We start from the raw sequence: 144,179 nt of genomic DNA, 5'->3' as shown, positions 1-144,179 counted from the left end.
TCAACAACAGTGCTATCAAGCAGCACCTGCTCTGTAATAATCTGCTCAGTGACACCCAGTTTGGGTTCTGCCAGGACCACTCAGCTCCTGAACCCCATTACAGCCTTAGTTCAATCATAGATGAAAGAGCTAAATTCCAGAGGTGAGGTAAGAGTGATAGCCCTTGACATCAACTCACGTTCAACTCAAGTGTGACATCAAGGAGCCCTAGCAAAACTGGAATTAATGGGAATCACAGGAAAATTCTCCACTGGTTGGAGTTCTCAAGGTAATGTAAAGGAAGATGGTTGTGGGTGTTGGAGGTCAGTCTTCTCAGCTCCAGGACAACTCTGCAGAAGTTCCTCAGGGTACTGTCCATGGCCCAACCATTTTCTGCTGCTGCATCAATGATCTTCCCTTCATCATAGGTCAGAAATGGGTATGTTCAATTATGATTACACTTTGTTCAGCACCATTTGCAACTCATCAGATATTGATGCAATCCACGTTCAAATGCAAGCTGGAAGAGCAACATCTTATCTTCTGCGTGGGGACCCTGCAGCCTTCAGGACTCTATACTGAATCCAATAAGTTTAGTACTTAATTCTGTCCTTTCATGCTTTTTACCCATCCCACACCCAGTCTTGACATGACATGGGTTGATTTTAGTATAGACAACCCTTTCGCACACACTCTCAGACCTATTATTACAGTACATGGGTTGTTTTCAGCACAGATTATCTATTTTCGGCTACCATCAGTTCTCATTATTATTAATTCCACTTCTCTCCCACCTTGGCCTGCCATCCATAACTCCCTCATTTACCTTCCCCTTTCATCTCTCTCTCTCTCTCTCTCTCTCGCTCTCTCTTTCTCTCTGGGTTTCATGTCCACCTACTTGCGCATCTCTTCCCACCACCAGTTCACCACCAACCCACCCCCAACCACAATCTTCCACTGTTTCTAATCTTTCACCACCAGGCATGCCTTACATAAGCCTAAAATCTCAATTTCACCATATAAGTGATACTCCAAGCAATTGTAACCATTAGTGCAGTTGTGTCTTTAATTATCTAAGTGTTATCTTTGGAATTACCCCTCCAAAAGCATTGTTGAAGCTTCTCATTTTATACTTATCAGGATAATTTGCAAGAATATCAAAGCAGAGGGAAAACATTTACATAGCATGAGAGGAGAATGCTGATTGGTTGGCAAATGGACTCTGGTAAAGGTATTGATGGGGATTGAACCAGTTAATAATGACTTGGTTTTCCATCACATTTAAATTTTCAACTAGACAAGTTCAATCTGATTGGCCAAACATTAAATCTCTGTCCAATGCCTTGTATGTTCTTCTATGTTTAAGGTCACCCATAAATACAAGTTTTTATTACATTAAGCCTTGAAGTCACCTGCGGTAGTAACATAGATATCTGTATTGAGCATGAACGAATTTACCGAGTGAGATAGTTTAAAATGTGCCAGTCCCCTTGGTATTCTAAACATCCACATTGCAAGTTGCTTTTATGTATATTCATTGCTAACTGTATAATCTAGGTCCTCACATGGGGGATATTAACTAAGCTTGGCCTGAGACTGACTCCTTCCCTACAGTACTGAATAACAAATTGGTCTAAGTTCGAGAAGACCCTTCCTGCAGTGGTTTCCTTTTCCTTTTAAAATAATTGAAACTTGGTCATGGTACTTGCTTTTGGACTAGAGAAAGTCCTTCATTCATGACAGGAACTCTGAACGACAAAAAGAAACTCTGAACCATAAATGGGAACTTTTTCAACACACATTTTAAAAGATGTTTTTGATTTTTTTTCATTCAGAGACTTAGGAATATCAAAGAAATCAGTCTGTGGCAATATGCTATTGGTCCCCATTCTGCATTAAGCTATATTAGATATAATTAACATAATTATGAATGTAAGGACATTACAACAGTAGGCAACACAGTCCTTTGGATCTGATCCACTCATTCCTTACATCATGACTTAATTGCTCTTTGTTCCATATTCCTTAACTATTAAATATTCACTGAGCGTAATTTGTAAAGTTCCATTTACACTTAATTAATTCAGAGGACTTGGACGACACTGTCGCTAATTGCTCTTGAGAAGGTGATGGTGTGCTCCCTTCTTGAACCACTGACACTCTTTTGATGTAGATACACCCACCATGTTGTTATGAAGGGAGTTCCAGAAGCATGACCCATCAATTGTGAAGGAATGGCAATATATTACCATATCAGGACGGTGAGTGGCTTGGAGGGGAACTTGCAAGTGGTTGTGTTCCCATGTATCTGTTATCCTTGTCCTTCTAGAAGGAAGTGATTATGGATTTGCTGTTTAAAGAACCTTGTTGAATCTTTGCAGAGCTTCTTGTAGATGGTACACATCTAAAAAAATGGTACGGAGCGTCGACAGTGGAGTGCTTGAATGCTTGTAGATCTGATGCCAATCAAGTGGACTGCTTTGCCCTGGATGGTGTCAACTTGCTCTAATGTTTCTGGAGCTGCAATTATCCAGGCAAGTGGAATTCAGTACTCTTGTCCAAGCTTGTATTTGCATCCACAGCTTTCAGGGGAGAAAGGTTGTACAGCGAATGACATGATAATGTTTAAGGGCAACTTATCAAAATTGAAATTGAGGCAAGTGTCTTCATGTCTGCATCTTTTTTAACCAATTTCTCAGCCTTTATGTTGACAGTGGCCAAGATCCAGGGTAAGGTAATGAAGGGAGGAACAACAATTTATCATTTAAAAATTGTTGAATGATGTAATTGCAAAACTTAATGTTCATTGTAATTGGATGAGATACAGTATACCAAGTGATCTTTGCCATCTGTGTTTATTGCTTGGCCTTCTGTATGCTAACAGTTAAGATAGAAAGAGGGAAAATTCAAAGGAATGTTCCATGGCCATCTTTGTTGACTTTTATTATGGACAAGGTACATCCATATCTTCCTCTCAAAATTATTGAGGCATTTTCTGCATATTTCGTTGTTTTTTATTGGAATTAGAGATGCTGGTCTACGCAGTGATGTTCATATTCAATAAATAAATGTTTTTAAAAAGTGTTTCAGCAAAGTGTACAACCCAGTTCCTTCAAATATAATTTATATGTAATTATAATAAAAAGCATTCTGGGCATGTTCAGTGGACTGTCAGTAAAAATAGGCCGAATCCTTACGTATTTTGACTAAGTGCAAGTTGTATCAGGTTGTGTTGAGAGATTCTTGCCATAGCTTACCAAACTCAACTCATTAGTTGCCTACCACACCTCTCTGGTGTATTCGATTCCATCCCATCTTACCACTCAGCATTCATAGAGTCATAGAGATGTACAGCATGGAAACAGACCCTTCGGTCCAACCCATCCATGCCAACCAGATATCCGAACCCAATCTAGTCCCACCTAACAGTGCCCGACCCATATCCCTCCAAACCCTTCCTATTCATATACCCATCCAAATGCCTCTTAAATGTTGCAATTGTACCAGCCTCCACCACATCCTCTGGCAGCTCATTCCATACATGTACCACCCTCTGCGTGAAAAGGTTGCCCCTTAGGTCTCTTTTATATCTTTCCCCTCTCACCCTAAACCTATGCCCTCTAGTTCTGGACTCTCTGACCCCAGGGAAAAGACTTTGTCTCTTTGTCCTATCCATGCCCCTCATAATTTTGTAAACCTCTATAAGATCACCCCTCAGCCTCCGATGCTCCAGAGACAAGCAACCACACAGCAGATATCCCGGATTAACCAACACCTGCGGTATTTTAGTAGCCCCACTGTGTACCTGGACAATCACTATCAACCTGGAGTGACCCCGTATGGTTCCAAATACTTGCCCCTCACATGGCAATCAAGGGGATAAATGGCACCCTGCTTTGCATATAGGGTCCTGTAGAGCTTACTGGACAGATTGGTGCCAACACAGGACTTCCTCTTCCATCCAAGACCAGCAGTAGGCAATATAGGATCATGCCATACTGGCCCGAGGTTACTATCCAGCTTAAAACAGTCTCACCCAGAGGAATACACAGTACAGTCAGGAGGAGGTTAATGACTTTCTCCATTTCACTATCATAAATGTCACCTTCTCTGTGATAGTCTATGCTCACTCTGTCTGTGCTACTATGCTCGCCTCCCAGTAAGGGTCAAGCTCGACAATTTTCACTATTGCCTGCAAGGGCTTTTCTCATCACTGTCACCCACTCTAACCCCTGACCATACATGCCCACTGTGCTGCCTACTCACTTGCACAGGACACTTCACTGCCCCAAACCATTGATAACAGCTGCGCCACCCACTTTCATCTTCTGTATTCAGAGAAGATAGAGGCCATTCAGCCCATCAAGTCTGGACCAATCCTCGAAAGAGTATCTCATCCCCACACCATATTCCCCATGAACACACATTTAGCATGGGTAATCCACCTAACCCGCACATCTTTGGACTGTGGGAGAAAACCCAGGGAGACATACAAACTCCGCACTAGTTGCCTAAAGGTGAAAATGAACCCGAGTCCCTGGCACTGTAAGGCAGCAGTGCTAATCACATGCCCTGCCTGTCTCATATTTTAAGAAGAAAACAGCACACAATTGGGCAGAAACATTCAAGACAAGTGGTGGACTGCCTATCAATCAGCTCCTCAACCCTATCTGAGGCGAGTATCCTGACTGTGGGCAGTCCAAGCAGGGCCTAGATTGGTATGGGAGGCTGTCCTTAACTTGCTGCATTGGCACATACCCTGAGCTAAGGCTATGCCCTTTGATTGGACAGAGGCCTGCCAACAACGATGAAAGATTCCTGGCTATGTGTCTGTGTTAAACAACATGGCAAGATAGCGTTAATATGATTCTGATGTCTCTGACTGAGGGGTTAAAGTGCAGAAAGGCAATGCAATGTAAGGCAGGGATGCTGTGAGCTTCCAGGCAGGATCAGAATGAGTGAGCACTATGAGTAGAGATCAGAGATACAGGGACTACAAGAAAGTGAGAACTGCTGATGCTGGAGAGTCAGAGTTGAAAAGTGATCAGTGTTGGAAAAGCACAGCAGGTCAGGCAGCATCCAAGGACCAGGAGAGTTGATGTTTTGGGAATAAGCCCTTCATCAGGAATGAGGCCTGGTCCAGTCCATGAGCTGGGTATGTGTCCCTGAGCGCACAGTATCCTTGCTGCAGCATTACAGTGAGAGTTACCGGTGCAGCCCAAGGTGCACCATTAAAATGCAGAAGTGTCCTGTTGGTGGATCAGAGGTGTGCAGTCAGGGCTCTTATAGTTGGCACATGTTAGATGCCCATGTCCATGAACATGCAATGCTTGTGGTCAGTGCCCAGGGAGTGTGCCCTGAGATGCTGTTGATGGTTTCCAACATAGAGGTGGTTTGGAGCAAGAAGTGAGTTAAATCTGCCAAGTACTCACTCTGATTCCAATACTGGGGCTTTCCCAGCATATGGTATATTGGGTGAGTTTAATAAGAATCAGAACCTGAAATATTAATAAAGTGAGTTGGGCAAACAACAAGGAACTGAATGAGCATTATCCCCAACATGGCAACTCCCTGCTGCCTGACAAGGTTCTCACTTTGCATATTTGTGAGGTGTAGAAGAAATGATTTTGACTTGGACCTTGCTGGAATTCACCCCTGGTTCTGCTATATGTTTTGTCATAGCCCACGACTTTCAGACCACTATATGATTCTTCCCAATGCTTGTGAGTAGACATACGTTAACGTTTTCATCACGGACCTTTCATTAAGTCTGGTCATTCTGATAAGAGATCCTCACCTGAAACACTCCAACTGCCTATTCTTCCAGCAGATTCTGCTTGATTGCTGAGTGTTTCCCACAATTCCTGTACGCATTTCCATGACCTATGAAATGTTTTGTTTTATTTATTTAGCTAACTCTATTTGTATTAGTGCTTTGAGAAAACACTTCCCTCCACTTAGTCACAGTTTAAATAAAATGGTTTTTGCACAAAATTAGCTGCTACTAAGCTTAAAGGTCTCATGTAGGAAAAATCTTGGATATCTAGGTATCAACTTTAGATATGATTACATTTGCAATGAAGTGCTTGCTAAATTATAACAAATTTTCACACATTTCTACTTAATGTCCTATTGTAAATGATGTAAATGGGTAGTGAATTTCCTCTCGGATTTTACATCCACCATGGCAACAGATGATGCAAACCTGGACCTGGTATTTTTCAGCTTAAAGTGGCTTTTTAATAAATAATCATATCCAATTTATAAAATGGCATTACCACTTTGTCAAAATAGCTCAAAGTGTTTCTTGGAAAATGGAAACTGAAAAGTTGGGATTTAGTCTTGTATCCACTGGACTAGAATATAAAGATGCAGAAGTTACGCTGCAGTTATATCAAACCCTGGTTAGACTCCATTTAGAGTACTATGAGGAGATCAGGGCATTGCACTTTAAAAATGATATATTGGCCTTGGGAGGAGGGTTACAAAAATGATACCTGCACTTCAGGCATTATGAACAGAGATTATACAAATTAGTCCTGTTTTCTCTAGAATTTAAATGTTTAAGAGGGATCTGCTTGAAAGCTTCAAGATATTAACAGGAAAAGACAGGGCAGATAAACTATTTCCACTGGTTGGGGATTCTAGAACTAGGGGGCATGGTCTGAGAATCAGGGCCAGACCGTTCAGGAAAGAAATTGAAAAGCACTTTTACACACAAAGAGTGGTAGAGATTTGGAAGTGTCTTCCATAAATGGCAGTGGATGCTGGATCAGTTGTTAATTTTAAATCTGAGACAGATAACGTTTTTGTTAAGTAATTGTGTTAAGGGATATGGGCCAAAAGCAGTTATCTGGAGTTAGGCTACTGATCACCCATGAACTTATTGAATGGTGGAACAGGCACGAAGGGCTGAATGGCCTACTCTAGTTCTTATATGTTCTTGCGTGTATTCTTACCAATGTGCTGTGCTTTCCTGCACACATTTACACAGCTCCTGGAATCCCATCAACCTTGGCATAGCAAGGAACTGTACTCCAAGTTACTGAAGTTTATTGAGGGTAAAAGGTTATAAACCAGACTTACAGCTCTTCATACTGAGGCCTAAAGGTCATAAACCAGACATTCGATGCTTCGTCTTACCTTCCATTAGTCTGGCATATACTGTTTAACAATGGAACAGCAACAGAGATTGATTTACAGCAACATCTTGAGTTCATTTTATTCTTATCATTGAAGTTTTTAAAAAAGCAATAAAAAGGACGCAATTCTGTCTGCACATGCCTAGAATGAAGTTGAAGTTGAAAGAACCAATGTTTTGGCACTTAAGGAAGTCAAAGAAGCCATAGAGAAAGACTGCTGGATGCCCAGAGCTGACAAAACAACAGCAGAAATTATAAATAATTGTTGGGATACAATGATAAAATGGCAATATATTGGACCTCATATTTACCTTTTAAAAAATACCTTTTGCCTGCAAAAAAGGCAAAGATTCAATTTTGTGAGGTTATTACATACTTCGTAGATGCCTGAAATGCATATGACCAGCCACTTCAAATAGCATTAGGTGTCTTACTCATATTGGTATGGGTATACAGGATTGATGGAACAGAGGGCTGGGAATCAAGAGACCCAGACAATACTCTCGAGGAAACAAAAACAGAAATTGCTGGAAAAGCTCAGCAGGTCTGGCAGTGTCTGTGGAGAAAAATCAAAGTTAATGTTTTGGGTGGAATGACCTTCCTCAGAACTTGACCTGAAAGGATAACTCTGCTTTCTCTCCACAGATGCTGCCAGGCCTGCTGAGTTTTTCCAGCAATTCCTGTTTTTGTTTTTGATTTCCAACATTTGCAGTTCTTTCAGTTTTTAATAATCTAGAACTGATAGTTTAAATGTCACCACAGTAGTTGGGGAATTTAAATTAAGTTATAAGCAAAAATTGTAAAGCAGTTGCAAAACTTCACTTCACTAATTTCCTTTCAGACAGAAAACTGCCATGCTTACCTATTGATGCCTACTTATAATTCCACAAGCCCAGCAATGTGGTTGATTCTTAACACCCATCTGAAGAGATCCAGCAAGTCAGTGGATTGTTACGACCACTTCACATCAGTATTTAGGTATGGGCAATAAACACTATTGACGCTCATATCCTGTGAAGGAATACAAAAATGGAATTTAAAAAAATTAAGGACTCCTCTCTAAATTAGATCAAAAATAAAGCAGAGAAAGTTCTGAGTATCCTTTTTAAACTTTTACAGCGGTCTAACAATTGATTCTTAAAGGAAGGTGGTGAAGATGAGGTATTCTAAAATCATCGAGGAGAAAGTGAGGGCTACAGATGCTGGAGATCAGAGCTGAAAATGTGTTGCTGGAAAAGCGCAGCAGGTCAGGCAGCATCCAAGGAACAGGAGAATTAACGTTTCGGGCAATAGCCCTTCTTCCTGTAGAAGGGCTTATGCCCGAAACGTCGATTCTCCTGTTCCTTGGATGCTGCCTGACCTGCTGCGCTTTTCCAGCAACACATTTTCAGCTCTATTCTAAAATCATGTCATGCTAGAAACCACTTTGTTCTTTGTTCCTGTGTTGGTATTTTGAAAGACACATCAGTTAGCTTTCTGCACAGTGCTGCAATTCTTGCTTTTAAGTACCTACCAATTTCATTTTGAAAGTAATGATTTTTTCAGACAGTACTTTTATACTAACGTTTTTTTCCACTAACTTTGCACGGGAAGTAATCTGACTCTCCAAAGTCTGTCCATATCTATAAGGCATACGTCAGGAATGTGATGAATAGTTCCTACTTGTCTGGATAGGTGAAGCTCAAACAGCATTCAAGAAACTGGACACCATTCATAAGAATCCACTTTCTCCAACAGCGCTCAGTAACAGCAGTATGTGCCATCTACAAAATGCACATCAGTAATTCACCATGGTTGCTGAGACAGCACCTTGCAAAACCATTAAGATTTCTATATAGAAGGACAGAGACTGCACAAACATTGAAACACCACCACCTGCAAGTTTCTCTCCAAGCTGCTCAGCATCCTGACCTAGAAAGATATCACCGTTCCTTCATGTTGTTGGGTCAGAATCCTTGAGTTCCCTCTCTAACAACCTTGTGGGCCCACCTACAGCATACAGATGCAGCAATTCAAGAAGGCAACTCACCACCCAATGTTTCAAGAGCAACTAGGGAGAGCAATAAGTGTTGATCCAGCCAGGGATACTCATGTCCCACAAGTGAATTTTAAAAATCCTTAGAGGATGTCAGTAAGGTCTGTGATTCATATATATATTTAACATAATTTTTTTTGGAATTTTGAATTGTGAACTAGTGACATACGGGTGTTCTGGGTATCTGAAAGCAGTTTAAAGGTTAATTGTAGCTATTTCTGTACCCATTGCAATTTTTTTTAGAACAGTCTGAGAGAAATAGTTCAGGGAGGCTAATGGGAATTTGTTTAGGTTGGAACACTTTTGTGAGTGAACAGAGATTCTTTATTTTTTTCAGTATAGAAAGGTGAGAGATTGATATTTTTCTTCTTTTGTTGAGGGAAAATATCCTTAACTTGATAAAAGAAGCTTTTTAGTTTCTATTGGGCAGTTGGCAGTATTGGTGGAAGCCTTCTTGTATTCACTCACAGGATGAGGACATCGCTGGCATTTATTACCTGCCCCTAATTGTCCAGAGAGCCAACTATATGGCTGTGGGTCTAGAGTCACATGTAGGCCAGAGCAGGTAGGGATGGCAGTTTCCTTCCCTAAGGGAAATTAGTGAACCAGATGGGTTTTCCTGACAATCGACAATGGTTTCATGGCCATCATTAGACTCTTTATTCCAGACTCTTTTCTTATTGAATTCAAGTTCGACTATCTCCCATGGTTGTGTTAGGAGCTCAGATCCCCCGGACACTAGCTGAATTTCTGGATTAATAGTCTAGTGAAAATGCCACGAGGTCATTGCCTCTCCATTTGGTTCACGAATGTTCTTTAGGGAAATGTCGTGATTGGAACCATGGCCAGGTGGATCTCCTTGATTATGAGATTCTTGACTGGAGTTGTTAAGCTGGGCCAGTCAGGGAGTCCTGGCTGACAGATATAAACTGGGGATTTTTCTTTTCCTCCTGGTGGTAGAAATTGAATAAAGATTTGTACACCTTGGGTCTTTCATGGTGTCTCACACCTGCACACACACAATATGGGTGCTGGGGAAAATCTAAGCACTATCGCAGTTAGGTGATAGTTAGGGAAAAGAAAAGAAGAAATAAACTGGGGATTTTTCTTTTCCTCCTGGTGGTAGAAATTGAAGGTCTCCTCAGTGTAAGGACTGGTTTTGAGCTGGAGGGTCACAGCCCATGTACAATGCACATGTAAATAAGGGGTGATTTGGTGATGGGATACTCGCTTATTTCAGGAAGGAAATTGCTGTCTTTATCTGGTCCGGCCTACATGTGACTCCAGACCCACAGCAAAGTGGTTGACTCTTAACTGCCCTCTGGGCAATTATAGATGGGCAATAAATGTTGGCCCCGTCAGTGATGCCATTATCCCATGAATGAATCAAACAGCCTGAAAATGGGATGTCATAGCAGGAATTATTTAAAATACAGCTCGAACTGAAAAGATTTTAATTAGAAGGAAAACAGAGAATGATGGAAATTGAGGAGAGAGAGAAATCAAGGGTCAAAGAATTAAGAAATCCTGAAAAGGAAAGCAAAATGGAATTAAAAATACTTAAACTCCAAAAATATAGGAAATTTAAAGAACATGAATTGGTAATGGAAAACCTCAGAGCAAGTAGGTAAGGAGGTGGTAATAATCTGAAGGATTATTCTGGATCTAATAATGAATTTAGTTCACTAAGAATCTACATATTGAATAAAATTACTGAGCTGAAGTCAAAAGGTATTTTACCTTATTTGAGAAGGGAGCCAGAAATAAGAACAGCGAACCTTAATATTAGTAGCTGTTTGGCCTTGTGCAGCTATGACTGTGTACATTAGTTTGTCCGAAGAACAATCAATAAATTACCAAAGTGCCAAAGAGGCAATATATAACACTATGAGCTTGTCTGAAGTTTATCAATTAAAATTTAGGACTGTAAGAGAGAAATCTCATCAGACATTTGTCAAAGTTGTCAGGGAGAAAGAAATTCTGCATCATCAGTGGTTTAGATCTCTTCAGAAAAGAATTTGAGAATACAAGGGAAATTATAATTATCAAAGAATTCAGAAGCAGCATTCTTCCTATTTTAAAAAGCCATTTATATGAGCATCAAGTATTCAAGATCAAAGGAGCAGTTATTCAGGCAGATACCTAAGATATCTCACACAGACAATTACAGGTTGGAAGATGGTCCTATGGAAATCCACAAGGAAACTGGAACAAGATAGTATCAGTGGATAGAAGACATACCAGTTTTGGAAAACAGAAAGAAGGATGCTAAAGTGGAAAAGGAGGAAGATTACGGTGCGTGAACTTGCACCATGGGTTGGTACCCGACTTTGATGTTTTGGCCATCTTGGAGACATGGATAGAGCTGGGACAGGAATATTTGTTGCAGGTTCCGGGATTTAGATGTTCCAGTCAGAACAGGGAAGGTGGTAAAAGGGGGGGGGAGTTGTGGTATTGTTAGTCAAGGACAGTAGTACAGTGGCAGAAAGGATGTTTGAGGACTTGTCTACTAAGGTAGTATGGGCTGAGGTTAGAAATAGAAAGGGAAAGGTTACCCTGTTGGCACTTTTTATAGGCTTCTGAATACTTCCAGAGATATAGGGGAAAGGATAGCAAAGTTAATTCTGGACATGACCAAGAGTAACAGGATATTGTTATGGAAACTTTAACTTTTCAAATATTGACTGGAAATACTACAGTTCGAGTACTTTAGGTGGGTCAGTTTTTGTCCAATGTGTGCCAGAGTGTTTCCTGACACAGTATGTAGACAGGCCAACAAGGGGCGAGGCCACATTGGATTTGGTACTGGATAATGAACCTGGCCAGGTGTTAGATTTGGAGGTAGGTGAGCACTTTGGTGATAGTGACCAACAATTTGGTTATGTTTATTTTAGCAATGGAAAGAGATAGGTATAAACCGCAGGGCAAGAGTTATAGCTGGGTGAAATGCAATTACAATGCGATTAGGCAAGATTAAGGATGCATAGGAGGCAGAAGGAAACTGCAGGGGATAGACACAATTGAAATGTGGAGCTTATTCAAGGAACAGCTACTATGTGTCCTTGATAAGTATGTACCTGTCAGGTAGGGAGGAAGTGGTTGAATGAGGGAGCTGTGTTTTACTAAAGAAGTTGAATCTCTTGTCAAGAGGCAGAAGAAGGCTTATGTTAGGATGAGTTGTGAAGGCTCAGTTAGGGCACTTGAGAGTTATCCAGGAAAGACCTAAAGAGAGAGCTAAGAAGAGTCAGGAGGGGACATGATAAGTCATTGGCAAATAGCATTAAGGAAAACCCTAATGCTTTCTATAGATTTATCAGGAATAAAAGAATGACTAGAGAAAGATTAGGGCCAATCAAGGATAGTAGTGGGAAGTTTGCATGGAGTCCAAGGAAATAGGGGAAGCGCTAAATGAATATTTTTCATCAGTATTCACACTGGAAAAAGACAATCTTATCGAGGAGATTATTGAGTTACAGACTATTAGGTTCACAAGGAGAAGGCATTAGCAATTCTGGAAAGTATGAAAATAGGTAAGTCCTCTGGGCCAGATGGGATTTTTCCTAGGATTCTCTGGGAAGCCAGGGAGGAGATTGCAGAGCCTTTGGTCTTCATGTTGTCATTGTCTACAGGAATAGTGCCAGAGGACTGGAGGAGAGCAAATGTTGTCCTCTTGTTCAAGAAGGAGAGTAGAGACAACTCTGGTAATTATAGACCAGAGAGCCTTATTTCAGTCATTGATAAAGTGTTGGAAAAGGTTATAAGAGATAGGATTCATAATCACCTAGAGAGGAATAGGTTGACTAGGGACAGTCAGCACGGTTTTGTGAAGGGTAGGTTGTGTCTCACAAACCTTATTGAGTTCTTTGAGAAGGTGAACAAACAGATGGATGAAAGTAAAGTGGTTGATGTGGTGTATATGGATTTCGGTAAGGTGTTTGATAAGGTTCCCCATGGTAGGCTGTTGCACAAAATATGGAGGCATGGGATTGAGGGTGGTTTAGCAGTTTGGATCATAAATTGGCTAGCTGAAAGAAGACAGAGAGTGGTGGTTGATGGGAAATGTTTATCCTGGAGTTTAGTTACTAGTGATGTACCACAGGATCTGTTTTGGGGCCACTGCTGTTTGTCATTTTTATAAATGACCTAAATGAGGGCGTAGAAGGATGGGTTAGTAAATTTGCAGATGACACTAAGGCCGGTAGAGTTGTAGATAGTGCTGTAACAGGTTACAGAGGGACAGGTTACAGAAGGACATAGATAAGCTGCAGAGCTGGGCTGAGAGGTGGCAAATGGAGTTTAATGCGGGAAAGTGTGAGGTGATTCACTTTAGAAGGAGTAACAGAAATAAAGAATACTGGGCTAATGGTAAGATTCTTGGTAGTGTAGAGGAACAGAGAGATCGTAGTGTCCATGTACATAGATCTCTGAAAGTTGCCACCCAGGTTGATAGGGTTGTTAAGAAGGCATACAATGTGTTAGCTTTTATTGGTAGAGAGATTGAGTTTAGGAGCCACAAGCTCATGCTGCAGGTGTACAAAACTCTGGTGCGGCCACACTTGAAGTATTGTGTACAGTTCTGGTCATTACATTATAGGAAGGAAGTGGAAACTTTGGCAAGGATTCAGAGGAGATCTACTAGGATGTTGCCTGATATGGAGGGAAGGTCTTATGACAAAACGCTGAGGGACTTGAGGCTGCTTTTGATAGAGAGAAGAAGGTTGAGAGGTGACTTAATTGAGATATATAAGATAATCAGAAGGTTAGATAGGGTGGACAGTGAGAGCCTTTTTCCTCAGATGGTGATGGCTAGCACAAGGGGATATAGCTTTAAATTGAGGGGTGATAGATCTGGGACAGATATTAGAGGTAATTTCTTTACTCAGAGAGTAGAGGGGAGTGGAATGCACTGCCTGCAACAGGAGTAGACTCACCAACTTTACAGGTATTTAAATGGTGATTGGATAAACATATGGGTGAAAATGGAATAGTGTAGGATAGGTAGGTTTGAGATTGGTTCCACAGGTTGGCGCAACATCGAGGGCCAAAGGGCATGTATAGAGCTGTAAGGTTCCATGTTCTATGTTATCACCAACAACTGATATATAGGAAGTAATGTGCCTGCATTGTAATAAGACTGGACATACAGCAGCCAATTGTTAGAAGTTAAACGTGAGAATGATTGCAACAAGAGGAATGTCTAAGGAACCTTCTGAAAAAGAGGCATCAGGAAAGGAAGTGGGCATTCAATCTGTAGTGGGAGTACACACAGAACATGTTTCCTTGCAAGACAATAAGAAGGGACAATCATGAAAAATCATTTTTTTGAAGTGACTGAGAGAATCAGACTACTGGAGGCTCTGAGCATTTTATCTCAAAAGGGGAGATATTTCTTTATGCTTCAAACCAAAGGGTTAAACCAATAAAGACATTTAGAGACACTGGAGCAAGTCAGTCACTGATGCTGGCTGATGCTACTTATTTTAAAGAGTGATTAATGAAGGTGAAAGTATTAATTGGAGATTGCAAACTAGTCTCATTTCACAGAGTTGGATTAAAGAGGGACTTGGAAAATTGAGACGTTGTAGTAGGAATAGTGAAATGAATTCTGATGGAAGGAATTGGCTTTATTTTGGCAATTTACCTGGCAAGGTTAGCAGAACAGCCAGTGGAGAAAAAGGGAACTAACGAGTTAGAAGAAGTATATCTGGATTATTTTCGAACTGTATTGTGACTAGATCTCAGCCCACACAATGAAATGGGGAGAAAGCCAGAGTATGAAGCAGGGAGATGATTTGACAATTCTGTTATTGAATGCAATTGTTGAAAATTTAAATAAAAAGGATATAAGCAACAGAATGCTGCTGATTAACTTAGCCCATCTTCAATAGAAATGCAACAGATTTTGAATTGCAAGCGTTATAGCAAAAAGCCTACACTGAGATTGAATCAGAAACAATAGCTGAGTGTTATTACTTGAATACAAGATATTAATGAGGAAATAGAGACCACCTCAAATACTAGCTGATGAAGAAAGGGCAGTAATTCATTAGGTATCACAACAAAATTTAATGAGTTGTCACACAATTCTCATGACAGGTCACTAAGGCTTCAGGAAGACAAAGGTAAAATAGTAAAATTTTATGCAAAAGATAAGGCTGAAGCATTCACAGCAATCTTCAATCAGATGTTCCAAATGAATGATCCACCTCAGCATCCTCCAGTTATTCCCAACATACCAGTTTTCAGCCAATTCAACTCACTCCATGCGATATCAATAAATGGTTCGAGACACTGGATAACTACAAAGACTCAGGGCCCTGACAACATTCTGGCAGTAGAATCATAGAATCCCTACAGTGTGGAAACAGGCCATCAAGTCCACACCGACCCTCCAAAGAGTAACCTACTCAGACCGATTCCCCTATCCTATATAGAATCATAGAATCCCTACAGTGAATTTCACTGATGACTTGTGCTCCAGAACTTGCTCTGCTCCCCTAGACAAGTTGTTTCAGAACATTACAACACTAGCATCTACCTGTGGAAAATTGACCACGTATGTCCTGCACACAAAAAACAGGACAAATCCAACCTGGCCAATTACTGGCCCATCAATCTACTCTCAATCATCAGTAAAGTGATGATTGGTGTCATCAACAGTGCTATCAAACAGCAGCTACTCAGCTATAACCTGCTCAATAACACCCAGTTTGGGTTTGGCCAGGGCCACTCAGATCCCGACCTCATTACAGCCTTGGTTCAAACATGGACAAAAGAGCTGAATTCTAGAGGTGAGGTGAGAGTTACAGCCCTTGACATCAAGGCTGCATTCGACCGAGTACGGCATCAAAGAACCCGAGCGAAACTGGAATCGATGGGGATCGGCAATAAACTCTCCAATGGTTGATGTTATATCTGGCACATAGGAATATGGTTGTGGTTGTTGGAGGTCAGTCAACTCAGCTCCAGGACATCTCTTCAGGAATTCCTCAGAGTAGTGTCCCAGGCCCAACCATCTTCATCTACTTCATCAATGGTCTTCGCTCCATCATAAGGTCAGAAGTGGGGATAATTGCACAGTGTTCAGTGCCATTCGCGGCTCTTCAGAAGCAGTCTATATTCAAATGCAGCAAGATCTGAAAAATATCCAGGTTTGGGTTGACAAGTGGCAAGTGGCATATGTGCCTCACAAATGCCAAACTATGACCATCACTAACAAGAGACCAACTAACCACCACACCTTGACATTCAATGGTGTTATTATCATTGAATTCCCCACTATGAACATCCTGGGAGTTATCATTGAGCAGAAACTTATCTGGACTCACCATATAAATGCAATGGCTACAAAGGCAGGCCAGAGGCTAGGAATACTGCGGTGAGTAATTCACTTCCTGACTCTCAAAACCATGTCCACCATCTACAAGGCACAAGTCAGGAGCGTGATGGAATACTCCCCACTTGAGAGGATGAGTGCAGCCCCAACAACACTCAAGCTCAACATCATCCAGGACAAAGCAGCCTGCTTGATTGGCACTGTATCCACAAGCATTCACTCACTCCACCATCAATGTTCAGTGCAGCAGTGTGTACCAACTACAGGATGCAATGCAGAAACTCACCAAAGACCCTCAGACAGCACCTTCCAAAGCCATGACCACCTCCATGTAGAAGGACAAAGATATCAGAAACAGGGGAACACCATCCCTTCAAGTTCCCCTCCAAGCCACTCACCATCCCGACTTGGAAATATCTCACCATTCTTTCACTGTCGCTGAGTTAAAATCCTGGAATTCCCACCTTAATGGCATCGTAGGTCAACCCACAGCACACAGACAGCAGCAGTTCAAGAAGTCAGCTCACCGCTGTCTCCTCAAGGGCAAACAGGGACAGATAATAAATACTGGGCCAACCAGCAAAGTTCACATCCTGGTAAAAAATGAATAAATAAAAACAAAACAGTGACAACTGCAAAGGACCCCAGAAAACTTCAAATTCAAGCACCATGAACACTGAAAATCAAATCTGAAATTATGATGCCAGAATTGGCAGAATCCGAAAAGACATGAATGGATGAACACCAAAACTGCTTCACAGTCAAGAAGGAGCCAGAGAGAATGAGAACATCAACTTACAAAGACATGGTACTCTGTGAAGAAACTTTTGATGCAGTAATCATAGACTTCAAGGAGTCGGGGAACTGGTGAAGTAAAGGGGGCCACAAAATTGATTCAGTTGAACATTCGGCAGCGCTAAAAAATCCGGTTCCCCAGAAAGACAACTTTAAATAAAAAATTGTGCACTCCCAATCAAAGGTCATGCCCTGGTGACCAAGGGGTAGAAAAGTGAAAAACAAGTAGCGAAAAATATTTCATAGTCCAAGAACAGGTTGGAAGAGATTGCTCAAATAAACAAATGTCAAGCAGTTTGTAGCAGGCACTCTCCAGGGAAAGGTAGGGATCACAGTGGGAGTCAGTGTCAGGCTGAGGAAGCTCGAGAAAGTTTCTAATTGTGGAAAGATGATTTGAAACCAAGTAAACTGACTAGAAAAGCTATGAGTTCTAAATTTAAATTGAGGGCAGGAAGTACTTTCTTTTTGTGGATGGTTTTGCCAGTACATGATGAGAAATTGTTGTTCTGGTCTCCTATTGGGCACACAACTTAGAGAAATTTCACCAAAGTAACATGAGTATCCCAAAATGTACAAGACTGTGGACCAGGAATGCTGAGATCCATACAAGGGTAATTTCTTGATATCTGCCTTATCTCGACTCAGTTCACGTCCAGACCAGTAGAATGTCTGAGGTGTATTTATTTAAGGTTACTGGCAGGTCCTACCTGATTCTCAATTATTATTTTTCTGAATGGATTATGATCAAATGTTTATTCTGTATGACCATTGAGGCTCTACTTTGGAACACAAGAAGAGTCATATCAGACAGATTCTGCCAAACCTGCAAAGTTTCTCCAACACTTTCTGTTTTTATTTTAAGGCTTATAATTTTAATAAGAGATATTGTGCATCTAATGTTCTACCCAAGTTAATGGAAGAAAGAAAGTTCTGGATAAGAAATCACAGGGCTATGGGCAAAGGTCTGCACCTATACAAAACACTGGTGTGGTCACACTTGGAATATTGCGTACAGTTCTGGTCCCCATATTTCGGGAAGGAGGTGGAAGCATTGGAAAAAGTGCAGAGGAGATTTACCAGGATGTTGCCTGGTCTGGAGGGAAGGTCTTATGAGCAAAGGTTGAGAGACTTGAACCTGTTCTCATTGGCAAGAAGAAGGCTAAGAGGGGATTTGATAGAGACATACAAGATGATCAGAGGATTAGATAGGGTAGACAGTGAAAGTCTTTTTCCTAGGATGATGACATCAGTGTGTATGAGGGGGCATAACTACAAATTGAGGGGTGATAGATTGAAGACAGATGTCAGAGGCAGGTTCTTTACGCAGAGAATGGTAAGGGCGTGGAATGCCCTATCTGCTAATGTAGTTAACTCAGCCACATTAGGGAGATTTAAACAATCCTAAGCACATGGATGATGCTGGGATAGTGTAGGGGGATGAGCTGAGAATAGTTCACAAGTCGGTGCAACATTGAGGGCCGAAGGGCTTGTTCTGTGCTGTATTGTTCTATGTTCTATGGGACTTGCTAAATTATGCTTGCAGTGAGCTGGCCAAGTGGCCTCCCTCCATTCCACAACTACTCTGTGTTTTGAAGTAGACCTAAATGAAGCACTTATTAAACTGAGCACTGTGTTATGACACAGGCTAAACACCTCTGCTAATTTAAACCAATCACACAGAAAAGATTCACCCTGTGCTGTAATCTGTTCAAGTTCAAGAGGGCAAGAACTATCCCAAAAGTCACTATTTAAAGTAAAAATTAATGATTTTTCAAAAGTCTAACAGAGAATAATTAACTAACAACTATTTACAAGTCCTTTATCTTAAATCTATCTTTTACCTCCCACTCTATAATACCAGTCCAATAAAACTCCCGATAATGATTTATAAAAAATATCATGTTTCAAAACCAGCCAGCTTTGCCGAGTTTCCTCTGTAGAGTTTCCTCTGTAGAGTTTCCTCTGTCGATTCTATCTCTAGGTCACTTTCAATGTTCTTTTTCTGGGCAAACTCCTTCTCCAGACAGGTACCTCTCAGAGAGCTCTCACTAACAGCCAACATCTGTTGGTTTTTTGGCAATTCTCTTTGCCACTCTGGCTAACTGTTCAAAATGTCTGGCATTCATACCCTAAAATATTGGATCTTTTCATTGGTTTTAATATTGTCAAAATACTAAATTCAAACTTGATTGAAAAAGTTTGGATCTTTGGAAATAATTTAAACTGATTGGCCGAATTTGATTTTGTTTTTGTATCCAGGCAACACAGCTCTTAGCCAGTTGTTTCAACCAAATATTACATTGTTACCTTGTTCCGGACTCTCTGTACTTCTCTAAATCTTTACTGGCTTTTCAACTCTCTTAAAGGTACAGTGCCCCTACATCTTCATAAAATGTCCCCCCTTAAGAAAAAAATGAACCATTATAATGAAAAGATAGCTTCAATTTTTTTTCTCCAATCCTTAATGACAATATCATGACATACATATGACTTTAATCTAAGTTCATATTAACTTCTTCCCAACTATATATAACATTGAATAGATGTGTGTTATCTATACTTTATTAGTTAAATCCGCGTTAACACATCTGCAATTACATTCTTATGACCCGCAAGATGTATAATATGTAAATTAAAAGTCTATAACATAAGACTTCAGTGAAATAGTCTCATGTTCTTGTCTTCAAAGCATTCTAAGAACGTAAGTGGATTGTGATCCGTGTACACAACTGTCTCTAACACATTGTTCATGACATACACATTAAAATGTTGTAAGGCCAGTACCAAACTCAATAGTTCTTTTTCAATCATGGAGTACTTCCTCTGGGGGATGTTGAGTTTCTTTGAAAAGTAATCAACTGGCAGTTCAATCTCATCCTCATCTTCCTGTAGGTGTACAGCTCCAATTTCAATGTCACTAGCACTGAAGACAACTTTAAAGGTTTTGAAAAGTTTGGTTCAGCTAAACCTGGTGCGGTGGTTAATATTGCTTTCAAACAGAATATAGAACAATACAGTGCAGAACAGGCCATTCGGCCCTTGATGTTGCACCGACCTGCGAACTAATCTAATCCCACCCCCCTACACTATCTCATCATCATCCGTATGCTTATCCAAGGATTGTTTAAATGCCCCTAATGTGGCAGAGTTAGCTACATTGGCAGGTAGGGCATTCCACACCCTTACCACTCTTCTCAGTAAAGAACCTGCCTCTGACATCTGTCTTAACTCTTTCACCCCTCAATTTGCAGTTATGCCCCCTCATACAAGCAGATGTCATCATCCTAGGAAAAAGACTCTCACTGTCCACCTTATCTAATCCTCTGATCATCTTGTATGTCTCTATCAAATCCCCTCTTAGCCTTCTTCTCTCCAATGAGAACATACTCAAGTCCCTCAGCCTTTCCTCATAAGACCTTCCTCCAGACCAGGCAGCATCCTGGTAAACTCCTCTGCACCTTTTCCAATGCTTCCACAAACTTCCTGTAATGGGGTGACCAGAACTATACACAATATTCCAAGTGTGGCCGCACTAGCGTTTTGTATAGTTGCTGCATGACATCACGGCTCCGGAACTCAATCCCTCTACCAATAAAACCTAACACACCGTGTGTCTTCTTAACAGCACTATCAGCACGGTTGGCAACTTTCAGGGATCTATGTACATGGGCACCAAGATCTCTCTGCACATCTACACTACCAAGAATCTTTCCATTGACCCAGTACTCTGCCTTCCTGTTATTCTTCCCAAAGTGAATCACCTCACATTTAGCTGCATTGAACTCCATTTGCCACCTTTGAGCCCAATTCTGCAGTTTATCCAAGTCCTCCTGCAACCTGCAACATTTTTCCACACTGTCCACCACTCCACCAACTTTAGTGTCATCTGCAAACTTACTAACCCATCCATCTATGCTTGTGTCCAAGTTGCTTATAAAAATGACAAATGGCAATGGTCCCAAAACATATCCACTCGTAACCTCTATAATAGGCTGAATATTTACTCGCTGCCTTCTTACGGAAAGCCAGTTTCTAATTCAAACTGCTAAATCACCTTCAATCCCATGCCTCTGCACTTTCTCCAACAGTCTACCATACAGAACCGTATCAAAGGCTTTACTGAAGTCCATGTACACCACGTCAACTGCCTTACCCTCATCCACACGCTTGGTCACCTTCTCAAAAACCTCAATGAGGTTTGTGAGATATGACCTGCCCTTGACAAATCCATGTTGACTATTTCCAATCAAATTGTTGCTTGCTAGATGATTATAAATCCTATCTCTCACAATCCTTTCCAAAACTTTTCCTACAACAGACGTAAGGCTCACTGGTCTATAATTACCTGGGTCATCTCTACTTCCCTTCTTGAACAAGGGCACAAAATTTGCAATCCTCCAGTCCTCTGGTACTAAACCTGTAGACAATGACGACCCAAAGATCAAGGCCAAAAGCTCGCTATCTCCTCCCTAGCTTCCCAGAAAATTCTCAGAAAAATCCCATCCGGCCCAGGGGACATATCTACTGTCACACCTTCTAGAATTGATAACACCTCCTCCTTACTAACCTCAATCCTTTCAAGTCTAATAGCCCGTATCTCAGTCTTCTCTACAATATTCTCCTTTTCCTGAGTGAAAATAAATGAGAAATATTTGTTTAGCACCTCCCCAATCTCCACAGGGTCCCCATACAACTTCCTACTTCTGTCTTTGACTGGCCCTATTCCTATGCTAGTCATCCTTTTATTCCTTACATATCTATAGAAAACTTTAGGGTTCTCCTTTATTATACCTGCTAAAGACTGCTCATGTCCCCTCCTTGCTCTTCTTAACTCTCTTTTAATCCTTCCTCGCTACTTTGTAACTCTCCATTGTCTCATCTGAACCATCTCGCCTCAACGTCACATAAGCCTCCCTCTTCCGCTTAACAAGAGATACAATTTCTTTAGTAAACCATGGTTCCCTTACCTTTTCACTTCCTCCCTGCCTGACAGGGACATACCTATCAAAGACACGCAATATCTGATCCTTAGACCAATTCTAAATTTTGATTGTCCCTATCCCCTGCATTTTGCTCCCCCATTCTATGTCTCCTAAGTCTTACCCAATTGCATTATAATTGCCCTTCCCCCATCTATAACTCTTGCTCTGTGGCATGTATCTATTCCTTTCCATCGCTAAACTAAGCAAAACCGAATTATTGTCACATTCTCCAAAGTGTTCACCTGTCACTAAATCAAACAGCAGGCCTGGTCCATTACTAAGCACCAGATCCAGTGTGGCTTCCCGTCTTGTCAGCCCTTCGACATGCTGTGTCAGGAAACCCTCCTATACACATTGGACAAAAACTGATCAATCTGACGTACTAGAGCTATAGCATTTTCAGTGAATGTTGGGGAAGATAAAGTCCCCGATAATGACCACCCTGTTTCTTTCACTCCTGCTCCAATTCGATTTTCCAATCCTCTCCTCCACATCCCTGGAACTTTGCAGAGGCCTATAAAATATTCCCAGAAGTGTGACCTCTCCTCTCCTGTTTCTAACCTCAGCCCATACCACCTCAGTAGATGAGTCCTTGTCAAAAGTTCTTTCAGCCACTGTTATACCATCCTTGACTAACAAAGCCACACCTCCCCCTCTTTTACCACCTTCCCTGATCTTAATGAAAGATCTAAACCCTGGAACCTGCAACATCCATTCCTGACCACGTCTCTGAAATGGCCACAACATCGAAGTCCCAGGTACCTATCCATGCTGCAAGCTCACCTACCTTATTCTGGATATTCTTGGCATTGAAGTAGACACACTTCAAACCAGCTTGCTGTTTGCCAGCACACTCCTGTGACTGAATGATCGAATTGTTCTGTCCACCAAAAGTTTGTGTTATTCTTCAGCAAACCGGTTAACGGTGCCACTGCACTGCTGAAGTTTGGAACAAACCTCCGATAGAACCCATTTAGTCCTAAGAATCGAAGCACCTCATTTTTCAAGGTTGGTTATGAAACTTCCTTGATGGCCTTTGTCTTTGCCTTCCATGGGGTCAACCTTCCATGACTGATGTTATATCCCAAGAAAGATTTACAAGGATGTTGCCAGGGTTGGAGGATCTGAGCTACAAGGAGAGGCTGAATAGGCTGGGGCTGTTTTCCCTGGAGCATCGGAGGCTGAGGGGTGACCTTATAGAGGCTTACAAAATTATGAGGAGCATATATAGGATAAATAGACAAAGTCTTTTCCCTGGGGTCAGGGAGTCCAGAACTAGAGGGCATAGGTTGAGGGTGAGAGGGGAAAGATATAAAAGAGACCTAAGGGGCAACCCTTTCACGCAGAGGGTGTCGCATATATGGAATGAGCTGCCAGAGGAAGTGGTGGAGGCTGGTACAATTGCAACATTTAAGAGGCATTTGGATGGGTATATGAATAGGAAGGGTTTGGAGGGATATGGGCCGGGTGCTGGCAGATGGGACTAGATTGGGTTGGGATATCTGGTCGGCATAGACGGGTTGGACTGAAGGGTCTGTTTTCATGCTGTACATCTCTATGACTCTATGACTGTAACGTCAACTTTCCTTTCGCAAATTCAATTTTGTTCAAGTTTATTGCGAGTTTTGTTTCTCATAGTTGTTCAAAGAGCTCTGCCAACTGTACCATGTGATCTTTCCAGGACTTACTAAAAATCACTACATGTCCAAATAGACTGCAAAGTTTGTTCACCCAACCGCACCTCTGTTCATGAGTCTTTGGAATGTGACGGGTGCGTTCTTCATTCCAAAGGGCATCACTTTAATTGATATAGACCATTTGGGGTTACAAACGCAGAAATTTCATTCGCAGTCTCTGATAAAGCAACCTGCCAATAACCATGCATTAAATCCAAATTGGTGATGTAACTGGTTTGTTCAACTTTCTCGATACGGTCCTCCAATCAAGGAATTGGATATGAGTCCAATTTTGTAAAGGCGTTGACCTTACGATAATCCACTCAAAATGGTTGCGTCCCGTCCGGTTTGGGAAATAAGATGGTCAGCAAACTCCACGTGATCTGGCTCGGTTCAATGATGTCCTCGTCGAGCATGGCCTCCACCTCCATCTGGACCTGTCTGGTTTTGAGAGGATTAAGCCACTAGGGATGTTGTTTTATCAGAGCAATATTCCCTACGTCTACTTCATGTACAATTCCATTAGTCCTCCCCATTTGATTATTAAGTAGGTCCTTATACAGCTGAAACAAATCTTTCAATTGTGTGAGGCAGATAGTTTACTAGCCTATCCCACTCCTCAAGGACTTCTTCATTTTTTAATCTATTTTGAGGCACATCAAAATCCACATCATCTGGATTTGATTCCTCACTCTGCGGAGCAGTAACTAACACCTGTTTCTCCAGTTCCTTCGCTATAGTATAATACAGTTTCAAAATGTTCACAAGACAAACCAAATACATTTTTTTTCTATCTGGCATCTTTACTAGATAGTTCACCTGACTCAACTTTTTCTCAATTTGATAGGGACAACTAAACCTAGCTTTGAAGGGATCTCCTATCATTGGTAACGGTACTAACACATCATCTCTTCGGGAAAACATCTAAGTCTCAGAGTTTTTATCTGCCACCTGCTTCATTCTATACTGTGCTCTCTTTAGGTGCTGTTTAGCTAACTCACCTACTCAATTTAATCTCTCCCTCACCTCCAATACATAATCTAAGTATGAGATCTCTGACTTTGGTCCTGTCAATTTCTCTTTAATTAATTTCAAAGGGCCTCTCACTTCATGCCCGAATATTAACTCAAAGGAAGTGAACTGAATAGATTTGCTTGGGGCATCTCTAATGGCAAACAATGGGATACCTTTATCCGAATCATTTGGGTAATCCTGTCAGTATGCTCTCAACATGGTCTTCAAGGTCTGATGCCACCTTTCTGAAGTTCCCTAGGATTCAGGGTGATACACACTAGATTTAAAATGCTGTAAACCTAAGCTATCCATAACCTCCTTAAACAGTAAAATCTGACCCTTGGTCTGACTGAATCTCTCTGGGTAGCCTGTACCGTGTGAAGAAAGCTACGAACTCCTTTACTATCTTTTTTGCCTTGATACTCCGGAAATCTGGTAGACACATCCATTCTGGTTAACAAGTACTGATTCCCACTTTTAGTTTTCAGGAGAAAACCTACACTCAATTATAACCCGTGTGAAAGGTTCTTCAAATACGGGAATTGGCAACAAAGGGGCTGGTTTTATTACCGCCTGAGGCTTACCTACCATTTGGCATGTATGACATGTATGGCAAAAGTTAACCACATCCTTGTGCATTCCAGGCCAATTAAAATGTACCTTAGCCTAAGTACTTCATGCACCTAGGTGACCTCCAATAGGTAGTTCATGTGCTACCCGTAGCACAGCCTGTCTATATGCTACCGGCATTTCTCCTCTGCACTAACCTGCCGTGGTCTCCATTTTCATCTTAGGATTCTATCTTTCAGATAATAACCCTCAGGAATATTCTCTGCCTCCTTTTCTGTGTATGCATTTACGTACATATCTTTTATCATTTATTTTGCGGTTGCAAGCCTTTCAGGACTAAACACTTCTGTCTGACTCTCTGCCTGTTCAGGTTTTTCCTGCACCACTGCGTCAAACAGAGTGTCTGCTAATTGAACCTTAATTCCTTCATCTTTCTCGTTATTTTTCACTTCGTGCTGTGACTTATAATAGTAGGATCTGGTTACTACATAGTCTGGGAAAATACCAGGATATTTCTGTTTAACTCCTCAGTTTCTTGGTCTTCCTGGGCTTCTCCACAACAAGTGGTGTCACTCCCACCTTGGATCCTGCCAAATCATTCCCAAGAACAAACTGAATTCCTGGAACTGTCAATCACTCCCACTGTAACCTCCCCGGTCTTCAGTTGGCGCTCCAACCTGATCTTACGTAGGGAACGCTAAATTTCTGTCATCCATCCCACAAATTACCACACTCACGAGTAATAGATCAGAAAGAGAATCTCGGGTGACTGACTGTGTGGAGTTTGCACACTCTCCCTGTGTCTCCTTCACTACCTTCACTAATGCCACTGGCTTAGCTTCTTTTACCACATCTTTTCCCACAGTACCTTTCATTAATGACCAGCACTGGGAATTTATATGTCCTGCTTTCTGGCAGTGAAAACACCTTTTCCCAGTGCCCTTCTGAAACTACCGGCACTGTAATTTTCTGTGTCCCACTCCATTACAGTGAAAACACCTGAGGCCTTTCAACTCGTATCCACCCTCTTGCACTTCTTCAACCTGTGGTAAATTCTTCCCAGGGTTCTCTACTCTTTGTTTTGTAGTGTCACATCTCCCCTTCTCCCAACTTCTATCCCTCACAGATGAAGTTCTGGCCGGAAGCTTGTCTTCTGCACCAACATGTATTCATCTGCTAATTAGAACATAGAACATAGAACATAGAAGAATACAGCGCAGTACAGGCCCTTTGGCCCTCGATGTTGCGCCGATCCAAGCCCACCTAACCTATACTAACCCACTATCCTCCATATACCTACCCATGCCCGCTTAAATGCCCATAAAGAGGGAGAGTCCACCACTGCTACTGGCAGGGCATTCCATGAACTTACGACTCGCTGAGTGAAGAACCTACCCCTAACTTCAGTCCTATATCTACCCCCCCTTAATTTAAAGCTATGCCCCCTTGTAATACCCGACTCAATACGCGGGAAAAGGTTCACACTGTCAACCCTATCTAACCCCCTAATCATCTTGTACACCTCAATCAAGTCACCCCTAAACCTTCTTTTCTCTAATGAAAACAGCCCCAAGTGTCTCAGTCTTTCCTCATACGATCTTCCTTCCATACCAGGCAACATCCTGGTAAACCTCCTCTGCACCCGTTCCAGTGCCTCCACATCCTTCCTATAGTATGGCGACCAAAACTGCACACAATATTCCAGATGCGGCCGCACCAGAGTCTTATACAACTGCATCATGACCTCAGGACTCCGGAACTCAATTCCTCTACCAATAAAAGCCAGTACGCCATATGCCTTCCTCACCGCACTATTTACCTGGGTGGCAACTTTCAGAGATCTGTGTACATGGACACCAAGATCCCTCTGCTCATCCACACTACCAAGTATCCGACCATTAGCCCAGTACCCCATCTTTTTGTTATTCTTCCCAAAGTGAATTACCTCACACTTAGCTACATTAAATTCCATTTGCCACCTTTCTGCCCAGCTCTGCAGCTTCTCTATATCCTGCTGTAACCTGCCACATCCTTCCTCACTGTCAACAACTCCTCCGACTTTCGTATCATCCGCAAACTTGCTCACCCAACCTTCTAACCCCTCTTCCAGGTCATTTATAAAAATGACAAACAGCAATGGTCCCAAAACAGATCCTTGCGGAACACCGCTAGTGACGGCACTCCATGAAGAAACTTTGCCATCAACTACTACCCTCTGTCTTCTTCCATCCAGCCAATTCCTAATCCAAACCTCCAACTCATCCTCAATGCCATATCTCCATATTTTCTGCAGTAGCCTACCATGGGGAACCTTATCAAACGCCTTACTAAAATCCATATATACCACATCTACCGCTTTCCCCTCATCAACCTCCTTCGTCACCTTTTCAAAGAATTCAATAAGGTTTGTGAGGCATGACCTGCCCTTCACAAAACCATGCTGACTATCCTTGATCACATTATTCCTATCCAGATGTGCATAAATCCTATCCCTTACAATTCTCTCTAAGACTTTGCCCACAACAGAAGTGAGACTCACCGGCCTATAGTTACTAGGGTTATCCCTACTCCCCTTTTTGAACAAGGGAACCACATTTGCTATCCTCCAGTCTTCTGGCACTACTCCTGTAGACAAAGAGGACATAAAAATCAAGGCCAATGGCTCTGCAATCTCCTCCCTTGCTTCCCAGAGAATCCTAGGATAAATGCCATCAGGCCCAGGGGACTTATCTATTTTCACCTTTTCCAGGATTTCCAACACCTCTTCTCTACATACCTCAAAGCCATCCATTCTACTTATTTGTGACTCAGTATTCACATCGACGACAATGCCCTGTTCCTGAGTAAATACTGAAGAAAAGTATTCATTCAGTGTCTCCCCAATCTCTTCCGCCTCCACACGCAACTTCCCACTACTATCCTTGACTGGACCTATTCCTACCCTAGTCATTCTTTTATTCCTAACATACCTATAGAAAGCCTTAGGGTTTTCCCTAATCCTACCGACTAAGGACCTTTCATGTCCCCTCCTTGCTGCTCTTAGCTCTCTCTTCAGGTCCTTCCTGGCTACCCTATAACTCTCAATCGCCCCAATTGAACCTTCACGTCTCATCTTGAGATAGGCCGCCCTCTTCCATTTAACAAGGGATTCCAATTCCTTATTAAACCACGGCTCCCTCGCACGACCCTTTCCTCCCTGCCTGACAGGTACATACTTATCAAGGATACTCAATAGTTGCTCCTTGAACAAGCTCCACATATCATTTACACTCTTGCCTTGGAGTCTACTTTTCCAAGCCACACATCCTAAGTCATGCCTCACCGCATCATAATTTCCCTGACCCCAGCTATAACTCTTGCCCTGTAGTACACACTTATCCCTCTCCATCACGAGAGTAAAAATCACCGAATTATGGTCACTATCCCCAAAGTGCTCACCTACCTCTAATTCTAACACCTGGCCTGGTTCGTTACCCAGAACCAAATCCAGTATGGCCTCACCTCTTGTTGGCCTGTCTACATATTGTGTCAGGAAACTCTCCTGCATACATTGAACAAACACTGACCCATCTAACGAACTTGAGCTATAGCTTTCCCAATCAATATCAGGAAAGTTAAAGTCCCCCATAACAACCACCCTATTACTGTCACTCATCTCCTGAATCACCTTCCCTATCCTTTCTTCAATGATTCTAGGACTATTGGGAGGCCTGTAAAAGACTCCTAACAGGGTGACCTCACCTTTCCTATTCCTAACCTCAGCCCAAACTACCTCAGATGGCAAGTCCTCATCCATCGTCCTTTCCACCACTGTAATACTATCTTTGACAAGCAATGCCACACCTCCCCCTCTTTTACCCCCACCTCTGACCCTACTAAAACATTTAAATCCTGGAACCTGCAACAGCCAATCCTGTCCCTGTTCTAGCCATGCCTCCGTAATAGCCACAACATCGAAGTCCCAGGTTGCCCTTCTCACTTCCTGAACTTTCTGTTCCTCCACATGAATTCTTACCATCTCTGGAAGTGAGTTTTTAAACACCTCCAGCAGAATAATCTATTGGAGAGCCTCAAAGGTCTTATCTATCTTTAAGGCCCGCACCCATCTATCAAAATGACTATGTTTAGTTCTTTTGAACTCAACATAAGCCTGATCTGGTTCCTTCTTTATGTTTCTGAACCACTGTTTATATGCTTCTGGTACCAATTCATAAGCACTTAAAATAGCCTGTTTAATCTCTTCATAAACTTTTGACCCCTCATCTGACAGTGTGGCAAATACCTCACTAGCTCTGCCTACCAGTTTAGTCTGAACTAGCATTATCCATAAATCCTCGGACCACTCCATCTGCCTAGCCGATTTTTCAAATGAAATAAAGAAAACTTCAACATCTTTCTCATCAAAATGTGACAATTTTGACATATTTGTGTATATCAATACCTTCTGTTTTAATCTCCATCCTGTTAACTTGATTTTGCTGACTAAGTCACAACTTCTCAAGTTCAAATTCTCTCTCTTTTTGTCTCTCTCTTTCTTCTTTCTCTCTCTTTGCTCAGCTGAGAACCTTTTCCCTTTCTCTTTATCCTCTCTCTCTTTCTTCTCTCTCTTTCTCTCTCCCTTTCTTCTCTCTCTCTTACTCTTTCTTTCTCCCTTTGTTTATCTTCTAACTCAATTTTCCTCAATTGTAATTTAACTTTTTCTACTGCACATGTCTGTTTCTCTGATATACCTACGCATTTGAGTAATTCCCTTACAATTTCAGCTTTACTTTTGTCCTTGCTTAAATCTAAATCTAACTTATTCGCAAATTTTAAAGTATGGCCTTTTTCTTTCCTTCTAAACTTTCTTGCCAAAGTTGAGAATCATCTTTAAATCTCAGACCCTCTGTAGCAATTTTCTGAGCCATTTCTCTCACTTTTAATTTAATCAACCACAAGTCACCAAAATTAAACAAATTATCTCACCTATGTTTTATTTAAAGATCTAGGACACTAACCTGCAAGTGTTTAAATCTACTGGGCTTTTTCATACCGCATATCTATTCAAATCTGTCCAAATCTCAGACTGGATCTGTCTAAACCTGTTCAAATCACGAATTTGAGACCCAAACTGTTCAAATCTCAGCGATGAGCACCTAAACTGTTATGACATGGCATAAAAACCTCTGCTAATTTAAATTAAAATTCGAGAGGCAACTATCCCAAAAGTCACTATTCAAAGTAAAAATTAACATTTTTTTAAAGTCTAACAGAGAATAATTAACTAACAACTATTTCCAACTCCTTTATCTTAAACCTATCTTTTACCTCCCACTCTATAATACCAGTCCAATAAAACCCTGATAATAATTTACAAGAAAAACAGTTTCAAAACCAGTCAGCTTTGCCGAGTTTCCTCTGTAGAGTTTCCTCTGTGGATTCTATCTCCAGGTCGGTTTCAATGTTTTTTTCTGTGTAAACTCCTTCTCCAGTCAGATACCTCTCAGAGAGCTCTCACTGGCAGCCAACATCTGTTGGTTTTTTTGGCAGTTCTCTTTGCCGCTCTGGCTAACTGTTCAAAATATCTGATACTTATACCCTAAAACATTGGATCGTTTCATTGGTTTTAATATTGTCAAAACACTAAATTCAAACTTAATTGGAGTTTGATATCTTGGGGCATAATTTAAACTGATTGGCCGAATTTGAAATTGTTTTTGTATCCAGGCAACACAGCTCTTAGCTAGTTGTTTCAACTAAATGTTACATTGTTACCTAATTCTGGACTTTGTGCATCTCTCAGTCTTTGCTCGCTTTTAAACTCTTTTACTGTACAGTGCCCCTACATATTCAAAGCAACTGGAAGAATCTAATTTAACGTTATCAGTAATTCTATTAGCAGTAGATGCATGAATATAGATAGGAGAGAAGATGTCACAATGTCTGGAGGAAAGATTTGTGAATTTATGGTAACAGTCTATCAATGTTGGTGAAAGGAGTATTACATATGGGCTTAAGAACAACAAGGGTGTCATTTGACACTTTGATTTCACTAAGACAAACAAGGCTACAGATGTGGTTTCCAAGATAAGTAGGGAAAACTGCAGAATACAAGTCTCAAAAATGTAAAAACCAAAATCCAGAAATGTTACAAGATAAATTGCAGCTCTGCAGTTACAGAAATTCCACCTAGAGTGTGAGACTGTCTTTATCATGGAAACATTGTGGGAACTACAAATAATTGGGGGAATTTGAAATGCAAACAGTATAAACCACACAACAAAACAAATGAGTACATTTAATGACCCAAAATCCAAGTAAAATCTCTTCAAGAGAAAACCAATATAATTTACCCTCCAACTGAATCCTCTTCAATATGGTAGAGATGGGTGTGGTTAATAATGGGTTAACAGAGAGTCTTTACAGACAAATCCAGGCTCCCCCAAATGGATGAACAAAATAGCTGAAAATACACAATACATCTCTGACTACCCAAGAAAATAAACAGATTTGTGCAAAGAACAAGACCCTACTGTAGAACAACAGGATTATTTTGAAAGGGTATCACTAAAATCATCATCCTTTAATAAAGGATGGTATCAATACAGGGGTGAGTAGTGATATTAGTGCAATAGATTGTGTTGTGGAATCAGTTTGGATGTAAAGTCTAGGACCCACAGTCTTAGAATTAGAGGGGGGGTCAACTTAGAGTGGAAATGAGGAGACATTTCTTTAGCCAGAGAGTGGTGGGCCTGTGAAATTCATTGTCATGGAGCACAGTGAAGGCTAGAATATTAAATGTCTTCAAGGCAGAGATTGATAAATTCTTGATCTCGCAAGGAATTAAGAGCTACGGGGAGAATGCGGGTAAGTGGAGTTGAAATGCCCATCAGCCATGATTAAATGGCAGAGTGGACTTGATGGGCCAAATGGCCTTCCTTCCACCCCTATGTCTTTTAGTCTTAAATAAGGAATAAAAAGGAAAAGAGGTAATAGGTAGGAGTTGAAGGACAAAATAAAAATCAGAAAATAGTGGAGGTGCATAAGAAGGGCATTACAATGTTCACAAGTGATATTAATCTGCAATTTGACACAGTATATCAACTAGTCTAGGGTAGCATGGAAAACAAATTTGTGGACTGCACCAGGAACTGATTCTTAGAACAGTTGCTGTACGTTCCTGTTTCCTGAGAACAGGCTATTTTAAATATGTGACGTGTAATGAGATAGGATTATTAAGACATATTGTAGCTAAGGATCCTCTACAGAATACCAATCACAACATGGGCAAATTTCGATTTCTGTTTGAGGGAGAGCAACTTATGTTTCACATCAGTGTCCTCAACTTAAATAAGGGCAATTACAGAAGGGCAAAGAAAGAGTTGTCTGAAGTGGGATGGAAGAATAGGCTACTGATCTACATTGGGTAAAAACAATGACTACATGACCAGATTTTGGATTAGTGATGCTGGAAGAGCACAGCAGTTCAGGCAGCATCTGAGGAGCAGCAAAATCGATGTTTCGGGCAAAAGCCCTTCATCAGGAATAAAGGCAGAGAGCCTGAAGCGTGGAGAGATAAGCTAGAGGAGGGTGGGGGTGGGGAGAAAGTAGCATAGAGTACAATAGGTGAGTGGGGGAGGGGATGAAGGTGATAGGTCAGGGAGGAGGGTGGAGTGGATAGATGGAAAAGGAGATAGGCAGGTAGGACAAGTCATGGAGACAGTGCTGAGCTGGAAGTTTGGAACTAGGGTGAGGTGGGGGAAGGGGAAATGAGAAAACTCTTGAAGTCCAGATTGATGCCTTGGGGTTGAAGTGTTCCGAGGCGGAAGATGAGGCATTCTTCCTCCACGCGTCTGGTGGTGAGGGAGCGGCGGTGAAGGAGGCCCAGGACCTCCATGTCCTCGGCAAAGTGGGAGGGGAAGTTGAAATGTTGGGCCACAGGGCGGTGTGGTTGATTGGTGCGGGTGTCCCAGAGATGTTCCCTAAAGAGCTCTGCTAGGAGGCGTCCAGTCTCCCCAATGTAGAGGAGACCGCATTGGGAGCAACGGACGCAATAAATGATATTGGTGGATGTGCAGGTAAAACTTTGACAGATGTGGAAGGCTCCTTTAGGGCCTTAGATGGAGGTGAGGGAGGAGGTGTGGGCGCAGGTTTTGCAGTTCCTGCGGAGGCAGGGGAAGGTGCCAGGTTAGGAGGTTGGGTTGTAGGGGGGCGTGGACCTGACCAGATAGTCACAGAGGGAACGGTCTTTGTGGAAGGTGGAAAGGGGTGGGGAGGGAAATATATCCCTGGTGGTGGGGTCTTTTTGGAGGTGGCAGAAATGTCGGTGGATGATTTGGTTTATGCGAAGGTTGGTAGAGTGGAAGGTGAGCACCAGGGGCGTTCTGTCCTTGTTACGGTTGGAGGGGTGGGGTCTGAGGGCGGAGGTGCGGGATGTGGACGAGATGCATTGGAGGGCATCTTTAACCACGTGGGAAGGGAAATTGCAGTCTCTAAAGAAGGAGGCCATCTGGTTTGTTCTGTGGTGGAACTGGTCCTCCTGGGAGCAGATACAGCGGAGGCGGAGGAATTGGGAATACGGGATGGCACTTTTGCAAGAGATAGGGTGGGAAGAGGTGTAATCCAGGTAGTTGTGGGAGTCGGTGGGTTTGTAAAAAATGTCAGTGTCAAGACAGTCGTCATTAATGGAGATGGAGAGGTCCAGGAAGGGGAGGGAGGTGTCAGAGATGGTCCAGGTAAATTTAAGTTTAGGGTGGAATGTGTTGGTGAAGTTGATGAATTGCTCAACCTCCTCGCGGGAGCACGAGGTGGCGCCAATGCAGTCATCAATGTAGCAGAGGAAGAGGTGGGGAGTAGTGCCGGTGTAATTACGGAAGATGGACTGTTCTACGTAGCCAACAAAGAGACAGGCATAGCTAGGGCTCATACGGGTGCCCATGGCTACCCCTTTGGTTTGGAGGAAGTGGGAGGATTCGAAGGAGAAATTGTTAAGGATGAGGACCAGTTCGACCAAACGAATGAGAGTGTCGGTGGAAAGGTACTGTTGGGACGTCGGGAGAGGAAAAAACAGAGGGCTTGGAGGCCCTGGTCATGGCGGATGGAGGTGTAGAGGAATTGGATATCCATGGTGAAGATGAGGCCTTGGGGCCCAGGGAAACAGAAGTCTTGGAGGAGGTGGAGGGTGTGGGTGGTGTCTCGAACGTATGTGGGGAATTCCTGAACTAGGGGGTGGTAGGACAGTGTTGAGATAGGTAGAGATGAGTTCAGTGGGGCAGGAGCATGCTGAGACAATGGGTCGGCCAAGGTGGTCAGGCTTGTGGATCTTGGGAAGGAGGTAGAACCGGGCAGTGCAGGGTTCCCGGACTATGAGGTTGGAAGCTGTGGGTGGGAGATTTCCTGAGGTGATGAGGTTCTGTATGGTCTGGGAGATGATGGTTTGGTGATGGAGGTGTGGGGTCATGGTCGAGGGGGCAGTAGGAAGAGGTGTCCTCGAGTTGGCATTTGGCTTCAGCGGTGTAGAGGTCAGTGCGCCAGACTACCACTGTGCCCCCTTTATCTGCTGGCTAGATGGTGAGGTTGGGATTGGAGCAGAGGGATTAGTGGGCTGCGTGTTGTGAGGGTGAGAGGTTGGAGTGGGGGAGGGGGGTAGACAGGTTGAGGTGGTTAATGTCCCGGCGGCAGTTGGAAATGAAGAGGTCGAGGGCGGGTAATAGGCCAGCGCGGGGTGTCCAGGTGGATGCAGTGTGTTGGAGGTGGGCGAAGGGGTCCTCGGATGATGGGCGGGAATCCTGATTGTAAAAGTAAGCTCGGAGGCGGAGGCGACGGAAGAAGTGTTCGACGTCACGGCGTGTATTAAATTCATTGATGCGTGGACGGAGGGGGACGAAGGTGAGTCCTTTGCTGAGGACTGATCGTTCGTCCTCAGTGAGGGGGAGGTCTGGGGGGATGGTGAAAACTTGGCAGGGCTGGGAGCTGGGATCTGGTGTGGGTGTGGAGCTGGGAGTGGGGGCGGACCCAGTAACTGGAGTGGATGTGATGATGGGGGGAATGGGGATGGAGTGTCCCCACTGTCAGCACTGTCCCCATGACTTGTCCTACCTGCCTATCTCATTTTCCACCTATCCACTCCACCCTCCTCCCTGACCTACCACCTTCATCCCCTCCCCCTTGTACTCTATGCTACTTTCTCCCCACCCGCACCCTCCTCTAGCTTATCTCTCCACACTTCAGGCTCTCTGCCTTTATTCCTGATGAAGGGCTTTTGCCCGAAACGTCGATTTTGCTGCTCCTCGGATGCTGCCTGAACTGCTGTGCTCTTCCAGCACCACTAATCCAAAAATACTTATCTACATTGTTACATACAGCCTGGAATAAACCTTATCTAAAACACAGTATATCCAACAGTGCAGAACTCTCTCAGTACCAATCTGAATTGTATGTTCAAATATCTGGAATGAAAATTGATTAATTTAATGAGTTTAATTGTACTACATAAAGGTTCTCCAGGGGAAAAAACATTCTAATTAATATGTTCAGATATGCTGTGATGAATCCCCGGGGTAGATGGGATTTGAATCCAGGCCTCCTGGTCCAGGGTAGTGATACTAGCACTGCACCAAACGAAAGCAGTGCAGTGCTAGTATCACATGGAGGCTTTTTAAAAATTTAACCTATTTTTTCTAATCAACCTGTTCAGAGATGCTATTACATACCTCTGGAGTAGGTGGGATTTGAACTTAGGTATCTAAACCCAGAGGTAGAGACACTACCAGTGCAGAGACTGATGTTCATGGCAGTTAAGGCAAGAAATACAAGTAGGCTACAGCTGGCAAAACAAGTCAAAATTGAAATCCCCAATTAATTATTTTAAAAAGTCCTCACAAATACATTAAGCATTATTTTCTGAGCCAATCATGCAATAAGCATCCTGAATTAAAAATGTAAATGCCTTTGAGCATGTAGATGGTGTTTTCAAATCTTATTCCAACAGAATTGATGCAAAGCCACGTTTGTTTAAAAAAAAATTAGTTCCAGGGAAAAGCAAATTAATTCCTAGGATCTGCAGTCTATTAATCCAAACGAATTCTGATTAAATGATTATCATCCTGAACAATGGCATTTTCCACAACAGATGATTTGCCTCAAAGTCCCAGACAGGAATTAAAGAAAACATTACTTCAGTTTTCCCCAGGGCAGTGCCCAAGGTCCAAGTACCGACAACTGCTTCATTGATGGCTTTTCCTTTATTATAAGGTCAGATGGAAGTACATTTGCTCATAATTAAATTTTATTCTCCTCTCCCCAGATGACAAATTGTGTACTAGTTTGCAGTATGATTTGTTCAATTGCCAGTCGTAGGCTGAAATGTAAGGCAATATTAGATCATACATTTCCAACGTGAGAAAGTCTAACCTTAATATTTGTGCAAACAGGAGCAAGTTAGAGGCTAGTTATTCACAAGTGAGTGACTCACCTCTTGACTCCCTAAATCCTTCCCAGGATCCATGCAACACATTCAGGAATCAATTAAAAGATGAGTGCAGCATCAAAGTCCTCTGTTGAGACACTATTCGGGACAAGATTGACTATTTGACTGGCAATGCTTCCAGCATTTTAAACATTTGCTCCGTCCACCATTGAGATGCCTTAGCTGCACTGTGTGCCATTTAGAAGAGGTGGAGGAATAATGGTAATATCTCTAAACTAGTAGCCTGGGCTAATGGGGCATGTGTTCACAGCTCTCCATCTCCTTTTATCAAGGGTAATTATAGCTGGCTTTGCAATGGTTGAGATGGCATATTGGAAGTGATGTGAATTTCATAATTGATGGCTGTCTTCATCAAGAGGAGGCTCCTGAGACAAGGAAAACGGTCCACAATTGATTTTAATGAATGTGGGAGGTGTGGTACTCTGGAAGTTAGGTAAAAGAGGGCCTTAGCTTTATGGGTACTTCATGAGGCCCATTTTCTCATAAGCTTCAGCGAAGCAGTCAAAAAGATTTAAAATCAACTAGGAGAAAGTGAGGACTGCAGATGCTGGAGATCAGAGGTGAAAAATGTGTTGCTGGAAAAGCGCAGCAGGTCAGGCAGCATCCAAGGAGCAGGAGAATCAACGTTTTGGGCATAAGCCTTTCTTCAGGAATGAGGAAGGTGTGCCAAGCAGGCTAAGATAAAAGGTAGGGAGGAGGGACTTGGGGGAGGGGCGTTGGGAATGCGATAGGTGGAAGGAGGTTAAGGTGAGGGTGATAGGCCGGAGTGGGGGTGGGGGCGGAGAGGTCGGGAAGAAGATTGCAGGTCAAGAAGGCGGTGCTGAGTCTGAGGGTTGGGACTGAGATAAGGTGGGGGGAGGGGAAATTAGGAAGCTGGAGAAATCTGCATTCATTCCTTGTGGTTGGAGGGTTCCTAGGCGGAAGATGAGGCGCTCTTCCTCCAAGCGTCGTGTTGCCATGGTCTGGCGATGGAGGAGGCCAAGGACCTGCATGTCCTTGGCGGAGTAGGAGGGGGAGTTAAAGTGTTCAGCCACGGGGGCGGTTGGGTTGGTTGGTGCGGGTGTCCCAGAGGTGTTCTCTGAAACTCTCCGCAAATAGGCGGCCTGTCTCCCCAATGTAGAGGAGGCCACATTGGGTTCGGCGGATGCAGTAAATGATGTGGGTGGAGGTGCAGGTGAATTTGTGATGGATATGGAAGGATCCTTTGGGGCCTTGGAGGGATGTGAGGGGGGAGATGTGGGCGCAAGTTTTGCATTTCTTGCGGTTGCAGGGGAAAGTGCCGGGAGTGGAGGTTGGGTTGGTGGGGGGGTGGACCTGACAAGGGAGTCGGGGAGGGAGTGGTCTTTCTGGAATGCTGATAGGGGAGGGGAGGGAAATTTATCGTTGGTGGTGGGGTCTATTTGGAGGTGGCGGAAATGACGAAGGATGATACGATGTATTTGGAGGTTGGTGGGATGGTGCGTGAGGACCAGTGGGGTTCTGTCCTGGTGGCGATTGGAGGGGCGGGGTTCAAGGGCGGAGGAGCGGGAAGTGGAGGAAAGAGACAGGACCGTGTCGAGGTGTGCAGAGATGAGTTTGATGGGGCAGGAGCAGGCTGAGACAATGGGTCGGCCGGAGCAGTCAGGTTTGTGGATTTTGGGCAGGAGGTAGAAACGGGCGGTGCGGGGTTGTGGGACTATGAGGTTGGAGGCGGTGGATGGGAGATCCCCCGAGGTGATGAGGCTATGGATGGTCTGGGAGATGATGGTTTGGTGGTGTGAGGTGGGGTTGACGATGCTCTCCACCGCATCTCGTCCACTTCCCGCTCCTCCGCCCTTGAACCTGGCCCTTGCAATCGCCACCAGGACAGAACCCCACTGGTCCTCACCTACCACCCCACCAACCTCCGTATACAGCGTATCATCCTTCGTCATTTCCGCCACCTCCAAACAGACCCCAAACCAAAGATAAATTTCCCTCCCCTCCTCTATCAGCTTGCCGGAAAGACCACTTCCTCCGTGACTCCCTCGTCAGGTCCACACCCCCCACCAACCCAACCTCCACTCCTGGCACCTTCCTCTGCAACCGCAAGAAATGCAAAACTTGCGCCCACCCATCCCCCCCCCCTCACATCCCTCCAAGGCCCCAAGGGATCCTTCCATATCCGTTACAAATTCACCTGCACCTCCACACACATCATTTATTGCATCCGCTGCACCCGATGTGGCCTCCTCTACATTGGGGAGACAGGCCGCCTACTTGCGGAACGTTTCAGAGAACACCTCTGGGACACCCGCACCAACTAACCCAACCGCCCCATGGCTGAACACTTTAACTCCCCCTCCACTCTGCAAAGGACATGCAGATCCTTGGCCTCCTCCATCGCCAGACCATGGCAACATGACGCCTGGAGGAAGAGCGCCTCATCTTCCACCTAGGAACTCTCCAACCACAAAGGATGAATGCAGATTTCTCCAGCTTCCTCACTTCCCCTCCCCCACCTTATCTCAATCCCAACCCTCAGACTCAGCACCGCCTTCTTGACCTGCAATCTTCTTCCCGACCTCTCCGCCCCCCCCCCCCCACCCCCTCTCCGGCCTATCACCCTCATCTTTACCTCCTTCCACCTATCGCATTCCCAACGCCCCTCCCCCAAGTCCCTCCTCCCTACCTCTTATCTTAGCCTGCTTGGCACACTTTCCTCATTCCTGAAGAAGGACTTATGCCCGAAACATCGATTCTCCTGCTCCTTGGATGCTGCTGACCTGCTGCGCTTTTCCAGCAACACATTTTTCAGAAAAAGATTTAAAATTCAGCTTCTGAGTGAGTGCCTACACTGTGAGATCTGCACAGTAGAGCCCTAAAACAGGATAGTGTTAATTAGTTTTGGTTTGAAGGAGCAGTTGTTTACCATTGATTGTATAGAACATTACAAGCTTTGGATAATTTATTGGAGGTGAGGTGCAACAGTGCAACTAGGAAAATGAAGAAGAGACTTGGTTAACAACACAGCCTTGTTTGACCCCAGTTGTCAATGAGGTGGGATTTGTCGCAGTTCCTGTGATAAGCATAATGGCTCGAGTGTTGCAATGAAGTAGATGGAGGATGGTGACAAACTCCTGAGGGCAGCATTCATGGTGAAGAGTCAAAGACTGTTGTGATGTCAGATAAGGCCACATACAGAGATTAGTGTTGTTGCTCGAACTGTTGACTTGCGTCTCAGTGAAAATCTTCTTTATGCTCTCTCAATTATTTGAGGACCAGGAGTTCAACTTGAGACTAAGGTTATAGTTTACTGGGCATCAATGATTCCCAAGCTCCTGCAGGCTTCGGAGACTCAGACCAGTTACATCAGAAACCACAAAGCACTGGAAAGTACATCATTACTACCATTCTTCTATTCACTCAGGAGATGTGGGTGTGACTAACTGGGCCAGCATTTATTGCCCATGCCTAGTTGTCCTTAAGAGGTGGTGGGGAGCTGCCTTCTTGAACCACTATAGTCCATGTGCTGGAGGTAGACCCACTATGAATGAAATTCCAAAGTTTTGAACCAGCAACATGGAAGTTATAGTGATATATTTCTAAGTCAGGATGGTGAGTGGCTTGAAGGGGAACTTGCAGGTAGTGGTGCTCCCATGTATAGGCCAACCTTGTCCTTAGAGATAGAAATTGTCGTGGGTTTGGAAGGTGCTATCTAAGAATTCTGTTGAATTTTTGCAGTGCATCTTGTAGATAGTACAACTGTTGCTACTGAGCTTTGGTGGTAGAGGGAGTGGATGCTTGTGGATTTGGTGCCAATCAAGCAGGTTGCCTTGTTCTGGATGGTGTGTAGCTCCTTGAGTGTTGTTGGAGCTGCACCCATCCAGGGAAGTGAGGAGTATTCCATGACACTCTTGACTTGTTACTTGTAGATGATGGACAGCTTTGGGAGTCAGGAGGTGAGATACCCATTGCAGTATTTCTAGTGCCTAACTTGCTCTTGTAGTTATTGTGTTTATGTGGCAGGTTCAGTTCAGTTTCTGGTAAATGGTAACCCCCAGGATGTTGACAGTGGAGATGCAGTGATGGTAACACCATTGAATGTCAAGGGACAGAGGTTAGATTGTCTCTTGTTGGTGATGAACATTGCCTGCATTTGTACAGCACAAATGTTACTTTTTACTTTTAAACCAGAGCCTGGATATTGTCCAGGTCTCGTTGCATTTAGATGTGGACTGCTTCAGTATCTAAGGAGTTGCCAATGGTGCTGAACATTGTGCAATCATTGGCAAATATCCCCACTTCTGACCTTAGGATGGAGGGAAGCTTATTGATGAAGCAGCTGAAGATGGTTGGGCTGAGGATTCGACCCTGAGGAGCTCCTACAGAGATGTTCTCAAGCTGAGATAACTGACTTCCAACAATGATAAACACCTTCCTTTGTGTCAGGTAAATCCAATGCCAAGAAAGACAGTCCAACAACAATGTCTTCTCCCAAGCTAACTTGTTTGGCATCAAAGCAAGCTGCACTAAGTGACACATATCCCTGACACCAACTCCTGAAATAACTGTGCATCTTAAAGTAGTGAACAGATTGAACATAAATGCTGATTCATGGGAGAATCTGACTTGTGTTTGACCAAAATAGAGAATGCTTATTTGCAAAAGTACCAAATACATCATGTAACTCCTTCTAGAATAGTATCAGGGTAAGCTTGAGTTGTCTCGCGGAGAGCACAAATCTCAAATAATTCAACTATCCTACCTTCAAATAGCATTTACTGTGAATGTGGTAGAGTCTACAAATCATCCATTTGAATTAGCAGCCAATTCAGAATCTAGAATACTGGAGGGGAAGCAAGTTACTGTCAATTCTGAGGTGCTGTGCAACAAGAAAACAATAGTGCTTTACACACTATAAATGTCCTCTTCCATTTAATCTCTGGGCCAATACGTAATGTTTCATTCTGAATCCTGACAGCCAAATTTACTGCAGAACATTCTGTTCAAATTCACCCCGTCTGATGGCACAAAACTTGAAAATTCACTTTTCCTCCTTTCTATCGTTCAAACAATATATAAACTTTTAAAATCCCTATCTTGTGTCAACTGTTACTTTGCCAGTAAAATGAAGGGTTTGACTTTGGCTCAAAACTGTAAATACTGACCTCCTTTACCCTTGTTGGTTGCCATGCAGGTTGGGTGTGGTCTTTTAGAGGCTGAGCAGTCCTGAGCTGAGTTCCTTTCACACTCCTTCTATTACCAAAACTGCTTTCTCTGCCTTCACAATGCTATCTGTTTCTGACATTCTTCCCCACCCTCTCATGCCACTGGTACTGAACCTTTATTCACAACCTTAGCACATTTAGATTCAGCATCTATTAATCCTATTAAGGATTTATCGACTGTATTTACTATTGATAAATTATAAATCATGTGGAATCTTATGTTCTCAGTTTCACAAAATCCATTACCATGTGATCTCCAAATTTGTGATTCATTTAATATCAGAGATGAGGGATGATCCTCCAGCCCAATAATGATTTCATAATTCTTGACTGATGTTAGTCTGATAAATCAACCCTTCCATCCTTTCACCACTTACAACAGAAAATCAACTAAGACCTATAACCAAGGAATGAGATTCATAGAGGCTTAGAGATGTTCAGCACAAAAATAGATCCTTTGGTCCAACTCGTCCATGCCGACCAGATATCCTAAACTAATCTAGTTTCATTTGCCAGCACTTGGCCCATATGCCTCTAAATCCTATTCATATACCCATCCAGATGCCTTTTAAATGTTGTAATTGTACCAGCCTCCACCAATTTTTCTGGCAACTTATTCCATACATGCACCACCCTTTGCTGAAAAAGTTTCCCTTAGGTCCCTTTGAAATCTTTCCTCTCTCATCTTAAACCTATGCCTTATACTTTTGGATTTCCAAACCCCTGGGAAAAGACCTTGTCTACTTACCTTATCCGTGTCCCTTATGATTTATATGGACCTCTATAAGGTCACCCCTCAGCCTCTGGCGCTCCAGGGAAAACAGCCCCAGCCTATTCAGACTCGCCCTATAGCTCAAATCCTCCAACCCTGGCAACATCCTTGTAAATCTTTTCTGAACCCTTTCAAGTTTCACAACATCCTTTCTATAACAGGGAGACCAGAATTGCATGCAGTATTCCAAAAGTGGCCTAACCAATGCCCTGTACAGCCACAACATGACCTCCCAAATCTTCTGCTCAATGCTCTGATCAATAAAGGAAAGCATACTAAATGCCTGTCTACTGGTGACTCAACCTGTACTCCAAGGTCTCTTTGATCAGAAACCCTCCCCACAACCTTACCAGTAAGTGTATAAATCTTTGCTCTTCCAAAATGCAGCACCTCACATTTATCTAAATTAAACTCTATTTGCTACTCCTCGGCCCATTTGATCAAGATCCTGTTGTACCCTGAGGTAATCTTCTTTGCTGTCCACTACACCTCAATTTCGGTATCATGTGCAAACTTACTAACCATACCTCTTATGTTCACATCCAAATTTTTTTATATAAATGACAAAAAGCAATGGACCCAGCACTGATCCTTGTGGCACATTGCTGATCACAGGCCTCCAGTCTGAAAAGCAACCCTCCACAACCACCCTCTGTATTCTATCTTTGAGCCAGTTCTGTATCCAAATGGCTAGTTCTCCCTGTATTCCATAAGATCTGATCTTCCTAACAAGTCTACCATGAGGAACCTTGTTGAACACCTTACCTAAATCCATATAGGTCACGTCCATCGCTCTGCTATCATCAATCCTCTTTGTTCCTTCTTCAAAAAAATCAATTGAGTGAGTGAGACACAATTTCCCACACACAAAGCCATGTTGATCAGTCCTTGACTTTCAAAATACATGTAAATCTGCCTCTCAGGATTCCCTCCAATAACTTGTTCATCAGCGATGTCAGGCTCACTTGTCTGTAGTTCCCCAGCTTTTCCTTATCACCTTTCTTAAATAGTGGCACCACGTTAGCTAACCTCCAGTCTTCTGGCACCTTCACCTATGGCTATCAATGATGCAAATATCTCAGGAAGGAGTCCAGTAATCACTTCCCTGGCTTCCCATACAGTTCTCGGTCTCCCTCCTATCGGAAGGATGTTGTAAAACCTGAAAGGGTACAGACAAGATTTACAAGGATGTTGCCAGGATTGGAGGATTTGAGCTACAGGGAGAGACTGACTAGACTGGGGCTGTTTTCCCTGGAGCTTCAGAGGCTGAGGGGTGACCTTATAGAGATTTATAAAATCATGAGTGGCATGGAGAAAGTAAATAGACAAGATCTTTTCCCTGGAGTCGGGGAGTCTAGAACTAGATGGCATAGGTTTAGGGTGAAAGATGAAATATTTAAAAGGGACCTGAGGTGCAACTTTTTCACAGAGGGTGGTATGTGTATGGAATGAGCTGCCAGAGGAAGTGGTGGAGGCTGGTACATTTACTGCATTTAAAAGGCATCTGGATGGGTATATGAATAGGAAGGGTTTAGAGGACTATGGGCCAAGTGCTGGCAAATGGGATTAGATTAGGTTAGGATATCTGGTCAGCATACACAAGTCGGTCTGAAATCTGTTTCTGTACTGTACATCCCCGTGACTCTATGACCTCCTCAGAGCATGAGGATTTATCCACCTTTATGTATTTTAAGACTTCCAGCCCATCCATCTCTGTAATATGGACATTTTTTAAGATGTTGCTCTTTATTTCCCCATGTTCTCTACATTCCATGTCTTTCTCCACAGTAAACACCAATGCAAAATACATGCTTAGTACCTCCCCTATCCCCTGAGCTTCCACACATAGGCAGCCTTGCTGATATTTAGGAGGCAAGAGTGTGGTGTTGGAAAAACACAGCAGATCAGGCAACATCTGAAGAGTTGGAAAATTGGCTTTTTGGGCATAAGCCCTTCATCAGGAATGAGGCTTGTGGGGGATGGGGGGGAGTGCTAAGAGATAAATAGGAGGTGGGGGGGTTGGGAGAAGGTAGCTGCGAATGTGATAGGAAGATAAAGATGGGAGTTATGGTGATAGGTCAGAGAGGAGGGTGGAGCAGATAGATGGGAAGGATGATTGACAGGTCAAGAGAGCGATGCTGAGTTGGAGGCTTGGGACTGGGGTAAGATGGGGGGAGGGGAAATGAGGAAACTTGTGAAATCCACATTAATCCTGTGTGCTTGCAGAGTCCCAAGGCAGAAGATGAGGCATTCTTCTTCTTCTAGGAGTAGGGTGGTTAGGGTTTGGTGATCGAGAAGTCCCAGGGCCTGCATGTCCTTGGTGGAATGGGAGGGGGAGTTAAAGTGGTCAGTCACGGGGTGGTGGGATTGGTTGGTGTGGGTGTCCCAGAGATATTCTCTGAAACGACCTGCAAATTGGCATCCAGTGTCCCCAGTGTAGAGGAGACCACATCGGGAGCAATGGATACATTGGTAGAGGTACTGTCAGATGTGGAAGGATCCTTTGGTCCGACAAGAACTTACCCGTATTTCTCCTTCCACATCTGACAGAAATGTACCTGTACCTCCACAGATGTCATCTACTGTATCTGTAGCACCTGATGTGGTCTCCTCTCTTTCGGGGAGACAGGACGCCAACTTGCGGATCGGTTCAGAGAACATCCCTGGGACACCCGCACCAACCAACCCTACTGCCCCGTGGCTGTACACTTTAACACCCCCTCCCACCCCACCAAGGGCATGCAGGTCCTTGACCTCCTCCATTGCCAAACCCTAACCACCTGATGCCTGGAGGAAGAACTCCTCAGCTTCCACCTTGGGAACCTCCAAACACACATGATTAGTGTGGATTTCACCAGTTTCTTCATTTTGCCTCCCCCCACCTTAACTCAGTCTCAAGCCTCCAAGTTAGCACTGCTCTCCTGACCAGTCCATCTTCCTTCCCATCTATCTGCTCCATCCCCCTCTCCGACCTATCACCTTCTCCCCGACCTTCATCTACCTATCGTATTCCCAGCTACCTTCCCCCCAGCCCCACACCCCTCCCATTTATCTCTCAGCCCCCCGGCCCACTTACCTCAATCCTGATGAGGGGCTTGTGCACAAAACGTCAATTCTCCTGCTCCTCAGATGCTGCCTGACCTGCTGTGCTTTTCCAGCACCACACTCTCGACTCTGATCTGCAGTCCTCACTTTCTCCTGATATTTAAGGGGTGCAAATCTGTCCCTAGTTACTCTTAGGACAACAGTTCCTTGTTTCGTGAGCTCTTTTCTAAGATCCAAATACTTTTCAAGACTACGGTAGAATATCCTCAGCCGAAAGATCTTCTGTCACCCCATCCCAATTTACCTCACTGATTTCCTCCAAGTCAACATCATCGAAAGCCCCTCTATTTCTCTGGCACAGCATTATCCCTTGTGTTTAATCCATACTGAGGAATAGAATCACTGCAGTGTGGTAGCAGGGCATTCAGCCCACTGAGTCCACACCAACCGTCCGAGTGGCACAGCACGCTGACCAAGCCCATCCTTGTATACCTGTACTTCCCATGGCTCAACCATCTATCCTGCTTATTCCTGTATATTATGGGCAATTTAGTATAGCCAATCCACCAACTCTGCACATCTTTGCAGTGTGGGAGGAAACTGGAAAACCCAGAGGAAAACCACGTAGACACAGGGAGAATGTGCCAACACAACACAGGCACACTCCCAAGGCTGGAATCCAGACCAGGTACCTGGTGCTGTGAGGTAGCAGTACTAACCACTGAGCTATTGTGCTGCCCTCCATTGCCACACTGTGCCAACTTCCACTGCACCACTGTGCTGCCCTCCACTGCACCACCGTGCTGCCCTCCACTGCACCATTGTGCTGCCCTCCACTGCACCACCGTGCTGCCCTCCACTGCACCACCGTGCTGCCCTCCACTGCCGCATTGTGCTGCCCTCCACTGCACCAGTGTGCTGCCCTCCACTGCACCACCATGCAGCCCCTCACTGCACCACTGTGCTGCCCTCCACTGCACCACCATGCTGCCCTCCACTGCACTACCATGCTGCCCTCCACTGCATCACTGTGCTACACTCCACTGCACCACTGTGCTGCCTTCCACTGCATCACCGTGCTGCCCTCCACTGCACCACCATGCTGCCCTCCACTGCACCACTGTGCTGCCCTCCACTGCACCACTGTGCTGCCTTCCATTGCACCAGTGTGCTGTCCTCCACTGCCTCACTGTGCTACACTCCACTGCACCACCGTGCTGCCCTCCACTGCACCATTGTGCTGCCCTCCACTGCACCACTGTGCTGCCCTCCACTGTACCACTGTGCTGCCCTCCACTGCCGCATTGTGCTGACCTCCACTGCACCACCGTGCTGCCCTCCACTGCATCACTGTGCTGCCCTGCACTGCATCACTGTGCTGCCCTCCAGTGCACCAGTGTGCTGCCCTCCACTGCACCACTGTGCTGCCCTCCACTGCACCAGTGTGCTGCCCTCCACTGTACCACTGTGCTGCCCTCCACTGCATCACTGTAAGGCCCTCTACTGCACCACTGTGCTGCCCTCCACTGCATCACTGTAAGGCCCTCTACTGCACCACTGTGCTGCCCTCCACTGTACCATTGTGCTGCCCTCCACTGCACCACTGTGCTGCCCTCCACTGCATCACTGTAAGGCCCTCTACTGCACCACTGTGCTGCCCTCCACTGCATCACTGTAAGGCCCTCTACTGCACCACTGTGCTGCCCTCCACTGCACCAGTGTGCTGCCCTCCACTGTACCACTGTGCTGCCCTCCACTGCATCACTGTAAGGCCCTCTACTGCACCACTGTGCTGCCCTCCACTGCATCACTGTAAGGCCCTCTACTGCACCACTGTGCTGCCCTCCACTGTACCATTGTGCTGCCCTCTACTGCACCACTGTGCTGCCCTCCACTGCATCACTGTACTGCCCTCCACTGCACCACTGTGCTGCCCTCCACTGCCGCATCGTGCTGCCCTCCACTGCACCACCATGCTGCCCTCCACTGCATCACTGTGCTGCCCTGCACTGCACCACCGTGCTGCCTTCCACTGCACCAGTGTGCTGCTCTCCACTGCACTGCCCTCCACTGTACCACTGTGCTGCCCTCCACTGCATCACTGTAAGGCACTCCACTGCACCACCGTGCTGCCCTCTACTGCACCACTGTGCTGCCCTCTACTGTACCACTATGCTGCCCTCTACTGCACCGCTGTGCTGCCCTCTACTGCACCACTGTGCTGCCCTCCACTGCATCACTGTACTGCCCTCCACTGCACCACCATGCTGCCCTCCACTGCACCACCGTGCTGCCCTCCCCTGCACCACTGTGCTGCCCTCCACTGCACCAGTGTGCTGCCCTCCACTGCACCAGTGTGCTGCCCTCCACTGTACCACTGTGCTGCCCTCCACTGCATCACTGTACTGCCCTCCACTGCACTACTGTGCTGCCCTCCACTGTACCACTGTGCTGCCCTCCACTGCATCACTGTACTGCCCTCCACTGCACTACTGTGCTGCCCTCCACTGTACCACCGTGCTGCCCTCCACTGCAAACTGTACTGCCCTCTACTGCACCACCGTGCTGCCCTCCACTGCACCATTGTGCTGTCCTCCACTGCACCTCCGTGCTGCCCTCCACTGCACCAGTGTGCTGCCCTCCACTGTACCACTGTGCTGCCCTCCACTGCATCACTGTACTGCCCTCCACTGCACTACTGTGCTGCCCTCCACTGTACCACTGTGTTGCCCTCCACTGCGTCACTGTGCTGCCCTCCACTGTACCACCGTGCTGCCCTCCACTGCAAACTGTACTGCCCTCTACTGCACCACTGTGCTGCCCTCCACTGCACCACCGTGCTGCCCTCCACTGCACCACTGAGCTGCCCTCCACTGCATCACTCTGCTGCCCTCTACTGCACCAGCGTGCTACCCTCCACTGCACCACTGTGCTGCCCTCCACTGCACCACTGTGCTGTTCTCCACTGCAGTACCGTGCTACCCTCCACTGTACCACTGTACTGCCCTCCACTACACCACCATGCTGCCCTCCACTGCATCACTGTGCTGCCCTCCACTGCACCACTGTGCTCCCCTCCACTGCACCACCATGCTGCCCTCCACTGTACCACTGTGCTGCCCTCCACTGCACCACTGTTCTGCCCTCCACTGCACCACTGTGCTGGCCTCCACTGCACCACTGTGCTGGCCTCCACTGCATCACCGTGCTGCCTTCCACTGCATCACTGTGCTGCCCTCCACTGCACCACCTGCTGCCCTCCACTGCACCACTGTGCTGTCCTCCGCTGCACCTCTGTGCTGCCCTCCACTGCACTACCGTGCTGCCCTCCACTGCACCACTGTGCTGTCCTCCACTGCACCACCGTGCTGCCCTCCACTGCACCACTGTGCTGTCCTCCACTGCACCACCGTGCTGCCCTCCACTGCACCACTGTGCTGTCCTCCACTGCACCACTGTGCTGCCCTCCACTGCCTCACCGTGCTGCCCTCCACTGCCCCATTGTGGTTCCCTCCACTGCACCACTGTGCTGCCCTCCACTGCCCCACTGTGCTGCCCTCAGACAGTCAAGCATCTTGCTTTCCATCAGATTGTAAACATTAACTCTAACCTATGTATGCTGGCCTTCAGGAATCTCACCTTTGTACACCTCTTGCAACAGTTTGATATTTAATGATTTTAAGCAGTATGCTGGTTGAGAATGGTCTGTTCTCTTCTTGTTATAGACAGATGGAGAAATGTTGTTTCCTGGATGTAGTTTAAATATATACGATCCATTCTCTGCAAACAGAAGGAATACATTCAGGCCTTGCACCATAAGTGAATCATGGAAACTTGGCGTGAGCCTTCAGCTTCCTGTTGTTTTCTCTATGCCAATGCTTTGTGAAATCACAGATGATTTGATAAACAAACATCATCCCTTTTCTATTGCACAATAAATTTTGCAATCATTTGAAATTTAGCATTCTTATGCTTGTTCTGATAAGTGACAGCAAAGACTTTAAACAACATGTCTCTCTCTTCAGTAATATATGTAATGTCCATACAGTCATTGGGAAATCCCTCTGTTACAGCATTGTGGATGCATCTCCACTCCATGCATTGCAGCTGTTCAGAAAGTGGCTTTCCATCAGATTCTCAAAGATAATTAAAGATGGGAATCAGTTGGGACCAAGTCAATGACAGCTAGCTCCTGTGAAATAATAAATGAATACTTCATTACATGAGTAGGGTATTGCTGATTACACAAAATACAATGACACATCACACTACATAGAGCTGAGATTACAATAAGTTATATATTCCACAACACTCTGTGCAAATACTATTGTAAATTTGAATCTGTCATCCTTTTAGTGGATATAAATACACAAATTGTTAAAGTCCATCATTAAGTAGGTTATAGTAAGGAGTTTAGAAAAATCATAATGCATCAACCAGAATCCACATAGTCTTATGAATAGAAAATTGTGTTGCAATATTTAAAAGTTTATAGTTCTTTGAGAAAATGAGAGCTAGATGGTTAAAGGAAATTTGTAGATGTGCTGAACTTGGATTTCCAAAAGTCATTTCATATAGTGCCACATCACCACTAGCACTAGGAAATAGCATATTAGCAAAGCTAGAGAATTGGTTGGCTGACAGGAAGCAATGAGTAAGCATTAATTGATACTGTTCAAGTTGGCAAGCTATAACTGGTAGAGTGCCACAGGGATCAGTGTTAAGGCCTCACCTACTTACAATCTATGCAAATGATTTGATTTTAAAATAGTTATGGAGAGGGACCAAACCAGTCCACAGATTCAAGTTCTAAACTGGGGCTAGGCCAATTTTGATGGAATTAGACAGGAGCTTGCAGGAGTTGATTGGAGTAGTTTATTTGCTGGCAAAGGGACCTTTGGCAAGTGAGAGGCCTTTAAAAGTTAGATAGCTACAGTTCAAGGTCTATATGTTCATGTGAGGGTAAAAAGCAAGGTTGACAGGAATAAGGAACTTTGGATGATAAGAGATATTGAAGCTTTGATCAGAAAAATGGAGGCATGGCTCAGGGACAGGCAGCTGGGATCAAGGGAATTCCTGCAGATTTACAAGGGATACGGGAATTTATTGGAGAAGGAAATCAGGAGGGTGAAAAGGGGCATGAGATAGCCTTGGCTGAAAAGATTAGAGTGAAGCCAATGAGGTTCTTTAAATACATAAAAGGAAAAAGGAATACCTAGAGAGAAAGAATAGGACCCCTCAAGGATCAAAGCTGACATGTATGGTAGAACTGTAGGAGCTGGGCAAGGTCCTCAATGAATAGTTCTCTTCTGTGTTTACTGTGGAGAAAGATGTGAAGACCTGGGAACTTGGACAGTCCATATCACAATAGAGGACGTGTTGGATGTATTAAAAGGCATGAGGGTGGATACATCTTCTGGTCCTGATCAGATATATCCAAGAATACTACAACAGGCTACAGAAGAAATTGGGGGCCACTGGCTGATATTTTTGCATCATCATTAGCCACGGGTGAGCTCCCAAAAAACTGAAGACTGGAGGGTAGTGAATGGTGAGTCCTTATTCAAGAAGGCCTTACTGAAATCAATATAGACTACCGTCCTGCCCTCGTCAACCTTCCTGGTCACTTCATCAAAGAACTCTAACACTGGCCGATATTTTTGCATCATTGTTGATCACGGGTGAGGTCCTGGAAGATTGGAGGGTAATGAACGTTGGACCTTTATTCAAGAAGGGTTGCAACGAAAAACCTGGGAACTATAGACCAGTAAGCCTAACATCTGTGGTGGGTAAGTTACTTGAGAAGATTCTGAGAGATAAGATATACATGGATTTGGAATTATAAGATTTGTTTAGGAATAGTCAGCATGGCTTTGTGTGTGGGAGATCATGCCTCACACATCTGTTAGAGTTCTTTGATGAAGTGACCAGGAAGGTTGACGGGGGCAGGGCAGTAGATGTAGTCTATATGGATTTCAATAAGGCTTTTGGTACATTTCCACATGGTAGGCTGCTCTGGAAGATTAGATCGCATGCAATCCAGAGGGAGTTGGCAAATTGGAATCGCAATTGACTTGATGTTAGGAAGCAGAGGGAACAGTAGAAGGATGCTTGTCGTTCTGGAGGCCTGTGACTAGTGGAGTGCCTCAATGGTCGGTTCTAGGCCCATTGCTGTTTGTTATCTGTATTAATAATTTGGATGAGAATGTACAAGCATGATTAGTAAATTTGCAGATGACAGTAAAATTTGTGGTATTGTGGACAGTGAGGAAGGTTATTATAAATTGCAGCAGGACCTTGATCACCTGGAGAAGTGGACCGAGAAATGGCAAATGGAGTTTAATATAGATTAGCGTGAGGTGTCGTATTTTGGAAATTCAAATCAAGGTTGGAATTTCATGGTGAATGGTAGGGCCTTAAGGAGTGTAATGGAACAGAGGGACCTTGGAGTTTAGGTACACTGTTCTCTGAAAGTGGAGTCACAGGTAGACAGGGCAGTGAAGAAGGCTTTTGACACACTGGCCTTCATCAGTCAGTGATAGAAGTTGGGAGGTTATGTTGCAGTTATACAGGACGTTGGTGAGGCCGCATTTGGAGTATTGTGCTCAATTTTGGTCACTTTGTTATTGGAAGGATGTTATTAAACTGGAAAGAGTGCAGAAGAAATTTACAAGGATGTTGCCAGGACTCAACGGTCTGAGCAATAGGGAGAGTGATAGAGTCATAGAAATAGACAGCATGGAAACACATCATTCGGTCTAACTTGTCCATGCCAATCAGATATGCTAACCTAATCTAGTCCCACTTGCCAGTCCATATCCCTTTAAACCCTTCCTATTCATATACCCATCCAGATGCCTTCTTTCTGTTGTAACTGTACCAGCCTCCTCCACTTCCTCTGGCAGCTCATTCCATGCATGTACGACCCTCTGCGTGAAAAAGTTTCCCCTTCCTTCCCTTTTAAATTTTTCCCCTCTAACCCAAAACCTTTGCCATCTAGATTAGATTACTTACAGTGTGGAAACAGGCCCTTCGGCCCAACAAGTCCACACCGACCCGTCGAAGCGCAACCCACCCAGGACCCATTCCCCTACATTTACCTCTTCACCTAACACTACGGGCAATTTAGCATGGCCAATTCACCAAACCTGCACAGTTTTGGATTGTGGGAGGAAACCGGAGCAAACCCATGCAGACACGGGGAGAATGTGCAAACTCCACAGAGAGAGTCACCTGAGGCGGGAATTGAACCCAGGTCTCTGGCGCTGTGAGGCAGCAGTGCTAACCACTGTGCCACCCATCTAGTTCAGGACTCCCCCCCCCCCAGGGAAAAGACCTTGTCTATTTACCCTATCCATGCCCCTCATGGTTTTATAAACCTCTATAATGTCACCCCTCAACCTCCTACGCATCAGGAAAAACAGCCCCAGATATTCAGCCTCCTCCTGTAGTTCAAATCCTGGTTGGACAGGCTAGGACAATTTTCGTTAGTGCGTAGGAGACTGAAGGGGGAATCCTGTCGTAGTGTAAGATCATGAAAGGCATGGATAGGGTGAATGCATTCAGTGTTTTTCCAAGGGTTGGGGAAGTGGGGTCTAGAGAGCATCAGTTTAAAGTTAGAGGGAAAAGAATAAAAGGGAGACTGGGGGAAATCTTTTTACAGGGTGGTATGCATACAGAGGGGCAGCACGGTGGCTCAGTGGCTAGCACTGCTGCCTCACAACGCCAGGGACCCGGGTTCAATTCTGGCCTCGGGTGACTGTGTGGAGTTTGCACATTCTCCCCGTGTCTGCGTGGGTTCCCTTCGGGTGCTCTGGTTTCCTCCCACAGTCCAAAGATGTGCAGGTCAGGTGAATTGGCCATGCTAAATTGCCCGTAGTGCAAGGGTATTTAGTCAAGGGTAAATATAGGCTAGGGGAATGGGACTGGATGGGTTGCTCTTTGGAGGTATGGTATGGAATTGTTGGGCTGAAGGGCCTGTTTCCATACTGTAGGGAATCTAATCTAATCATATGGAATGAGCTGCCAGCGGAAGTGGTTGAGGCAGGTACATTAACAACATTCAAAAAACGTTTGGACAATTACATGGATAGGAAAAGATTAGAAGGATATGGGCCAAGTGGAGGGAAACTGGATTAGTATGGATGGACCAGTTTGGGCCAAATGGCCTGACTCTGAGCTGTAGGACTCTATGAAATGAACATATGTATGGTAGCTGGGTTTCCAGATGACACTAAGATGGGTAAGAATGTAAGTTGACTAAAGCAGGTAAAGAGTCTACAAACCAAAGTTGACAGTTCAAGTGAGTGGGAAAAAATTGGCAGATGGACGAGAAATTTGGAAAATATGAACTCACCAATTTGGCAGGAAGAATACAAAAACAATATGCTTTTTAAGTCAAGAGAGATTAGGGCAGTTGTGATGCAGAGCATCTGGATGCCCTAATAGGTAAATAAAAAAAAGATTACGATATAGCTACAAGTTATCAGGAAGACAATGGGATTGGAATGTAAAACGTAGGGAACTTTTACTACTTTGGTGAGGTGACATCTGTGTACAGTTTTGGCCTCCATGTTTTAAAAAGGATACAACTGTCTTAGAAGCAGTTCAGAGATAGTTCAGTTAACTCATTCCTGGAATGACTTGTCCTATGAAGAACATTTGAACAGATGTACCGATAACCATTGGAGTTTTTAAGAATGAGAAGCGATCTTGATGAAACACACAAGACCTTGAAGGAATCGGACATTAGATAATGGGAGAATATTTTCCTTGTGGGAAAGACCAGAATTAGATGTCAGAGTTTAATAATAAAATGTTTCTCTTCTAAAATGGAGATTAGATTTTTTTGTGGGGGTGGGCGAGGGGCTGGGGTGGTGCAGTTGGTGAATGGTCAATAATCTGTAAAATTCCCTTTTGGAGACAATAGACCAGTCTGGAATCATTAAATTTAGTCTGCCATAATCTTATTAAATGGCACATCTGGTTCAAAGGGCCTACTCTTATTCCTAAGTATTGTGTTTCAGTTGTATTCCAGTGAATAAAATAAACATTCCATTATATAATTCAATAAATAGTATATTGAAATAACATAATGACTATTACATTACACTGTGAATTAAATTAGATAAATATCAGCAAAGGCATCAATCTTTGTAAAGTATTGGGCACAGTGGTTAGCACTGCTGCCTCACAGCGCCTGAGACCGGGGTTCAATTCCGGCCTCAGGCGACTGACTGTGTGGAGTTTGCACGTTCTCCCCGTGTCTGTGTGGGTTTCCTCCGGGTGCTCCGATTTCCTCCCACAGTCCAAAAAGATGTGCAGGGTCGGGTGAATTGGCCATGCTAAATTGCCCGTAGTGTTAGGTAAGGGGTAAATGTAGGGGTATGGGTGAGTTGCGCTTCGGCGGGGCGGTGTGGACTTGTTGGGCCGAAGGGCCTGTTTCCACGCTGTAATGTAATCTTATCTAATCTAAAAACTACAAAAAAACTGAGTAAATCTGCTCAATTTCGCATCGTCATGCGTGAGTTAAACGTCCCTTATTTATTATTCCGAGTGTATTAAACATCACTTTAGAGCAAAGGGAATAAGTAAGCAATTGCCATATTCTACATCATAGTTGCAATGAATACTAGACGAATGTGGAGACTAATAGTTCGTTTTATTGCCATTCCCTGTTTTACCAATTTTCCCAATTACACCTAAGAACTTTAATATGTTTCGCTGTTTCATGACAAGTCCACCGTTAAGAAATCACGCATGTAAAGGATTAATAAGCATAATATTCTCTTTTTATTAACCTCTTCTCCTTACAGGGGTAAATGGTATGATTGGTTTTAATTAACGATTGAAATATAAGCTATATGACTCCACTTCCGTGTTCTAAATTTATCGAAAACTGTATCGTGCTTTTTTTTGTTTTAAAATGAATTCTTCGACCTACAAATTTTTAAACAAATGCAAGATCTTTCTCCAAACTTTTAAATATTAACACTCATATTCTTCGTCCCATACTGAGTATTTTCTCTTTCGAAGTAATCGGCTTTAATGCATTTCGAAAAAAATTGCAGTTGAAAATTTCAAAAAGTATGAACTTAACTTCACCCAAGCTTTTTATTTTCGGTTATTTGACGCAAGTGTCCAATCCTTTCTAATTCTCGTCATTGATGGTTGTGAATATCGAATTAGTTTTAAAACGCGGCGAAGTATTCGTTTACAAACGTATGTTTTCTTTAAAAAAAAACATTTTGATAAAGCAAAGCAGGAGAGATGAAAAACAATAACGGATTATTTTATCTTTGAGAGTTGTTTATTAATAGACGATAAAGTGCATGTTCAGAATATTTTAATCTCGTCCAGGAAACTGTTTGGGACTAAATTAACTTAAAACGAATATAAAAATAAAAAACTTAGACAGGACACAGACACGCGTGTGTACACAATCCTGTTCCTTAAATACTGCACGGGAAGTTCACTGGTGAAATTAAATCCATTGAGACTCGACTGAAATCCTGTTTACAGGGTTAGTTAAATATAAATAAAATATCGGCGGAAAGTCTTTCCCAACTTGTGAAAGGATACTTCCCTTAATCAGAAGAGACGCTTGTGATCTGATCGACCTCAATAAAACAGCTGTATGAAAAAAAGAGAAAAATTGGAGATTGATTTAAAGTTACGTTGAATGTTTAAGCCATGATTTTGAAAGGACGTTTATGTTTTAAACGGGCAAAGAGATGACTGCTTCAGTAACTGCTAGGACTCTTCATCACTTAAGTTACAGCTTGTAAAATAAATGAAACACATAAAAGTCATATTTGCAGCCGTTATACTTTTTTAAAGCAGTGTGCGCAAACTTTGACTCAGTTTCTGCTCAGGAAATTACTGAATTTTCTAGATTTTGTTTTCCAATTGAAAATTGCGAAGTCCTGAATTCAAAGCAAATTCTAATCCATCTGTCCAAGTCTGCATTTTGCACTGCACTCAATAAAAATCACGCAGTATTTAACCGTATTTCCCACAGGGATATGTTTATATTTGTGGAATATAGTCGTGGAATCCAACAGACAAATAATCAAAGCAAAGGGACGTTTGTTTAATGCAGCCATCCTTTCTGACATCACGTCAAATGAAAGTATTGATGGTGAGGGTTCGTGGTGCGGGTTCATGGTGCGCGTTCGTGTCCTGGTTGTATACTTTTAATTGCACAGGTCGGAGCGTTGTTGAAAGGTGATGTCAAATGAATCATTGTACTGTAAAGTGGAAGAAAAGAACATCATTAACAGGCCCCGAACGACTGCATGGCTTCTGGACGCTCGTAAAATGAACTCACCGGACGTTTATAAAATCCTGCACAAGTTAACAACCTCCAATGATTTATTTATCCAGGTCAGTTAGAAAGAATATTGGAGATCTCCAATACATCTTCTAACTGAGCAGTCACGAATTGTTAAATGACCACCTCCCTCAATGATTTTTCATGTTTACAAAAGAAACCTAAACATTTTTGAAATTGTTTAAATTTATGCGATTGTGAACTCTAAACACTTAACACTTGCTTTCTTCTGTTTCAGTGAATGATTTATCTTTAAGGAAAAAATACTATCTTTGACTCCCAATCTTTAATTGGCCGGTTCCCAAATGTTTGTCTTTTGTTGACATGTGATACGTCATTTTTCCTCCTCCCTCCCCCAAGACCCCGAGAAAGGGGGTGGGAGAAGGCAGGGAATGAAGGGAAACAACCTCCTACTTCCAGGCTGTTTTCAGAAGGGGAGACTGAGAGAAAAAGAGTGTTTATTTAAGTCGTTCCCAGATGGCTGAACAGTACACTAGCAGAAAGCCTGAGCAGCGAGGCAGTGTCAACCGGTAGGTGAACTTCCCTCACCAGTCTGTGTACAAACGTTTGAACTTGTTTGGACTTTAATTTGCCACTGGGGAGACACCAGAAGTGTGAATTAAATTCGACAAAACATTGTTCTTTAAAACAATGCTTTACAGGAGAAGGGACTGATAGAGTGTATGCACTCTATCAGTATGTGTGTGATCTGGTTCCATGAGTGATTCTAATTCCGATTTTATAAACCTTCTGAAGTTTAAACCCTAATTTGTAGAGGTTTTTCTTTCTGGTGCTCCTTGCACCTTTTGATCTCATGCAAAGTTCTTGAAACGAAAATATTCATTTATAATAACGTTAGGAGGTGGGTGGGGCGAACAGAATGGGGTCCTGATTGACTTTTTCCGCAAATCAGTTCGGACATGAAAGCGTCAAAATCGCACATTCAAAACGCCTTCACCAGGAACTAGTACTGTTGGCAAATGTGATTGAAGTGAAATGATGGCTAGACGCTTATTGTTTTCTTAAACGCGTTCAACCTTGAGTTTTTTTTTCGGAATTTATAGATCAGTTGCTATCTTCAGCTAGTTTAAAAGAAAGTTCTAAGAAAAAGAGTAAGTAGTAGTCGGAAATATACTCCTATATGATTTGGAAATTGTATTTGCGGATGTAGCATTGGATTGATTAGTCCCCCAGTGAAGTGGAAGTGGGAATGCAATGGAAGAAAATTATCCTCTATTCCGGCAAACTGTCTAAAATAGAAAATTCGATACAAATTCGCTTCGTAGCAGAAGAGCTTTCACTTTACCATGTAATCCTGTTGCCCTGTTAATGTACGGTCGTCCTGTTAACATTAATGCATCTTAACCCCGTCCGTATAACTATCCTATATATAGCGTAAACTTTACATTTTGTTTTGGGTAACGATCGACCAGATATCCTTCGTTATAAACCCCGAGACACAATAACGTGCGCAATGCATTAAAATTACCCTTAATGTGGGACATAGCTAAATATTTTGGCAGTAAATACAGTAAGTGAACTTTAAAAATAAGTAGCTATTTCGGAAGGACCATACAGACTGACCTGGAAAACGCCAGTCATAGCCACAGCAGAATTCCAAGCTCGATTGGCCGGTCACTCTAAAAAAGGGCTGGTTCACTCCGCTTTCGATAACACAACTCTTCGCGAAAACCTTAAGGAATACTCGACAAAGTGAATCGTGCGGCCGGGGATGAAGGAATATCCTGGGTCAGCAGTTAAGAACAGCTCTTTGTGCCAACGTTACAGAGGCGAATCTAACTTTAGAGTGAGCGCTTTCCGTCCCTCTTAAACTCTTTGCCTTTATATCAGATGTTTACACAGAGTAAGGTCCGTCTTTTCCTTCTTTGTCACCATTGTCCGTCAGAAGTTAGTAAAATTAGTCGATAACTTGTGTCATAACCAGCGTTTACGCAAACTTTCGGCATCTCAATGCGATATTGAGGAAACTGCAGTATTGTGTTTCATAGACTACAACGTTAAACCGCGACCCCGTATCGCTTGATGATTCAGAGTAGGTAAAATTCAGGGACATATTTTCCTTTTACACGGTTTCGAAGAGCACTTCATTGACGGTTGCTATTTATAGGAATAAATTGTCCACAAAACGTTTGTTGCTTTTTCCTTTATTGTCAACAATCACGGAAAGCTAAACGAAATTAGCAATAAAGTTGAATTTAGACAGCGCCTTTAACAGTTGAGCTCCCCCCGAATGTCTCATGGGAGAGATATTCGAATACAATTTGATACTGAGCCACTTGCAGTATTATTTTCAGAGGTAGGTTGTAAAAAAAAGGAGGTTGAAAGAGAGAAAGGTTTAAGGAGCGGAGTGCGAAGTCTGGGCTCCGCCAACTGAAGGCCAGGCCGTAAATGACAGAGCGATTCAGAGCCAGGGTGTGGGAGAGGCCGAGAATGAGGAGCAGCAAGCCCGGCAGCATCAGGAGATGGAGAAGGCCATGCTTCGGGTGTAATCCTTCTTCAGGACTCAGAATGAGGAGATTGCAGAGCCGGGGGATTGTGAGGGTTACAGTCTGAGGGCAATGGGAGCAGCCTATCTCCACCAGAGATTGCGGCTGAAGTCACTGAGACCCAGTGCTCATACTGCATTATCCCCAGCCGCTGAGACTAGTGAATAATGTGATGGAACTTTGAAGACGGGAACTATACCGGCTACAGGGAAAGGTGTACAATTTAGATGCAATGACAATAAATTCGCACAGACTTCTGACTGAGCGAAGTCACACTGGAAAACAGCCAGACTGATGTTTGGGAACGTGGCTGAGAAATCGAGGGCGGTTCTCGCTGCTTAATGGATATGAAATAATTAGATTCATCCACTTGTCAAACCTGAATGTGAAATTGTATTTTTTTAAATTTAAAAATAATGAAAGACCAACACGATTACATTGTCCCAGCTTCAAATCCTTTACCAGCCTTAGATTGATGAGAGGCGGGATTTTTTTGCTGAATAATAATACCGAGGTAGTTTAGTGTTGAGGGAAATCGACGTTTCGGGCATGAACCCTTCTTCAGGAAAGAAGGGCTCATGCCCGAAACGTCGATTCTCCTGCTCCTTGGATGCTGCCTGACCTGCTGTGCTTTTCCAGCACCACATTTTCAGCTCTGATCTTCAGCATCTGCAGTCCTCACTTTCTCCTGGTTTAGTGTTGAAACATTTCCAGCGTTCAATGCCCCCACATCTCCACCAACCCCAACCAAGGATCAAGTGACCACTGTAGAGACAAAATCGCAGAAAATGCAACTGATTCTCAGCCACGGTGTTCTTTCCGCTATTTCAGGTTGTAGTTGTACTCTTAAGGATAAGGAATTCCCATATTCCCTGGGCTTTTGTCACTGAGGAGCGTGCAGTCAGTGTTATATACAGAGCACTGACCTTGGCGATAGAAATGAATATCTTCAGATAGAATCCCTCTTGCTTTTGTTTTCTTTTTCAACATTTAAGCCATTTAACATTTGAAGAGTTGGAAGAAAATTCAATTGATGACATTGATGGCCGTTATATTGCAGATGGCGCGAAGGAAAGTGATGCCAGTCCGTTTGTGTTCGGTAACCCTTACTCAGCCTGTCATTTTTTCACATCGATTGCCGTCTAAAAGCAGCTCCCTGTGGGAACAATTTCTGCCGAAGATCTTGTATGTTTCTATTTTTAGAAACTGAGTTTCAAACTTTGTCACAACTTAGCAAAATGAAATACTATGCTTGGGATTTAAACGGCCCGTTGTATTTGACAGTCCTAGATATTACCTGATTATCAATGCCTTCATGAAACTGCAGTTTATGTCAGAGTGTAATGCTGTCTTCATGTTAATATTTATGCATTGTATATACCGACCTTCAGGCCAGGCAGCGATATCCCTGTTAGAATGAAAGAGTAAGACTAGATCAAAAAACAGAAATTTCTGGAAACCTCAGCAGGTCTGGCAGCATCTGTGTGAAGGAAGCAGAGTTAGCCTTTCAGGTTAAGTGACCCTTCCTTAGAACTAAAGTAGACAGGCAGGAGGCTGGAAGAACGCAGCAAGCCAGGCAGCATCAGGAGGTGGAGAAGGCAACGTTTTGGGTATAACCCTTCTCCAGGGCCAGAGCAAGCGAACGTTTCGAATCGAGATGACTCTTTATCGGAGCTCTGGGTGTTGTCTGACCTGCTGTGATCTCCAGTATAGTACTGTGAATGATGGAAATCAGAAACAAAAACAGAACATTCTGAAAACGGGTCACTGGTCCCGAAACGTTAACTCTGCTTTCTCTCTACAGATGCTGCCAGACGTGCTGAGTTTTCCCATCAATTTCCGATTTTGTTTCTAGTTTCCAGCATCACAGTTTTTTTGTCTTTTCATTGACGGTAAGAACTGCTCTGTGTTGTGTTGAGTACGGCGGGTATTCTGGCAGGTGATGTCTCCATGGAAAGTCGGAGCTTCCACTCCCAGCTTCGGGGGAATTCACAGCAGAGAGAACACGCAACAAGTTAGGAATGGGGAAATCAAATTGACATTTTAAGTTACATTCCATTTAAAATCTATGGGGTTGAACGACGGACATTAGGAAGAAACAGCTTTTTTAAATGTTACGGACAGAGAAACTACTAAAAGCAAGGTAACTCCTTTCAACATCCACCTAGTCAAGTCCCCTCGGACAGCTGGAAGGTAGAAACTCCAATATCGGCTCCTGTCTCACAGGAATAACGTAGTTTTACTTTAAACTGGGATCTGGATCGAATGTGGGTGGTATTTAAGATGACTTTCTGTAAAAGTGGCTCCGCGTTTAGCACTGTTGCCTCACAGCGCTGGGGACCTGGACTTGATTCCAGCCTCGGGCGACTGTCTGTGTAGAGTTTGCACATTCTCCCTGGTTTCCTCCGGGTGCTCCTGTTTCCCACCACTTTTTTTTTATTTCAAAAATATACTTTATTCATAAAATAATTTGAAGGTCTGTACAGTTGGTCATGCCATACATATGTAAACATGTACATACAGAGATCAGAATTTATCATTTTTTATACAGGTCTGTACATTTTTCAATCATATGCCCATATAATTAGCTGAGGCGTCACCAGAGCCCAAATGACTGCATGGGACCCCTGTTCTTCTTAGGCAGGCAGACTTTACACAGTGGTCTTTCCCCACCGCGCCTTGGCGGCAGCTGCCCCAAGCTTCAGCGCGTCCCTCAACACGTAGTCCTGGACCTTGGAATGTGCCAGTCTGGAACACTCAGTCGGGGTCAACTCCTTCAGCTGGAAGACCAACAGGTTTCGGACCACCCAGAGAGCATCCTTCACCGAGTTGATGATCCTCCAGGCACAGTTGATGTTCGTCTCGGTGTGCGTCCCGGGGAACAGGCCGTAGAGCACGGAGTCCCGCGTCACGCGCTGCTCGGGACGAACCTCGACAAACACCACTGCATTCCTCTCCAGACTTCCTCTGCGTAGGCACATTCCAGAAGGAGGTGTGTGACAGTCTCGTCCCCCCGCAGCCGCTTCGAGGGCAGCGTGCGGTGTGGCTGAGAGTCTGGGCGTGCATAAATGATCTCACAGGCAGAGCCCTTCTCACCACCAGCCAAGCCGTGTCTTGGTGCTTGTTGGAAAGTTCTGGCGATGAGGCATTCTGCCAAATGGCTTTGACAGTCTGCTCAGGGAACCGCTCGATAGGATCCGCCCTCTCCTTTTCCCGAAGGGTCTCAAGGACACTACGTGCTGACCACTTCCTGATGGACTTGTGGTCAAAGGTGTTTTTCTTCATAAACTTCTCCACGAAGGACAGGTGATACGGAACCGTCCAACTACTCGGAGCGTTCCGCGGCAGCGAGGCCAAGCCCATCCTTCGCAACACCGGGGACAGGTAGAACCTCAGTACGTAGTGACACTTGGTGTTTGCGTACCGGGGATCCACGCACAGCTTGATGCAGCCACAGGGTGAGGGTGGCATTGGGTGTATTTTTTCCCCCATTGCCCAGATCTTTGTACAGCAAGTCCCTTCAGACCCGGTCCATCTTTGACCTCCATATGAACTGGAAGATGGCCCGGGTGACTGCAGCGGCACAGGTTCTGGGAATAGGCCAGACCTGTGCCACGTATAATAGCAATGACAGTGCCTCACACCTGATGACCAGGTTTTTTCCCGCGATGGAGAGCGACCGTAGCTTTGCTGATACGCTCCTCCCAAGACTTGGCGCACGCCCCAGCCCCGCCCCCCCCGAACCAAATACCCAGCATCTTCAGGTGGTCGGTCCTGACGGTGAAGGGGATTGAGGATTGGTCAGCCCAGTTCCCGAAGAGCATGGCCTCGCTCTTGCCTCGGTTTACCTTGGCCCCCGAGGCCCGTTCGAACTGGTCACATATGCACATGAGTCTGTGCACGGACAGCGGATCCGAGCAGAAAACGGCGACATCATCCATGTACAGGGAGGCCTTAACCTGCAGGCCCCCACTGCCAGGAATAGTCACCCCTCTCAGGCTCGCATCCTTCCTGATGGACTCGGCAAATGGCTCTATGCAGCACACAAACAAGGCAGGAGAGAGAGGGCAGCCCTACCTGACTCCAGATCTGACTGGGAAGCTATCTGATTCACACACATTGATTGAGACTGCACTGACAATGTTGGTGTAGAGCAGTCTGATCCAATTGCAGATACCCTCCCCAAAGCCCATTTTGGAGAGAACATCTCTCATATACCTGTGTGATATCCTGTCAAAGGCTTTCTCTTGGTCCAGGCTGATCAGGCAGGTGTCCAACCCTCTGTCCTGCACGTAGGCGATCGTATCCCTGAGGAGTGTGAGGCTCTCAGCGATCTTCCTGCCCGGCACAGCACAGGTTTGGTCAGGGTGAATCACCGACCCCAGAGCAGACCTGACCCGGTTGGTGATTACCTTTGACAGAATTTTGTAATCCGCATTCAACAGTGAGATTGGTCTCCAATTTTTGAGTTCTTCCCTCTCCCCCTTCTGCTTGTAGATGAGGGTGATGATGCCTTTCCTCATGGATTCACTCATGGTACCTGCCCGAAGCATACTGACATACAACTCCAGCAGGTCCTGGCCAATCAAGTCCCACAGAGTGGAATAGAGCTCGACCGGTAAGCTGTCGCTTCCGTGAGTTTTATCCTTTTCGAAGGACTCGAGGGCCTTGGTCAGCTCGTCCAGAGATAGCGGCTGGTCCAGCCTCTCCCGTGTTCTGTCGTCTAAGACCTCCGTGATAGAGGACAGGAACGACTGGGAGGCCGTGCTGTCGGTCGGCTTCGTGTCATACAGACTGGCATAGAAGGATTTACTGATCCTCATGACGTCAGCCTGAGATGACGTTATCGAGCCATCTTCTTCCTTCAGGCTGCTGAGCACGGAGCTCTCTTTGTGCACCTTCTGGAAGAAGAAACGTGAGCAAATCTCGTCCTGCTCCACCGAGCAGACCCTGGACCAGAAGATTATCTTGGAGGCCTCCGAAGCAAAGAGCGAGGCTTGCTGGCCCTTCACTTCCTTGAGGTCCTCCGTGACATCCACCCCCATCGTCTGCAGCAGGAGAAGGTTCTGCATACTTTCCTAGAGCTGGGACATTTTTCCCCGCCTCTCTCTCGCCTCCTGAACACCTTTGAGGATGAAGAACCTCTTGATGTTCCCTTTTACTGTTTCCCACCAGTCCGCTGGGGACTCAAAGAGGGGCTTCATGGTTCTCCAACCTGCGTAGTCCCTCTTGAGCTCCTCAATGTTTCCAGGGTCAACAGCTTTGTGTTCAGCTTCCACCTTCCCTTTCCAGCCCGCTGCTCGTCCTGTAGGTGAGAGTCGGCCAGCAGGAGGCAGTGGTCAGAGAAGAACACCGGCTTGACGTCGGTGGATCTGACCGAGAGCGTTCGGGACACAAACAGGTAATCTATCCTTGAGCGGATAGACCTGTCTGCCCGTGACCAGGTGTATCTACGCTGCGCTCCGTCTGCAGGGGTGCTGAAGACGTCGTGCAGCTTGGCATCTTTTACTGTGTCTATCAGGGCTCTGGATGTGGCGTCCAGTTTACTGTCCCCCCCGCCGGATCGTCCATGCATCAATGATACAGTTGAAGTCTCCGGCCAGCAACAGTGGAAGCTGCTGCAGGACGGCCAACCATTCACTCTTACCCACTGGGGCGTACACATTAATCAGTCTCAGGGGAGCATTCCTGTACATGATGTCGGCGACGAGGAGGCGCCCGCCCACCACCTCCTTAACCTCGGAGATGGTGAAGTTGCCTCCTCGCAACAGGATACGCAGGCCGGAGGCGCGGCTATCGTTGCCCCCCGACCAAACTGACGGCCCATGGGCCCACACCTACCACAGTCCAAAGATGTGCAGGTCAGGTGAATTGGCCATGCTAAATTGCCCGTAGTGTTCAGGCTAGGTTAGGGGAAATGTAGAGTAACAGGGTGGATGTGAGTTTGGGTGGGTTACTCTTCGGAAGGTTGGTGTGGACTTGTTGGGCTAAAGGGCCTGTTTTCCACACTGTAAGGATTCCATGAAAGGAGAAATGTTTTTACTCTGAGTGGTTCGGACATGGAATGCACTGATTGAGCATGAAATGGAGGCAGATTCTGTTGACGCTTCGAAAGCGAATTGGATCAGTATATGCAGAGAATATTTGCATGGCTGCGGGGGACAGTAGGCTATGGGGATGAAATGAGTTGCTTTTGCAAAGTTCTCAAACATGAGAAGCCAATGTCATCGTGCTGTGCTGTGACCAGATTCGCATTTTTCTACATTTATAATGACATACAGAAATAAACTCAAAATCAGGTAGACTAGTTGTTAATCTGGTAACGATTTAAAATGTGTTCCTGGGATCAGATTAAAACTTGAAGTCAAACTATCGTGATGTCCAATTTTGCATATATGACTGCTCAGTATGTTTAAGGAACTTAGATATTGGATGCTTGTTAACCCCCGCTGGTTTTGTAACGTAGTTGTAAATCATCTTGCACAAAGGTTATAGTACAGACATGGACAGAGAGAAGATCAGAACTCAGAAAGACATTCACATAAAGTCAAACTTAGTCACTAAATCATAAGATAGTTATGGATAAAACCTGCGATTTAGTCTGAATAATCTATCCAGGAAAATTCCCAGAGACCCTAATTTCACCCTTCAACTGAATCACCTCTTCCTTTTCCTGTAGATCTGCACTTTTTTTTTCAGATGAATAAGAAACAAGAGTCGGCTGTTCCAGCTTTCTCTGCCATTCAATCGCATCGTGGCTGACCTGACTTCAACCTCAGCTCTACATTCCTGCATATCCCCAATAATCTTTCAACCCTATCTATCTACTTCTGCCTTGAAAATATTTAAAGATACTGCACCCTTTTTAAGAAGGGAGTTCCAAAGACTCACTGTTCCAGATAAAACAAAACATCCTTTCAACATCCACCTAGTCAAGTCCCCTCAGGATTTTATATGTTTCAATTAAGTTACTTCTGGGGCTGTTCTCTTTGGAGACAGGACGACTAGGATGAGATCTGATAAAGATTTTCAAAATCATGAGCAGGCCAAGTAGAGTGGTTAGGGAGAAACTGTTCCACTCTTGATGAAGGGTCCTGCTGAAAACATGGACTCTCCAGCTCCTCTGATGCTGCTTGACCTGCTGTACTTTTTCCAGCTCCACATTTAATTGACTCTCACTTTTCAGCATCTGCAGTCCTCACTACCTCAACTCAATAAAGGAACAGGAATGAGACAGCGTAGATTAGACGTCATTGCAAAAGGAGCAAATGTGATGTGAGAAAAACACCTTTTCACCCAGTGGGTAGTTAGGGTATGGAATACACTGCCTGGAAAGGCAGCAGAGGCTGGTTCAACTGAGCCATTTAAGTTGACAATGGAAAATTATTTGGATAGGAATAGCTTGCAACGATATGAAGGAAAAAAAGCAAAATTAGCACAAAGTAACAATACTCATCTGAAGAGCTACTGCAGGCACACTGGGCCAAATGGCTTCCTTCTGCAGTATAACACTTCTATGATTCTAACAACACTGAAGCTATAAGGCTGTGGTGTGCCTATTCAGTAAAGATACTTTCCCCAAACTTGTATTGAACTTCACTGACCAACGTCGGCAGCTGATGACAGAGAGATCACAGGCAGCTGAGAATTTGCAGTACCTCAATTTGCAATTAGTCTCGTTAGAGTAGTGGTGATTGAATCATGTAAATACCGTAAACTGAATTCAAAGAAGTAAAGATTAATCGCCATTAAACCTGAAAGGAGTATTGGAGCCCTAAATGATGAGAAGGCCAATGGTAAAAAAGCAGGTGTTGCATCCTGTCTGTTGGCACAGAGTATGGGCCTGACAGTGGCGAACATTGGTATTTTTGTGACCATATGGTTATACAAGAAGGGCACAATTGAGCCTGGATGCATAATTAGCACAGTGAGGATCAGAGATTACATAAGAAAATTACCATGAGCCATAGTGGGAAACTCCTCATAAAACTCCCTGAAAATAACACTTAAGAGTCATCAAGCTGTACAGCATGGAAACAGACCCTTTAGTCCAACTTGTCCATGCCACACAGACATTCTAAATTAATCTAATTCCATTTGCCAGCATTTAGCCAAAATCCCTCTAAACCCTTCCTATTCATATATCCATCCAGATGCCTTCTAAATGTTCTAATTGTACCAGCCTCCACCACTTCTTCTGCAGCTTGTTCCACACATGCACCACCTAAATGTTGCCTCTTAGGTCCCTTTTAAAATTTTCCCCTCTCACATTAAATCAATGCTGTCTAGTTTTGGACTCCCCCAACATTGGAAAAAGACCTTGGATATTCACTCTGTCCATGCCTCTCACGGTTTTATAAACCTCTATAAGGTCACCCCGCAGCTTCAGCCTATTCAGCCTCTCCCTATAGCTTAGCTAAGATACAGGACGGGATTTTGCCCTTGGAGTCCTGGTATCGCTGGTAAACCCATGTTTCAGTCCCTCAAAGGTCATTATATCCTTCTCAAGATGTGGTGTCCAGAATGTCTATCAATATTCCACATATGATTTGACCTTTAGGCATAAAGCCCAGTATTCCATTAGCCTTTTTGAGTATTTTCTGTACCCATTCGTGATATTTTAATAACTCATGTACATAAACTTCTTCCCTGTCTGGCCTCTTTAGATCTCCACAGCTTTGAGTTTTTCACAATTCAGAGTGTACCCTGAAATGTCCCTTTTAGGTCCAAAATGGATGACTTAATTTGTCCACCTTGAAATCTGTTTGGCAGTTTGAGCTATTTGCTTAGGCTTTCATGTGTACTGCTTACAATTTACCTCACTTTCAGCACATTGGCAAACTTGGATTTTTGCATTCCCATGTGCATTGTTAATAAATGTGATGAATATTTGAGAGCTGTAACTGAGATCCTTATGAGATGGTGCTAGGCATATTCTGTAAATTAGAGTACATTACATTTTGTCACCTGCCACTTAGCCAATTTCTCAATTTTCAATTTTGTGAGCTTCAACTTTAGTTATATAATGTTAAATATTACATTACACTCCCTTACACGATGTATTCCGGAATTGAATGTAAATCAGATCCATAGACATGTCCATTATTTTAGTCACTTTTCAGCTTCATCAGGAGTGACCAATTCTTTACAATCTATGCTCTTTCTTCCTGATCAATGAAAAGTTTTCAGGTATCAGTTACTCCACCTTAAATTATTGATTCCTGGAATTACCCAACATCAGATGCTAAACTGTCGATCATTCCCTGATTTCCCTACCCCAGGATTTTAAAATAGTGATATTCAGTTTTCTGATCTAATGGAGCTATTTGTTATGAAGAATCTCTCAAAGCGCTTTATAGGCAATTGACTGTTTCGAAATTCATCCATTGTTATGGCCTTATTTGTGGGTCATGGCAGGAGGTTAAGATTTCGAAGGTTGGTGATCCCTAGGGTGACTACAGCCAAGGTTATTTTTGTGCTTCCCTAGATCCATCAAAATAAATCAAGAGTTATCTTTGGTGGGGCATGGCTTGATTCAATTATCTATGGAACTGGTTGGAATGAGTAAGGAGATGGTGCAACCAGTTCCTTTCTAAAATGAAAAATGGCACAGTATTTGCATAATAATATATTTACACAGCAAGGAATTTCACAGAAGTTCGATGTCAAGCTACAGAAAGTATATGTGCACAGATAAACAAAAGCGTTGTCAAGGAGGTTTTTAAGAAATGTCTTAAAATGGGAAAATGTAAAATGGAATTTCAGAGCTTATGATATTGATGGAGATATAGTGACATGCAGAATGGAAACATTCCCTTCAGTCCAACTAGTCCATACCGACCATGTTCCCAAACTAAACGAGTCCCACCTGCCTGCACTTGGCTCTTATCCCTCCAAGCCCTTCTTATTCATGGACTTATTCAAATGTCTTTTAAACCTTGTAACTGTACCTACATCCACTACTTCCTCTGGCTGTTCATTCCACATAAGAACCACTCTCTGTAAAAAAAGTTGCCTCTCATGTCTGTGATGACGCTACTCCTTTAACAAGGTAATGCTGTCCTTGGCTGTTTTTTTCATAGAGGTCATAAAAGCAGCAATTCTGAAACATCTGGGGTTGATCTACTTCAAGAAGCTTTTAAGTTAAAAAACTTATACAATGAAAGGGGAGTGGCCATTTCTCCCAGCTCAGCTTTTCTCTTGTTTGGGTTTGGTTTGGTTTTAGCAAGCAGAATGTGAAGCTGCTGAACCCAAAGAAGCAGGTCCATGCTGATCCTTCCTCTCTCTGACATCTCTCCTGGAAGAACCTGTGTTGGACGTTTCCTTTTTTTGGCAAAGGAGTGTTTATGGGGATTGTTGCAAGTTTTTGGAACAGCATTATTAAGTTGGGATGGTCTGTTTGATTGTAGGATAGATTAAGTTATTCTGTACTCTGTTGTCTGTTTGAGTTTCATTTGGTAATCTTGCAAATAAATTCTCTTTTGTTTAAACTTAAGTGGTTGGGCCAGCTGCATCACTCCTGGAATATCCGCTCTGCAGCTGCTTAAAGCAATTAGCAACGTTAGGGTCTGGACGACTTTCTTGAAATGTTTTGAGGGGTTCTGGCCTGGTTCATAACAGACTGGGGTCTTGTCTGGAATTTGTTCCATAGTTTCAAACTGAGATTAAGGTTGTTGGATTCAAAAGCTGCAAGTGGCAGGGGTTAGTGTCTTTTGTTCTGGGTGTTGATGTTGGTTGATTTGAACAGTGCTTCGGATAGCAACGGCTCTTTCAGTGACTAAGAGTTTTTAGGGGGTGGAAGAAGTGACTTTGGGGGTTTTACAAAAGGTGAATAAGATCAGGCTGTTAGAATTAGCAGGCAATCTGGAGTTGGAGCTGCCTCCTTCCATGAGAAAACAAGAGATAATTACAGCAATAGCTCACCATTTAACTTTGCTGGATATACCATCAGAATCCTTAGACATGGCTAAAACTCAGTTGAAAATGAAGCAGCCTGAGTTAGAGGCCAAAGACAAGGAAAGGGCAATAGAAAATAAATGGTTTGAATTACAATTGAAAGTAGAGAGAGAAGAGAAAGAAAGAGAGAGAGAAGAAAGGAAGAAAGAGGGAGTTTGAACTTCAGAAATTGGCGCATAGATAGGAAAGTCAGCTTAAAAGGATGAAGATGAAGGCTGAAAGTAAGCTTAGTGAGGAAGAGAGTGAGGATGAGCAAACCCATGGTAACCATAGGCCTGGTGAGAAACTGTTTAAATATATTCAAGCATTGTCTAAATTTGATGAGAAGGATGTAGAAGCTTTTCCACCTCATTTGAAAAGGTGGCTAAACAGAAGTGGTGGCCAGTGACCATGTGGGTTTTGTGATCCAAACAAAACTTGCCGGTTGAGCTAATGAGGTATTCACATCACTATAAGAGGAGCTATCTGGGGCTTATGAGGAGGTGAAGAAAGCCATCTTAAGTGCATATGAGCTTGTGCCAGAAGCCTACAGACAACGTTTCAGGAATCTAAGGAGGGACCCTGGTTAAACCTACATTGAGTTTGAAAGGATCAAACAAAATAATTTTGATAGGTGGATAACGGCATTAAAAATAGAACAAACCCTTAGAGAGGCAATTATTTTGGAGGAGTTCAAAAATTCACTTCCTGAACTGGTGAGAACCCATGTGGAAGAGCAGAGAGTTAAAATGGCAAGATTCGCACCTGAAATGGCTAATGATTATGAGTTGGTTCATAAATCAAAGTTTGGCTTCCAAAATCAGTTTCAATCTGTGAGGGATAGAAATTTGGGAAAAGAGAAATCCTCATGTGGAAAGGGAAAGGTAGATCTTGGTGAAGATCATAAGGGTAACTTAACAGGGTAAAAAGAAAACCTTTGAAGGGGAAAGAGAAGTTAAAAAGCTCCAGTGTTTTCACTGCAAAAATGTAGACCACATGAAATCACAGTGTTGGTGGGTTAGGAAAAGCACCGGAAAGTCCGATGTAGGAAAACAGGATAAGCCAGTGAATTTTGTTAGAGTGGTGATGGAAAGCACATTGGAGGCTAGAAATCTGCTAGAGATATAAGGTGAGGAGATATGTACCTCTGAAGGACTATTGCCAGAAAAGGTACTAGTAATGGGAATTCATGGTGAGACAAGAAGCACTCAATTATGTAAAGTGAGGTTAGAGTGTCCAGTGAAGAATGGAGAAGTCATGGTAGGAGTACTGGACAAACTCTCAGCTCCAGGAATACAATTTGTCCTTGCTAACGATATAGCTGGTTAACAGGTAGTAGTGCTGTGTCCTATGGTTGAAAAGCCAGTGCAAACACAGGCAACCGAACTATTGAAGGACACATATCCTGGGAGTTTTCTTGACTGTGCGGTAACAAGGTCACATATGCACCAGTTGAAACAGGAGAGATCAAAGAATACAGGTAATAAAGTTGAAGTGGAATTAGCAGAGACCTTGTTTGATCAGATAGTTGATACAAACCAGGAGCAGATAGATGACATCTTTAGCTCAAATAAATTAACTGAGTTACAGCAGGTGAAAATTTAAAGTGATTGTATCAAAAAGCATACACCAGAAAAAGAATCTGAATGTATCCCTGAATTCTACTATCTTAAAAATAATGTCTTAATGAGGAATTCGGGAAATTGGTAAGTCATAAGTCAGAGACCATAGATTTGGACTATGTGTCAAATTTTTTGGGAACAATTAAAATGAGCAGGGGAGTTGGCTAGACAGCATTTAAAAGTATCACAGCATAAATTGTAAACAGGAGAAAGACAAGAAATCAAAAACTCACAATTTTGCTACTAGAGATAAGGTGTTAGTGTTACTTCCAGTGATAAGTGAATGTTTAAAAGCAAGGATTTTTGGACCTTATCAATTTGAAAGGAAATTGAGTGAGGTGAACTATTTGATAAAGACTCCAGACAGAAAGAAATCTCACAGAGTGTGACATGTGAATATGCTCAAAAGATATTTTGACAGGGAAAGAATGCAAAAGGAAACTATTATTGGTTAACACACAGAGTGAAGACCCAGTTCAGAGGATTATTACTTGGACATTCCTCAAATTAAATTGGACTATGAGGAAGTTGTTTAAAAATTGGGATAAATTATTCAGTTACCTTCCAGAAGAAAATTGAAATGACCTGAAAGAGTTATTACTATCACAAGGGGAGATAAGTGGAAATAATCTGAGAAGTACTAACCTAATTATGCATGATGTAGATATGATTAGAGTAGTGCTGGTAAAGCACAACAGGTCAGGCAGCATCCGAGGAGCAGGAAAATCGACGTTTCGGGCAAAAGCCCTTCATCAGAATTCCTTTTCCAGCACTACTCTAATCTTGACTGTAACCTCCAGTACCCGCTTTCACCTGTAGATATAGGAGATGCTGTTCTGATTAAGCAACATCCTTATAGGCATAACCCTCTAATGTTGGCACAGGTTCAAAAGGAGATTGAAGTCCAAGTCCAAGTCCAAGATGACATAATTGAAGTGAGTTACAGTGACTGGAGCTCACCCATAGTAATGGTGCCAAAATGAGATGGTACCCAACAGTAATGTGTGGTCTATCACAAAGTCAATGCAGTTACAAAAACTGCTGCATATCCGATTCCACGTTTGGAAGACTGTGTTGAAGAGGTGGGACAAGCATCTTATATTTCTAAGCTGGACTTGCTCAGACTATACTGACAGATACCTTTATCTGAAAGAGTGAAGACAACTTTGGCCTTAGTAATGCCAAATGCGCTGTATTAGTTTGAAGCATGCCATTTCATCTGAAAAATGTGCCAGTCACATTTGTAATATTTGTCAGACTTGTTCGAACGACTTCGGAAGGCAGGCTTGGTGATAAACCTGGCTAAAAGTGAATTTGCCAAAGCCCAAGTCATCTTCATGTTATTGGACATGGATGAATGACTCCATGATATGCAAAAACTAAGGTAATTGGGGAGTTTCCCATACCATTAACAAAAACAGCAGTACTAAAGTTCCTGGGATTGAGAGGATTTTATTGAAAATTTGGTCCAAATTTTACCAGTGTGGCTGCTCCACTCACTGAATTGTTAAAGAAAGGCAAGACGTTTCAGTGGGCAGCGGACTGTCGTAAGATTTTGACAGACTGAAAGCTGTGTTAACCACTTCCCCCGTATTAGCCACACTTAATTACGCAAAGCCATTCAAGGTGGCTATCAATGCAAGTGATGTGGGTGTTAGTGCTGTGCTCTTGCAGGAAGATGACGAGAAGATAGAAAGACCTATTGGGTATTTCTCCAGGAAATTAAACATTCATCAACAGAAATCTTCTACAGTTGAGAAGGAGACTTTGAGCTTGGTGTTGGTGTTACAACATTTCAATGTTTATGTTACCAGTAATGTATCTGAGACAATCATATACACTGATCATAACCCATTGAAGTTAGTGTAGAAATTTAAGGACAAAAATTCCACATTGATTAGATAGACCTTGGTTGTTACGGCCATTCAATTTGAAAATTGTGCATGTGGCAGGATGAGGAAACATGATTGCTGACACATTGTTGAGACTTGAATGAGCAACGGAGGCATTCGGTAGCAGGAGTAAACAGACTGAAACAGAATATAGTAGTGCATGTTTGCACATTTATTATCAATGCAATGTATATAGATTGTTGTTGTGTACTAACAACTTAAGATTAAGGGATTTTAAAATGAAGCTATCTTTAGTATTGACGGTTCATTTTTTTGCACCTGCTGAAAACAACAAGCAAAGTTAGGGTCAAGGCTACTTTCGTGAAATGTTTTGGTGGTGTCTGGCCTGGTACATAACATGTCCTTTTTAAAATTTTTTCATCTGACCTTAAATATATGCCACCCATTTTTGAACTCCCCCACCTTAGGGAAAAGACCTTTGCTATTCACCTTATCTATGCCCCTCATTATTTTATAAAGCTCTGTAAGTTCAGAGTTCTTGACTATAATTGAGTTCATGTCTATAAATCAAATTTATGGCATTTAAAGTGATTGACAAAAGGACCAGAGGAGTCATGAGGAAATACTTTTATACATAGCAAATTGTTGTAATCTGGAATGTGCTGTCTGAAAGGAATGGAAATATATTCAACAGTGATATTTAAAGGAATTTAGGTAATAATTAAATGAAAAAAAAAATACAGGACTTTGGGAAAGACCAGGAGAATGGGATTTATTGAATAGCTCAACCAAAAGGTTGAAATGCCTTCCCTTATTCTGGATGATTTTACGGTTCTGTGCGACTCATGGACACTTGGATAAAATATTACAGAACCATCGCAGAACTTTATTTCAGCACAAATTGGTCTCTTCAGGAAAGGAAGGGTAAGAAGAGAAAACCAAAAGATTTATTTAATGAAAAACACAGACTTTAAGGCCAAACATTTCCTCCCCATATCCTTTGTTCCTATTGCTTACTGAATATGGGACTTCATTATAGGTATGATTTGGAGATGCCGGTTTTGGACTGGAGTGTACAAAATTAAAAATCACACAACATCAGGTTATAGTCCAACAGGTTTAATTGGAAGCACACTAGCTTTCAGAGTGACTATCACCTGATGAAGGACCGTCACTCCGAAAGCTAGTGTGCTTCCAATTAAACCTGTTGGACTATAACCTGGTGTTGTGTGATTTTTATCATTACAGGTAGCTATTCTCCAGTAATTTACATTACTAACATGCATCAGAGGTGAACTTTAATGCTTATGATTTAAAGAAAAATCATAACCCCAGGTGACCTTGTCCACTCCCAATGTTCATACACTAACATCTTTCAGCAATAGTTAATGGATATCAAATGGGAGCAAGAGTCCTCTTTGAAACAGACGCTAGTTCCCGAGATCCTACCTCTGAAATGGTTAACAGCAAACCCAGAACCTGCACAGGTTTGTGTGGCTGAATTGTACATTGGACAATGCAATTCCAAAAAAAGATAATTGAGACAAGTACGTTATCAGGCTCCAGTGCCAGTTTTCCCCTTTAGAAATTCATTCTGACTTTTCCTAAATAACCTACATTTTTTCATGTGACGACTATTCCTATCCTGAATAATTGTTTCAAAAGTTTCTCCACTGCTGGAGTTAAACTAAGTGGTCTGTAATTATCAGGATTAGCTTTACAACATTCCTTGAACAAAGCTGTAATGTTGGCAATTCTTCAGTCTTCTGTCACCTCCCTAAAGTCCAGGGAAGGCTGTAATATATTATATCCAGTGACAAATATTGGATACATTAGGTACCTTTCAATTATTCACTAGCTTGGGCAAATTAACTTACCATATAGAGTCATAGAGTCATAGAGATGTACAGCGTGGAAACAGACCCTATGCCGACCAGATATCCCAAACCAACCTAGTCCCACCTGCCAGCACCCGGCCCAAATCCCTCCAAACCCTTCCTAGTCATATACCCATCCAAATGCCTCTTAAATATTGCAATTCCACCACTTTCTCTGGCAGCTCATTCCAAACACGTACCACCCTCTGTGTGAAAAAGTTGCCCCTTAGGTCTCTTTTATATCTTTCCCCTCTCACCCTAAACCTATGCCCTCTAGTTCTGCACTCCCTGACCCCAGGGAAAAGACTTTGCCTATTTACCCTATCCATGCCCCTCATAATTTTGTAAACCTCTATAAGGTCACCCCTCAGCCTCCAATGCTCCAGGGAAAACAGCCCCAACCTGTTCAGCCTCTCCCTATAGCTCAAATCCTCCAACCCTGGCAATATCCTTGTAAGTCTTTTCTTGAACCCTTTCAAGTTTCACAATATCTTTCAGATAGGAAGGAGAACAGAATTGCACGCAATATTCCAACAGTGGCCGAACGAATGTCCTGTACAGCCGCAACATGACCTCCCAACTCCTGTACTCAATACTCTGACCAATAAAGGAAAGCATAACAAACGCCTTCTTCACTATCCTATCTACCTGCGACTCCATTTTCAAGGAGCTATGAACCTGCACTACAAGGTCTCTTTGTTCAGCAACATTACCTAGGACCTTACCATTAAGTGTATAAGTCCTACTGAGATTTGCTTTCCCAAAATGCAGCATCTCGCATTTATCTGAATTAGACTCCATCTGCCACTTCTCAGCCCATTGGCCCATTTGGTCAAGATCGTGTTGTAATCTGAGGTAACCCTCTTCGCTATCCACTACACCCCCAATTTTGGTGTCATCTGCAAACTTACTAACTGTACCTCTTATGCTTGCATCCAAATCATTTATGTAAATGACAAAAAGTAGGGGACCCAGCACCGATCCTTGTGGCACTCCACTGGTAACAGGCCTCCAGTCTAAAAAAGAACCCTTCACCGCCACCCTCTGTCTTCTACCTTTGAGCCAGTTCTGTATCCAAATGGCTAGTTCTCCCTGTATTCCATGAGACCTAACCTTGCTAATCAGTCTCCCATGGGGAACCTTGTCGAACGCCTTACTGAAGTCCAATAGATCACATCTACTGCTCTGCCCTCATCAATCCTCTTTGTTACTTCTTCAAAAAACTCAGTCAAATTTGTGAGACATGATTTCCCACGCACAAAGCCATGTTGACTATCCCTAATCAGTCCTTGCCTTTCCAAATACACGAACATCCTGTCACTCAGGATTCCCTCCAACAACTGCCCATCACCGACGTCAGGCTCCCTGGCTTGTCTTTACCACCCTTTTAAAACAGTGACACCACGTTTGCCAACCTCTAGTCTTCCGGCACCTCACCTGTTCAACATTATATGTGTATCCATGATTGGATAACATTTGCCAACCAGTTCTGTTTGTGCTAAGAAATGGACTGGAAAGGAATTTAAGATTATCGCATTGTGGCTTACATGCACATGTAGAACCTAGATATATTCAAATGCAGGGCCCTGTGCTATGTAGACAGAGAAACTATGTCCATAATTTACACCTGTTTTAAACTATACAAAAATTTAGGTGACAACTATTACCTGGTGCATTTCCTCTAGTAAACCTTAACTGATCAAAATCGACTTATGCAGTTGCAATTTAAATAAAAGCTTGACTGTGAACTGATCCCTTGTTCATTCATCATAGAATCGCCTTTACCGATTAGAGTCCACTAACCAATTAATCAGGACCCTCTTTCTTCGCTGTATAAATTGTTATTCTCTTTTTGTTTTGTACTCTTGAAAAGCTTTGATAGTATGTCTCTTAGCAATATTTAAATTTTATACTACTATTATACTATTTAATTGCCAGTCAAAAAACCTTGCACTTAACATATTAACCACATTATATAAATTTACAAGATTGGAAAAATTGAATACAAACATAACATTTTACTCTGGTTTTAGTTTCAATGCACAGTATGAGTATGCTATGCTCAGGAATTGAGACTATGTACAGAAACATCACATGTTTGCTACACAAATTGCTGGTTGTGCAACTCAAAGGAAACATAGGTGCAAGTTTGTTAAGAACAGTTATGATTTGAGAAGTTATATTGCACATGACTCTAATCTCTAGCAGATGTTCTGTACAGACAGCATATACTACTCACTCCACCTGATATTGAGAAACGCTGAAGTCATTGAATACTGCAAAGGCTATGTGCCCTGACAACATTCTGGAAAAAGCTTTGACGACTTATGTTCCAGAACTAGCCATACTCCAAGCCAAGCTGTTCTAGTTCAGCTGTCTCAGCATCAACCTAGCAATGTGGAAAATTGCCCACGCATGTTCCCAACAACCAGGACAAATGAACCTGGGTAATTATCACTGCAACTGTCTACTATCGATCATCAACAAATAGATGAAATGTATTGTCAACAGTGTAATCAAGCAGCAATTGCTCAGCCATAACCTGCTCAGTGATGCTCAGTTTGCCTTCTGCCAGGGCCGTCCAGCTCTTGATCCCATTACAGCTTTGATCCAAACATGGACAAAAGAGCTGAACTTCAGAGGTCATTCATTCATTCATTGGTGGTTCCTCACAGGCAAGGATGACTCTTGTCCACTCACAGGGTGAGTCTGTAGGTTGATGTGCAGACCGATGTGGATACCACAGGCTCTGAAACACTTGGGGCAGGTAGTGGTCATGGGATGGGCTAGGTGTGGCATTGGTGTGGCAGTATGCTCCAATCACTGTTTTTGCATGGATTCTACTTTTTCCCAACAGCAAGTCTTGAGGTGTTCAATGCTTTCCCGGATGGTCTTCCTCCACTTTGGATGGTCTTGGGCCAGTGATTCCCAGGTGTCTGTGGGAATGCTGCACTTCACCAGTGAGAACTTGAGGATATAACTGAAATATTTCTTTGTCCACCTGGGCCTCACCTGCAATTTTGAAGCTGAGAATAGAGCACATGCTTGGGAGTCTCGTGTTGATCATGCAGATGACATGCCCAGACTATAGTAACCAAACAAGGGTGGTCAGTTCCTTTTAAGCTGGGAAGGTTGGTTGAGGACCCTGATTTTGGTGCGTCTTTCTTCCCAGCAGATTCTCAGGACCTTGCACAGGCAGCATTGGTGATACTGCTGCAATGTCTTGTGACGTCTGCTTTGGAAATTTCATGTCTCAGTGCCACACAGGAGGACAGGAACCACTACAGCTCTACAAAACATAAGCTTGATGTCAGATCTGATGTTGTTATCCTTGAACACCCTTTTCCTCAGGAGGTCAAAGGCTACAGAAGTAAAGTGAGAGTGGCTAGCCTTGACATCAAGGCAGCATTTAACTAAATCTGGCTTTGAGCTGCGAAGCAAAACTTATGTCAATGGTTTAGATGTCAATGGGAATTGGAAAAAGGGTCTCCACTGGTTGGAGTCTTATCCACCACAAAAAAAAGGTTGTAATTGGTGTAATCAATTTAGTCCCAAGACATTGCTGATGAATTCTTCAGGGCATTGTACTTGGGCAAACTATCTTTACCCATTTCACAGCAGATCTTTTCGTTATCATAAAATTTAAAAAAGGGATGTTTGCTGATGATGCACAATTTCCATGGTACTGCATTATTTGGCACAACAATGGCTGCTCTGTTAAAGTGTCATTAGTCAAAATAATTAATGATGTTATAAAACTGGAACCAAAACAAATTAAGAAAGATAGTTCTTCTATAATGCAGTGGTTGTGTTCTTGTGAAACCCCATATTATAGAAAAATCACGCTTTAGAAACAGCACTTAAAGTGTTGGCAATGTAATCGCATTACAGCCAACATGTTTTAAAAGTTTGTGCTTTAGAAAGTGTCCAAAATTCATCAATCATGTGACAGCAAATTTGCATTAATGAAACACGCATTATAGCAGGATGACCTGTATTGCTTGCGATATCTTTCTAATTGGTTAACAGGGCTTTGATTGTAAGTCAGTGGTCTTAGAGGGTTTTATAGCTTTTGATCCACAATCAAGATATATAAATGGATTATTAAGTGAAAGAGTCTGAGATTATGGTTGATTGATTTATGAATACACCAGTACACGAGTCCTGTAGTTAAGGCTGATTTGTTAAGGTGATGAATTTGAAGGAAATGGGGCTCTTATGGCACAGTGAGAGAGTCTTTACCTGTAGAATTGGAGCACCTGGGATAGGGGTAATATACTGGCATGGATTGAGAATTATTTATTGGAAAGAAAACAAAGTAGAAATAAATGGATCATTTTCAGTTCAGGTACTACAAGGATCACTCTAGCTATTCACAAACTCGGATGATTTATAAATGATTTATAAATGGGGAACAAATGTAATATTTTCAAGTGTTTGGATGAGACAAAACTGAATGGGAACAAAAGTTGTGAAGAAGATACAAAGAGGCTTCAGAGAATGTGAACAGGCTAATGACTGGGCAAGAACATCATAGATTGAAAATAATGCGGATAAATTTGAGATTATCCACATTGATAGGAAGAATGGATGTGCAGAGTGTTAAATAGTGAGAGATTAGAAAGTGTTGATGTCCAGAGAAACCTAGGTTTCCTTCCTCATAGGTCAATCAAATTATCATGTACTACCAGCAAGCAAATAGGATGACAAGTGCTATGTTGGCCTTTATCACAAGAGATTTGAGTACAGAAGTAAAAATGTAGAGTTAGATTGGAATTAGCTTAATTGTCATATGTACTCAAATGAGTACAGTGAAAGGTTTACTTATGATGTCATCTTAGGTACAAAGTACCTAGGCACACATTCTTCAGTATAAATTCTTCAGGGAAAATATGAGCAAATTAAAGAAATAAAATATCCAGCATTACAAAACATAGAAATAAATTAGAAAAATAAAGTTATAAAATGTTCAGAACAACGGTCTTTCCAACCCAGTCTATGCCAGCACCTAGTTTCTAGTCTGCAATAGGCCTTGATTCCAGACTGCGCCAGGTTTCACCTTGAGGCCATCGAGGCTGGAGGACTGCTCTGAAATCATCTTGAGTCTAGAAGTCCATGCTGAGGCCACACCAGGCCAAAACGCCACATTGCCAGACCACCAAGAGACTACAACACTAGGTTCACACCGAAACCAGGAATTCAGGACATCGCCAAGAAGAAAGAGATATAAAAAAAGAAATAGATGGAGCAGAATAAGCTCCAGCTAAGAATCCTACTCCACCAACTTTAAATTTGTTGCTTTAGTTGTATAGAACCTTGAATATTGTGTAAAAACTGAAACAACTGTGGATGCTATAAATCAGAAGAACAGAAATTACTGGAAAAGCTCAGCAGGTCTGGCAGCATCTGTGGAGAGAAATCAAAGTTAATGTTTAGGGTTGAGTGACCCTTCCTTAGAGGAACACCACTGGTCACAGATCTCCAGTTAGAAAAACACCACTGCTACTCTGCGCCTTCTGTGACTAAGCCAGTTCTGTATCCCATCTTACCAGCTTACCGTGGACCCCATGTGCCTTTATATTTTGTATCAGCCTGCCATGTCAAAGTTCTTGTTAAAGTCCACACAGGAAACTGCCCTGCCCTCATCAATCAATTTTGTCACCTCCTTCAAGAACTCATTCAAGTTTGTCAATTACTACATTATTGGATGCCAGTCTTGTAGATGCACCAGAACAGGGTAAAGGCACAGCTAGTTCTGGAGCACAAGTCATCATGATTAGAGATGGAATGTTATCAGAGTATTGAATTTTCAAGTGCCTTCAGCTGTTTCTCGGTGCCATATGGAGAATCACATTAGCTGAAAACTGGCAGCTGCATTAGAGGGAATGTCAGGAGGAGGACAAGATGAAGCCTCTTCCTCTTACAATTAGTTATTCAATTTCAGGGTCTAACATTCCGTAACCTTGTTTGCCTCATTTTGTCTAAGCACCCTATGATCTGTATGTCCTTGTTTGCTATAATCTACTTGTATTGTTTGCAAATCAAAACTTTTCACTGTACTTAGGTACATGTGACTACAATATATCAAATCAAAATCAAATCCCAAAAATAGCTTCATATGTATGTCTTTCATTTTTTTAGGAATAGCAAAGACCTTTCTGAGGAAGGGTCACTCAACCCAAAACTTTAACTTTGATTTCTCTCCACAGATGCTGCCAGACCTATTGAGCTTTTCCAGCAATTTCTGCTTATTATTGTATGCAGATTTGGTTCCCTTATTTTAGGAAGGATATACTCCTCATGGAGAGTTCAATCTCATTCTTGGGAAGGCAGGACTGTCCTCTGAGGAGAGATTTAATATACTGAGCTTGTATTCTCCAAAGTTTAGAAGGATGAAGGATGGTCTCATTAAAATAGAAAGAAGTGTTCAAGGATACATGCAGAAAGGATATTTCTCCTGCCTCAGAATAAAGGCAAGCAACTTAAGACTGGACAAAGGAGGAACTTCTTTATTCAGAATATAGTGAATCTTTGGAAACTCAGTCATTAAGTAGAGACTAACAAATGTCTATACAGTAATGACATCAAGGGTATGGGGATATCACAGGAAAAATTGTATTAAAATAGATGGTCAGTTAAAATCTACAATGGTGCAGTATGCTTGAAGGCCTAAGTGACCTACCGCTACTCCTAAGTTCCCTTGTACTTTGAAAAAGACCTATGCTTTTCCTTTGGAAAGCTGTTTTTGAGATTTGATTTTGATTTGATTTACTCTCATGTCCTTGTTATCTATATGTTCCAGTGTGTAGAAATGGTGTCCGCTGTTGACCTGTTTTGTCATTAATCAACTTACAGGGGATTGAAGCAGGTTGGGAGGCGAGAATTGATGTGGGCCATGACCAACTTCTCAAAGCATTTCATGATTATGGAAGTCACAAGCACTAGTCAGTAGTCATTGAGGCATGTTTTAAATGTTTTTTTTTGGTACTGGGAAAATGTCAGTCTTCTTGAAGCAGGTGGGACTTCAGATTGTAGCAAGGAGAGGTTGAAGATGTCAGCCAATACCTCTGCCAGCTGGTCCACACAGGATTTAAGTGCATAGCCAGGGATTCAGTCTGGGCCAGTTGCTTTCCTCAGGTTTACTCTCAGGAAGACCGATCTGACATCAGAAGCACTGACAGAGGGAACAGATGCATCCGGTGCTATCGAACCAGGTGACACCGCGCTACTGGCATTCTGCTCGAACTGAGCATAGAAAGCATTCAGCGCATCAGGGAGGGAAATGTTTTTGTCCGCAATATCTGTCTAATTTATGTGGCTACATGTGCAAATCAGGGCAGGCTGTTCTGCAGAAAGTAGCTCACCATCTGATTCTCCAAAGCCTGGCCTGTCTATCCTCTATGCAGAACAAATCAGGAATATGACAGAATACTCTCCATTTAGGTGACTGCAGATCGAATCACAGTTCAACAGCACAAAAGAAATTTGACACCAAGCAGAACAAAGCATCACCCTTAATTGATTCTGCATCCAACATTTGCTCCCTCCATCACTGATACACAATTCCAGCAACAATTTACAAATTATACTACAAAAACTCACCAAACCTTCTTTGACAGAATTTATCAAACCCACAACCTCTCCCAATATTTCCAGAAGTAGTTGCCTTCAAAGCCGCAAATATATATTGCAGTCGATTCATATCCTGGATCTCTTGTGATGTTTCAAGAAGACAGCTCACCACCACTTTTCAAGGGCAATTAATATTGTCCAATAAATGCTGGTGAAATAAATGGTGAGCTACATTCTTGAACCGCTGCAGTCCAGTTGCAATAGGTTGATCTACAACGCTGTTCGAGAGAAAATTCCAGAACTTTGACCCAGTGACCGTGAAAAATAGACAATATGTGTCCAAGTCAGGGTCGTGAGTGGCTTGGAGAGGAACTTACAGGTGGTGATGTTCCCTTATATCTGCTGCTCTTGTTCTTCTTGATAGAAGTGGATATGGGTTTGGAAGTTGATATGCCAGACTCTTTGACTAATTTCAGTGAATGGAGGGAGTGATTGCTTCCAGATGGGCTGCCTATCAAATGGACTGCTTTATCCTGGATGATGTCAAGCTTATGGAGTATTGCTGGAACTGCATCCATCCAGGCAAGTGGGGAGTATTCAATCATACTCCAGACTTTGGCCTTGTAGATGGTGGACAGGCTTGGGGAGTCAGGTGGTGAGTTACTCACTGCAGGATTTCTTGCCTTTGACCTACTCTTAAGGCCACTGTATTTATATGGCAGTCCAGTTGAGTTTCTTGTCAATGGTAACTCCTAGTACATTGAAAGTGGGAGATTCAGTGTGGATAATGCCATTTAATGTCAAGGGGCAGTGGTTAGATTGTCTCTTATTGAAGATGGTCATTGCTTGGCATTTTTGTGGCACAAATATTACTTGCCACTTGTCAGCCAGTACCAAACTCAATAGTTCTTTTTCGATTGTGGAGTATTTCCTCTGGTGGATGTTGAGCTTCTTTGAAAAGTAACCAACTGGCAGTTCAATCCCATCCTCACCTTCCTGTAGGAGTACAGCTCCAACTCCTATGTCACTAGCATCGATGGCGACTTTAAAAAGTTTTGAAAAGTTTGGTGTAACTAAAACTGTTTTAGTAGATAATATTGCTTTCAAATGGCCGAATGCCTCCTGGCGTGTTCTCTCACTGAAACTTTGTGTTCTTCTTCTGCAAATCAGTTAACGGTCCCACTATACTGCCTTAGTTTGGAACAAACTTCTGATAGAATCCGTTTAGTCCTAAGAATCGAAGCACCTCTTTCTTCAAGGTTGGTTGTGGAAATTTCTCAATGGCCTTCATCTTTGTGTTCCATGACCGATGTTATGTCCCAAGAACCTCTGCTTTTGCGAATTCAGTTTTGTTTAAATTTATTACCAGTTTTGCTTCTCATAGTCATTTAAAGAGCTCTGCCAATTATACCAGGTGATCTTTCCAGGACTTATTAAAGATCTCTACATCTTCCAAATAGACTGCACATTTTCTTAACCCAGCCACAACTCCGTTCATGAGTCTTTGGGATGTGACGGGTGCATTCTTCATTCCAAAGGGCATCACTTTATATTGATATACACCATTTGGGGTTACAAATGTAGAAAGTTCTTTCACTGTCTTTGATAAATATACATGCCAGCAACCACACATTTTCCTTCCAACTTGGTGATGTAACTGAGTTGAGAGTGGGGTGCTGGAAAAGCACAGCAGGTCAGGCAACATCCAAGGAGCAGTCATTTCTGATGTAGAGCTCTTGCCCAAAGCGTCAATTCTTCTGCTCCTCGGATGCTGCTTGGCCTGTTGTGCTTTTCTAGCATCCCACTCTCGACTCTGATCTCCAGCATTTGCAGCCCTCACTTTCCCCTCCTCGGGGATGTAACTGGCTTGTCCAACATTCTTGCTACAGTCCTCCAATCTTGGAATTGGATAGGAGTCCAATTTTGTAACAGCATTGAACTTCCCATGATCCATGCAGAATTTTTGAGTCCATCCGGTTTGAGAACTAAGACGATTGGCGAACTCCACTCGATCTGGCTTGGTTCGATGATATCCTCATCAAGCATGGCCTCCACTCCTACTGGCAACATCCGACTTTGCAAGAATTAAGCTGATAAGGTTGTTGTTTTATGAAGCAGTATTCTCTACATCTATTTCATGTACAATAGCATAATCCTCCCCACCTGATTCTTACATATGTCCTTAGACTGCAGTAACAAATCTTTCAACTGTGTTCTGTGCTCCTGAGACAGATAGCTTACTAACCTATCCCACTCCTCAAGGACTTCTTCATTTTTTAATCTGTTTTGAGGCACATCAAAATCCACATCTTCTGGATTTGATTCCTCACTCTGCAGGGCAGTAACTAACATCTGTTTCTCCAGTTCCTTCGCTACAGTATAATACAGTTGCACATTATTCACATAGCATATCCAATACATTTTTTTTATATCTGGCATCTTTACAAGATAGTTCACCTGACTCAACTTTTTCTCAATTTGATAGGGACTACTAAACCTAGTTTTGAAGGGATCTCCTATCACTGGTAACAGTACTAACACATCATTCCCTCAGGAAAACATCCAAGTCTCAGAGTTTTTATCTGCCACCTGCTTCATTCTATGCTGTGCCCTCTTCAGGTGCTGTTTAGCTAACTCACCTATTCAATTTAATCTCTCCCTCACCTCCAATACATAATCTGAGTGTGAGATCTCTGACTTTAGTCCTGTCAATTTTTCTTTAATTAATTTCAAAGGGTCTCTCACTTCATGCCTGATAACTAACTCGAAGGGAGTGAACTATGTAGATTCATTTGGGACACCTCTAATGGCAAGCAATACAAATGGGATACCTTTATCCCAATCATTCGGGTAATCCTGACAGTATGCTTTCAATGTCTGATGCCATCTTTCTAAAGCTCCCTGGGATTCAGGATGATACACACTGAATTTAAAGTTCTGTATATCTAAGCTATCCATAACCTCCTTAAACAGCTTAGCAGTAAAATTTGACCCTTGGTCTGACTGAATCTCTCAGGGTAGCCCGTACCATGTAAATAAAGCTACTTACTCCTCTATTACCCTTTTTGCCTTGATACTCCGTAATAGAATTGTATCCGGAAATTTGGTAGACAAATCAAAAAAGTACTGGTTCCCACTTTATTATAATCAATTATAACCCATGGGAAAGGTTCCTCAAATGCGGGAATTGGCAACAATGGTGCTAGCTTAGTTACCAATTGTGGCTTGCCTACCATTTGGCATGTATGACACATACAGCAAAAGTTAACCAAATCCTTGTGCATTCCAGGCCAATAAAAATGTTTTTGTACTGTAGCCCTAGTCTTTCGTAGACCTAGGTGACCTCTGACAGGTAGTTCATATACTACCCATAACACCTCCTGTCTGTATGCTACTGGCAACACAAACTGGTGCACTTTGGCCCATTTCTCCTCTGCATGAACCTGCCGTGGTCTTCATTTCCGTCTTAGGATTCTATCTTTCAGATAATAACCCTCAGGAATATTCTCTGCCTCCTTTTCAGAGTACGCATTTACATACGTATCTTTTATCGTTTTATTTTGCGGTTGCAAGTCTCTAAGCCTTTCAGGACTAAACACTTCTGTCTGACCCTCTGCCTGTTTAGGTTTTTCCTGCACCACTGCTTCAAACAGAGTGTCTGCTAATTGAACCTTAATTCCTTCATCTTTCTCTTTACTTTTCACTTCGTGCTGTGACTTATGACAGTAGGACCTGGTTACTTCACAGTCTGGGAAAATACCAGGATGTTTCTGTTTTAACTTTTAGTTTCTTGGTCTTCCTTGGGCTTCTCCACAACAAGTGGTGTCGCTTCCACCTTGGATCCTGCCAAATCATTCCCAAGAACAAACTGAATTCCTGGAATTGATACTCTGTCAATCACTCCTGTAATTTTCCCAGTCTTCAGTTGGCACTCCAACCTGATCTTACATAGGGGAACATTAAATTTCTGTTCATCTATCCCTCTCTCGGGTAACAGATCACAAAGAGTGCATATTCGCTCATCTCTTACTATCAGAGACTGGTTAGATCCTGTATCTCTCAAAATTATAACTTCTTGTCCTTCTCCCTCTGCTCTTTCTGAGTAAACTTTACCCACAGAGGTGGCTTCTTTGTACAGATCATGTACTAACTCCATACCCAGCCGCTGCCTAGGCTGTACACTCTCCTGTAGCTCCTCGGCTTTCCTTGGGATCTCCTTTACTACCTTCACTAATTCCAGTGGCTTAGCTTCTTTTACCACATGCTTTCTCACAGTGCCTTTCTTCAATGATCAGCACAGTGACTTTACATGTCCCACTTTACCACAGTGGAAACACCTGAGGCCTTTCACCTCCTTTCCACTCTCTTGGGCTTCTTTTTTATCCTGTGGTAAATTTTTACCAGTGATCTCTACTCTTGGTTTCGTAGTGTAGGATCTCCCCTTCCCCCAACTCCTATCCCTCCCAGATGAAGTTCTGGCCGCAAGCTTGTCTTTTGCACCAACATGTATTCATCTGCTAATTCTGCTGCCCTTCTCACTTCCTGAACTTTCTGTTCCCCCACGTGAATTCTTACAATCTCTGGAAGTGAGTTTTTAAACTCCTCCTGCAGAATAATCTCTTGTAGAGCCTCAAAGGTCCTATCTATTTTCAAAGCACGCACCTATCTATCAAAATGCCTATGTTTAATTCTTTCAAACTCAGCATAAATCTGTCCTGGTTCCGTCTTTATGTTTCTGAACTGCTGTCTATATGCTTCTGGTACCAATTCGTAAGCACTTAAAATAGCCTGTTTAACCTCTTCATAATCTCTTGACACCTCATCTGACAGCACGACAAATACCTCACTAGCTCTGCCTACCAGTTTAGTTTGAACTAACATTACCCATAAATCCTCGGACCACTCTATCTACCGAGCCAATTTTTCAAATGAAATAAAAAAAGCTTCAACATCTTTCTCATCAAAATGTGGCAGTTTTGACATATTTGTATATATCACTACCTTCTCTTTTGGAGGGTGGAAAACATTTCTGGCTGTAAACAGGCTGCTCCTTTTTTGAGGTACTTGAGGTGATTTCCTCGAATTCCAGGAGAAACAATTACTGTTTTATATGCTATTGCATTGTTTTGTAATTTTGGAATAAAAAAAATTCAAAACAACGGCACTTTTAAAAGGGAGAGGAACAGACAAATGCAGCACATTGTGAGATCAGTGCAGGGGAGAGAGAAAGAAAGAATCCTACACTGCTTACTGACACAGCAGTGAACCTGCACAGTTACTGCTTTTGCTGTTTAATTCATGTATCACTAGATACCGGAGTGCATCTGGGAAAATTAACAAACAGTGAAATTCACAACTGATCATAGAGGAACCTGTTCGGGAGAGGCCACAGCACAGAGGTAGATAAGTGAATAGTTTTAAGTGTGGCCTTGGGGCCTTGCTTTAAGTCTGAAGTAGTGAATAGAGTGGGTTCTTTCTTGATTATATGTTTATTGAGATATGTCTCTTGATTAAACTCAAAAATATAAGCCATAAGTATTACGTTCACCTGGAACAGTGTTGTAGAGAAATAAGATGGGGCCATTTTCTGGGTCTGCAAATTGGAAGAAGCAAAAATGGCCCTTAGTTGAGTGTTATGCTTTTCTTGTCAGATGTGGGAGTTTAGGGAGAGTTTACGTGCTATTGAGGATTTTTCTGCAATAAATACTATTGGTTACAAATCCTATCAGATTGAATGGAACAGTTGGAGCGACAGAGGCAATGAGGAATTTACAAGAGCAAGGAGGTGTGATGGATGGCAGTTATAGGAAGGGAGAAAAGTCACAGATGCAGTCACATTGATGGGTTAATTCTAGGAAAGGTAAGAAAGGTGGGCAGGTAGTGCAGGAGTCTTCTATGGCTATCCCCATTTCAAACAAGTATTCTGTTCTGAAAAACAGCGGGTGATGGATTCTTAGGGTAATGTAGCACAAACAGCCAAGTTTCTGGTGTGAAGACAGGCGCTAATGTAATGAGGGTTACGTCGGGGTCCAAGAGATCGATTGTGTTAGGGTACTCTCTAGTCCTAGGCACAGACAAACGTTTCTTTGGCCAGCAACGAAAAACCAGAATGGTGTGTTGCTTCCCTGGTGCCAGGATAAAGGTTGTCTCAGAGAGGGTGCAGAATGTTCTCAAGGGGGAGAGGGCCAAGGAGGAGGTCATTGTAACCAGTGACATAGGAAGGGAAAATGTTGAGATTCTATCGGGAGAATATAGAGAGTTAGGCAGGAATTTAAAAAGGAGGTCCTCAAGAGTAGTAATATCTGGATTACTCCCAGTGCTATGAGCTAGTGAGAGTAGAAATAGAAGAATAGAGCAAATGAATACATGGCTGAGGAGCTGGTGTATGGGAGAAGGATTTACATTTTTGGATCATTGGAATCTCTTCTGAGGTAGAAGTGACCTGTACAAGGAGGATGGGTTGCACTTAAATTGGAAGGGGACTAATATACTGGCAGGGAGATTTGCTAGAACTGCTCGGGAGGATTTAAACTAGTAAGGTGGGGGTGGGAAGCAGGGAGATAGTGAGGAAAGAGATCAGTCTGAGACTGGTACAGTTGAGAACAGAAGCCAGTCAAACAGTCAGGGCAGGCAGGGACAAAGCAGAGAACAAGCTAGGACTGATAAATTAAACTGCATTTATTTCAATGCAAGGGGCCTAACAGGGAAGGCAGATGAACTCAGGGCATGGTTAGGAACATGGGACTGGGATATCATGGCAATTACAGAAATACGGCTCGGGGATTACGAAAGAGATAGTGCTAGAAAAGTTAAAAAGTCTTAAAATTGATAAATCTCCTGGCCCCGATGGGATACACCCTAGAGTTCTGAGAGAGGTGGCTGAGGAAATAACAGAGGCATTGGTTGAGATCTTTCAAGAGTCACTGGAGTCAGGAAAGGTCCCGGATGATTGGAAGATGGCTGTTGTAACCCCCTTGTTCAAGAAAGGATCAAGGCAAAAGATGGAAAATTATAGGCCAATCAGCTTAACCTCGGTTGTTGGTAAAATTCTAGAATCCATCATTAAGGATGAGGTTTCTAAATTCTTGGAAGAGCAGAGTCTGATTAGAACAAGTCAACATGGATTTAGTAAAGGGAGGTCATGCCTGACAAACCTGTTGGAATTTTTTGAAGAGGTAACAAGTAGGTTAGACCAGGGAAACCCAGTGGATGTGGTCTATCTAGACTTTCAAAAGGCCTTTGATAAGGTGCCACACGGGAGGCTCCTGAGCAAGGTGAGGGCCCATGGTGTTCGAGGTGAGCTGCTGGGATGGATTGAGGATTGGCTGTCTAACAGAAGGCAGAGAGTTGGGATAAAAGGTTCTTTTTCAGAATGGCAGCCGGTGACGAGCGGTGTCCCACAGGGTTCGGTGCTGGGGCCACAGCTGTTCGCATTATATATTAATGATTTGGATGAGGGAACCGGGGGCATTCTAGCGAAGTTTGCCGATGATACGAAGTTAGGTGGACAGGCAGGTAGTACTGAGGAAGTGGGGAGGCTACAAAAGGATCTCGACAGGTTGGGAGAGTGGTCCAGGAAATGGCTGATGGAATTTAACGTGAGCAAGTGCGAGGTCTTGCACTTTGGCAAAAAGAATAAAAGCATAGACTACTTTCTAAATGGTGAGAAAATTAATAAAGCCAAAGCACAAAGGGATCTGGGAGTGCTAGTCGAGGATTCTCTAAAGGTAAACATGCAGGTTGAGTCCGTGATTAAGAAAGCGAATGCAATGTTGTCTCTTATCTCAAGAGGGTTGGAATATAAAAGCAGAGATGTACTACTAAGACTTTATAAAGCTCTGGTTAGGCCCCATTTGGAGTACTGTGTCCAGTTTTGGTCCCCACACCTCAGGAAGGACATACTGGCACTGGAACGTGTCCAGCGGAGATTCACACGGATGATCCCTGGAATGACAGGTCTAACATATGAGGAACGGCTGAGGATACTGGGATTGTATTCGTTGGAGTTTAGAAGATTAAGGGGAGACTTAATAGAGACGTACAAAATAATACATGGCTTGGAAAAGGTGGATGCTAGGAAATTGTTTCAGTTAAACGAGGAGACTAGGACCCGTGGACACAGCCTTAGAATTAGAGGGGGTCATTTCAGAACAGAAATGCGGAGACATTTCTTCAGCCAGAGAGTGGTGGGCCTGTGGAATTCATTGCCACGGAGTGCAGTGGAAGCCGGGACGCTAAATGTCTTCAAGGCCGAGATTGATAGATTCTTGTTGTCTCGAGGAATTAAGGGCTACGGGGAGAACGCTGGTAAGTGGAGCTGAAATGCGCATCAGCCATGATTGAATGGCGGAGTGGACTCAATGGGCCGAATGGCCTTACTTCCACTCCTATGTCTTATGGATGGGCAGGACTGGCAGCTGAATGTTCCAGGATACAAATGCTACAGGAAGGATAGAAAGGGAGGCAAAAGAGGAGGGCGAGTGGCATTTTTGATAAGGGATAGCATTACAGCTGTGCTAAGGGAGGATATTCCTGGAAATACATCGAGGGAAGTTATTTGGATGGAACTGAGAAATAAGAAAGGGATAATCACCTTATTGGGAATGTATTATGGACTCCTAATAGTCAGAGGGAAATTGAGAGACAAATTTGTAAGGAGATCTCAGTTATTTGTAAGAATAATAGGGAGGTTATGGTAGGAGAATTGAACTTTCCAAACATTGACTGGGACTGCCATAGTGTTAAAGGTTTAGATGGAGAGGAATTTGTTCAGCATGTACAAGAAAAGTTTCTGATTCAGTATGCAGATGTACCAACTAGAGAAGGCGCAAAACTTGACCTACTCTTGGGAAATATTGCAGGGCAGGTGATGTCAGTGGAGGAGCACTTCAGGACAAGCGACCATAAGTGACTACAGAGAGCTAGGTTGGAAGCTGAAGAGCAGGACGAGTAGAGTAGTGTTCACAGGTTTGCTACGAGTGCTACGAGATAGTGAGGTGAGGAACAGGCAGCGAGTGCAGCTTAAAACGTGGCTGTGCAGCTGGTGCAGGAGGGAGGGATTCAGATATTTAGACCATTGGGATGCCTTCTGGGGAAGGTGGGACCTGTACATGATGGATGGGTTGCACCTGAATTGGGTGGGAGATTTTCTTGTGTGGTTTGAGAGGGTTTAAACTAGTTTGGCAGGGGGGTGGGAACCAGAGCTACATATCTGAGAGGGGGGTAGTTAGATATGGGGAAGTAACAGGCTGTAGTGAATCTATCGAGAAGATTATTCATGTGATGAAACAATGGGGTCAGTTAAAGTGTGTCTGCTTTAATGCAAGGAGTGTCAGAAATAAGAGTGATAAATTTAGAGCATGGATCAGTTCTTGGGACTATGATGTTGTGGCCATAACGGAATCGTGGGTTTCACAGGGGCAGGAATGGTTGCTCGATGTTCCAGGGTTTACAAAGTTTAAAAAAAACAGGGAGTGTGGAAAAAGAGGACGGAGTGTAGCATTGCTAATCAGAGAGTGCATCATAGCTACAGAAACGAATGTTGTTGAGGAAGGTTTGTCTACTGTGTCAGTACGAGTGGAAGTTAGGAACAGCAAGGGAGAAGCCACCTCATTGGGTGTTTTCTACAGACCCCCTAAGAGCAGTAGGGAGATTGAAGAACTCATAGGCCGGCAGATTTTGGAAAAATTCAGATGTAGCAGGGTTGTTGTTATGGGTGACTTCAACTTTCTCAATATTGACTGGAACCTTCTTAGTGCAGATGGTTTGGATGGAGCCGTGTTTGTCAGGTATGTTCAGAAAGGTTTCCTTACTCAGTATGTAGACAGACCGACAAGGGAAGAGACTATTTTGGATTTTGTGCTTGGCAAAGAGCCAGGACAGGTGTCAGATCTCACAGTGGGAGAACACTTTGGTGACAGTGACCACAATTGTCTCACATTTACCGTAACCTTGGAGAGTGAAAGGAGCAGTTACCAAGGAAAGATATTTAATTGGGGAAAAGGAAATTATGATGCTATCAGACAGGAGTTGGGAAGTACAGACAGGGATCAATTGTTCCACAGAATGGGCACAGCAGACATGTGGAGACTGTTTAAGGAGCAGTTGTTGCGAGTGATGTACAAATTTGTTCCTTGGTGACAGGCAAGAAGGGGTAAGATTAAGGAGCTTTGGATGATGAGAACAGAGGAACTTCTTGTCAAAAGGAAGAAGGCAGCTTACGTAAGGTGGAGGAAGCAAGGATCTAGCACAGCTTCAGAGAATTACAGACTTACTAGAAAGGAGCTCAGAAATGGACTGAGGAGAGCCAGGAGGGGGCACGATAAAGGCTTGGCAGGAAGGATTAGGAAGAACCCAAAGGCATTTTACTCATACGTGAGGAGTAATAGATTGATCAGCGAGAAGGTAGGGCCTTCAGGGATAGCATAGGGAACTTGTGCGTGGAGCCTGAGCAGATGGGGGAAGCCCTAAATGAGTTTTTTGCTTCAGCTTTCATTAGGAAAGGGACCTTGTTGTGAATGAGAACTTTGACGAGTTGGGAAATAGGCTTGAACACATCAAGATTGATGAAGTTGAAGTACTGGAAAAATTAAGATTGATAAGTCCCCAGGGTCAGACCAGATTTATGCTAGGTTGCTCCAGGAAGCGAGAAAGGAGATTGCTAAGCCACTGACGAAGAGCTTTGGCTTCCTCACTCTCCATGGGAGTCATACTGGAGGATTGGAGGGAGACAAATGTTGTTCTTCTTTTCAAGAAGGGGAATAGGGAAATCCCTAGCAAATACAGACCAGTCAGTCTTATGTCTGTGGTCAGCAAGGTTTTGAATGAATTCTGAGGGATAGGATTTATGACTATTTGGAAAAGCATAGCGTGATTAAAGGCAGTCAGCATGGCTTTGTGAGTGGCAGGTCATGCCTCACAAATCTTATTCAGTTCTTTGAGGACATGACGAGACAGATCGACGAAGGTTGACAGTGGATGTGGTGTATTTGGATTTCAGCAAGGCATTTGATAAGGTTCTCCATGGTAGGCTCATTCATAAAGTCAGGAAGTATGGGATACAGGGAGATTTGGCTGCCTGAATTGGTTGGCTGACAAAAGGCAGAGACTGGTTGTAGTTGGAAAGTATTCTGCCTGGAGGTCAGTGGTGAGTGGTGTCCTGCAGGGCTCTGTTCTTAGGCCTCTGCTCTCTGTAGTTTTTATAAATGACTTGGATGAGGAGGTTGAGGGGTGGGCTAGTAAATTTGCCGATGACACAAAGGTTGGAGATGCTATTGACAGTTTCGAGGGCTATTGCAGGCTACAGCGCAACATAAACAGGATGCAGAACTGGGCTGAGAAATGGCAGATGGAGTTCAACCTGGATAAATGCGAAATTCGGCATTTTGGGAAAGGAAACATTAGCTGGACTTATACACTTAATGGTAAGGTCCAGGGAGTGTTGCTGAATAAAGAGACCCAGAGTTCAGGTTTATAGCTCCTTGAAAGTAGAGTCACAGGTAGATAGGACAGTTTGGTATGCTATCCTTTACTATTCAGAGTATTGAGTACAGGAGTTGGGAGGTCATATTGCGGCTGTACAGGACATTGGTTAGGCCACTTTTAGAATATTGCATGCAATTCTGGTCTCCTTCCTATTGGAAAGGATGTTGTGAAACTTGAAAGGGTTCAGAAAAGATTTACAAGGATGTTGCCAGGGTTGAAGGATTTGAGCCATAGAGAGAGGTTGAATAGGCTGGGGCTGTTTTGCCTGGAGCATCAGAGGCTGAGGGATGACCTTGTTGAGGTTTATAAAATCATGAGGGGTATAGATAGGATAAATAGACAAAGTCTTTTCCCTAGGGTGGGGGAGTCCAGAACTAGAGGGCATAGGTTTAAGGTGTGAGGGGCAAGATATATAAGAGACCTAAGGGGAAACCTTTTCAAGCAGAGGGTGGTGTGTATATGGCATGGGCTGCCAGAGGATGTGGTGGAGGCTCATACAATTGCAACATTTAAAAGGCATTTGGATGGGTATATGAATAGGAAGGGTTTGGAGGGATATGGGCTGGGTGCTGGCAGGTGGGACTATTTTGGGTTGGGATATCTTGTTGGCATGGATGAGTTGGACTGAAGGGTCTGCTTCCATACTGTACATGTCTATAATCTCTATCCTATTAACTTGACTTTGCTGGCTAATTTGCAACTTCTCAAGTTCAAATGCTCTCTCTTTTTGTTTCTCCCTTTTTTCTCTCTCTCTTTCTTCTCTCCCTCTTTGCTCAGCCAAGAACCTTCTCTCTCTCTGCTCTCTTTCTCTCTCCCTCTGTTTATCGTCTAACTCCATCTTCCTCAATTGTAATTTAATTTTTTCTACCTCTGCTATACTTGTCTGTTTCGCTAACACATCTAAGTGTTTGAGTAATTCCCCGAAAATTTTAGCTTTACTTTTGTCCTTGGTTAACCCAAATCTAACTTATTTGCTAATTCTAAAAGTATGGCCTTTTTCTTTCCTTCTAAACTTTTTGACAAATTTGAGATTCATCTTTAAATCCCAGAACCATTTAACAATTTTCAGAGCCATTTCTCTCACTTTTAATTTAATCAACCACAAGTCATAAAATTAAACAAATTGTCTCATTTGTCTATTGTTTAAATCTGCTGGGATTTTTTGTACCCCCAAATCTATTTAAATCTGTCTGAACAAGTTCAAATCCTAGCAACGAGCCCCCAAATTGTTATGACAGGGGCAAACCCCCCTGCTTAATTAAAATTAACAATACAGAAAAGATTTATCTTGTGCAGTAATCTGTGAAAATTCGAGAAAGTAAAAAATAACAACTTTATTTCTTAAAGTATAACAGAGAATAATTAACTAACAACCATTTACAACCTCTTCCTCTAACCTATCTTTTACTTTCCCTTCTATAATACTAGCCCGATAAAACCCCCAAGTAAGATATACCAAAAATTCAAATTTCAAAACCAAGCAGCTGTCGAACCTTCCCTTTGTATCTTCCTCTGTAGATTTCCTTCTTCTTTGGGATGTCTCTTTCACAGGTCATTGATAGATAATGGTACCTTTAAGAGAGCTGTGGTTTGGGCAGTCTGTACATGCTGGTGGCTTGGCAGTTCTCCCCTCAACTATTCAATTTTCCCCAATCTTATACCTCCCAAAGCATTGGATGGTTTCATTGGTTTTTAATATAGGCAATATACTAAATTCAAACTTGATTAGAGGTTGATATTTTGGCGTACAATTTAAACTGATTGACCAAATTCAATTTTTTTGTGTCTCATAGCTACTTAGCCAGTGCTATCTGCTGGACCAAATGCTACATTGTAAATTCTCCAGTACTCTGTGTGCTTGCTAAGTCCTTCACTCTTTTAAAGGTACAGTACACTTCTACACCTTCACAACAACTGATTCGTATAATATTAAGGACTGAAAGCAATGATCAAATATATCTGGACACTTGGTCATAAGTGTGTAAATTTTTGATTGCTATTAAAATAGTTGTTAATAATTTCAACCTAACTCTAATTTAGACTATGCCTTCAGTCTTAGATTCACCAACGAGCAAAACAATATCAATCCACCCTATGTACTCTCCTCAATATTTTGCAAACTTTAAAAAAACTACTATGAGCCTTCAAATTCCAAGGAATAAAACTCCCAGATTGTCTAAGTTCTCCTGATCATTTAATTCCCACATATCATTCTGGCAATGCACCTGCTTTCCTCCAAGACTAAATATCCTTGCTTAGGTATGATACCAAAGATTTGTTCACAATATGCCAGATCTTTGTGCTCCAATACTAATCATATCCTGTGGATTAACCCTATTCTTTGTTTCCTACTGCTCAGCAAATTTCCGAAACAAGTCAATAATTTGCCTACAATTCCTTGAACATCAAATATCGTACACATTCATTTAACCCTTAATTTAGTACCACTTCAAAAAACTTCTATCAGGTTTGTCAGGCATGATCTGCTGTTTACAAATAGTTGCTGAGTCTTTGATCATCTGAAAGTTTTCAAAGTGCACTGTAACGCTTTCTTCAATTATAAACTTCAATAATTTCCTAAAAATAGACATTAAATAATTCCTGGTTTTCCCTTTCCTCCTTCTTAAATAATAAAGTGACGTGGAATTTTCCAAAATAAGATTCCAAATGAAGTCAAATTTAGATGGTTATAGTGAAGGTATTTGCAATGTACTTCTTTCAAAATTCGAGGATCCATCAAATCCTAGGGAGGAGACACCTTGGTGGAAGGTGAGAGGTGGCTTCAGTGGGGAGGGTGAGCAGCAAGGTGAGGTCTTTCCTTTTCTTTTAATCCAACAGTTACTAGAGTGGTAGTAATGGTAATTATGACTCTATGTTTCTATGATATGCTCCTCCTTTGGAGTTCAGATAGAAGTCAAATGTCCCTGACAATGATGTCTGCAGTGAGTGTATCCAACTGCAACTCTTCTCAGAGTGATGGGAAACACAGAGTAATAGTCAATGGGTATTTTTCAGACTGGAAGGTTTGGAGCAAAGGTCCCCAGGAGTTGGTATTAGAACCTTTGCTTTTCCTATAAATATCAATGATCTAACTCTTCATATGCAGGGGACAATTTCAAGTTTTGCGAGGAGGACAGTGTAGAATTTCAAAAAGGATATTGACAAGTTGGTGAAATGGGAAAGTAGATGGCAGATGAAGATCAGAGCATTTTGGTACTTAGAACATGGAGAGTTGGTATAAAACAAAGGATACTATTTCAAAGGGTGCATGTACAGAGAAACCGATATGTATGTGTGCGTAAGTCATTAATGATGACAGGATAGATAGACAGAGTAGTTAATAAAGCATACAGTATTCTAGGTTTCATGAATAGAAGCACAGAATATAACAGCAGGGAGGTTATGATGAAGTTATATACAACCACACCTGGTCTATTATGTGTAACGTTTGGAAAGATGTGAATACACTGAAGACAGTGCATAAGGGATTTGTGACGGTTGTCCCAGGGATGAGACACTTTAATTATGAGGAAAGATTAGAGACTTTGGAACTGTTTCCCTTGGGGAGGAGAAGGTTAAGAAGAGATTTCATAGAAAAATTGAAAAATCATTAAGGGATTGGACAAAATGAATAGGGAGAAACTATTCTCACTCATTACAGAAGCCATCTTTTTAAAGGTAGGGTGTAAAAGGTGAAAAAAGCTTTTTCACACAGCGAATAGTTATGGTTTGGAATGTACTGCCTAGAAACAGTGTCATTGTAGGTTCATTCGAGGCATTTTGGAGGGCTTTGGTTGATTATTTAAATAGAAACAAGGTCACAGGGAAAAGGCCAGAGTTAAAATTCTCAGACAACCTGTGGGGACACAATATTATGAATGGTCTTCTTCGGCATCATAACAACTTTGTGATTCTGCGATTATTCTGGTGGGAAATGAGGGTACAAATGGTTCACAATGCAAAGGAGATGTTAGGGGCAGGAAATGGGAAACTGCAAACTAACAGAGGGAATTTGAAGAGTCACAGATGGAGGGAGGAAGAGACCGAGGGTAGAAAAAATGTTAAGTTAACTTGGCTGAAACAAAAGGCCAACCAAGGAAGTACAGTTTGTGGATTGTAGGAAATAGGTAGAAGCAGGCTAAACAAAAAAAACTTTTGATGCTGGAAATCTGAAACAAAACCAAAAATTGCTAGAAAAACTCAGCAGATCTGGTAGCATCTGTGGAGAAAAAAAGAATTCTGAAGAAAGGTCACTAGACCCAAAACATTAACTCTGTTTTCTCTCCACAGATGCTTTTGAGTTGCTCCAGGAACTTCTGGTTTTGTTTGAGGTAAAAGCAGATTGTTGAGTTGAAGGATTAGTAAATTGGAGGGTGACAAGAAGAGATGAGGTCAATGATGGTCCTGGAAATGATTTGATTTTTGGTGGTACTGTTAAGGCCCAGTGTGACATTAGAGCAAGTGTCATGTGAGTGGCTTTAAATCTCTGTAGGTAGAGGTCTGCATTCTCGGCAATAACAATGACATTCTTATCAGCATGTTTGATGATAATCTTAGAGTTCGACCGAAGAAAGCCAGAGGAAGATAAATGAGACCATAGAAAAATGAGATAATCAATGTCATACCAGCTGTTCTCAAAGAAAAGAACTCTAGATTGTAAGTGATCAGAGGAGATGTCTAGATAAAGGGAAAATACTGGAGGTGGATAAAAGAGTCCACTGAGTGAAGGAAGGGGTCCTAGATAAAGAAGTAAACTTGCAGGATAAGGCAATAGCAGAATGCTCAGCATTGTTCAGAGCTTCCTTGAGTTTGGCCTGAGGGGATGAAGCTGAGGTCTATGCTAAAGACAAATTGTTCAGAATCAGAGAGGGGACAGTCAAAGGGTTTTGTGAACAGATGACAGGAGTTAAAGTTGAAAGAAGGGATGGGGTCAGAGGGAAGTGAAGGAGAAGGTATTCAAAGGATTGTCGACCCTGATGAGTTGCTTGTAATTTTTCATACCTTCAAAACGTCTTGAAAGTTAGAATGAAGTAAAGAATGAAATAGAAATGTGGGCCAGGATACCTTTGAGATAAAATGAATTGATCCTGCTGAAGAGAATGTGCATGTCATAGCACTTCCTGATGGTGTGGATTTCAGGATGCAGTGTGACAATAGTTCAAGGGATGCTGATGTATCTATGTAGTGGAGCTAAAAAAAAAGGGCTTTTTTTATATAATCCACACGGAATAAGTAAATTAGACATGGAAAAAAGAGCTGAACTCAAGAGGGTACATGACATCAAGGCTGCTTTTGACCAAGTATGGCATCAAATAGCCTGAGCAAAACTGGAGTTTATTGGAAGTGGGAAGTAGAGTGAATTGAAGTCACATTTAGCACAAAAGAAGATGGTACATTCTTAATATTCAAGACTGGGACTTTGGCAGACCATAGAATTTGCCAAACTAGGGAAGACCAACTGTTAGGGTCAACATGGGAGTTGTTAAACCTAAGTAATGCTGCGCAACATATAATGAGATACAGAACAGTTACTTTAGAGAGTGTCAGTATACTTGTACTTTACTTGTCAGTATAATTCTGGACATCCAGAAAGGTTATGGGCTCTTCAAAAAACTGGAATACTTGGAGTTAGTGCCTGAAAAACTTGCTATATTATAGAGGTTGATGGGGCAAAAACGTCCAGATTATGGAGATACAACCTGTAGTAATTGGAAGTCAGTTGTATTAGCCACAAGACACAACTGCAGAAGTTTCTAAGGGTAGTGCCATAGGTCCATCCATCTCTTCAGGTGCGACATCAATGACTTTGCTCCACCATAGGTCAGAAATGTAATTTTCACCAATGATTACACAAGATTCAGCACCACTTGTCACCACTCAGATACTGAAGGAGTCCATGTCAAAATGCAGCACATTCTGGACTAATTGAGGCTTTGCTAATGAGGGCAAGTAAAACGCATGCTAAACGTATGTCTGGCAATGACCATCTTCAAACAAGAGAGAGAAGTATTTACGAGGATAGTTGGAATTCAATGGTACAACCAACAACTAATAAATGAACTGCATTCAATGGGTCACCAAATTCATGCATTAATGCATTAGCAGTTGCACATGCAATGCAGCCATGGGAATTTAGCATCAAAACTGCAAATATTTCACCTGTTTGACACAAACGAACTAACCGTGGCACGACTACCACATGAGATCACCAAGACACCTATGGTGGCAGAGAAGACCAAGAATGCTCATGTGAATCAGTCCAGAATTTACTACCATTGTACCTGGACAGGTTTTACTCGAGGGAAAGTTCAAAGCCAATGCTGTATGGTATTACTGAAGATGAAATTCTGTCAGTTGACCTTCCCTGAAAGGGCAATGTTCACATACAAGGAAAGTTTAAGCTTGAACTGCATTACATGGAATACAATGGCATCATCTGCCCTATGGATTACCAACAGGCAGGTGCAGTTCAATTACATGGACAGGTCATTCTGTAGTAACCTACATTTTTTAACACAAATTCACTGTAACATGATTGACAAATTGGGGACATTTTTCTAAAGCACAAACTTTTAAAACATGCGCTGGCTGTAACGTGATTACATCACCAACACTAAGTGCTGTTTCTAAACCATAATTTTTCTATAATGCAGGGTTGCATAAGAACGCAACCATCGCATTATAGAAGAACTGCCTGTATGCTAAAGAAGGAAGCAATCAATTGTCAGTGCACTTATCCAAGGAATTTCAGGAAATCACTACACATTCAGAACCCATTTGAAAGATATTGTTTCCCAACACTCCCTTCACATTTATCTGCCAGTCAAAATCTGTTCCAGCAACTTATGGACAGCAGTACAGAAAATGGGCCCAAATGCTGATGATATGGCCATTGTGTGCAAAGTCAAAGAAGAGCATGATCAGAACCTTCAGTCACCTCAAAGGATTCATTTCTAAAAACAAGACATGCCAGGTGAATGCAGGTCCAGATAAAAATTTTTGGTTCTATATCTCTCCAAACCCAGACCAAGTCAAAGATGTAAATCAACTTCCTATATCACAAGCCAAAGCAGGTCTACAGAGATGCCTTGAATTCTTCAACTTCTTGAAACTATACATTTCCCACAAAACATCATTGTCCAGGGAGCTCCTAAAGCAAGACATACCATATTTTGGGCAGGAGACACCATCAACTTATGTTCTAGTCTCAGAAACAAACAGGTATCGTCAGCATAAAATTGCACTCTAATACAAAGCAGGAAAATGATTCTTTAAGTTGATACTTCACAAGAAGGGCTAGGAATGTGCATTATACAAGATAGTAAGCCAGTTGCATTTGATTCCAAAAGTCTACCACAAACCCAATTAAATTATTTTGTCAAAGAGCATAGAACATTTGTTCTGGTATTCAGTATCACAGCATCCATACATACCTGCAAGTCACTGTGGAAACCAATCATAAAGTATTGGAAATGATTTGTGCCAAACCATTGTACCAAATGAACTACCGAGATTAGTTCCATGAATTTGGTGTCGACTACAAACCTGGTACCAAAATGGTAATCTCAAATACACTGAGCAGATTGCCAAATCTGATTAAGGATACAAACATCCACTGGAAATACAAGTTAACAGACATGGACATCAAGGTGGAAGATGTGTTTAATTTGATCTACAGTATTTTGGGTCAGTATAAACATGATCGCCTTCAATTGGAAACAGCTAATGATCCACAACAGAAGTCACTGTGGAAAAGTATAATTGAAGGTGGTCTGACACCATAAAAAAGGTGCCAGATATTCTCAGATGCTTTTGGCTTTACAGAGACAAGCTCAAAATCTCGAGTATCTTTGGTACCTTCAAATAAAAACAACTACTTATGCTGAAGCTGCCCAATATGACATACTGTCACAACTACACTAACATCACAAATAAGATGACTAGCTCCTAACTATAGTTATTGGTCAAGGCTAAACAATGACTGTCAAAAGTTAGAGGTTGTACAAAGGTTTCCAGCTACCATAGCAACAGAAACCTACTCTAGATTCTATCAATCGCTACTGATTTATTTCCAGTGAATGGAGATGATACCATCTTAATCACTGATTATTTTGTGAAATTTCCAATTGTCAAACAGCTAAAGAATGCTTAAACAGGACAGTGAGATATACACTGAGTACCAGATTCAGTCTCAAGAAATGATTTCTAATAACCTGAAGATTATTCCTGAAGAAGGGCTAATGCCCGAAACGTCGATTCTCCTGTTCCCTAGATGCTGCCTGACCTGCTGTGCTTTTCCAGCAACACATTTCCATCTCTGATCTCCAGCATCTGCAGACCTCACTTTCTCCCCTTCTAATAACCAATATTCAGGCAAACCTTTGAAAGGGTCCATGCTTCAAAATGGGACATGAATCATGTGACATCCTCACGAAACTACCCCATATCAAGCAGCCTTACCAAGCATCTTTAAATCATTTATCCTGAAATGTAAGATGAAACAAGATTTTCTTGTTGCCATGTGAAACCTCAGAGCCACACCTCTGGATACTTATGACCAACACCGACAACACCGACATGGTCAGAAGGCAATTGACCTTGATCTTGTTGAGCTACCCATACCCAAATTCTCTGAGATTCCAGATGCGCTTCTCTACATGGACATTTTGGTCGGCACAGACCAGTTTGTGCCAAAGGACCTGTCTCCATGCTTTAGTACTCTATGACAAAAAGGGAGTATGAAGATGGTGCATGACTTGAATGCAGGTGTGAAGTTAACTTACCTATACATAGAACAAAAGATCAGAATCACACCCTCTACAAGAGAACAGTCACCTGCAAGACTTTACATATCCTTACAGGATCTTTCAGAAAAGTAAAAGGCATTGTCTCAGTGAAGCCCCCATTACTAACTACAATGAGTATTTTGATGGCTTATTTAAGTAGTTCTGAAACAGCTTGATCTATGAAGTTGTGCCATATTCTTTAAAAAGTTGGAACTCAGATAGGAGATCCGTTGTTATCTAGTGCGTTGTGGGGAATTTGGAATCCATCCATCTGCTTTCAGCACTGTACTTGAATATGGGCCATATTTTTTGTTGTGTTTTCTTAGTACATTGCAAGGCCGCCTCCTTTCAAATTTGAAATAGCCTTTGGGCTTGAATCAGCTAGACACTAAAACAGAGCTGGCCAGCTTTAAGGCACTCACAGCTTGCAAAATCATCTTTTTTTTCTCTCTGTTTTCTCTACAATCAGACTTCTTGACTGTTGTTTCCCCCTTGGTCTTTAAGTTTGTAAGGCTTGTTTCTTCTTGTTTTTTTTCAGATAAATTTTCAAATAATTTCTGTATTATTACATATTATCTAAATGTGATGTAAATGAGATACATGGATTCTATTTACTTAGGTTTCTTTACAGCTAAACTAATACTTATAGTACAAAGTATAAGTACTTTTCTAAACACAAACTATGTATGAAGAGTTCATAACCTGTGGTCATAAGACGACATCCAGGTACTTAGTTCATTTGTCAGTTGATATTCTGAAAGTGTTATCGGTCCAAAGGTGATTGTACAACCACTAGAGTGAAGAATTATTATGCCAATTATGTATAACACAATGACCTGGCCACATTTAGATCCTTGGCTGTCCAATTCTCTGCATCACACTTCACAAAAGATGTGAAGGCTTTAAAGATGGGGCAGCAAATTGTTCCAAGAATGAGAAACTTCAGTGAGAAGACTAGAGAAAATAGTATTATACGCAAACATACAAATTAGGCAAGGAAGTAGAACATCCCGCATTTAAAACTTGTTCTGCCATTCAATCAGATCATGGCTAATCGGTTTATGTTTCAATTTCCACATTCTGACCTCTTCCCAATAGTTTTTGATCCCTTTGTCCAACAAGAATTGATCCATTTATGCCTTCAAAGTATTCAGTGCCTCCACCGCCTTCTGCGACAGAGGGTGCCTATGTCACACAACCCTCTAACAAAATAAAATCCCCTCATCTCTGCCCTAAAAGGATAACCCCTAATTGTAAAACAGCATCCTTATTTCAGGACTCACCCACAAGAGTAAAATTCCCTCCTATGGGAATTTTACTCTAGGGAGATCAAAACTGTACACAGTATTTTAGGTGTGGTCTCACCGATGCCCTGTACAATTGAAAGAAAATGAGCACTGCAGATGCTGAAGATCAGAGTCAAAAAGTGTGGTGCTGAAGCATATGCTCGAAACGTTGACTCTCCTGCTCTTGGTTGCTGCCTGATCAGCTGTGCTTCTCCAGCACCACACTTTTTGACCCTGTGCAAATGAAGCATAACATCCTTACTTTTACGTTAATTTCCTCTCATAACAGAGACTCTATCCCTTTAGCTTTCCTGGTTATGTGCTGTACCTGCATACTAACCATTTGCAACTCATGCATTTGAACACCTAGATTCCTGTTTATCTCAGAATTCTGCACTCATTCTCCATTTATGTAATACTCTGCTTTTTTATTCAACTTCACATTTCTCCACAGATTATTCCACCTACCGGGTTCCCACTTATTTAACCTATCTATATCAGTCTGTATTCTTGTTATGCCATTTTCACAATATACTTTCTGACTTATTGTTTTGTCATCTGCAAATTTAACCATCATGCTTTCAATCCCCTCACGAAAGTCATTCATATAAATTGTAAAATGTTGAGTGCTCACCATAGACACCTGTGGGACTCCACTTGTCACATTCTGCCAATCAGAAAAAGAACCATTTTTCTTCCTTAAAGAAGTGAAGGTTGAGAGGAAAGAGATGTTCAAATTTATGAGTGATGTAGGCCAAGTAGATAGAGAAAAATTTATTCCCACTGGTAGGAGGGTTAAGAAGTCAGAATCAAATACAGAATCAAAGTGCTTAGTAAAAGATCCTAAGATGATACAAAGAAAAATCTACTTTGCAAAGTGAGTGGTTACAATTTGGAATGCATTGCTTGCAGGTGTAGTGAAGGCAGATTGAGATGTAGCTTTCAAAGTGGAGCTGGAGAAGGGAAAATAAATGCAGGGCTTGGGTCAAGAGTAGGGAACTAGGATTAGTTAAAATGCTTCTGCAGGGGATCCAAGATGGCGGCGACCCAGTAAGACTGAGTCTATAGTGCTCCTCCCAAGACTTGGGTACAGTGGGTCACCTACCCCCTACCAAGCTCACCAAATCATTTATAATAGTTTTGTAATTTAATTAGTTGTGTAATATTACATTTAAACAATTTAATCCTAAGTTAAAATGACTAAAGGGAAGGGAGCCCGCAGCTCTCAGCAAGCAGGAACCCCTCCCCCACCCTCTCCAGCTGCAGCAGAGGCGTCCACAGCCGCCCCGGGGGACTTACCAACAGTAACAAGCCTTGCAGAAATGCTTTCCAAGCTTGACTCGAAGATCGATGCTTTTATTGTCGAATCCAGAAATCGTTGGGAGTCGCTCTCGGCCGCGCTGCAGAAGCACGACCGAGAGATTGAAGAAATTCAACACCGAGTCGGAGGGGCGGAGCTAAAGGCCGCGACCTCCGAGACAACCGCTCAATCGGCCGTGGATCAGGTCCGGACTCTCGAGTAGCGAGTCCGGACCTTGGAAAATCATATTGACGACCTCGATAATCGAGGTCGCCGAAAAAATATTCGTTTGCTGGGCCTTCCCGAATGGGAAGAGGAAGCCCAGCTTACAGCATTCCTGGAGCAGTGGCTGCCACAACTTTTAAATCTGCAAGCTGGATCAGGCCAGGTAAGGGTGGAATGGGCCTACCGGGTCGCAATACGCGGGCCCGGCTCGAACCAGCGCCCACGCCCGGTTCTGTTCCGGCTGCAGAGCTTCAGGGAGAGGCAGATACTCCTAGAAGCCTCTAGAAATCTCGGAAAAGACCCCCAAGCTATGATCTACAAAGGATCCAAGATCATGCTATTTCAGGACTTTTCCCCGGCTCTGGTTCGAAAGAGGAAGGCATTCGACGAGGCAAAGAAGCGTTTAAGGGACTTAAATATTCAGTACTCCTTGCGCTACCCAGCGATGTTACGCTTCAACCATGAAGGATCCGTATATAACTTTGGATCACCAGAAAAGGCTAAGGAATTCTTGGACTCTCTTAGATAAACTGTAGGACATAATGGATGTTGGTCTGCCTTTCCCCCCCGCTTTGGTTTATATCCCCTCCTTTTTTTTTCTTTCTCTTACCTTACTGCTTAATATTATCATGGGTGGTGAGGAGAGGGATTTGATTTTCTCCCCCCCCCCCCCCCCCTTGGAGTTGTTTTCTGTTATTATTTTATGTATATATGAGGGATGTATGTATATGTGTGTGTATGTGTGTGTGTATATATATATATATATATATATATATATATGTGTGTGTATGTATATATATATATATATATAAGCTGGGGGATTTGGTTAATGTTGGTGGGGGGAGGTGGTTACCTTATTCAATTTTACCTCTGTCTTTAGGAGCGGGGTTGTTTTCCCTTCGTTATTTTGTATTATCATATTTAATTATTATTTGTTGAAGTGGTAATTTTATAGTTATATGTTTATATATGGTATTAACATTACCAAATATACCCAGGTGTTGGTATGGGTGGGAGTGGGGTGCTCACTGTTAACTCTAGCTTTGTATTATATTTGAATTCTCCTCATTTTATTGAGGAGTGCCTGGGTCAAGGGTGGGGCATTGGTTGGGAGAGGATATGAGGGACTTTTGGAGAGGAAGTGACGCCCCCTGGGAACAAGGGGGAAAGTCTCCACTTAGATACGTTTTATTTTTTTTTACTTAGAAAGAGTTTTTTACTGTATTGTTGTGGGTGTATTAAAGAGGCTTTATTTTTGTAAATTTTACATGTTCCCCGCTCGGGATGTTCTGGATAGGGTTCCCCCTCCCGAGGGGTCTCGGATTGGCCCAGAGGATTATGGTTGATCAGTCGGTTAAGTGGTGCACCTGGAATGTCAAGGGGAGTAATTCGCCACTCAAAAGGAAGAAAATATTATCAAATCTTAAGAAGGAAAGAGTTGATATAGCTCTTCTACAGGAGACACACCTGTCAGATAAAGAACACTTGAAATTACGACAGGGCGGATTTGATCAGGCCTTTTTTTTCTTCTTTTAGCTCAAAAAGCAGGGGAGTTGTTATTCTTGTTCGGAAGAATTTCCCTTTCAAAATCCTAAAGCAGATAAAAGACGAATCTGGACGATATATCTTGATTAAAGCCCTCATAAATGGAGAGGAATATGGGATTTTAAATTTGTACTGCCCCCCGGCACACCCCTTTAAATTTATAACGGAAGCCTTTTCAAAATTGATGGCTTTTGATGCCCGTCATATAATTATAGGGGGAGACTTTAATTGTATTATGGATCCGGAAATAGACAGGATTCCCAAGAGTACTGCAGGAGTATCTCCCAGATCTAGACAATTGATGGATCTGAACAAAGAATTAGGATTAGTAGATGTATGGAGATGTCTTCATCCACAGGGTAGAGATTTTTCTTTCTACTCTAATCCACATAAATGTCATACCAGAATTGATATGTTTTTTGCCCCCTCGATTTTTTTAAATTCCATATCATCCTGTAAAATAGGTAATATAGCAATTTCTGATCACGCTGCTGTATATATGGAAACTAAGGCGAGGAACAGTGGGACATCCCCTCGGCATTGGCGTATGGACCCCTTCCTAATGAAAGATAGTAAATTTGTAAAGTACTTCTCTCAAGAATTTAAAACTTTTTTAGAAATTAATTCAGGTACAGCTAGCAACCCATCAATGATGTGGGAGACCATCAAAGCTTACACGCGAGGCTTGATCATCTCCTACTCAGCGACCCAGAAGAAATTAAAGGGAGAACAACAGCGTCTGCTTGAAGCCCGCTTAAAAGCGGCTGAAACAGCATACACTGATAGACCTTCTATTATTAAATTGCAAAGGATTACAGCTCTTAGGACAGCTCTAAACACTACACTTACTCAAACGGCTAAGAGGGAAATATTATTTGCAAAGCAAAGGTTATATGAATATGGCGACAAACCGGGTAGATACTTAGCATTTCTTGCAAAGAAAAAAAAGGCCCCTCAGACTATTATGTCTATCAAGGAAAGTACGGGTATTTTGACTCATGATCATAAAAAGATTAATGCGACCTTTAGAGAATTCTATTCTGAGTTATATAAATCACAGGATTGTGAAGATAGGACGAAGAGGATGCAGTCATTTTTTAAAAATTTGACTTTTCCAGACCTAACTCCGGAACAAGTATCGGTCTTAAATGCTCCTCTTACACCCCAAGAAATAGTTGATGCAATTAGGCACCTTCAAAATGGTAAGGCGCCGGGCCCAGATGGCTTTCAAGCTGAATTCTATAAAGAATTTACAGAAATACTGGCTGGTCCACTTATGGACATGTATAACTATGCATATAGTCAGGGCTGTCTCCCGCCTTCGCTGAAAGAGGCAAATATCTCTCTTATCCTTAAAAAAGGAAAGGACCCAGAAGATTGTACATCATACAGACCAATATCCTTGCTAAATGTAGATTTTAAAATCCTCTCTAAAACGTTAGCACTGAGACTAGAAAGGATACTGCCACATATTATAAAGGAGGATCAGACGGGGTTTATTAAGGGCCGTAGATCATCCAATAATGTTAGAAGGGCTCTGAATATGATTCAAGCTTGTCATCAGGGAAAGATACCAGGAGTAGTGGTTTCATTAGACACGGAAAAGGCATTTGATAGGGTCGAATGGTCATATTTGTTTTACACATTGGAGAGGTTTGGCGTTGGACAGTTGTTTACCAAATGGGTCTCAACATTGTATAGTGATCCCAAAGCAGTTGTGGTTACCAATGGATTAGGCTCAGATAGCTTCAGTGTGGGTAGGGGCTGCCGTCAGGGATGTCCCCTCTCGCCATTGTTATTCACGCTAATAATTGAACCATTAGCAGAAGCTATACGAGCTGATCCTAATATAGTGGCCCCAAGGATTGGTACAGGTAAACATAAAATTACCCTTTATGCAGATGATGTTCTTCTATTCCTCAGTAACCCTTTGATGTCCATACCTCGCTTAATCCAAGTTATTAATACATTTAGTGCATTCTCAGGCTATAAAATTAATTTTTCAAAATCGGAGGCTATGCCAATGGGTGGCCTTGCTGTGATACCCCGCTTAGCGGACGGTTCCCTTTTTCCCTTTCGCTGGTCCCTGGAGGGTTTCTTATATTTAGGCATTTTTATTACTCCAGTATTTGGTCAGTTGTATAAGGCTAATTTTGTGTATTTATTGGAAAGGATAGGCAGGACCTCCAGCGATGGGGAGACCTACCAATTTCCTGGTTGGGTAGAATAGCATTAATCAAAATGAATATCCTGCCCCGTCTCCTATATCCTATGAGAATGCTTCCGGTGATGCTGCCGAGGATGGCTTTATGTAAATTATACGGCTGGCTGAGTTCCTTTATCTGGAATCATAGGCGGCCCCTCATTAAGCTGAAGAAGCTACAGCTTCCACAGGCAAGGGGTGGATTGGACTTCCCAGACTTTAGGAAATATCAGTTAAGTTCCCTATTAAGTTACATAGCTGATTGGGTCTTGTCTGATCCACAATCAATCTGGTTGGACATCGAGGCTTCTCAAGTAAAATACCCACTTATTAACCTTTTATTCTCAGAGACAAGAGGAAAATCATTACAGATCACTGTAAAAACCCTATAATACTAAATACAATCAAGGCTTGGAATATAATGTGGCAAAATGAGGGTAATTCACATAAAACATCCCCCTATGCACCGATAGTGGGAGCATGGGGATTCCAGCCGGGGTTAACAGATGCCACTTTTAAACTCTGGAGATCCAGGGGTATCTCATGTCTAGGGGATTTATTTAAAGATGGGGTCCTGATGTCTTTCGGACAGCTGCGTCAGAAATTCGGATTACCCAATGGAGACCTCTTTTGATACTTCCAAATTCGAGATTATATACAGAAGAAGACTACGTTATTAGATAGTCTTTATAAATCCAATAGAGAATGTAGTGTCCTACGACCAGTGGGGGTATCTTCCGTCAGTAATATTTATCATTTACTACATGATGAAGTATCGGGAGATATGGATAATCTGCTTAAAACATGGGATCAGGATCTGGGACTAGAAATCTCCACAGAAACGTGGAATGATATCTGGGAAAATGCTAGAAGAATTACTATTTGTAACAGAACCCAGGCTATCCAGCTGAAGATACTTCATAGGGCCCATATAGCACCGGTTCGATTGGCAAAATTTAAGGCAGGAGCATCTCCAATGTGTCCTAAATGCAAAATACAGGTGGGCACTCTTGTACATTGCTTATGGACCTGTCATAAGATCCGTAGATATTGGACTAAAGTAGCAAGTACCCTGACAGAAATTTTAGGAACGGAAATAAAAGTGGACCCTGTATCTCTCCTCTTGGGCTTTTCGAACTTTCCCTCCCTGGACACGTACGGGAAGAGACTATTTTCTATTCTTTCTTTCTGTGCAAGGAAAAATATTTTGGTGAACTGGGCGGTGGAGGGCCCCCCTGGACTTTCAAATTGGCACAGACTAATTATGGAATGTATTCCCCTTGACTTCCTTACAAATATGGTGCACCGAAAGACCGAATTATTTTATAAAATATGGCAGCCCTTCTTGAATTACATAAATACAGATATTTCGGCTATCCTAACAAGGGCTTTTATTTAATTGAGATTACAAACCTGGCTGGTCCGCGGCCCCTCGGGGGAGGAATCCCGCACGAATACGGGTTTTATTATATCTGATGCTAACACATCCCGAGCATGTAAGAGACTTAAATATACACCCTGGTTAGTTGTAGGTTAGATTAGTAGATAGTTGAGTTTTGTTTGTTTGTTTTTTTTTCTTTTCGTTTTTTTTGTTGTTTTGTTTTTTTTTGTCAAATTTTGGCTATTGTATATTTGAGCTAATTGTATATCAATGTTTATATCTGAGAGTTTTCCTTATTTTTGTAAACTTGTAAAAATGTTAAATTTCTAATAAAAATATCTATTAAAAAAAATGCTTCTGCAACTAGTCTGTACTGAATCAATGCATTGAATATGGCTGGTGTAACCATTCTATGATTCTATATATGCACCTTACCAAATCTCTTTATGTTTTTAAAGACCTCAATCCATGCTTCAATTGTCTGAACTCAAGGGATTACAAACCAAGATAATACAATTTTCAAGCTTTAATCCTTTGAATGCCTGTAAAATTTTTGTAAGTCTGTATATCATTGTGATCAAGTTTTGCCAAAACTGAATATTCGAAGGGTGGTCAATTCAAAGCTCTGTACAAGTATGACTGCCCTAATTTTGTGATGTAATCCTATTAAATAAAAGGCCAATGCTCCATGAGTCTTTTGATTACTGTTTCTACTTGTCCAGAATATGTTGGTGATCTTTGTACTACTTTTTCATAAACAAAAGAAAACTGATTTTGTCTTTCTCTGATTCACATTTCTACTTTTCTCAAGTAACTATCCTGTGAATTTCCAAAAGACAGAGAAAGGGAACGATTAGTCATCTAGTTTGAATATCCGCTTAAATGGCCTCCAAAGATACCAAATAGAACTATTAGGTGCCACCTTTAGTTACTGTAACAAAGACATAATAGAATATAAATTCCCTGATTAGGGCTATTAATCTGATCCAATCAGGGAGCTCTAGTTGACATATAAAAAAGGGGAGTTCCCCTTCACTGTTTTTGATCACACAACACTGCCCTTTGATGTGAAAGGCAGTGTTTGTCACTGGCCACCCGGGTGTTTTCCTATCTTCCTGGTGGTGGAAAAAAAAAGGGGAGTATCTGCTCCTGGGCCTGGCCAAACTGGCCATCAACAGGACAGGCAGCGGGCTGTGGAGGGGGTCATTAGGGCCGACTGCCTGCCCCTCTTCTGTGGTTACGTTAGGGCCCAGGTGTCCTTGGAGAAGGAGCACGCAGTGTCCACCAACACACTGGAGTTGTTCAGGGAGAGGTGGGCGCCGTAGGGAGTGGAGTGCATTATTTCCCCCTCCAACTCTATTTTGATTTAGTCCCTACCCTCCCCTTCACTATTTTGATCACACAGCATTGCCCTTTGATGTGAAGGGCAGTGCTTGTCACTGGCCACTCGGGTGTTTTCCTATCTACCTGGTGGTGGAAATTGAATAAAAATTCGTGCACTTTGTGTCTCTCACTGTGTCTCACACCTACACACACACACACACCATGGGTGCTGGGGAAAAAATAAGCATTAAGAAGAAAAAAAAATTAAAGCAGGCATGTTTGTTAGAGCCCGGGTGTCCTTGGAGAAGGAGCACGTGGTCTCCACCAACACCCTGGAGTTGTTCAGGGAGAGGTGGGTGCCACAGGGAGTGAAGTGCATTATTTCCCCCTCCAACTCTATTTTGATTTAATCCCTGCACTCCCCTTCACTGTTCGATCAGACAGCATTGCCCTTTTGTGAAGGGCACTGCTTGTCACTGGCCACTCGAGTGTTTTCCTATCTTCCTGGTGGTGGAAATTGAAAAAAAAAGGGGAGTATCTGCTCCTGGGCCTGGCCAAACTGGCCATAAACAGGTCCAGGCAGCGGGCCGTGGAGGGGGTCGTTAGGGCCGACTGCCTGCCCATCTTCCGTGGTTACGTTAGAGCCCGGGTGTCCTTGGAGAAGGAGCACGCGGTCTCCACCAACACCCTGGAGTTTTTCAGGGAGAGGTGGGTGCTGCAGGGAGTGGAGTGCATTATTTCCCCCTCCAACTCTATTTTGATTTAATCCCTGCCCTCCCCTTCACTGTTTGATCACACAGCATTGCCTTTTGTGTAGGGCACTGCTTGTCACCGGCCACTCGGGTGTTTCCTTTCTTCCTGGTGGTGGAAATTGAATAAAGATTCATACACCTTGTGTCTCTCGCTGTGTGTCTCACACCTGCACACACACAACATGGGTGCTGGGGAAAAAATAAGCACTACCGCAGTTAGGCGGTAATGTGGGAGTTAAAAGAAGAAAAAAAACCAGGAATGTCAGAGGTTCTGTTCACAAAAAAAGGGGAGTATCACAGATATTGACACTTTAGTACTGCCTCATTTAGAGTCAGGTACCAAAGTCAAGGACTGTTCATGTGTAAATAATGGGTGATTTTGTAACGGACACCGGCCTCTATGGAATTATTTCACTATTTACAGCAGATCTCAGTGTGCATAATAATGTAATGTGTTCCACAGTCAAAACAGCTCTTCGGGTTGTCTCTCATCTTTCACACATGGAGCAATTGGCAGTATCATCCATGTCCACTATAGATTCACTTGAGCATAGCCACCATTTTCAAGAATTAGAAGCTGGGATCAATGTTGAGGTATTGGACATTTATTCTGCATGTGTTCCATGACTCTATCTCCCCAGATAGTAACTTAATACTAGGTGTGTGAAAATTTGCTCTTATTTTCTCAACTGGCTTGTGTGAATTCAAGTGCTTTTTGATAGGTTTTTCAAATCCTTTTCAGTGCAAGGTCAGGTTTTCTCTTGAATTTTCTTCTTTGTCACAAAAAAAGAGAAAATGCTGGAAAATCTCAGCAAGTCTGGCAGCATCTGTAAGGAGAGAAAAGAGCTGACGTTTCGAGTCTAACTGATCCTTTTTCAGTTAGACTTGAAACGTCAGCTCTTTTCTCTCCTTACAGATGCTGCAGACTTGCTGAGATTTTTCAGCATTTTCTCTTTTTGGTTTCAGATTCCAGCATCCTCAGTAATTTGCTTTTATGGTGTCTTGGCAAATGACAGAATGTGGGACAGAACTAGGAGTCACCCAGTCAGAGGTCCTAAGCATCCTTTTCATTGTGAAATTTGGGATGATTAACAATATTAAAGGGATTGTGCCAATACAAGTTGTTAGATAGTATAAAATATACAATTAAAAGGTGAAGCAGTTATGGATGTAATTACTGATCCTTCATTGAAGATTTCGTATCACTGTGAAGCTACTATGAACAAAATTAATCTAATTACTCAGTTTCAGGTCATGTCAAGTTCCTTTAAGCAAAAACAAGGCATTTTATTGAGTGATGGCATATTTAAGATATTATGTGCACTTTTCTGCATCCAACCTTCAAAAGTATCTTGATCACTTAAAGAGGTTTCAAAGAAAGTATAACGGGATCTTGATCAGATGGGCCAATGGACTGAGGAGTGGCAGATGGAGTTTAAGTTAAATAAATGTGAGGTGCTGCATTTTGGAAAGGCAAATCAGAGCAGAATTTATACACTTAATGGTAAGGTCCTGGGCATTGTTGCTGAAAAAGGAGACCTCGGAATGCAGGTTCATAGTTCCTTGAAAGTGGAGTCACAGGTAGATAGGATACTGAAGATCGCTTTTGGTATGCTTTCCTTTATTAGTCACAGCATTGAGTATAGGAGTTGGGAGGTCATTTGCAGCTGTACAGAACATTGGTTAGGCCACTTTTGGAATATTGTGTGCAATTCTGGTCTCTCTCCTATCGGAAACTTGAAAGGGTTCAGAAAAGATTTGCAAAGGTGTTGGAAGGGTTGGAGGATTTGAGCTACAGGGAGAGACAGAATAGGTTGTGGCTATTTCCCCTGGAGCGTCAGAGGCTGAGGGGTGACCTTACAGAGGTTTATAAAATCATGAGGGGCATGGATAGGGTATAGATCCTGTCTATACAAGGTCTTTTCCCTGGGGTAGGGAAGTCCAGAACTAAAGGGCATAGTTTTAGGGTGAGAGGGGAAAAATATAAAAGAGACCTAATGAGCAACCTTTTCACGCAGAGGGTAGTGCTTGTGTGGAATAGCTGCTAGAGGAAGTGGTGGAGGCTGGTGCAATTCCAACATTTAAAAAGCATTTGGATAGGAAATGAATAGGAATGGTTTAGAGGGATATAGGCCAAGTGCTGGCAAATGGGACTAGATTAGGTTAGGATATCTGGTTGGCATGAATAAGTTTGGACCAAAGGGTCAGTTTCTGTGCTGTACATCACTATGACTCTAAAATTAACAAGGATGTTTTTGGAATTTATGCTTCCTGTTCCAAATTACAAAGACAAACTTGCAAACTTAACTTACTTTCATTGGGTGGGTAGGTTGTGCTGGAGGGGGGGAGGTGGGGTCTTGGTCCTTTAAAATCTCAGCAAGGCTGAGTAATTAAGATTAATTTTTAATTACACAAGGCTACAGAAGAGACTGATTAAAATCCAAAAATATCAAAATTATATGGTAAGAATATCTGTATTAAAAACCGGAATGCTAGTATTTGCAATGTTGCTCCTATCTCAGAGAAGAACAATTTGTTTCCTTCACTATGCTGGATGTGTGAAGCAATTTTCATGCAAAAGCAATGTGGGTTAAGTCACAAATATGGATTAAACTATCACATTATTAACAGAATTAAAAATCATGCTACTATCCTTATAGCTCTTCCTGCCAGGAAATGTATGTCATGGTATGCTGTGCTTGTCTGTCGTACCATCCTTATACATCATCCATAGTCTGTCTGCAATTGCTCCATGACATCCATCATCCAACCACACTTAAGTCAACCATTTTCTGTTGCTTTTCACGTTACCTTCTGGAAGGGATTTGTGCAGCTTTACAGCTTCAGATCAAATGACACATTTTGGAATGTCTTTTTTTTAGCATTTTTTACTCTTGCAATTTCAAGTAACTTTTTGCGTTTTTTTTTAGTTTATACCTTAGCATCCACCTTCACTGGTCATCTAGGTTTCTGAGGCAGGCAAGGAAATTGGATAGACAACAACATCTTAAGGGTTTTTCTCCATTTTACAAACCTTAGCTTTCCTCCTGTTAATATTCTTCACCTTTGTAAAACTACTTCTGGCTATCCCTATCCTTCTTCTCATTCTGCATTGCATCTATCATTTTCAGTTATCATTTGTACTGAATAGACAGATAAGTCTGTCTATCTTCTTGTAACAAGTTTTCAGAAAATTTGTAGTTCAGGTTGAGGTTCTGGATTTAGGGTTGCTCGCTGAGCTGGGAGGTTCATTTCCAGACGTTTCGTCACCCTACTAGGTAACATCTTCAGTGGGCCTCAGGTGAAGCAGTATACATGATTCCTGCTTTCTATTTATATGCTTGGGTTTCTTTGGGTCGGTGATGTTATTTCCTGTGGTGATGTCATTTCCTGTGGTGATGTCATTTCCTGTTCTTTTTCTCAGGGAGTGGTTGATGGGGTCTAACTTGATGTGTTTGTTGATAGAGTTCCAGTTGGAATGCCAAGCTTTTAGGTATTCTCGTGCGTGTCTTTGTTTGGCTTGTCCTAAGATGGATGTGTTGTCCCAGTTGAAGTGGTGTCCTTCCTTATCTGTATGTATCTTCTTGTTTTAGCATGTAACCACCCAGTTCAATCTTCATGTTAGTTTTTCCTGATGTATTTCCTCAAACTACAATTTCTTTTTTCTTCTTGATGCTCATTCTTAAATGATAGTCTGTACTTCTAGATTTTACTTACCTACAATGTTTACCAGGACCTCTGCTGATTACAGACTGAATAAATTTGGTAACAATATACTGTCTTGACTCACTATTCTCTTTGCTTGAAACATATTAGATTGTCCTCTTCTAGTTTGATTTTCATTTTTTCATCCCCATGAAGGCTGTTGAAAAATATCACATCTTATATTGTCATTATCACATTTCAGTAACATGTCTATCAACCTTTAGTGACAAATGCAGTTCAAGTTTCTTTCAAATTAATTAATAATAAAGCATATATGAATGTTCTTCTTTACTTCCAATTATTTATTGGAGATTGTTTTACTATCAAATATTGTACTCTTTTTCTTGTTCCTACTCCAGGTCTAAATTCAGACTGCTTTACATCAATTTCTGTTTCAAGTATGCTGTTATTTCTTTGAATTTTTCTATTCTTTCTTTCACTTTAACATTTGACTCATTAAATATACAGTTCTAAAATGATTCCACATTTACAGGGTCATGTGCCTTCACTGGGATCATCATTCTCTGATTTCTTACATCCCCAACAGGCTAATAATGGGGACCCACAATTAAAAGAGAAAAAAAAAATGATGACATCTTCTGAATTGATCCTTTTAAAGCTGACAATCTGAATCATACTAGTGAAATTTCAGGACACTTATTTTTGGAAGTAAATTAATGTAGATGACAGGGAAATGAATACCCCATTGTTTTATATTGTCTGCTATAAAGTCATATGAGATGTTCTTCCTCTCTTACCCACTGAGTGGCTGGTACTGATAATGAATAATTTTTCAGTGCCTCAAGTATGAATAACATCCTATACAGCTCAACCCAAGATTAGTTTATCTTGTAGGAAATGGAATTAATACAGTATTGACAAAATGCTTTAAACTGTGGTTTTACTGGACTGGAGACATCTGATGCCTGCAGTCAAGAGGTATTATATTACAGAATACTTCCTTTAAAACTTTTCAAACTTAACCATAGATTTTCAAAAGAGGTTTCAAATAAATTACCATGAGGTTATTAGTAAAGAAATCTCTCCTGTGTGCCAGTTATCTCCGTAGATGTTCCAGGGCTATGTCAATAAATGGCAAGAGTATCTCTCAAGTTGTCAATATTTCAGCTGATGTCAGACAGTAGCTTATAGTACAAAAAGACTGGACACTAACAAACATTGTAATGAATGTTTTACAGCAACAACATATTCAAAACTTTCAATTAGCAGTCAACTGCAATGACTTGTATGGATCTAATCAACACAGAAAAATTAAATACCAATTTTGATCTCTAATTTGTAGAGCTAGGATTTAATAAATATGCAGATGAACTTTTGAGGTATGCTGTGATGGAACTATGAATTTAGTACTCATGTGAGAGGGACCCTAAGAGAAGGTGGAACCAGAGTAGCTCTATGCTGTTAGAACATTGTGAATATATTGTTTTTAAACACTGTTTAAAGAAAATCTTGAGGTTTGGCCTGAGTTTATTTGAACAACAGATGAACCCACACTGAGATATAACCTTCACTAAGGCAGCATGGTGGCTCAGTAGTCAGCACTGTTTCCTCACAGCACTAAAGTCCTGGGTTCAATTCCACCCTCAGGCAATTGTCTGTGGGGAGCTTGAATGTTCTGTCTGTGTCTGTGTGAGTTACATCCAACAATCGAAAGAAGTGCAGGTTAGGTGGACTGACCATGGGAAATTGTCTGTAATGTCCAGGAATGTGTAGGTTGGGTGGATTAGCCATGGGAAATATAGGAACGGGGTGGGTATGGGTGGGATGCTCTTCAGAGTGTCGGCATGGACTTGATGGGTTGAATATTCTGCTTCCACACTGGAGAGATTTTATGAGTTTAGATTACCTCAGCTGTGTAAGTGTTGCCACCCAAAGGAGGGTTGGGAAAAAAAACAGTGACAGCCATGGATCAGTAGCAAGACATAATTCCTCTAAGTTAGAAAACTGTAGGTTCAACTCATTACTTCCAAAACTTGAACATGAAGGCAGAACCTGGAAAGTGAGAAATCTGGAAATCACAAGAATAGTTGAGCACATTTGTAAATAGTTTCACTTTTCACTATCCCCCATTGTGTCAAGAAATGGCAGTCCATGTCCACATGCAATAAGATCTGAAAAATATTTAGACTTGCGCTGAAACGTGAAAAGTAACATTTTTGCAAGGCAATGACCATTTCCAATAAGAGATAATATTTGATGGTGTTATCATCTCCCACCACCAACATCCTGAGGGTTATCATTGACCTGACATTCAACTGGACTCATCATATAAATACAGTGGCTAAAAGAGCAGTTGAGGCTAGGAATACTGTGGTGAGTAACTCAATTTCTGACCTCCCTGTTAAAAGTTGTCCATCATCTAAAAGGCACAAGTCAGGAGTGTGATGGAATACACTCTATTTGTCTGGATGGGTGCAGCTACAACAACACTCAAGCCTTACACTATCCAGAACAAAGTGGCCCACTTAATTGGCACCACATCCACAAGCATCCAATCCCTCCAACACCAATGCGCAGGAGCAGCAGTGTGTACTAAATATAAGATGCACTAGAGAAGTTCACCAAAAGTCATCAGATAGCACCTTGCAAACCCATGACTGCTTCCATCTAGCAGGACAAGGACAATGGATACATAGGAAGACCACCACCTACAAGTTACTCTCCAAGCCACTCATTATCCTGACTTGGAAATATATCGCCCTTTCTTAACTGTCACTGGGTCAAAATCCTGGAATTCCCTCCCTAAGAGCATTGTGGGTCTATCTGCAACACATGGACTGCAGCATTTCAAGAAGACAGCTCACCCCCATCTTCTCAAGGATAACTAAGGATTGTAATAAATGCAGGGCAGGCAGTGATGCCCATGTCCCACATGTGAATAAAAAGAAAGGAAGCTTGTTATGGTTATTAGCTGTCAACAATCATGGAGGTGAATATTATGCATACATCTCACTGCTAAATAATCTCACTTCTATGTGTTAGTCACATGAGCAATCATATTGCATTTGCTTCAAGTAGACAGCCATGTCTCAAAATCTAAGAGGCACGGTCCGGGGGACACTCATCAATCAAAGCTTCCTGGAACAGTAAGTCAAAGGCAGCTTCCAACATCAGTCCTGATTTGGGCACAGTCAGGCATCTGGTGAGGGGGTTGATACAAGTACAGTACAGGGAGTTGTCACTGTCAGCTTCGTGGGTCTGTGCCGATAAAGTGTGAAGCTGGAAAAGCACAGCAGGTCAAGCAGCATCAGAGGAGCAGGGGAGTCAATGTTTTAGGTCAGAACCTTTCAACAGGCTGTACACTAATTTGAGAAGTTGTGAGAACACAGCTGTGGAGTTATACTGATATCAGTCAGGGGTCTGGTCAATCATTGTTTGGGGCTAAGTTGCTTAAGGGAGTAGGTCATGGTCAGTGCAGGGTTCGTTTATGAAACATCAAGGAGGGATGGGGGTTTTCAGGGTCTGGTACATAGGAGGGTGGGGAATTTACTGGAGTGCAAGCAGAATGCTTGGATGCAGATGAGATTTCAAAAGTGAAGGGGGGCACACAATATGCAAGGGTAAGAAGGAAGGTGCTAGAATGTAAGAGGGTTGTTGATGGTGAGCAGCAACCTGGTTGCCAAGGGAGGAACAGTGAACTACAAGATCTGACATATTCACCTCATATACCCAAGACTCGGGAGGTAGGCAGATCCAGACTCAGACAGCCTACTAAACGACACCTATGAGGTTGATGAGTTTGGCCATCAGAAAGGAGATTTTGATGTCTGAGGGTTCACCTGTTTGGTGAGGCTGAGCTGACATCTCATGGTTCGAGGAACCACTGTTACCTTTCATTATCTTGACAATCACAAATGTGTAATGGCAATGAAAAGGGTTAGGACCTAACCCAGAATGGGTGGGGTAAGTGCTTCATTCAATGATGGAGGGGTCTGCAAGATGTAGATATGTGGGACCCTTCAAAGGGAACTCCAATAGACATTCACCCACGCTGTGAGGAAGAAAGATTCTTGCAAGCTCATCATTCCTTGTAACCATTGCATTAATCTACTGTGTGCAGTCCAACTCCTTCACATTACACTCATGTCTTTTCATGCAGGCTAACAGTTTAACCCCACTAATACATGGAAAGATGGAGTTTAGTTGCCAATGTCACAGGGACCTGCTATTCACATTACATACTGATGGAGCACAATTGCTGATTTCGTACCTTGGTCAAAGGCACACCATCTAGAGATATAGATGGTTGGTTGCATTTGATGCTACACAAGGAACCAAACAAGTTCACGGAGGCAGCCAGATGATCATATGCCTAAGACAGTAGGATCCTTATGGTGTTGTTGCACTTCTTCATTCATTGTGTACAACTGACTGGTACACCTAACAAACCTGTTACTCCCATATCTGTTTACAGAGTTTGTGAACTCCTGGATTCCGGTACCGTGAGGTCCTCTTCTTGGAGATGAGCAGGTGCCAGGTCTCCACCAGTCCTTTGGGTGCCAGTAGCTGGGGCATTTCATCTTTGACCAGCTACAAACACAGCCAATGCAATAGCTAAACTGGTCATTTATTCATTACTAGTTATAAAATCTCTCCCTGCCCAAATCAACTGGCTTGTTCACCTACATATGAAAAGTGATTACATGTGAAAATATATTTCCTCGAATTCCAAGAGCAGCAATTACTGTTTTATATGCTGTTGCATTGTTTTGGAACTTTGGAAAAAAAAGTCAAAACAACAGCAATTTTAAAAGGGAGAAGAACAGATTAAGGGAGCACATGGGGAGGTCAGTGCAGGAGAGAGAGAGAAAGAAACTGACAGCACAGTGAACCTGCACAGTTACTGCCTTTGCTGTTTGAATTCATGTATGTTTGGGCATCGGAGTGCGTCTGGGAAAATTAACAAATAGTGAAATTCACAACTGATCTTGGAGGAATTGTTTGGGCGAAGTCACAGCACAGGAGCAGATAAGTCAATAGTTTTAACTGTGACTGACAGAAAGTCTGCAGTAGTGAGTAGAGTGAGTTTTTTCTCGATTATATGTTTTTTGAGATATGATTAAACTTAAAATATAAGCCATAACTATTCACTGGAGCAGTGTTTTGCAGAGGAATAAGACGGTGTTATTTTCTGGGTCTGTAGATTGTAAAGGAGCAAAAATGCCTTTAGTAGAGTGATATGCGCTTCTTGTCAGATGTGGGAGTATAAGGAGAATTTACGGGTTACTGTGGATTATATCCACAATAAATGCTGTTGGTTGTGAATCCTATCAGATCGAATGGATCGGTTGGAGAGACAATTAGAGGCAATGAGGAATTTGCAATAGCAACGGTATGTGATGGATGGCAGTTATAGGAAGGGGGAAAGCTCGCAGATACAATCACATAGATGGGTTAACTCCAGGAAAGGGAAGAGACATAGGTAGTTAGTGCAGGAGCCTTCTGCGCTATCCCCATTTCAAACAAGTATGCTGTTTTGGAAAAGTAAGGAGTGATTAATTCACAGGGGAACATAGCACGAACAGCCAAGTTTATGGAATTGAGACTGGCTGTAATGCAATTAGGGGTACATCAGGTTCCAAGAGATCAATTGTGTTAGGGGACTCTCTAGTCTGAGGTACAGACAGACGTTTCTGTGGCCAGCAGCGAAAAAGCAGAATGGTGTGTTGCTTCCCTGATGTCGGGATCAAGGATGTCTCAGAGAGGGTGCAGAATGTTCTCAAGGGAGAGACGGGCCAGCAAGAGATCATTGTCAACATTGAAACCAACGACATAGGAAGGAAAAAGGTTGAGATTCTGTCGGGAGATTACAGAGAGTTAGGCAGGAATTTAAAAAGGAGGTCCTCGAGAGTAGTAATATCTGGATTACTCCTGATGCTACGAACTAGTGAGGACAGGAATAGGAGGATTGAGCAAATGAATGCATGGCTGAGGAGCTGGTGTACGGGAGAAGGATTCACATTTTTGGATCTTTGGAATCTCTTTTGTGGTAGAAGTGACTTGTACAAGAAGGACGGACTGCACCTAAATTGGAAGGGGACTAATATACTAATATACAAGCGAGAGCTGCTTGGAAAGATTTAAACTAGTAAGATGGGGGCGGGGGGGGGGGGGGGGGGGGGGGGGGGGGGGGGTAGGACCCAGGGAGATAGTGAGGAAAGAAATCAATCTGAGACTGGTACAGTTGAGAACATACGCGAGTAAAACAGTCAGGGCAGGCAGGGACAAAGCAGACAACGGGCTAGGACTGATAAATTAAACTGCATTTATTTCAATGCAAGGGGCCTAACAGGGAAGGTAGATGAACTCAGGGCATGATTAGGAACATGGGACTGGGATATCATAGCAATTCCAGAAACGTGGCTCAGGGATGGACAGGACTGGCAGCTTAATGTTCCAGGATACAAATGCTACAGGAAGGACAGAACGGGAGGCAAGAGAAGATGGGGAGTGGCGTTTTTGATAAGGGATAGCATTACAGCTCTTCTGAGGGAGGATATTCCTGGAAATACATCCAGGGACGTTATTTGGGTAGAACTGAGAAATAAGAAAGGGATGATCACCTTATTGGGATTGTATTATAGACCCCCCAATAGTCAGAGGGAAATTGAGAAACAAACTTGTAAGGAGATCTCAGCTATCTGTAAGAATAATAGGGTGGTTATGGTAGGGGATTTTAACTTTCCAAACATAGACTGGAGCTACGATAGTGTTAAGGGTTTAGATGGAGAGGAATTTGTTAAGTGTGTACAAGAAAATTTTCTGATTCAGTATGTGGATCAGACTAGAGAAGGTGCAAAACTTGACCTACTCTTGGGAAATATTGCAGGGCAGGTGACTGAGACGTCAGTGGGGAGCACTTTGGGGCCAGCGACCATAATTCCATTAGATTTAAAATAGTGATGGAAAAAGATAGACCACTGCTAAAAGTTGAAGTTCTAAATTGGAGAAAGGCCAATTTTGACGGTATTAGGCAAGAAGTTTCAAAAGCTGATTGGGGGCAGATGTTCGCAAGTAAAGGGATGGCTGAAAAATGGGAAGCCTTCAGAAATGAGATGAGAATCCAGAGAAAGTATATTCCTGTTAGGGTGAAAGAAAAGGCTGGTAGGAATGCTGGATGACTAAAGAAATTGAGGGTTTGGTTAAGAAAAAGTAGGAAGCATATGTCAGGTATAGACAGGATACATTGAGTGAATCCTTAGAAGAGTATAAAGGCATCAGGAGTATACTTAAGAGGGAAATCAGGAGGGCAAAAAAGGGGACATGAGATAGCTTTGGCAAATAGAGTTAAGGAGAACCCAAAGGATTTTACAGATACATTAAGGACATAAGGATAATAGGGCCCTTCAAAGATCAGCAAGGCGGTCTTTGTGTGGAGCCACAGAAAATGGGGGAGATACTAAACGAGTATTCTGCATCAGTATTTACTGTGGAAAAGGACATGGAAGATATAGAATGTAGGGAAATAGATGGTGGCAGCTTGAAAAATGTCCATATTGCAGAGGTGGAAGTGCTGGATGTCTTGAAACGCATAAAGATGGATAAATCCCCAGGACCTGATCAGGTGTACCCTAGAACTCTGTGGGAAGCTAGGGAAGTGATTGCTGGGACTCTTGCTAAATATCGATATCATCGATAGTCACAGGTGAGGTGCCAGAAGACTGGAGTTTGCCTAATGTGGTGACACTGTCTAAGAATGGTGGTAAGGACAGGCCAGGGAACTAGATATCAGTGAGCCTGACGTTGGTGGTGGGCAAGTTGTTGGAGGAAATCCTGAGGGACAGAATGTACATGTATTTGGAAAGGCAAGGACTGATTAGGGATAGTCAACATGGCTTTGTGCGTGGGAAATCATGTCTCACAAACGTGACTGAGTTTTTTGGAGAAATAACAAAGAGGTGGTCTATATGGACTTCAGCAAGGCATTCGACAAGGTTCCCCACGGGAGACTGGTTAGCAACGTTAGATCTCATGGAATACAGGGAGAATTAGCCATTTGGATACAGAACCAGCTCAAAGGGAGAAGACAGAAGCTGGTGGTAGAGGTTTGTTTTTCAGACTGGAGGCCTGTGACCAGTGGAGTGCCACAAGGATCGGTGCTGGGTCCTGTACTTTTCGTCATGTATATATATGATTTGGATGTGAGCATAAGAGGTATAGTTAGTAAGTTTGCAAATGACACCAAAATTGGAGGTGTAATGGAAAGTGAAGAGGGTTATCTCAGATTACAACAGGATCTTGATCAGATGGGCCAATGGGCTGAGAAGTGGCAGGTGGAGTTTAATTTAGATAAATGCACGGTGCTGCATTTTGGGAAAGCAAATCTTAGCAGGACTTATACACTCAATGGTAAGGTCCTAGGGAGTGTTGCTGAACAAAGATGCTGGAGTGCAGGCTCATAGCTCCTTGAAAATGGAGTCGCAGGTAGATACGATAGTGAAGAAGGCATTTAGTACGTTTTCCTTTATCGGTCAGAGTATTGAGTACAGGAGTTGGGAAGTCATGTTGCAGTTGTACAGGACATTGGTTAGGCCACTGTTAGAATATTGCATGCAATTCTGGTCTCCTTCCTATTGGAAAGATGTTGTGAAACTTGAAAGGATTCAGAAAAGATTTACAAGGATGTTGCCAGGGTTGGAGGATTTGAGATATAGGGAAAGGCTGAACAGGCTGCAGCTGTTTTCCCTGGAGCATTGGAGGCTGAGGGGTGACCTTATAGAGGTTTACAAAATAATGAGGGGCATGGACAGGATAAATAGACAAAGTCTTTTCCCTGGGATGGGGGAGTCCAGAACTAGAGGGCATAGGTTTAGGGTGAGAGGGGAAAGATATAAAAGAGACCTAAGGGGCAACGTTTTCATGCAGAGGGTGGTACATGTATGGAATGAGCTGCCAGAGGATGTGGTGGAGGCTAGTACAATTGCAACATTTAAAAGGCATTTGGATGGGTATATGAATGGGAAGGGTTTGGAGGGATATGGGCTATGTGCTGGCAGGTAGGACTAGATTGGTTGGGATATTTGGTCGGCATTGGCGGGTTGGACCGATGGATCTATTTCATGCTGTACACCTCTATGATTCTATATTATCAGCTGTAAAATTGGTTTGGGCTGCATTCAGGATCTAAAAACCACAATATAATTGCAAGTTATTTATTATCATCAAAAATTATGTTGTCATCTTTGTTAATGCATAAGTAATCATCTATTTATTTTGCCTATTCTTTAGTTCACCAACATTCAAGATGGCTCGCACTGTGTACTTTTGTTGGATTCTCCAATACACCTGCTGCCTCCTTGTGTACTCACATCTGGTTATTGAAGAAAAAGACCCAGAAACTCCACAAAACAAGAATATTTCTGGTCTCCATCCTGAGCAGGAATCCAAGTATACTGGCATCTCCATTGTAGGTTAGTCATGAGATCATTGGGTATGATACCTGAGGGGATGGTGGTAAGTGGAAGGGAATAGAAAGTATTTTAAATTAGTTGTTTTGACTAAGGGTCAAGAGAAGAACATTGAAAATCACTTTTGATATGAAAAATCAAGTTATTTAATTTAAAGTTGTAGTGATCTATTAGAGATGGGGTCTGTCCTTTTTGACCTGATTTGCTATTCTTGTACTAGCATGCATACTCTCAAACTTGGTGATCAATTATTCTAGCAGGTCAGGCAGCATCCAAGGAACAGGAGGATTGACGTTTCAGGCATAAGCCCTTCTTCAGGAACACATTTTCCAGCAACACATTTTCAGCTCTGATCTCCAGCATCTGCAGTCCTCACTTTCTCCTCAATCAATTATTCTAATTTGCTTCATATATTAGTTAATTAATTCTCAGTGGTTAGCACTGCTGCCTCACAGCACCAGGGTCCTAGGTTCAATTCCAGCCTCGGGCAACTGTCTGGGTGGAGTTTGCACATTCTCCCCATGTTTGTGTGGGTTTCCTCTGGGTGCTCCGGTTTCCTCCCATAGCACCAAAGATGTGCAGGTTAGGTGAATTGGCCATGCTAAATCACCCATAGTGTTAGGTGCATTAGTCAGAGGGAAATGGGTCAGGGTGGGTTACTCTTCAGAGGGTCGGTGTGGACTGGTTGGGCCGAAGGGCCTGTTTCCACACTGTAGGTAATCTAATCTAAACTCTGAATATTTAGCTTTAAGAGAATAAATCATTCTATCAATAGTTATTCACAAGTCTTAGGAGACAAATTTCTGGGAAGTTTCACTCTCGGCAAGAAAGCACAATGGAGTAGAATTCCCATCAGACCTTGTATAATTTTAGTTGTATGTATAGAATTATTTAAATAGTTTGAATGGGCAACGGTAAGGCTGCATTAGTTGTAAAGTCTGTGACTGTGTGACTAGTGGCCAAGAACATATGAACAGATAAGAGTACGATTCTATGAATTATTAAAAACTCTTATAAAGAAATACATTTTTAGAGTTAATTGATCTCTCAGGGCTTTCCTTTATTTAATGATCCCAACTATCATTGAAATGCTCACTCTGCACCCTGTCTGACATCAGAAATGTTCTTATCAAAATTCCAAAATGTATTCAATCTGTAATTCATCCATTTGGAAGATGGAAGTGATCAGATGTTAATAATTGGCAATAAGACAAGTGATGGCTCAGTGTTATTATCGCTGGACTGCTAATCAGAGACCCAGTTAATATTCTGGTGAAAACCTGGGTTTGAATCCTGCCATGGTAGATTGTAGAATTTGAATTCAATAAAAATCTGGAATTAAGATTTAATGATGATTACAAATCCATTTTCAAAAGTCAGTAAAATCCATCTGGTTCACTAATGTCCTTTCAGGAAGGAAACTACCATTCTTAGCTGCTCTGGCCTACATGTGACTCCAGACCCACAGAAATATGGTTGACTCTTGATTGCTCTCTGGGATGGGCAATAAATGCCAGCATAGCCATCAATGCCCCATCTGTGAATGAATAAAACAAACATGAATGCAATTTTAAAGATAAATTACATTGGACAAAAGTTGCAGAATTATTTGATGAACTATCTGAAAGGGTTAATGAAGATAAATCAGGTGATGCATGTACGAACTTTCAAATGACATTTAATAGACCATGTAATAGACTTGTTAGAAACTGATAACCAAGTTCCATAGCCATGAAAGTGACCTCACCGTTGCCTTGGGCTCATGTCACACTACGTGACTCCACCACACTGTTCTGTATCTGGAAAATCTTCCTTAATGTCCTATTTTGACACCATTACCTTGATAAACTGTTATTATCACTCTACCTTAATTACCTCTAACACTCTTGGTCACCTGCAGAGACTTATTATTTGACAGTCCACTCACACCATCTGTAAGATCTTTTGATCTCTCTGCTCTTGATCCATCTGCACATGAATCCTGTGTTCTGTGTGTTTCCCTCTCACTGCTCTTGATCCATCTGCACATGAATCCTGTGTTCTGTGTGTTTCCCTCTCACTTCACCTGACGAAGGGGCTACAGTCCTAAAGCTTGTGATTTCGAATAAACCTGTTGGACTATAACCTGGTGTCATGTGATTTCTGACTTTGCCCACCCAGTCCAATACCGGAACCTTCACATTAAAATTAGCTGAGATAGCAAAGAGTAGTAGTTGATTTTCAAATTCAAAAGAAAGTATATACTGTGGTCCATTGGGAATTGATGATACACAATTATTCTTTTTGGTATTTATTAGTAAACTAGACTTGAGTATGGGAACATAGTTTTAAAGTTTACAGATAACACAAAATTAGAAATGTACTGAACAATAAGGAGGAGTGTATGAGATCAAGAGGGTATGGACAGGCTATTAAAACAGGAAGACACATGGCAGGTGAAATTTAATGCAACAAAGTGTGATGTGATTCATTTTGGATTTAAGATTACTAACCACACTGTATTATTCAGAAAATATTGAACAAACTAGGACAAATTGATAAAGCTGCATATAAAATGAAGGCATATTGGGATCATTTGTATTATGAATATAGTTGTAAGTCCATCTAAATAACTATAATTTTTTACATCTAGTTTTTATCTACTCAACGCATTCTCTATACCTTTAATATACTTTCTAAGTATAGTGCTAAAAGTAGTTTTCGTAGATATGGTCTAAACAGCCCTTATACAAGCTCAAATTTATATGCTCCTATTTGGGAAACTAGAAATTGTACTGAACCTCTTAATGCTCTTCTGGTATGTCTGCTTTCAGTGAGTTATAATGCCTAAAGTCAATCTAGCTTTTCAAACTGATATTGCACTCTGGCAGATGTTTTTGTATCCAAACACAGAGAATAGCACTAACCTCAGTTTAAATGGGAGGGTTTAAATGCCCATTGACTGAATCCAACTACCACATAACAAAGAGTATTGCATGAAGTTGAGGAGATATTGCAAGTGCAGGACTGTTGAAAGCTGAGTACTCTTCAGCTCTAGTGTTCTTCATGACATCACTATAAGTCTGGAGTTCATGATAACCATGAAATTAAAACTGACACAACATAGTTTACAACCTATGTTTATAGCAGAAACTTGGTAGAATACAGTGGCAAGGAGACAATATGATTATTCAGCTCCTCAGTCAAATTAAGTTATTGTTACACTTTAGAAGTCTTAATTCCTGGTAAAGCAGCTAACACTGTGCTTCAAATTTGACTCCTCTGTTTCCCAACCTTCTCACATTTTCCTTACAGAACTGCCAAATAGTAGAAAAATAAATTTCAGAAGAGATGGTAGAAGAATGAGCCCCAATCCACCCAAAAAAGTAAGTAATATTAGCCAGTTTTTTGTAAATTGATCTTTGCAGTTATCTCCATCTGAATTAAAACATTTTAGACTTGGAAGTAACTAGATTGGTAAATTTACTGCCCAATGTGACAATAAGTCACATGTCCATGGAATTCACAAGTTTACTTACTGATGGAAACTATTTTGCAGGAGTCACAGATTAATATTCATAATCCCTGACATGGGGTCCTTGAGCCAACAAGACAAAACTCTGGCCAGTTGGTTTCCTACTTCTGATTGCTATAGCAATCTCTGTCAGAATGCAAATGTGTATGTCAGTTGAGGGCAGAATTTGACTTGGTCAGAAACTATTACTTATAATTGAATGGCCTATTAGTATTATAATGAAAACAGAAAATGTTAGAAATACTCAAAATATCAGGCAACATCTCTGGACAGAAACAAGAGTTCAAGAAATTGGTATTCTTTATTTCGCTTTCTAACACAGTTATGTGTGGTGAAGCAAGATCCAGAAAATAGGTGATATCAAAACTATGATTTAATACAAATTGTTACTTTTTAAAAAAGAGGTTGAGTGGTTTCCCAAAGGTGAAGGAATAGGACCCCTTTGTAAATGTTTGAAGCTACAAGGGTATCCAGAATGTTCAGAAGGTGCAACAACTACTAACTAGATATGAGTAAGCCAGCCATACCTTTAGATTCAGCTGTGTAGCCCACATCAGACTCATCCTTCTGTCTGCCCTTACCTTTGAGGAAGGTGCCACTGACAGAGGCAGCCTTATTCTCACCAATCAGTAACTGGTTTCCCAAGGTGAGGAAGGCATCTGCCAAGCTTTGTGGTTTGCATGTCTTCAGGTAACTCTCAGGCTAATTCTGGAACCAGAGGAGTACCCTAAAGAAGGGAGTACCAAGCTAGGGTTCTTCTCACTTTCTTTCTTCTTTTGTCTCTTCCCACAACACAGTTTCTGCAGTAAGTTTCCAACTGGTATACTCCTTATTGGATGAGGCAGTGGCACAGTTTGCAGGAAAGTACTGCCACACATCCAGCACAGACACACTAGAATACTCACCCCCTTCTGTATTTACATTAATAATAATAATCAGGAACTATTGTTTCCGTCCTACCTGCGATTGCTGCATTTGACTTAGACCTTAAGACACAGGAGCAGAATTAGGTCATTTGGTCTATTGAGTCTGCTCCATCTGGTAGGTTTCTCAGCTCCATTATCCTGCCTTCTCCCCATGATTCCCTTACTAATCAAAACCTATACACTAAATGACTTGGTCTCCATAACTTTCCATGGTAATGAGTTCCACAGATTCACTGCCCTCTGGCTGAAGAAATTCTTCACCTAAGTTCTAAAAGGTCATCCCTTCATTCTGAGGCTGTTCCGCTGATCCTAATCTCTCCTGCCAGTGAAAACATCTTCTCCATGTCCACTCTATCTGGGCCTCTCAATATTCTGTAAATTCTGCAGATCCCCCTCACCCTTCTAAACTCCATCGACTACAGACCCAGAATCCTCAACTGATCCTCACATGACAAGCCCTTCATCCCAAGATCATTCTTGTAAAACTCCTCTGGACCTCCTCCAATGACAGGACATCCTTCCTTAGATACAGAGTCAACATTTCAAATGCGGTCTGATCAGAGCCTCATCTAGCTCTCATATTCTAGCCCTCACAAAATGAATGCTAACTTTATATTTGTCTTCCTGACTGCCAATTGACTCTACTTGTTAACTCAAAGAGAATCATGAACTCGGACTCCCAAGTCCCTCTGTGCTTCAGATTTCTGAAGCCTTTCCCAATTAAAAAATAGTCAATGCCTCTAGTCTTCGGATCTAAGTGGATAAAATCACATCTCCTCACATTGTATTCCATTTGGAATTTTTTTGCCCACTCTCCTTGCCTGTTCAAGCCCTTCTGTAGCCTCATTTGGATGGCAGAGTAGTTAGCACTGCTGCCTCATAGTGCCGAGGACTGGAGTTTGATTCCAGCCTTGGTTGACTGTCTTTCACGTTCTCCTTGTGTCTGCGTGGGTTTCCTCTGGACACTCCACTTCTTCACACAGTCGAAAGATGTTCAAGTCAGTGGATTGGCCATGCTAAATTGCCCTGTGATGTGTAGGCTGTGTGGATTACTCATTGTAAATGCAGGTTACAGGAATACAATTCAGGCTAGATCTGGGCGGGAAGCTCTGCAGAGGGTAAGTGCAGAGTTGATGGGCTGAATGGCCTTCTGCACTGTCAGGATTCTATGATATTATGCTTTCCCGATTTTCTCATCACTACTTGTCCCTCCACCTATCTTTGTGTCATCTGCAAACTAACAACAATGCCCTCAGTTCCTTTGTCCAGATAGATGATGCATAATCTGAAAAGTTGTCTTCCCAACACTGACCTCTGTAGCAGTAGTCACTGACTGCCATCCTGAAAAATATATTCACAAACCAACTGTAAGAATATTACCAGAGTAGCCAGAACTCAGACAAGCCGTCAAGTGGACAGATCAATTACACACACAAATAGAATGAGAAAATGTCATAAAGTTTAATCCTCTCACTTATTACAATAGAAATGCTATATATATAGGATACACCTGCTTCTCGTCTGAGCTACTTTGTTTGCAAAGATCTACTTTTCTCAGTGGATGAATAGATCTTGGGGCCTATTGGAATAATTTGCCATGATTTAAAACTATTCCTAAAGATTTTTGTTCTTGACTACTCTAAAGACAACTTAACACAGTAAACATGCAGTAGGTTTCTGAGGCTATCTCCACATTCCATGGTTCAATGCACTGCACCAATGTAACAAATTGGCTGCCTTTGTCACAAACAGAATATCTGTCCCATCAAAGAATCAACCAAATTCTTAACAGTCAAAAATCCTGCTTTTGCAAGATTAAGTGTTCCTAAGTACCTTGCAGGAAGCATTTGATTTGATAACTTTAAGCAAGCAGTCTTTCTTAAATCCATTATGGATTCAAGGCAAATATTATATTTGGTATCTCAATCACTAACATCTCTGATGCTTTCCAATCATGAACTCTATTAATTAAGGATGATAGTGAAACCAAAGAATAGAGAAATTCATCACTGGCAATGTTTTCATGCATCTTGGTGTCAAAGCTTTTTCTCATCTTTGCAATTCGGCATTTTGGAATATTAAATAGTTATGCTACAGAGTGGCAAGCAGGAACACTGTCTTTGAATCTGATCTCAATTTTGTCTCTATGGGACAAAGCAATTTTCCACAGATTAGGACTACAGAAAAGAGAATTACCTTTTAGAGTTAATGTGAACCAATTTCCCAAGTGATACATATAAAGTTGGTATTCACAGTGCATTATGATGCGTATCATTTTCCTTATATGTTGACCCAAGTTAATAGCAATGAAGAAAAAGGAGCAAGAGAATAGTGATGAATTCAATTGAAATCTTAATTGCTTCTTCCTCTAATTATCAATATTACAGTTTATTCCTCTTCCCCAAATCCCCAGGTACACAGTTCAATATGGTCTCCCTTCCTTTAGTCTTTGTCTAATTGAATTGTTTTGAAGTCTCTAAATTGTATGCAATCCAGTCTGGAACATAAGGAACTCTTTTCCTTTCTCAATCTTCATTTTCTCCTATAATGTATAATTATTTAAAACACAAACTTAATGCTACCAATTCCTGTGTTTTGATTTCCGTTAATTTTTTGTACTGCTCTCTTCACTCTTTGATGTTGTCTTGAATTTGGAACTTTCTCCTTTCACCTTGGTTCTACCATTCATTATGTGCAGAATGCATATCAGTAAAGGAATAAGATTTAATAAATTTTTATAAGGATATTTGTTTTAGTTATTGTATTGCAAACTTCTCATCTTTAATTTTCTCATCTCCTTAAATACAGAATAACAGAATTGCAATGGCTCATAAGGTGAAGAAGCTAAAACCAGAGAACGGTCATTGTGTGCCACTCTGGGGAATGTGTCTTCCACCATCTCCACGATGTTGCAACCCTTGTGCCTTCTGTCACTGCCGATTTTTCAATACTGTCTGCTATTGCCGGAAGCTAAATGCCAAGTGTTTGGACAAAATGTAAGCAGTTGCACCCGTGATGAAGAATAGCACAGCCAGCCTGGCTATAAAAAATTAAAAGTAAATACTATGCATGTCTTCTTGTTGGTCACTGTCAAATCAAATTATGGATAAGGATAAAGGTATTCCAATTGATTGAGAATTATTTACAAATCAACAGTAAAAATACAGAACCTTCATTGTTTTGCGCTATGTCTGTGAAATTGAAGGCTCACAAGCCCACATCTAAAAAAACGTTTGGTAAATGTTTTGGGGTGGAGGAAAGAACACCAAGAGAGTCATTTATCAATTGCAAATACAAAAGTGTGACTTACACCACCTTTGCAAATAATCACACAACACCTTTTCTCAAAAATAAAATTAATAGAATCGCAAAAAAAACGATAACATTTCACTTAACTTCCTATCATACCTCTGATTCTCAAGTTTTAGCAGGAGCCTATTGTCATTGGAATCTTTTTTTTTCAGAGCAATAGCATGATCATCTTATGTAATAATGTGTTTTCTCATATATAGAAAACACAGGGCAAGATCTAGTTCATTGTCCAAATTTTGCTTGTCCTTGGAGGAATATTTATCCATATTGTAGTCTATCATGGAACACAGAACTTTACAGCTGACATTAGAACATCAGAAACAGGAGCAGGAGTAGATATTTTTTCCCTTTGAGCCCGTGTCCCCATTTAGTAAGATCATGCCTAATCTGATTGTGAATTTAACTCCATTTTCCTTCCTTACCCTCTTGGCAGTTGATAAATGTATACAAACAGGAAATCGCTCTGATGAATTACATTTTTCTCCAGGAAGCAATCATGATCTTCCATATGCCAATATTCCAACTTTCCTTCAACTTCAATCAAGGTTCTCTTGAGTATGTGTGGATTTAATGAACAAAAATGGCCTTCTGTTATTTGTTCTGTTCACAAAATTGAGTGTCTGCTTTTTAATGCTGTCTACAGCACTGGCTCAGATTTTCCAATAGACAATTATTTCTGTAGAGGGGCAAAGGTCCCTCTTGAAACCCTGAAGTAACAGATTCAACGATTCCAATAGCAATTCCAAAAGTATCCATTTAAATCAGATAATTTAGAGGTTTGACTACAGTTAGCCTGAGAATTACATGAAAATGTCAAAAGATTGAAAATTTAGTCAAACTCCTAGGTAACTATTAAACTGACTCCATAACGCACTATTCATTCCCCCACTTATAGCTCTCTTAGATTTCACATGCCCACCAGACTCTGACCTCACATGAAAATCCCCTGTTCACTGTGACCTGAGAGCCTCCACCCCTTGAGCACCCCTCCCTTCACTGTCCCTAACCCACATCTCCATCACTAGATCTGCAAAGCCCCTCCACTGGACACAACACTTCCCTCCCGACCTGGATTTGACAGCCCCTTCTCATCCAGACCAATTAACCCTCTCCCCCAGTGACCTGACATCTTCTCATGCCCCCCCTCCCCAGTCCTGTATCTTTCCCGTTCCCCATCAAGATAAAATGTTCTATGTCAATGAAACTGCATTCCCTCCCATCAATGTGATCTGACATCCTCTTCCCCTCCTCACTGGGTCACAACATCCCTTTCTCCCACTTGAAAACCCAACATCCGCAACCCAATCCTCTCCCAATTCTCAGACCCAACAGTATACATTCTCTGCCACCAGATATTGTAGTCGCGTCTCTCCAATCTCCATTAAAACACTCCATTAATTAACTTGTACCTACCCACCTGAAATCCTATACACCTGGCACCACACTTACCCTTTCGCATGAGCTGTCAAAGTGGTTGTCTGTACTGCTAAATTTTCAAATCTCAGAATATGTCAACCAGCAAGGAAAAGGGTCATGGTTTGAATTTTTCAACCAGTCTGTTATACAGGGAGTTGTTAGATTTCAGATTTACTGTGCATTCCCCAAGTAGCTGTGATCAACATTTTCTGTCAAAAATCATAGAATTTTACAGTATAGAAGGGACCATTTTACCCATCGTGTCTGAACTCACTTCCAAAAGAGCTACATAAAAAGAAGATCTGTTAAGTAATGTTGAAGAAAATGTGAAGACTGACAAGTCTGAAGAGGTCATATGTGATCTCTTATAAGAGTGAACAGCGTACTGTCTGAAAGCAGGCAGATCTCTGAATGATTTCTGGATCAATAATATTTCACAATAATTAAGCACAAACTTCATTATACAGAATGGAAGGTGAGGGGATGTGCCAGGATGCTTGCTGAAAGGTTATCTTTCATGAATGGGAGAGATCAGAACTAGTGTATACTGATTAAAAATAAGGAATGTCCCATTTAAGAGACAGACTAAGAGAAATGCTTTTTTCTCAAAGTACTGTTGATCTGCAGAATTCTGTTCCTCTGAGAACAATGTAGTTGGGATTATCAAATATCTTTAAGGTTGAGTTAAATAGATTCTTGACTAAAAAAGAAGTCAATGATATATGGTTAGGCAGGAAAGCAAAGGCCACAATCAGAGCAACAGTAATTTTATTAAAGCAGAAAATGCTGGAGAAATTTAACTGTTTCTCTGTCCACAGATGCTGCCAAACCGACTGAAAGTCCCCAGCATTTCCTGTTTTTAATTTCAGATTTCCAGTATCCATAGTATTTTGTTTTCATATAATTCTATTAAATGTCAAATCAGGTTCAAGGGCTAATTAGCCTATTCTCCCTGCTTCCAATTCATGCTGTACATATGTATATCAAGTGCAACAGTGGAAATGGCAGACTGTCTTCCACCTGAAATTAAGTTACAGTAAATTAATTATTTGATTATAGATTATTGCAGCGAAACAGGGTTATAATTATAGGGGATTTCAACATTTGCCAACATTAATTGAGATGACCTTAGTGTGAAAGGATTAGATAGGGTGGAATTTTTAAAGTGCATCCAGGAGGCCTTTTTGTGCCAGTACGTCGATATCTAGTATTGGAGATGGACAGTGTCAGACCTAATCCTGAGAATGAATCCAGTTAAGTAATTGGAGTTTCAGTTGAGGACACTTTGGGACTAGTGACCATAATGCTGTAAGGGATAAGGATAGTGTGCAAGTTAAGTGTCTAAACAGGGGGATGGCAAATTTCATTATTATTAACAGGAGCTAGCAAACATAGACTGGGAGCAGCTACTTGCAGGTAAGTCTACATTTGGAAAGTGGTAGTCTTTTAAAAGTATTATAGCAAGAATTTATGGTCAGTGTGCTCCTCTAGGAGTAAAGGGCAAGGGCAGAATGTTCAGGGAACCCTGAATGTCAAGGGATATTGATAGTTTGGTAAAGAAAAGGAGGGAAGCATCTGTCAGATACAGTGCAATAAAAACAGTGGAAGCCGTTCAGAAATATAGAGTATGAGGGCTGATTAAAAAAGAAATTAGGAAGGCAAAGAAGGGTCAAGAAATATATTTAGTAGATTAGGAAAACCTCAAGGCATTTTAGAAGTACAGATATATGAAAACTGAGAGGATTACCGGGGAAGAGTGGGATGTATTAGAGACTTATGCATGGAACCATTGGACATGGGTGAGGTCTTAAATGAACACTTCTCACTTGTATTCACAAAGAAGACATGGTAACTGGAGATTTCAGTTAGGATGGAGAGGTTCTAGAATATATTAAGATTAATAAGGAGGTTATTGATGTTTAGCAAGCATAAAGGTCAATAAATCCTCAGGGCCTGATGAGATGTATTCAAGGCTGCTATGGGAGGCAAAGGAGGAGATTGCTGGAGCTCTGGCAAATCCACGTAATACTCCCCTGGCTGCAGGTGATCTGCCAGATGACTGAGGATAGCTAATGTTGTTCCTTTGTTCAAGATGGACAGCAAGGATAGGCCAAGTAATTATAGGCCAGTTCGTTTGATTTTACTGTGAGGAAATTATTTGAAAAAATTCTGCGGGATAGAATTAATCAACACTTGGAAAGACAGGATTTGGTCAGGGATAGTTAGCATGGATTTGTTAGAGGGAGAGCCTGTCTGGCTAATTTAATTGAGTTTTTTTGAAAAGGTGATTAAATATATTGATGACCGTCTTGCAACTGATAATGGTTTATCTGGACTTAGGTAAGTACTTAACAAGATCCCAGAAAGAAGGCTGGTGCAAAAGGTAAGAGCCCATGGGATCCAAGGCAAGTTGGCAAACTGGATCCAATTGGCTCACAGACAGGAGGAACAAGTGAAGGTGAAGAGTTGTTTTTATGATTCTAAGCCTGTCACTAGCAGTGTTCCACTGGTGTTGGGATCCTTACTTTTTTTATGTATATTAACAAGTCAGCTGTGAATGCAGACGGTAAAGCTCGTAAGTTTGCAGATGACATAAAAATTGGTGGCATTGTTGATAGTGAGGAGGATGGTCACAGTTTGATATTGATCAGTTGGTATATTAGACAGAGCAATGGCAGATGGAATTTAATCCTGATAAATGCGAGGCGATGGATTTTGGGAGATCTAATAAGGGAAGGACACCTAGACAATACTGAGGAAGAGTACATAGGAAGACTATTGTAGACAAGTTGAAACTTTTTTTTACCAACATGGTATAGCAATGAATGTCTTCATTGTTCCAGCATTTTTTTCATTATTTAAGCTATTGGATCATTGGTTCACAGGATTATTTGGAGCTGAGTATTTACTTTCAATGGCATGTCTGCTCATATTCCTATCAATGAGCCAGCCTGACTGGTCGCTTATCAACAATGTTCTTGGATATGATATACTGCAGAGTTTCCAGTCATGGTCCCAGTCTCAAATCAACATATCAAGATGCAACAAATTCACTCCAATGAGTCATAGCTTACTTGCCTTGCACAAGGGGTCAACAGACCTACATAAAAGCTGAAGTTCCATTTATATATTATTATCTAGGACACAATGCTCTTTTGTGCATTGCATGCCCACATTCTATGTTATTTCAACTCCCTTTCTGGTAAAATAGAATTGCCTAGCCAATTTCAGCCAAATTCTAGCCTCAGCTGAAAGAGTTCTGTCTTTTTTTTAACTCACATGGTAGTTGGAGGTGAGAATTTAATTGGCAGGCTGTAAAGAAAATAATGAATTCATCTGTTTCCAACTTGCATTTTTTGTTTTATGATTGTGAAGTACCAACTCAGGCGAAACAGTCAGAAAAGGAATTAATAACTCATGTCTTCTCTTTTGGAGGGTGATGCAACAGTATGAGGTAAGCTTGGGGATAAAATAACAAAGAAACATCATTAAAATTATAAAATTGGGGATTGCTTATTCATCATAAGGTTTCAGAACTTAAGCAATGTCAATTATTACTGGCACAGTTGTGTACAGCATGATGTACCTGAAGGACAAACAAAGGCTCCATAATAAGTTGGGACCTTGTGATACTGTGGTAGTGGCCCAGAGGTCTGAGTTCAACTCCCACCTGCACTGCAGCTGTTTCATGACATATCCAAAAAGATTGATTAAATATAATTATAAATAGATGAAGCACAGAAGGAGAAACTTGGACAGTGGCAGATACGTATAAAGAACTAATTTCAGATAACTGCAGGGATAAGATTAGCAAAATGCAATGCAATGATATCTACAACATAGCGTCAGATAGCACTACATAGAATAGGAATAAATGAATATACAGAAATAGCCAATAAGAAAGGCACAGATAGAACATAGAACAGTACAGTACAGGAATAGGCCCTTCAGACTACCATATCTGTGCTGACCATGATGTTATTCTAAACTAATCTCACCTGCCTACACATGGTCCGTATCACTCTATTCACTGCCTGTTCATGTGTCTGCCTGATGCTGAGAAAATAGCAGATATGGACACTAGTACAAATACTAACTCAATGGAGTAATATACAACATCAGATACCAGACCAGGACAGGAAGGGTGTCCATATTATATCAAGTAGCAAAGTCAGATGCCTGAAAAATATGAGATGCAAGCACACCAATATTTGTTGGATTCCAGCATATAACAAAGAGTGACAGCAAAAGAAATTCTAGATACTGAGACAGGAATAAATTCTAGAAGACATGCAAACGTTGGCACAAAAATAAATAATAGCATGGAACAGATGCTGACAAAGGAATAACTATTAGTCAAACAGGAATAAACAGTACCATACGTACAGATAGGTCACATTTATATATCAGCAAGTGGAGATACTGACATTGTAACAAAGACCCAGCATTGGTAGAAGTACCATTACAGGAATAATTATCAGCATAGGCACAGAAATAAAGTATAACACAGGGACAGGTATATGTTTATTTCATTTACAATATCCATTCAGCATCCGTTCTGTCAAGTCCCTTCAGGTTTGTATATGTTTCCATGAGATCACTTCCCATTCTTCTCAACTCCAAAGGATATAAGCCCAATCTGTCCAATAATCTTCCTCATAAATGAAACCGTCATTCCAGAAATCAGTCAAGTGAATCTTCTCTAAACTGCTTCTAATGGAGTTATGTCCTTTTTTAAGGAAAGCAAACTATATATGATATTTTAGATGTTTTCACATGAATGCCTTATTCAACTGTAGCAAAACATCTCCACTTCATATCCTATTCACCTTGCAATAAGTTATAACTTAACCATGGATTCAGAACTCCACAAGGAGTAATAAAGAGCACAAATAAGAATCTACAAAATTAATTGAATAATATAATAATCTGTTATGGAATAAAAATACATAAAAATCCTTGCAAACATTTTCATTACTCTTCTGAAGTCAACGATATACTAAATTATTGCTCCAACTTGTGTAAATTGACACCTTTGGGGATATTTTAACCCGAAATACCAGAAGTATATTAAAATGTAACAATAAAATCACAAGCAGAAGATCAAACCCACACTCTTTTAAGGAGGCAGTGCAGAAAATGCATAGTCTATCCATATCCAAAGAGCAGATCACTCATTTCATTATTTTAGATCCTCAATGCTGCGTATTATTAGGCTGGGATGGAGCAAATTTAAGTTCAATTCTGGTCTCGTCAACATCCACGCAAACTCACTTTCTAACAGGGTCCTCTACATCCTGATTAGAAGTGGGACTACAATCAGTGTCACCTCTAGCCCAAGCAGGTCTGGGTTCAAGGGTCTCAGCCATGACCTTTGGGGACAGGTTCAAGAGGCCAGAGAAAACTTGGTGGTGATGGGTCCCAAAGGGAGTCCTTCATTGTTCATAACCGTAAACTGCTCAGTTAAAATTGTTGGCTTTCCATTTGGCATGGGCCCTCCTCCATCATCGATAAAATACCAATAGGCCCAAGGGAGAGAGGACTGCCCAACATGTCTACTGCTCCTGTAAAATTTCAGCTGGGTGATTATGAGCAGAAAGGTAATGACCAGAAATGCCTGCTGAATTTTCTCAGCACTTCTGCCTTCAGACTTGATGATGGGACAAAACAAACTTTAACCCACCATTAATCTCATTAAACCTGGTCAATTCTGCTCGGTCAAAGGTTTACCTACTGTGTTTTCTGTGAAATCCATAATAATTTGGATTTAATGAAAACATAATACCATTCATGTTCTTCTGTGGATACAATGCAAATTCTGTGGTACAAATGCAAATAGTCAATTCAGTATTCCTATATATTTTTAATATTCATATTCACTTTAAGTGAAATACAAAGCTATTATGATACACACATATGTTTATATTTACATTGAATTTGTTGGTTTGTGCTGTGGTTCAGGATTATGAAATGTTATTCATGGTTTTGTTTATTTTGTGGACCAATCCAAAAAAATGATTCAAGACAGAAGTCTTAATAAGAACTAGTGCACGAAATGGGGCATGGCAGTTAACTGATGTGCATTACATTTACTGCCTTTTGAGACCATCAAAATTATACTCAATTTGCATGTTTTTGTGAATTTTGCACTCATCAAAGTGTGTTTTTGAGAAATAGAATTTTCCCTGTATTGTGATTACTGTAGGTGCACAGTAGAACATCTTTACATTCCTAATGTGGTCAGTCCAACCTTAGTAAATAATACCCTATTGCTACCAGCTGAATAATCTTTCAGCCTATTGATTTACCTTCGTCTAGTGACGGTATGCATGTCTGTTAGAGACAATTGTAGGCTCAAACCCTAATTCAAATATAATCTTGACTGATACTTCTGTTCAATAGTGCTATATTGTCGCAGGAATAAAATAAATTAATTGGCCATAAAGTGATTGGAGACATTCTGAAATGTTGTAAATATTTCAAAGCAAATTACTTTTTTCTTTGAATGAGGCTACCAGTATATAATTGGTTTATGTTAAGGGCTCATGTCCAATAGGAATCAGACTAATATTGCCTCAGATTCCTTCTAAGATAGAAAACATGAGGGCAGCAGGCCCATTAGGCCTTCAATCCATCATTCTCTAGGCTACATTTGAAACCAAATTCGCTATTCATATTTTGATCAGTGCTGATTTTAAAGCAGTGATGTCTTACACAATTGACAGCCATGCATTGTCAATGTAATCAATATTGTGTGCATAGATATTGTTTGTTTTTTTCACTTGTGATTACAATATGTTTTGCTCTTCCTGTTATCTGCTTCTCTGTAATATATAATAAATTCTTGCATTGATTTAAGTCAGTTTTCTTAGGTCTTAAATTCTATCATTTTTCAACCTGTTAATAGGAAATGCTGGTTATACAAATATACAAACATGCAGCAGGAATAGGATATTGGGCTCTTTAGCCTATCCATTGTTTAATGCAATCACGACTGATCTAATTATAACCTCAAATCCACATTTCTGCAAACCTCTGATTAAAGCTTCATCTCCGTACTTACCAAGAATTTATCTACCTTAAAAGTATTCAAAGACTCTGCTTCAACCACCTTTCTCAGAAGACAGCTCCAAGACTCACAATGCTCTGAGAGAAAAAGGATAAGACTGATCTGTTTTAAATAGGGGTAATGGCTTATTTTTAAACAGTGAACATCCCTATCCCAGTACTAGTTCCTCTAACAAGAAAAGACACCATCTCCATATCTATCCCACCAATACCCCATTGGATTTTATAACTGGGTGGCACGGTGGCTTGGTGGTTAGCACTGCTACCTCATAGCGCCAAGGACTCAGATTTGATTCCAACCTCAGGCGACTGTCTGTGTGGAATTTGCACATTCTCCCATGTCTGTGTGGGTTGCCTCTGGGTGCTCTGGTTTCCTCCCACAATCCAAAGATGTGCAGATTGCCCATAGTATTCAAGGATGGGTAGGTTAGTTGCATTGGTCAGGGGTAAATGTAGGGAGGGGGAATGGATCTGGCTAGGTTACTCTTTGGAGCGTTGGCGTGAACTTGTTGGGCCAAAGGACCTGTTTCCACACTGTAGGAGTTCTCTGATATTTAAATCAAGTCACTTCTTATCATTCTAAACCCAACAGGTATAAGTCCAACCTTTCTTCATTAAAAAAATGTCCTTTCCAGGTTTTAGTCCTTTAAACCTTCTCTGAATGATTTCCATTGATGGTATGTATGCCAGACGTGGCTTCACAAGTGCCCTGTATCACTGACACATACCTTCTTTACTGTCCTATGTAACTCTCCTTGCAATAATAAATGACCACATTTTATTAGCTTACTTAATTAGTTGTTGTAATTTATTATGAGCCTTTTG

General features: G+C 42.0%; 1 protein-coding gene across 2 annotated transcripts; it reads left to right on the top strand.

Annotated features, from left to right (window-relative positions):
* The first annotated feature begins 57,734 nt into the window (after positions 1–57,734).
* asip1 (agouti signaling protein 1) lies at positions 57,735–143,144 on the top strand. 2 transcript variants are annotated; one of them, XM_043710878.2, is made up of 4 exons: positions 57,735–57,864; positions 126,940–127,121; positions 130,413–130,483; positions 134,367–143,144. In XM_043710878.2, exons 1-4 carry the CDS (start codon positions 57,812–57,814, stop codon positions 134,556–134,558), a joined length of 498 nt encoding a protein of 165 aa, XP_043566813.1. In that variant the 5' UTR covers positions 57,735–57,811; the 3' UTR covers positions 134,559–143,144. The 2 variants fall into 2 exon arrangements, with proteins under 2 accessions (XP_043566813.1, XP_087850840.1); XM_087994714.1 differs by lacking the exon at positions 57,735–57,864 and adding an exon at positions 61,646–61,733.
* The last annotated feature ends 1,035 nt before the right edge of the window (positions 143,145–144,179 follow it).

This window comes from Chiloscyllium plagiosum, unplaced genomic scaffold, assembly GCF_037043375.1.
Source record: "Chiloscyllium plagiosum isolate Xiang-an unplaced genomic scaffold, Cpla_swu_hap1 HiC_scaffold_15, whole genome shotgun sequence".
NCBI lineage: Eukaryota > Metazoa > Chordata > Chondrichthyes > Orectolobiformes > Hemiscylliidae > Chiloscyllium > Chiloscyllium plagiosum.
This window is presented reverse-complemented; position numbering and strand designations above follow the sequence as displayed.

What these genes read in the sequence shown, in the direction of transcription:
- asip1 (XM_043710878.2), top strand. Translation starts at nt 57,812, where the DNA reads ATGGCTGAACAGTACACTAGCAGAAAGCCTGAGCAGCGAGGCAGTGTC. An exon ending in CAGCGAGGCAGTGTCAACCG is followed by an intron (nt 57,865 to 126,939) that starts GTAGGTGAACTT and finishes CCTATTCTTTAG; the next exon opens with TTCACCAACATTCAAGATGG. An exon ending in GCCCCAATCCACCCAAAAAA is followed by an intron (nt 130,484 to 134,366) that starts GTAAGTAATATT and finishes CCTTAAATACAG; the next exon opens with AATAACAGAATTGCAATGGC.